Here is a 141,961-nt window from a genome sequence, read left to right on the forward strand (position 1 = left end):
GGAGGTGTAGTAGACGTCGATGTAGCTTTCTTGGCAGTAGTCCCAGAACTTAGAGCCCATGAACAAAGTACCTAGATCTGTGATGATCCGGTTAGGCACCGTGAATCGATGTGATATCTCCTCGATGAACTCGACTGCTTTGGCTGCTGTAGTGGCTATCACTGGCTTGACTTCGATCCATTTTGTGAACTTATCAATCGCCACGAATATATGGTTGTATTCGCTGACGGCCATCTTTAGGGGTCCCACCGAGTCGTGTCCCCAGCAGGCGAATGGCAAGGAAGGCGGTATAGTCCGCAGGGCCTGAGCCAGGACGTGCTGCTGCTTAGAGAAGAGCTGGCACCCGGGACATCGCCTGACGATGTCTCGGGCGTCGGCCAGGGCCGAGGGCCAGTAGAAGCCTGATCGAAAGGCTTTCCCTACGAGGGTAGAGGTACCCGCGTGGTTACTGCAGATACCCGAGTGGATATCGCTGAGGAGTCGGACTCCTTCATCACGTGTAATGCATTTGCACAGGGTTTCTGAGGAAGCCGAGTGCCTGAACAGCTCGGTTCCTATGACAACATAGTTGCTTGACCGGCGAGCAAGCTTCTCATGCTCCTTTCCCTTTGGATAGCTTTTGTTGTTCTTGATGAAGTCGCTGATTAGGGAGCGCCAGTCGGTGTCGAGGGTTAGGACCTGCTGCCCTATGGCCGGGACCAAGTCGGGCTTTGTAGGAGGCTCCTCTTCCATCTTTATGTAGGGCTGTTGAGTGCTTGAACGAACACACCGGGTGGTACGTTGGACCGCTTGGATCCAAGCTTGGACAGAACATGAACCGCCACGTTGTCGTCCCTGGGACGTGGTGGAACTCCAAACCGTAAAACTTGGCTTCGAGCTACCTGATCTCCCTGCAGTAGGCATCCATTTTCTCCTTGGTTCACTCCCGGTCCTTGTTGACTTGTTGTATGACGACTTTGGAGTCGCCATAAGCCAGCAGACGCTTGATGCCGAGTGTAACAGCGATCCGGAGACCGTGGATGAGAGCTTCATACTTAGCAGCGTTGTTGGTAGCCGTAAAAAGTAACTGGAGGACCCATTTGAGTTGTTCACCTTTCGGGGAGATGAAAAGGATTCCAGCGCCTGCACCGTCGCGGTTGAGGGTGCCATCGAGGTACATGATCCAGTGCTCGGATCTGGTGTCGGGTGGAGGATCTTGGATCTCGGTCCACTCAGCAATGAAGTCAGCCAACGCTTGAGACTTGACGGTGGACCGCGGCGTGAATTCATTCGAGAATGCGCTGAGTTCTACTGACCATTTGACGACTCGGCCGTTAGGGTCCTTGCTGTGCAGGATGTTGCCGAGTGGATACGATGAGGCCACCTTGATCTTGTGGGCCTGGAAGTAGTGCCAGAGCTTTCTTGACGCGATGAAGATGGCGTACAATAGCTTTTGCACTTGAGGGTAGCGTGCCTTGGACTAGCCGAGTACTTCACTGATGAAGTAGACGGGTTGCTGCACCTTGTAGATGTGACCCGGCTCGTCTCGTTCGACGACCAGGACGGTGCTCACCACGTTGGTGGTGGCGGCGATGTACAGGAGGAGGACTTCCCCGTCTTCTGGTGCTGTTTGGACGGGTGGCGAGGTGAGGAAGTCCTTGAGCTCCTGGAATGCTTTGGAAGCATCGTCGTTCCACTCGAACTTGTCGGACTTCCAAAGAAGTTTGAAGAAGGGTAGGCCTCTGTCGCCGAGTCGTCTTATGAACCTACTCAAGGCAGCCATGCACCCTGTGAGCTTCATCAGGTCCTTTTTGCTCCTGGGAGGCTTCATGAACTGGTGGCGTTGACCTTGGTGGGATTAGCTTCGATGCCCCGGCTACTGACTATGAAGCCGATTAGTTTTCCGGACGGGACACAGAACACACACTTGGTTGGGTTGAGCTTCCATTTGAATTTCTTGAGATTTTCAAATGTCTCGGAGAGGTCCGTAATGAACTGATCATTATGTTTTGTCTTGACAACGATGTCATCGACATAGGCCTCGGCGTTGCGCCCGATCTGCCCCTGGAGGCATCTCTGAATGGCCTTCTGGTATGTGGCGCCGGCATTCTTGAGGCCGAACGTCATGGTGTTGTAGCAGTAGGCCCCGAAGGGGGTGATGAAGGACGTCTTCTCTTGATCCGACTCCTTGAGGGCTATTTGGTGGTACCCTGAGTAACAGTCAAGAAAAGAAAGGAGAACGCACCCGGCAGTCGAGTCGACGACCTGATCGATGCGTGGTAGAGGAAAGGGGTCCTTAGGGCAGTGTTTGTTGAGGTCGGTATAGTCAACACACATTCTCCATTCACCATTTTTCTTTCTTACAAGGACTGGATTTGCCAGCCAATCTGGGTGTGCGGCTTCTCTGATGAAACCGACGGTGAGGAGCCGAGTTACTTCTACCCTAATAGCCTCCTTTCGATCCTATGCGAAGTGGCGGAGCTGTTGCTTGACGGGTTTCGCCTTCTTGTCCAAATCTAAGGAGTGCTCAGCCTTCTCCCTTGGGACTCCGGGCATGTCAGATGGTTTCCATGCAAAGATGTCCCAATTCTCCCGGAGGAAGGAGGTGAGCATGCCTTCCTATGCTGAGTCGAGGCTGGCCCCGATCACGGCGGTCTTTTGCGGTTCATCGTCCTGGAGGACGATGGTCTTGGTCGCCACGGCTGGCGCGAGCTGTGACTCGGAAGTCGACTCCTTGGCGGGGATCTGCTGCTGATCCACTGGAAGGTTCTTTGCTGCCTAGGCAACAAGAACTGAGTTCCTGGATCATTCCACACGTAGGAGGTCTGTAGATCTCTGTAGACCAAGAGGACCCCCTTTGGAGTTGGCATCTTCAGGAGAAGATACATGTGGTTGGGGATCGCCATGAACTTGGCGACGGAGGGTGTTCCCAGGATGGCGTGGTAGGAGGTCTCGAACTCGGCGACCTCGAAGTTGACGTACTCGGTGTGGTAGTTGTCGCGGGTGCGAAGGTGACTGGCAGAGTGGCCCGGCCGACCGGAGTCGACCCAGCTCCGGGGATGATGCCGTAGAAGGCCTGATCAGATGGGACTAGGGAGGTCATGTTGTAGCCCATGCTCTCCAATGTACTGGCAAAGATGATGTCGAAGGCGCTGCCACCATCGACGAGTACTTTGGCCAGGCGGACCTGGCTCACCATCGGGCTAACCACGAGAGGGTAGGCACCCGGCCTGGGCAGGTGAACCTGGTGGTCGTGGCGGTCGAAGGTAATTGGCGTCTCCGACCACCGCAGGGATTCAACCGGGTGTTTGAACACCAGGTTGACTTCGCGATCATCCAGCTTGAGCTTGCGCCGACTTGATGGCTTGCTGGGGCCGCCGTATATGAAGTTGACGGCCCTGTCTTCTTCCTGGAAGTTCCCTGGGGAATCTTCCCTCTGCTCGTCGTCATCTCGCCTGGGCGAGTTGCGCCTCCGTGGGCGTGCCTGGGTGGTTCTGGAACCACCCGGCCTGTCGCGGTCATCGTGGCGGGGTCGCTTGGGGTCGTCGTCCTTGACGATGCCGTTGGAGAGTGCTCGGCACTCCCGGGCGGTGTGGTTTGCGTCCTTGTGCCAAGGACACTTGCCGTCCAGGAGCCGGTCTAGGTCCGCTTGGTTGAGGGTGGAGCAGAACTGGGACCTTTCGGCGACGGCGACGGTGTTCTCGGGGCCACGCTTGCGGTCCCGGTTCTTGGACGACTCGGCACGGTCGTGCTTCTTCCCATGACGAGGTGGGCGATCGTCACGTCGGCGTTCCGAGCGATTGTCCCACTGAGGGGGACGCTCGGAGGAGTCGTTCTGGGTCTTGTGCCGGCGGTGAGCTCGCTTGGCATCTTTCATGTCAGCGTGCTTGTTGACAACCAACATCATGTCACCCACAGTCTTGGGGTTGCTCTCGAACATCTTCCTCCATAGTTTTATGTTATGGAGGCCTTCGTTGAAGTGGTAGATGACGTCCCTGTCATCATCTTCCGTAATGGTACTACAGTTAGCAAAGTACCTCTTGATGTAGTCGCGGAGGGACTCGTACAGTTGCTGTTTGACGCTGGCCTGATCCCATCTAGTTTTGGGACCCGGGCAGGATGCCTGGTAATACTGGACAAAGGCATTGCAGAGATCCTGCCAGCTGTTGATGGAGCCAGCAGGGAGCGCTTCGAGCCAATTGAGGGCGTGGTGACCCATCATGATCCGGAAGTAGGCAGCCATGATGTTGTTGTTGCCGCGCGCAGCTCAGACGGCGATGGAGTAGGTGCACAGCCACGTCTTGGGGTCCGACTCGCCGTCATACTTCTAGATCCCGGTAGGCTTGAAGGTGGCGGGCCACTGGATGGCCCGGAGCCGACTGGAGAAGGCGGAGAAGCCGTCGAGGTCGTTGCCGGGTTCGTAGTCGCGGCGAGGTCGTCGTGGATGGTTGTCGCCCCGGCGGCCGCGGTTCTGGTGGTCGGCGTCAGGGACGCCGTGTTCCTCGTCGTACTGGCGACGTCGCTAGCGCTCGGCGGCGTCGCGTTGGCGGTGATGGTTGTTGATGCGCTGACACATGTCTTGTTGGTTGAGCTGGAGACGGAGGTCGTTCTGGTTGACCTCTCCGTCGTCGCCGTGGGGTCGTGTCGATTGGTGACTCGACTGGGCACGGTAGGCCGAGTTGTCCTCGCGCAGCTGCTGGCTTGCGTGGCAGCCACATCCAGACGGACGCGAGCCTTGACGATCTCGGGGGTCTCCTGGAGGACCTCGAGCACCTGGAACACCGCGGCAAGGTTGGCCGACAGCGTGGCGAAGACGTCTTGGCCGTTGTAGTCGAGGTCGAAGTCGGCATCAAGGTTGCGGGGTCGGATCGGTGAGCGCCGGCTCCTGGGGTTGCGATGTTGGCGTTCTTCAGGTCGCGGTTGGCCCGATCAATGGCCTCGTCGTTGCGCCTCATGTCGGCGCGGACCTCGTTGCGGCGGAGTCGTTGCGCCTTCTCCCCGTCGGTCTTGTTCTCACGAGTGTCAGAGTCGTCAGAGAAGACGAAGATCTGGCGATGCTCCGTCGCCGAAGAGTGGTTGGGTGGGAGGGTGAACGAGGCATGTTGGAAGCCCAGTTCCTCTCCCGAAGCCGGGTCAGATTGGATCTGACCTAAGGTAGCCGGGTCAGACAATCACACTCGGATCTGATCCGAGTACGTCTTAGCGGCGTTGTGGAGTCCGAAGGGGACCCGATCCGGGTTGTTGCGGTGTCGAAGCGCATCCTCGCCGAGCCTGACGCACTCGGCGATGGATCTGCCAACTCGATCTATCTGGGAGATAAGATCGTCAGCAGATCTGGTAAGACGACGGGTCATCCTAGAAGGAGAAAGCGTCGTGTAGTCCGCCTCGGTGTAGCGAAAATGGCCTCTCATGCCATATTTCAATATAATGTTTTGGCGATTGATGACACACACAACACTTGGACTAATATGATTGTCAAGATAAACATTCTCAGGCTTTTAGGTTCAAGTGATGACAAAGAGAAGATAGGCACAGCTAGGCCCGAAGGGCCACCTCTTCGCTCCAAAGGACAAGAATCGAAGAGACTGTGAAGAAATTCAATACACCGGTTGAACCGATGTTAAGGAAAAGACACACGCCGGTGTAATTGTCCAGAAGCTGGAAACTGAAGATACACTCACCGGATTAACCGACGTTGAAGAAAATGCATACGTCGGTGCATTGCCAAACGAAGACCGATGAAAATACATACACCGGTTGAACCGACGATGCATCGGTCAATTGCATCGGTTCAGTTGTCCAGAGAGGTGGTTTTTGGAGGAACGTGAAGAAGTTACAATCACCGGTTAAACCGACGCTAATTTTACATACACCGGTTGATTGCATCGGTTAAACCGGCGATACACCGGTTAATTGCTAACGGCTAGTTTTTCAAGTGGCAGTTTACATACACCGGTTGAACCGATGATGGCTTTTGGGGTACGTCGGATTAACCGGCGTTAAGCACATTTCTGGCAGCTTTTCTCCAACGGCTATATTTGCTTGTGCTGCCTATATATACCCCCAAGGCCGGGTCATTTGAGGTTGCTAGAGTTCAAGGAAGTATACAAGAGCTAAAGATCATCTCCAACCACCATAGAGCTTCATTGTACATCATATAGGCTTAAGCACACTTGTGAGAGTGCTTAGTGCTTGTTTAGGCTTAGTTCTTGAGAGAACTAACTTGAGAGAAAGCCTTGCTGCGGCAAGCACCTTGTGTACTCGTCGTGTGACCCTCCGACTTGGTGTGGAGTGGCAACGACACTTTGTGCGGGGAAGGAGGCCCCTACTTGGTGTTAAAGCTCCAAGATAGTGAAGACGGTGCCGTGGTGATGCTTCGAGATAGACGGTGGCGGTGACCTCGTCTTTGTGACTTGGCGTCACTTAGCCTTTGCTTGTCGGGAGCCTTGGAGGCGTGGCAAGACGGTGATCAAGCGAAGAGACTCGGCATCACACTTGTTCGTGTTGGACAAGTGGTCGTGGACGTAGGGAGGGACTTTGGTGTCATAACCGAACCACGTTAAATCGTGTGTCTTGGTGTCTTCACGGGAGTTTGCATATCCTCTCCCTTACCTGCTTTACTTACCGCATTACGTTTCCGCATTTACTCTCTCTTGCTTACCTTTACTTTCCTAGTTAGTTTGATTAGGATTGGCTATAGGTTGCAAGTCTTTTGGGGTAAGTAGAAGGTAGCATAGATAAACCTTAGTCATAACTAGCATGTATAGGACGTGTTAGGTTTATCTTATGCAATTAGATTGAGCCCTATGTTAAAAAGCGATTAGCGACCCTATTCACCCCCTCCCCCTCTAGGGTCGGACACCCCGGTGATCCTTACACTCGGGTTCGGGAACTCGAGGCGTGGCAGATCTCGGAGTGGCCATATTGGATCTGGTCCTGGTAGAAGCGCTGCTGAGTTCACGGAGAACACGATCAGGGTCGTCTCGGTGGTGAAGCGCGAGTTCGCCGAGTTGAATGCACTCAGCGATGAATCTACTGACGCGATCTATCTGGAAGATCAGATCGTCAGCAGATTCGGCAGGGCGACGGGTCACCCTGGCTATCGTGGTCGCCACATCAAAGTTCTCGGATTCGGAAATCTGAGAAGTGGCGGATGCCTAGGAGGTTAGATCGGATCTAACCCCAGCGAAGACGCCGCCTCCGGCGGTTGGAGAGCCGAAAGCGGGGTTCCTGGGAACCATGACCTCCAGGAAGGAGAAGCCGATTGTCACCTCCATCTGGGCAATGACGCTGGCGGAGAAGACGACGCCGGTGTTGGTTTCCATTGAACTCGACGTATGAGCCCTGAGTCCCCTACCTGGCGCGCCAACTGTCGGATTGCTATTCCGGCCAGTCCACTAGGGGTGTACTCGGCGGTAGAGTTTCAGGATGGGTATCTCAGGACCAAGAGCTCGATGGTAACATGAAGACACAGGGACTTAGACATATTCGGGCCGCGATGTGCGTAATACCCTACGTTCTGTGTTCGGGGTTGTATTAGGGTTTTTGGAATGTTGCGAAAAAGGAAGAGTCTCCCTATGGGTCGGCCTACGTCTCCTTTATATAGACTAGGAGCCGTAGGGGTACAAGGAATGATATGCTCGGGTTGTTTTACAAGGAAGGAGGTCGGTTAAGATCCCTAGATATCCGGGCTTCTAGCTAGAACCTCTCATCCTAATCCACTGGGGATCCCATCTGCGCACAGCCGAGTTCTGCACGCCGAGTAGTCGTAGCCGAGTCACCGAGCAGGGTAGTCTCCCGAATTCGGGGACCCCACTCGGCAGGGAGGTACATAGATCTACCTCCGTCAATATCTTCACAGGCATTGACATAAAATCATTTGACACGTCTACAAAGAACTAAAATCACAGACATTTATCACTAATATGTATCTATATTTGTTTCAAAATCATGTCTAAATAGCTAACATCTCTATTATTCTAAAACTAATTTCATATCAACACATGCTACTAGAAAAAAAGAGTTGACACTCACCCAAAGCGCGAGTGACGCGTGCCGGTGGGCAACAGGGCAACGAGCGGGAGTTCCTCCTTGTACTCCGTCCGCCGGCGAGGTGCCCTCGTCCTCGGACGCCGGCGCGGTGCCCTCCAAATCCTCCTCTCCCTCTCCTCCTCCTCCTCCTCGCCCGGCGCAGAGAATCGAAGACGACGACGCCGGACGAACGAGGCGGCGGCGACGGCTAGGGGGCGCGGGGCGGGGTCGGGGGCGTCGGTCGGGGCCGGCCTGGTGGCGCCAGTCGGGGGCGGGGTCGGGCCGGTCGAGTGGCGCAAGTCGGGGGCGGGGTCGGGCCGGCCAGGTGGCGCCAGGCGCGCGGCCGCGGCGGCGGCCGACCTTGGCACGCGGAGGAGGGGGCGGCGGTGAACGGCGGGGGCGAGGGCGGCGTGGGGGCTTCTCAGGGCGGGGTTGGTCCGGAGCAGGCCGGGCGCGGCGGCGGCGCCGGCCGGCGCCGGCCGGCCTCGGCGCACCGAGGAGGAGGGGCGGTGGACGGCGGGAGGCGCGCCGAGGGGGAGGGAGCGGAGCGGGAGGCGCGCCGAGGAGGGAGCGGAGCGGGAGGCGCGCGGAGGGGGACGGCGGCGGGGGCGGGGGCGGATGGCGGGGGCGGCTCTTGACCTAGGCGGCGGGGTTGGGGGCGGGGGAGGCGTTTGTGACGCACGGGTTGGGGGCGGCCGCGTGGTGATGCGGTTATGTCCTGAGACTCCACGTTCGCTGTGTGCCAAGATCCAAGGCACAGGGCGAAGTCTGACTTCGCCGTGTTCCTTATCCGCGGCACACGGCGAAGACTTGACTTCGCCGTGTGTCTTAGTCTAGATCACGGCGAAATAAATTTGCATCATTTCATGTAATCAAATGTACTTTCCAAAAAATCATTAAATCTAAACACCAAAATTTTTTATATAGCCTCAATAACATGATTAATTTTTTTACTAATTCCATTCTATTGTTTCATGTCATTATTAATCACATTTTACTTATGTCAATTATAATAGTTTACTTGCAATTAATACATTAAAAATACCAAATGGACCCGAAAAAATATGAAAATTCAACATGAAGCAATCATTATCGCATATTGTCTATAGAAAAAGTTTTAAAGTCAAACTCAAATTTTTCTATCATGACATGTACAAATTTAACCTCATTCTCTTCTTCTCTCTGAAACTTTCCGGCAAACTCTTAATTTGTAAGCATCATCGTGACAAAATGTTCGTATCGTGCTCAAATTTTTAACATGCATTCCACGTATGATAGGATGAAGCTGCGGCAAATCTCATAATTTTCTGACGTCGTTCTAATTTTACATAATTTAAACACTATTTGCCACCACAATCGTCGTAAAGTTTCATTACCACAATCTTTGAAATTTTGTTTCAACTACTATTTAAGCTCTAACACTACAGTCAACATTATGAATATTACTTTTTACAATTTTTTTCCTATTATTTTATGCCCTTTGGAATTATATTTGATTTATACGGGAAAAACATTGAAAAGAAATAAATTAGTTAAATACAACTAATATGTCTATAAAAATATCATATTCAAACCTAGTGTACCAAACGAAATATGAAGAGTGTAGAAAAAATTTAGAAGCAAAAATATGAATTTTTTTCGTGTTCGCTGTGTGCTGGACTGAGGCACATGGCAAACATAATCTTTGCTGTGTGCTTCCCTGGACACACGCAAATAAAAACAGCCCTGACGACGCGTGACGGGAGAACCATGTTCGCCGTGTGCTAGCCATGTGGCACACGGCGAAGATTTGAGTTCGCCGTGTGCCTGATTCTGGCACACGGCAAACAATGACGGCCGTGAGGCCTCTGAAGGCAGAATCCGCGTGCGAGCCACGTGATCCATGTTCGCTGTGTGCCTGCGGGTTGACACACGGCGAAACACCACATTCGCCGTGTGCTAGTGCTTGGCACACGGCGAAGAGCATAGTTGCCGTGTGTTTTCTTGCAGACACATGGCAAATCCTCTATTTGCCGTGTGCCTGATAAAATACACATGGTAAAGATTCTGGCACACGGCGAATAGGCGTTTTCCGGTAGTGATTGTCCGCCCGGTTGCTCTGGTGCTGGAAAAAAACCCCTTCGACGACGGCTGAGCAAGAGCTGCCACGCTGCTCATCGCAGGCTCTGGATCGGGCAGCAGCTTCAGAACGTGCGTGCGTTCGTGTTGCTGTCACGGGCACGGCTCTGAGCCGGCGAACGGAGCCCAATCATCTGGTTGACTCCGGCTTGGATACGAGCGCCGCCGAACCATCTCTGTACGTGAACAGCGAGCGGATCCGCGCGTAAAAGAGAAGTCCGTGCCCATGCCATCTCGGTCAAGGTGTGTACTAGCAGTACTCTTGTTCGTTTTTTGGATTATTATTTCGTTTGAAAAAAATCGTTTTGGGGGATAATGGAAGAACGTTCCGGGTTCGGATGTGTTCGTACGGGCGCCACTTAAACACTTAGAAGACGCACGCAGTGTTTGTGTGGTAATCAAGCACGCGTGCCATCTAAATCAAAAAAAAAAGAAAGAAAGCAAGAAAGAAAGGAACGCGTCCGCCCCATAACGGTAGATGGCATCACGTACACCACAGCGACGCCTAACTAGATACACACACAGGCAGTTGCTGCGCGCAACTTGCGCAAGCAAGTCCATGGAGATCCATGGGCGGAACCGAGCCTGCGTGGCTGATCGATCGATCTGAGCAAAGACGAGAGATCGTCGACGTCGATGTGTGCAGCGGCAGGGATCGATGTACAGGTGTTGGAAATATTTCAGTTAAGATATTTTGTGATCTTCACTGTTAAGGAAGTGTTTAAACCATCTAAACGCGATTAAGGAAATCTAATGATATAACCCTAATGGGCTGTGATCAGCAGGCCCATTAGGCCCGTTTCCAGAGGCTGGCCCCCAGCCCCACAGTGCCTATAAATATAAGGTCGTGGTTAGCACCTTAAAACACCCCATTCATCTCAATCTAAAACCCTAGCCACCGCTAGTCTGATCACTAAAGGCACTGGAGGGGTTTGGAAGGCCAAGCACTCCCGTTTGGCGCCGAAGGACGCCGATTCGTTGCTGCATCTCCTACACCGACAAGAACGCCTACTTCCTCTACGGATCAGGCGTAAATGGCTGCTGCAACTGCTAACGCTGGTATAATGTTTACCAATTTATTCTGCATTAGATTGATTTGTCATGAACTAGGTTATGTTAAGATATTGGGTTATTAGCCTCTAATGTTTAAGCCTGGCTAATTCTAACAATTAGTATCAGAGCCATCTTAACCTAGTCATGCACGGTCAATTTTGAGCCATGTTTATGCCTCTGATTTTCGTCGGTTTAAGATGCAATTAGATCCTGCATAATGGCTTTTATGTGTTAATCATGCGTGATTAGATCTAAATCATGGTTAATTAAGTTTCTGATCACGAGATTAGATCTAATCTAATTCGGTTTAGGTCAAGTTTAAGATTAATCTTGATCTGTTAATGCTAAGTGTCTCGGATTAGATGCAATCATGCCTGACTAATGAATCAGTTTAAGTTAATGTCATGATTAAATCAAGTAATTAAGGTTAGGGTTTAAGTTTGCTAACTGTTTTTTCCCCAATTTATGCCTTTGTTAAGTTAACTTCCGCGAAATTAGATCCAAATCCATGAAATTGATGCATCAGTAAGCATTAAGAAGGAGGGGAAAACACAATTTTCAGATCAGCCCCAGTGGGCGCTCCACAAGCGGCCTGCAAGGCCGCGCCCCAAGGTGAGCGGAGCGGCGGCTTGCTGCTGCGGTCTGAGGAAGAGCGAAGGAAGAGTGAGGGGAGTTAGGGCACCCTCCAACAGCCGGCTCCTTATATATGATGCTAGATCAGTAATTAGCCATCCGATCGTAACGAACGGCTGAGATTTCTCCACATTAGGGTTTCGTGGGATGGGCCAAATGGGCCAAATGCGCAGATTGGGCCGCGCGCGCAGGGGAGAATTTTTGGGCCTTTTACGTGTTTTAGCCCAATTTAATGTTTAAAGCCTTTTCTATTACTGTTTCTTATGATTTAAGTTTAATTTTAATTGCTGTTAAGTTTAAAGGCTTTAATTATTTCTGTTGCACTTATTATTACCAGCATTATGTTAATTAATTTCCATGAGTTATGTAAATGCTTTTAATTATATTTTAATTGTATTTATTCACTGAAAATTATGTTCATCCACCATAAGCAATTAAGATGCACTCTATTTAAATGGAACCATCGGGAAGTTTATTTAGAGTACTTGTAATTAATTCTGACCATCGTTGATTTAATTACGAGTTTTAATGATAAATTTCGTTTGTTTTCCCCATCGGTGATGCAAATTGAAATTTATGTATGATTTTAATCAGACCATCGTAGGGTTAATATCATACTTCTTATGCGCATCTTAATTGTGAGTTTAATTAAGTTATTGTTCTCATGATTTTCAGTGAACACTGTGACGGGCTACCTGAAGTCCATTGAGCCCCTGAATGGCACCAACTATCCAAGCTGGTATAAAGATGTTCAGGTGGCCATTGCTGTGTGTGAGTATGATCTCGCCTTACGTCAAGACAAGCCAGCAGAGCCCACTGATCCCAATGGTGATCGTACTGCCATTGAGAAGTGGGAGAGATCAGACAGGATGGCCAACATGATCATTAAGAACACGATCACACCGGCCATTTGTGGTGCTATTCCTGATAAGGACCAGGATGGTAATGAGCTGAGCGCCAAGGCATACCTTGCCAAGGTGGAGGAGAACTTTAAGAGTTCTTCCAAGACTTATGCTAGCACCCTGATCATGAAGATGCTGACTTCACAGTATGATGGGCAAAGTGGAATCAGGGAGCACATTATGAGCATGTGTGACATGACAAATAAGCTGAAGACACTGGATATGGCTATCTCTGATGGTTTTCTGGTGCACTTCATCATGACTTCTCTGCCAGCACAGTACAGTCCCTTCAAAATAAGCTACAACACTCAGAAGGCGACTTGGAGCATGGCTGAGCTCATTAGCTACTGTGTTGAGGAAGAAGAAAGGCAGAAAACTGAGAGGATGAAGGATGCTGTCAACATGGTCAGCGAGCGCTTTGGGCGTGTTAGCATGAGCAACACTCCTAAGCATCAGGCTGAGTCTGGCAGCAGCAGGCAGCATAAGAGAAAGTTTAAGGGCCATAAGAGCAAGGCCGTGTCACATAAGAAGACCTCTAATGAGAGGCTGCTCAAGTTCTGCAAGTCACCTAAACATGAGCAAAAGGATTGCCATGGATTTAAGGAGTGGCTTAAGAACAAAGGTACAATTACTGATTATGTATCTTTTATTGATGAATCATTCTTAGTAAATTTTTCTCCCAATACTTGGTGGATTGACTCAGGTGCCACTGTGCACATTTCCAATTCACTGCAGGTATTCAGTTCGATCCGAACTATAAGAGAGGGGGAGCGAAGTCTAAGAGTGGCTGATGGCAATGAAGTGAAGGTTGAAGGCATTGGGAGCTTCAATTTGGAGTTACCAGGCGGCTTCAATCTTAGTTTGCATGATGTTCTTTATGTTCCCAGTTTGAAGAGAAACCTTATTTCTGTTTCACGTTTAGATAAGTCGGGACATATTTGTGAGTTTGGCAACTTAGTGTGCAACATTAAATTTCATAATTTAAGTGTGGGCCTTGGTCATTTGCAAGACGATCTTTATTTGCTCTCTCTTGATAAAGTTTATTCTGCAATGAATGTGGATGATGTATCGCATAAGCGTAAGCGTGATGATGAGACTTCTTCGAAATTGTGGCATTGTCGTTTGGGCCACATTTCGAGGGGGAGAATTGAGCGTCTCATAAGAGAAGAGATACTCCATTCATTAGATCTCTCAGACTTAGATCAACAATGCGTTGATTGTATTAAGGGGAAGTTCGCTAAGACAATTAAGAAAGGAGCTACTCGGAGTTCGGGCCTATTAGAAATAATTCATACTGATATTTGTGACCCGTTCCCAGTAAAGTCTGTTGATGGTTTTGACTCGTTCATTACCTTCACAGATGACTTCTCTCATTATGGTTATATTTACCCCATTCGTGATCGATTCGAATCATTAGATAAATTCAAAATATTCAAGGCTGAAGTGGAAAATCAGCATAATGTCACTATTAAATTAGTGAGATCAGATCGAGGTGGTGAATATTATGGGAGACATACTCCATTCGGCCAAGTACCTGGACCATTCACTAAGTATCTTGAAGAGAATGGTATAAAGGCCCAGTACAGTATGCCGGGCGAACCACAGCAAAACGGAGTTGCTGAGCGTCGTAATCGTACACTAATGGACATGGTACGTAGCATGCTTAGTTATTCTACTTTGTCTGTGGAGCTGTGGATGGAAGCATTAAAAACAGCTGCGCACATACTTAATCGTGTTCCTTCCAAATCCGTGCCAAAAACACCTTATGAGTTGTGGTTTGGGAAGAAACCATCGCTTAATTATTTGCGTGTGTGGGGCTGTCCAGCCGAAGCTAAGTTATTTAATCCACAGCAAAAGAAATTAGATGATAAGACGGTGAGCTGCTATTTCATCGGATACCCTGATAAGTCTAAGGGATACCGATTCTACTGTCCTGATCGTTTCACTAAGTTCGTTGAGACCAGGCAGGCTGTATTCCTAGAGGATGCAGGAATCAGTGGGAGCTTTCCGAGGAGGGAAATAAATCTTGAAGAAATACGGGCTGAGCTTCCCATCCCGGTGATTCAAGAAATAGTAACACCTCAGTTAGTGCCGCTGTTCGTTCCTTCCGTTCAGAGTACACCATCTGTTCAGATTACGCCTCCTGTTCAGAGTACTAGCGCTGCTCCGCCTGTTGAAGTAGCTCCTGAGCCTGCGAGCGAACAACAAGCTGAGCAAATGGCACCTAATGCTGAAGTTGAAAACCCTGTCGAGGTGCCTCAGACTGCACCTCAACCAGCACCTCAGCCTGTTGAACCATTAAGAAGATCACAGCGGGCTAGGAAACAGACAGTTTTCCCTGATTGTGAAACATACTTAAGTGAAGACATGTATGATATTGGGAAAGCTGATGATCCTAACTCGTTTAGAGAGGCAGTATCATGTGAGAACTCTGCCAAATGGGTTGAGGCCATGGAAGAAGAGCTTAAGTCCATGAGTTCCAATGATGTTTGGGATCTGGTAGATATTCCTAATGGAGTCAAACCAGTAGGCTGTAAATGGGTCTACAAGACTAAACGTGATTCTAAAGGGAATGTCGAACGATTCAAGGCAAGGCTTGTAGCCAAAGGATTTACACAAAAGGAAGGGATTGATTATAATGAAACCTTCTCCCCTGTGTCTAAGAAAGATTCATTCAGAATCGTTATGGCGCTAGTGGCTCATTATGACTTAGAGCTACATCAGATGGATGTTAAAACTGCGTTCCTTAATGGTGACTTGGATGAGACCATCTTCATGGCACAACCGGAAGGTTTTGTTGTGAAGGGCAAGGAACATTTGGGATGCAGACTTAAGAAATCCATTTACGGGCTTAAGCAAGCGTCAAGACAGTGGAACCTTAAATTCGATCAAGTGATTAAGAAATTCAGATTTAAGGAGAATGATGTGGATAATTGTATCTACACTAAGATAAAGGGTGGTAAATTTATAATTCTAGTGCTTTATGTGGATGATATCCTATTAGCGAGCAGTGATAAGCGTATGCTGCATGAGACAAAGGGATTTCTTTCATCCAATTTTGATATGAAAGATCTTGGTGAAGCCTCTTATGTTCTGGGCATTGAGATACACCGAGATAGGACCAAAGGAGTACTAGGATTGTCTCAAAAGGCATATATTGAGAAAATGCTTAAGAGATTTAATATGGATAAGAGTAAGGCCACACCTGTTCCATTAGCGAAGGGCGATAAGTTTAGTGAAGCCCAATGTCCTAAGAACCAATTGGAATCAGATGAGATGAAGGACATACCTTATGCTTCAGCTGTCGGAAGCCTGATGTATGCACAAGTCTGTACGCGTCCTGACTTGGCATTTGCTACCGGAATGTTTGGAAGATATCAGAAAAATCCCGGAAAGGTCCACTGGGTTGGTGTCAAGAAGGCATTACGTTACTGCCAAGGCACTAAAGACTTCATGCTCACATACAGAAGATCAGATAACCTTGAAGTTGTGGGTTATACTGATGCTGACTTTGCTGGATGTGTGGATAGTAGGAAATCTACATCAGGATATATCTACATGTTAGCTGGTGGAGCTATATCATGGAAAAGCTCTAAGCAAAGTTTAGTTGCGGCGTCGACGATGCAAGCTGAGTTTGTGGCATGCTATGAAGCAACTGGACAGGCTGTTTGGCTTAAGAATTTTATTCCGGGCCTCAAGGTAATTGACAGCATTACGGAACCTATAACGTTATACTGCGATAATCAGTCTGCAGTGTTCTTTTCGAGTAACAATATGTCAAGTGGTGCTTCCAAACACATTGACCTTAAGTATCGTGTTGTGAAAGAAAGATGCCAGGATCGAACCATTAAGATTGAGCACATAAGAACTAATTCTATGTTAGCGGATCCGCTCACTAAAGGCTTACCACCGAACGTGTTTAAGCAGCACGTTACTAATATGGGTTTGGTGGATAGTCTTTAGGTCCTGGTTTATGGCCATTATGACTCCCAACTAACGAATAAGCGTTCTACCGAGGTGTTTCAGTGAGACTGTGGGTAATGGGGTCCCAGTAGTGCATCAAGCTACTGACGACGCATTGGTCCGGTACTTTCTGTTACTACTAAGGGTGAACATTAGTATGATACGAACATTAGCCTTAACCGTTCGATCAAGTGAGAGAATGTTGGAAATATTTCAGTTAAGATATTTTGTGATCTTCACTGTTAAGGAAGCGTTTAAACCATCTAAACGCGATTAAGGAAACCTAATGATATAACCCTAATGGGCTGTGATCAGCAGGCCCATTAGGCCCGTTTCCAGAGGCTGGCCCCCAGCCCCACAGTGCCTATAAATATAAGGTCGTGGTTAGCACCTTAAAACACCCCATTCATCTCAATCTAAAACCCTAGCCACCGCTAGTCTGATCGCTAAAGGCACTGGAGGGGTTTGGAAGGCCAAGCATTCCCGTTTGGCGCCGAAGGACGCCGATTCGTTGCTGCATCTCCTACACCGATAAGAACGCCTACTTCCTCTACGGATCAGGCGTAAATGGCTGCTGCAACTGCTAACGCTGGTATAATGTTTACCAATTTATTCTGCATTAGATTGATTTGTCATGAACTAGGTTATGTTAAGATCTTGGGTTATTAGCCTCTAATGTTTAAGCCTGGCTAATTCTAACAACAGGGACCAGGGTAAGCCATGTGCGTGCGCACAACGAGCTCTCCGATTCGCCGGCTCAATCTCCGATCCGCTCGGCCCTCGTGTATAAAAGGACGTGTGATGACCTTGTGAGACGAGAGGACGGGAGCTAGCTAAGTCTTGGTTTGCAATGGTGGGATCCAAGTCGGATCGTCCATGGCTTCTCCTCCGCCTCCTCGCCGTCCTGCTGGTTGCAGCTTCTGGCTCGGCAGCACCGGTGGCGGCGGCGGCGGCGGCGGCGGACGAGGCGGCGTTCGACGAGAACTACGCGGTGCAGTGGGGCGCGGATGGCTATCACCTCGTCATCCGTGGCACGGAGGCTAACATCACCATGGATCAGAGCTCCGGTACGTAATAATAACCCGTGTACATGTGAGCTGCTGCTTATTACAGTAGTTGCTCACGCATGCAACGTGAAGAGACGACTGATCAGAGAGTGATCGATGACGCGTGCTGGGCGTGCAGGTGCCGGGTTCCGGTCCAAGTTCATGTACGGCTCGGTGTTCTTCCACATGAGGATGAAGCTGCCCTCCAGCTACACGGCCGGCGTCGTCACGACCTTCTACGTGAGCTAGCTCCTCCACGACGCATGCATCATCTTGCTTGATTTCTCGATCATCGTTCACCTCCGATCCTGATCGATCGATCGATCCAAACACGTCGATCATATATATCAAAATTAGCTAATAAGGTCATGCATGCGTGTGCTTGTTCCAGCTCATCTCGCAGCCGGAAGATGGCAGCCGCGACGAGGTGGACTTCGAGTTCCTCGGCGACAAGGCCGGCGTCCCCGTCAGCCTCCAGACCAACGTCTTCGTCAACGGCCGCGGCGACAGGGAGCAGCGGCTGCACCTCTGGTTCGACCCCGCCGCCGACTTCCACGACTACAAGATCCTCTGGAACCCTTACCAGCTCGTGTAAGCCCCAAACGATCCTCCCCCCCCCCCCCCTCATGTCCGGCCCCCTGAAGCACATCTTGCAACTAACAATCCACTACATCAACTGCAGGATGTTCGTGGACGACACGCCGATCCGGGTGCTGAGGAACCTGACGGCCACCGTGCCAGGGTACCCGTTCCCGGCGAGGCAGACGATGCTGATCCGCGCGAGCGTGTGGGACGGCTCCGGCTGGGCGACGGCCGGCGGCCGGACCAAGGTGGACTGGTCCCAGGGGCCCTTCACGGCTGGGTACCGGGGGTTCGGCGTCAGCGGCTGCGCCAACAACGGCAGCGCGACGCCGTGCGGCTCGCCGGACCTGTGGTGGAACGGCGGCGACTACCGGAACATCACCGCCGAGCAGCGGGCGGCCTACGAGGGCGTGAAGAAGAACTACATGAACTACGACTAGTGCGCCGATAAGGGCAGGTTCAACAATACCGTGCCGGTCGAGTGCAACTACGCTTAATAAGCTAGGCGGTGTGCCGATCGATCACATCCTCGGTTTACAAATACGAATGATTATTTTGTTGCTTATGAGCAACTCCAGCAATTTTTCATGTTTCAGAGCCCCAAAGTTCAAATGGGATTGCTCCCAATTATATATGCTAGCAGTATTGGGATAATTTTTCATCAAAACTTATTCGAAAAAGTCGTACCGAAAACGTATTCTCATAAAGTTCTATTAGGAAACTTAATTGAAAATATTTCTATGATTCCATATAAAACTTACTTGGATAAGCTGTATCGAAAAATCTGTAAACAAAAAAAGCTCTACATATAAAAAAAATGAAGAAAGTTACTTTTGGAAAATTAAAATCAGAAAGGAGGGGGGGTCTTCCGTAAAAAATATCATCCGACTTTCTAAATATGAATTTATTTTTAGGATAAATTTTAATTTGAACCGTACAGTGACTTGTTTTAATTTTTGAGATGGAGGGAGTATGCCCCAACTAGTAGGCACCAGTTGTGCATGCCATGTTAAAACCGACTACGAGGTAAAACGATGGCAAAACCTACTGGCTGGCAGCTTACAAAAATCACTTGCCTTTCCCATATCGAACCGTCAGCCTTGTGTGTTTCAAGTCAAGGAGAAACTATTGTAGCAACCACTACTCACATAGTAGTATGCTTGGTTGTGGACTTGTGGTTGCCTGGCTGGTGACATTGTAGCATTGGCATACGTGGATCGACTGTTCCTTGTAAGGTTGATGAGAGGCAACTCTGAGAGCGAGGCTCCCGGAGTGCCAAAGCCATTTTCTGAAAGTTCATGTCGTCAGTGTCACGTGTCCGACTTAGATGCTCAATTATTTGGTTAATTCTGGAGATGTTTCAAAACTCAAAAGAGATGTAGCCAGCGACGAACTATATCTGATTCATCCGCGTGAAAAAGAAAAAGGTACACATATACTATATCTTGAATTTTTGGCTACTTTATACTTGTAGAATACCTTTGTTATTATTCGAAGATGTATATGTATGCCTGCTGATAAGTGGAGGAGGTCCATTCAGTGTTTGTGATAGCCAAGCAAGGCCCATAACGGCAGACGACGTCACATGGCACACCTTAATAAAAGGTGACTGTGTAAGTAATCATGGCTTATCTCTATGGGAAGACAAGGTTGATGGTTTATGAACTTTGCATCATCTTTTGAAAACGGACTACCCTTTTGAAAGATCATGCCATGATGCTTAATTCAATTCAGTCGCTATAAGAGGAGAACATTGATCTGGTGTTTGTCTCAGACTGTTCGTGCTGTCCGAATCATTATTTGGAGGTTTGTAATCGCAACGCCATGGCCGCGGTATCCCATCCCCACCAGATTTCCAAGGCCCAAAATTTACATCGTAATTGCGTCCATTTTCTCTATTATTTAGTTACAACTTAAGAAAATAATTAAGATACTAATTGGTAATCCTTCGCCCCCATTCCCCCAAAAGTAACTAGTTTATTTATTTTGAATTACTTCAAAACAATATCCAGACCATCTTAGTTTTTAAATACCATCATAGACTTTTGGTTAAACAAGTCAACATAAGGACTTTGATTAGCAATTGAAAAATAAATTTTTAAAACTAAAGAAGTTCTTGGAGAGCATGTGGATGCTAAGCAAAGTGGTGGCCTCTTTCAAGACCGGGTCGATTTTGTAAGTTTTTTTTTGTTAATATGATCGAGTAGATAGGATCAAGGATTTGTAATTGTATCATACCTAGCAAAAAAAGATTGTATTACGTATTAATCGAAATATATCGACGAAATAAGATGCTGATTCTTATGTTCAACCTGATTTTAAAACATTATTGAATCGCAACTCAACCATGGCAATGTAAATAGTAAATGGATGTTGTACTAAACTAATATAATTATTAAATCTACCTTTTGGAGTGGTTTCACATATATTTTTTTTAGAATTACACAGTACAACGTAGACGCCCACAAAACGCACGTACACTCACCCCTATAAACACACGTACGCAAATCCTACCTCTATGAGCACCTTCGAAGGACTAAGCACCGGCAGATCTAAAGATTCCCGAAGTCACAACTAGCGTCTCATTATCGAGGGGAACTTCGCTTATCACTTAATACATAGCGCCGGGAAAAAATACGAGCACCAAGATTTGAACTCTGGTGGTAGGGTCCCACCGGACCGTCCTACCAGTCGGTCATTAGCCAATTCGCAGGTTTCACAGATATTAGTTCACTGTTAGGGCCGGACGGGATTGTCCTACCGACCCACCAAAATCACAAGCTCTCCCGTAGTGGTTGCACACGCCTGGCCGGCCCCGTCGGGAGGTTCCGTTCGTGGGCCTGCCAGGCGTGTTGGACCACGCACGGGACGCCGCAAACGCCGTGGTTGGGCCGTATGCGCGTGTCAAGAACATCGGCCAGCCCATCAAAAAAAGAACATCGGCCAGCGGCCGAGGAGCAAGAAACTGCTGAAGAAGCCACGAGGCCCAGAACGCCGGCGGACCGGCGCCCCCTTCGCCGGTGTGGGTCCGCCGGCGGATCATTCGGATCGAAACCATCAAGCCGTGGCCGCCGGCCGGCGCGCACGATCCGGGGCACAACCGTGCGCCCAGCGGAGCACCATGATTCCGGTCACTTGCGCCGGAATTTGCTGCGGCAAAAGGCGCCGGCCGCGACCCCCGAAAACGGAACAGCCTTTGCGCTTTACAGGCGGCACCGGCACGGGCGGGCGCTGCTCCGACCCACGGCTCCGCGCTAGCCACATGAAAAGCTCGCCGGAATCCCGACGCCCGAGGGAGAAAAGGCGCCGATCGGAGGCTAGACAAGCGCGGGCCAGGCCAACGCACAACGGCGGCGCTCGGGCAGATCTCGTTACCCACACGCTGCTCGCGCCCCGCCGTGGCCGCGCTCCGCAGCGTCGTCCAGGACACCGCGACAAGGGGAGCCACGCGTCCACGCCCAGTCCGTCCACGACGCCGGCGAACGGCCGGCGAGTAGGCTGGTGGCCGGTAGGCGCGGCGCCGCGGACACCAGACCAGTCTGCGACCTCGGTGAGGAGTGACAGGACGACACGGTGCGCCGGAAGCAAGCAGTGGCCGCCGCGGCGCCACCGCAGCGGGACTGGAGCTGAAGGGAAGGTTACGACCACAGGGTCGTGCCTACCACGAGCTGGTTTGTTATTTTGACATGTGGGTGCTCGTGGTGTGGGCCCGCCGTGTCATCCGAAGGCATGGATGCTGGACTGCTGGTGAGGCATTTTGTTTGAGGGCATGGGAACGGAACAAGCGCTCATCATTATCTTCCCCCTGGTTGTGTGCGATAAGGCTAAGGGAACCATGAAACTGCACCTAGAAGTTCAAATCCAGTTATTTTTTTCTTTTTTGGGATGACAAATACAACTTCATTCCACAACAGTAGTGTGGGTTGACCTCCGAGAGTTTATAGAATTTGTTAGATCGAATGAGAGAATTGTCCATATTTGGATTTAGGCATTTGAACTACCAGATTTTAAAAAGTTGATTTTGAGAGACCTTGAATTTCCAACCTTAAAAATTCCTATCACCACCCTATGCAAAAAGAAAAATCCTTATCATTGTATTATATATAGCTAAGTTGGTACTTGATAAATATTAAAAATAATCCATGAAGTTGTTTAGCACTCTAAAAAAACCTTGAAAACAATCTCTACCGTGTGGGATCCACAAGCCCCACCATCCTATCTCCCCCTTCCCCCTCCACCAGCTCTCATTAATTATTTATGCCTCCAGCAGCTGGGTCACTAATCTTTATCCCTCGAGGATCCAACAGCTAGGTAATGCTTTGAGAGCGGCCGTGGAAGCGCACTATGTTCAGTACTCACCTTGTCATCCATCATGCCGATGATGGTGGGAGTGGAGGCGAGCCACAGCAGACCCTCATACTTGCAGGCCTCACGCACTCGGCATTAGCAGCGCTAAACAAAATTGGCCACTAAGCAATTTCGCAACGCTGGGAGTTTCCGGCTTAATACCGATATTTTAGCAACAAATCTAATAAATCTAATTGTAGTGGTTGTTGTATTGATTTTGCGACTCATTTTTTTCGAGACCATGCATGAGCACGTTTTTCATTAAGAGGGATTTCGCGACTCATTGGAAGGACTATAGCATTTCGCGACTCATTGGTAAATTTACTTCGATTCTCTATAGACCAAATCACAAGATATCAACTATGACATCAATATCGACAATATGGGCAGTATCATTTACTCTCTACCTTGTTGGCAATCCTTTCATAATCATACATTGGAAATTTGTTGTTGCCACATGTTCATTCCAAATGTATGGCTGAGTGTTTGACACACTCCTAAAATCTCTGCAGGCGACCAGATGCGGTGGCCTTAGCATTTCCGACCTCTTTTGACAAAAGCAGGCGGGAGCGAGCTCACACCGCACCAAAGCCACCAACTCGGCCGTCCGTTATTCTCCCACGACTCCTGAGCTGTGCTGTGCTGCTTGGCTCCTTCCATTCCACTACCACCTTCGCCAATCATCCACCCCACCACCCGTCGCCGTCGCCTCCGCCTTTTGCCCTCTCGCCCTCCCCCTTCCCGATCCTCCACCTCTCCCGTCGCGAGCAGGACGGCGGAGCAGGAGGGCGGCGACGCCGAGGGGATGTCGGGGGCGTGGGGCGGCACCACGCAGAAGTGCGCGTCGTGCGGCCGGACGGTCTACCCCGTCGAGGAGCTCGCCGCCGACGGGCGCGTCTACCACCGCCCCTGCTTCCGGTGCCACCACTGCAAGAGCACGCTCCAGGTCCGGCCCCCCGCTTCCTCCCTCCCCCACTTCGTTGTCTTCCTCCCTGCTTGCGCCGTTGATTCTCGCTCGGGGGTCTTCTTGACCAGGGTCTCGCGAAAGCCAAAGTTTAGGTGCAGTATCAGTCACTGCTCACCTTGCCTTTGCGATTCGGTCGGTTATTGCTAGCGTCTCTAGGAGCGGCTGGGCTATCTTGTCTCGTGATTTGTCCTTGCTTCGAATTGTTTGGTTGATGCTTTAATTTTTGTACTTCTTGGTCTGCGTTTGTCAACCGGACCAGTACAGAAGTTGGGCTGCACGATCATGTCGGCTGCGATTGTGCACGGCTTGCGCACGGAGTTAATTGCTTCCCGGTGAATTTGCACGGTTCCTGGTTCTTGCGTGACAGCGAATTGGGAGTACAGTGTACCTGATTTTGGTGCTTCAATTCATCACGGGTGTGCTACCTGTGAATTAGCAGAGTGCGACTGCGCGAGTGCTAACTTCTAACTGATTGGCTGAGTGGACATGCACCTGTCCGGCTGACAAATTGTTGATGGATGCCTTTTGACAATTAATCTTACCTTTTGATGATAGCGTAGGAGTACGAAATAATGTCACTGCATATCTCTTCCTGTCCTTGTGAATATAATATGCATTTTACTTTATCAGGAATATAATCCATCTTCATAGAGTACTCATGTGTCATCATTTTTGTAAGTGTTAAAGGTGTTTAGTTATATCATGAGCTCTTTGTACTTGCTTTCCCTTGCACATGGTCCAGCTGTCATAATTCTTGCAGGGTGTTGACATTATCCTGTAATAATGCAGTGCAAGACAAATGACTTTCCGATATGGATGCAGTTTTGGTACCCGATTAGACATATTTGCATCATTTCTTCAGAGCACATTGTTTGGTACAGTCTGTAGTTTTTTTTTTTGTCGAGAGCAATAATGATCATACTGAATTTTTTATGCTGCATCATACTCTAGTAGGCATTAGTTCTTGCTTGATAGTGAACTGGGTACAAATCATGGAACTCCAGGTTGAGACATTGTTGAAGCATTTTTCTCTTCTGGAAAAATAATCTTGATCTTGAAGCATTTAATTCGTCATAATGCGGGATTACATTGTACTGGTTCTGTTCATCGACCATTTGGGGTTCTTACCCCTTCTTTCTTCTTATTATAATGATGTGCAGTCTCCTGCACTTTGGAGAAAAATGTTTTTCTCCTGCACCTGCATGGGAAAGTGTGAGTGCTAACTGATTAGCTGAACGGACATTCCCCTGTGACCTGTTGATGAATGCTTTATGACAATTGCTAACTATAACTTTAAATGAAATGATGTCAAGGAACACGTCTTTCTGTCCTTATGAATATAACATGCATTAACCTTTTGAGGAATCCATTTTCATAGACTATTGATGTGTCATACTGGTTTAAGTATGTAACTATATGATGACCTCTTTGTACTTGCTTTCCTAGCACATGGTGTGTGTCCCCCAGAAGGAGAGAGAGATAAACTTTTTTTGTCGGAAGCTGTTTCTTAGAGATCAAAAGCATATTCCCTAGTGATCATAATTCTTGTACGAAGTTCATATGATCGGGCAATAATACAGTGCAAGACTAATGGCATTCTGAAATGCATGTTGCTTTGGTACCCAAGTATGCATGCTAATGCTATTACTTCAGACCACATTGTTTGATTGTCTATAGCTTTATTCAAAAACTTCTATTTTTTGTCAAGAGAATAATGAAATATTGAATATATTTTATGCTACATCAAACTAGTTGGTAAAGTATATCTGTGAAACATAATCAAACTAATACTTCAACTAACTTTGTTCTACTGACTCTTGTTGCTGCAGTTTAGTAATTATTCTTCTGTTGAAGGTGTCTTGTACTGCAAGCCTCACTATGACCAGATACTGAAGTCAACAGGAAGTTTGGACAAAAGTTTTGAAGGTACTCAAGACAATCAATTAGACTAAGATGTCTTGCCTTATTTTCCTCACAGTTTGCACACCTAGATGGTACAGCAAATACGTTTCCGATTGAAATTATACAAATCTTATGGCTATGATTGAATATGAAATTATACTATACCTGGTTAATCCACATAGCCACAGCATTGTATGACAAAATAAGTGGCGTAGAGTTTCTATTTCCTCCAACAAATGTAATTGTTTTTAGCCACTCAGAGCAAACCATGAATATCTTTTTAGCATTAATCTAATAACAACATATTCCAGTGCCATTCTCTAAAAAGATTGTTTTATGTCAGGTGTGTCCAGATCAGCTAAGCCAGAAAAATCAAATGGACATAAGGTATTCTGAGGGCACCTGGTACCTGAACTACTTGGCTGATGCTTCAGCGCACATAAATTTAATGTCCATTCCCTCTTCTTCTTTTCAAAATACAGGGGCAGCAAAGAAGTAAATTCTCTAGCATGTTTGTTGGCACACAGGATAAGTGCGTAGTTTGTACCAAGACTGTGTACCCTCTTGAAAAGGTCAGTCTTACTCTTCTACTTCAATAAAGTAAAAGATGTCCTGGCAACTAAGCATAATTTGCTCCTATTTATACTGCCTGACTATTATTCATGTATGTAAGTTATGGGTACTAGAAGATTAATTCCATGTATTCCTCCAAACCCTAGAGGGTGGGTAATATGGTAGCCTGTACATGGGCCTCTAGATGGGCCTAAACTATACACACCAACAATGGGGGACAATCCGGTTAGTTTCATGATCTTTATGAAACTATCGCTTTCGAGAAAAAACTCTTTATGAAACTATTGCAGTTCATCAGAATCCTAGTTCAATCACAACTTCAAATGTAATCAAACCTATTATGAGTACTATTATTGGGAAAAAATCCATAATAATTGAAATTGCAGGATAATCACTTTTAGTGCAAATTTCCCGTTGCTAGTAACATGTAGCATAAAGGTTAGAATATCAAGAATTTGATACCTTCTCCACAAGCAAAAGAGACGGCGGTTTAACCATAATTATGCAGTTGAGACTTTAGAGACCTTCTCTGTCAATAATGCATATCTATGAAAATGTCATGAAATAAGTTTCATCAGCCTCTTTTACGGAGCACAACTTAAAGTCACATTTACAATATGCCATTTTTTTTTGCAGGTTGCCCTGAATGGAAGCTCTTATCACAAATCATGTTTCCGTTGCACCCATGGTGGTTGTACACTCAGCCCATCCAACTATATTACACATGAAGGCAAACTTTACTGCAAGACCCACCATTCTCAATTGTTTATGGTTAAGGGCAATTTCAGTCAATTTGAGGACAACTCTGGGAATGCAAAAGTGGCTACTGAGGAACCACCAGAAACAGAACAAGCCACCAAAAACCCAGGTCAAGGTGATGCACTCACAGGCAAACCGTCAGAAGCTGAGCTTACAACTGAAAATTCACCACAAAATGATGTTGCTGCTGAAAAACAACTGCAAAGTAGCAGTGATGCCATAAAACCAACTGAAAGCATTACAACAATGCAGACACCAGCAGGAAGTGAAAGAGCTACTGAGAGTGAGTCAAAGAGTAATGTTGTCGACAAGAAGCTGTCAGAAAATAGTGTAGAAAAGCCACTGCAGAACAGTGTGACTGATGTAAAGCCTTCAGGAAGTGCTGCAGCCATAAGAAAGCCATGGAAGCGTAGTCTTCAAACAGATAGAACGTTACCAAATAGTACAACCACTGAAAATTCATCACTGAGTGGTGCTGCCATTGAGAAACCATCACCAAGCAACGGGGTCGATATGAAAAAATCTGAAAACAGCATGGTTGTCAAAAGGTCATGGCAACGAAGTGTAGCTACAGAGAATCCACCGCAGAGCATTTTACCATTAGATAAGCCATCAGTGACCAGTGAAGATGATGCAAAGCCATCAGAAACTAGCAAAGTGGTCAAAAAACCATGGCAACGCACTGTGGCTGCTGAGAAGCAAACACAGAACAGTACACCAACTGAGAAGCCACAGAACAGTATAGCTACTGAGAAGTCATCACCGATGACTGACATGAAGCCATTAGATAACACCATGGAAGTTAAAAGTCCATGGGGACGCAGGGTATTCAATCATAAGCCACCGAAGAGCAATATGGATACTGGGAAACAGTCTGCAAGCAGTGTGGTTGATGTGAAGCCAGCAGAAACCAGTACAGTAACCCCTGCGCCACAACAACACACAGAAAACATTGAGAAACCTTCAGACACCAGTGCAAATGATATGAAGAGTACAGATGATGTGAAGCCATCAGACACCAGTGCAGATGATGCAAAGAATGCAGATGATACAAAGCGTACAGATGATGTAAAGCCATCAGAGAACACTGCAGCAGTAGTTAGAAAGTCGTGGCAACGCAATGTAGGCGCTGAGAAGCAAACCAAGAGCAGTGAAGTTGATGCAAAGACTACAGAAAGTAGTGGAGTGATCAAAAGGCCGTGGCAGCGCAATGTGGCAACTGAGAAGCCCTCACAAAGTGATACGGCGGTTGTGACACCATCACAGAACAGTGTTGCTGTCTCCAAGCCTTTCCAAAGTAATTCGGCCACAAAAAGGCCATGGCAAAGAAGCATGGCTCCAGAAAAACAGAAAGAGAGTGATTTAACTAGCAGTAAGCCATTGCAAAGTAAGGCATTGCAAAGCAAGGCAGTTGTTGAGAGTCCCCTGGAAAGCAAGACAGCTGTCAAGGAAACGTTACAAAGCATTGCACCTGCTGAGGAACCACAGCAAGTCATTTTGGCCACTGAAAACATATTGCAAATCAGCAAAGATACAAAGAAGAATGATGATACTTCCGAGAAGCTACCGACAAGTGAGACAGCTGAAGCGTCATCACTTCCTACAAGTAAGTTGCAACATGATGTTTCCTCAGAAGGTAAAATTGAGTCATCGCAGAGTGACACTTCTGCTGAGAAGATGCCTCAAAACACTATCTCTGAGAAGGTAGAAAGTGTATTGAAGCCACTTCAGAGTGATACAGCCCATCAGAAGATCTCGGAGAGAGAGTTGGCGACTGAGAACATATTGGAAAGTGTCACGGCTGTTGAAAAGCAACATGCGAGCACTTTAATCGCCAATAACCCATTGATAGAAGATGTTGCAGAGGAGCCAGTTCAAACCAGTGAACTATCTGAGCAGTCACTGCAAAATAAAGAGGCTGTTGAGAAGTCATATCAAAGTGACGAGATAGTTGCAGACATGACAGGGAGTGAAGTCTCTCGTGAGAAGACGCTAGAGCCTGAAAGTGATGCCACTCCCAACAAATCAAACAAGGATCCATCAGAACATGAAGGTCTTCCATCTGGCGAGAGTTCTATGGACTCCCAAAGCAATCCAAATGCTGAGCAGCCATTAGTACCTCAAGTTGCTGTAGCGGAGAAGGCAGCTTTGCAGATTACAGAAGCAGAAAATGATGCAGTTACTGAGCACTCATCAGAATCTCAGAGCATGGCACCTGGTGAGATTCTAAAGGAGGAACCATCAGAATATCAGAAGGATGTGGCTATGGAGCAACCACTGGAACCTCAACATGAAAATGATTCTGGGAATCCACTAGAGCCTGTTAGTGGCACAACTGCCAATAAGACATCAGAGCCTGAAAGCCACATAACTGCAGTAAAGCCTGCCGGATCACAAAAAACTGCAGATGAGTCAGCCGAGCAGTCATCAGAACCGCAAAGCAATGAGAGCAGTGCTTCTTTCAATAAGCCTTCAGATTCTCAAAATGATGCAACTGCCATGGAACCACCAGAACCTCAAATTGATGCTGCTCCTGATAAGGCAACTGGTCAGCCATTGAAGCCTCATGATGATGCATCTGTTGAGAAGCCACCTGGAACTGAAAGTAATGCTGATTCAGATAAACCGTCAGAAAGTAGCTCAGGTACTGACACACTGTCTGTAGACCATCCAAACAACAGCATAACTGCTGATGAACCTGTACCAGGAGGCATTTCTGATGAAACATCACATCAGAGCAGTGCACCTATAGAAACATCATCAGGAAGTGAGACAGTTGTTGAGGATTCAACACACAACAAAGAAACAAGAATCAAACCATCTGAGGAAAGCATAGATATTGAGAAGTCATTGGAGGAAGAAGAGGCGAGCGTTAAGGCCCCGGAGGATGGTGTAACTTCCCAGAAATCATCGGAGGAAGACAAGGCAGATGCAGAGCCATCAGAAGACAATGCTTCTCTTGAGAAACAATTGGAGGCTGATGAGGTGAGTGCCAAACCGGATATTGTGACTCCTGACAAGCCAATGGAGGAGGGAGAGGCAAGTGTTGAGCCATCAAAAAACAATGCTTCTCCTGGGAAACCATCGGAGGAAAATGAGTGTGTCAAGCCATCGGAGGAGGTTGTTACTCTAGAGAAGCCATTGGAGGAAGGTGAGGCAAGCACGGAGCCATCAGAAGACAATGCTGCTCTTGAGGAACCAAATGAAGAAGAAAAGGTGATTCACAAGCTGTCTGAGGACAGAGTAGCCCTTGAGAAGCCATCAGAGGAAGGCGAGGCGAATACAGAGCCATCAAAAGGCACTGCTGCTCGTGGAGAAACAAAAGAGGAAGATGAGGTTATTGCCAAGTCATCGGAGGCTAGTGTGGCTCTTGAGAAACCATTGGAGGAAAGCGAGGCAAACGCAGAGCCATCAGAAGGCAGTGCTGCTATGGGAAAACCATTGGAGGGGAATGAGGCAAATGACGAGGCATCAGAGGACAGCGAGGCTCTTGGGAAGCTACAGGAGGAAGTGGTTGACAGTGTCAAACCATCAGGAGGACGTGGCTTCTGAAAAATCAGCTGCTGACAAGCCATCAGAAGAAGTGGTCAACGAGAAGCTGTCCCACGACGATGCTATTGTCGAGCCGCCATCTCAGGACGACACGGCCACTGCCACTGCCACTGATAAGACCGCAGCTACAACTGACACTGCAGAAACTGCCTGAGACAGCAGTTAGCCGGTTACAGTTAGTTAGAAACAGTTTTAACAGTGTGTGGATCAAATATTATCGTTGCGAGTTAGTTAGAAACAGTTTTAACAGTGTGTGGATCAAATATTATCGTTGCGAATTTTCGGCGTGCCTTCTGTTTGATTTTGATTTTCTTTTTCTCTGTACAATGCTTGAGTTGTAAAATTTGAGGGAAAGAAACTATAGGTATTGATTTGATTTGATTTTTTTTCACAGGCAATACTCCTCCCCATGTTAGGACTTTGGAAGAGGATGCCATTGAGGTTTTTACATATAGGATTGGGCGTGCGGTTTGATTTCTATTTCTGTACATCAGAGATGCATTTTGTAAATGATTTTGTGCAAACAATTAGTAAATTGCAGCGTTTGCTTATTATTTGATTTTCTGCAGTCTGTGTGAATCGATTCTGACTCTGCCTCCTGGTGAAAATTCAGAGATGTATCTTCTCTCTTTAGAGACACGCATAGATGTTTTCTTAGGGCAAATAGGTTCCCTCAACTTTAATTCGAGGGCCAAGTTCAATTCTAAACTTTCAAATAGACCAATGTAGTCCCTCAATTTTCATTTTTTGGTTAAACTCATCTTTATACTGATATTATACTCATAATAAGTTACTAACATAAGATTTGTGCAAAAATTCCTCTTTACCCTTGGCTCCTTCCCCTTCTAAATTCATTTAGGAGCTGAACATCTCAAAGTGTTTTATTTGGAATATAAAATTTTATTTACACATGTATCATATAGTAAAGTTAAAGCTACTTTGCATAACTACGTACGACCATATAAAATGTTGCAAAAAGCTGAGCAAACGGTGACACTAAATTGAGGTGGGAAAAAAAGAAACCAAGTATAAAACGAACTTTTTGCATTTATCTTATATAATTACTAGGTGAGTGCCCGTGCGTTGCTACGGAAAAATTTATTTTTTATAAATTTATTCATCAATGACCAAGATAATTATAAGTGCTCAAACATAATTTACACACAATAAACAAATCATTAATCGGAGATGAAATAGAAGTGCTCGAACATAGCGCTATCAGGACTATCGTCAAAACATCTGTCATGATTGTTGGTCAAATATAGACCCGCAAAAGTAAAGTGATGACACATGAATGTTTAGAACACCTACTTCATTCGACGAGCTGTCATAGAGATTAAGCTTCACACACAAGTTATATTAAAGTTCACTGCATAACAGATTAAGCTTCACACACAAGTTATATTAAAGTTCACTGCATAACCTAAGCAGTGGTAATAGTTTATAGACTCTAGATGACTAAACAATCATAGGGATACATTTTAACTGTCAAGGCCTGGAAAAGGCAACACATTCACTTGCAAGGGTCTAGACAAATACCGTGAGCCGCAACCGCAAGATGGCTGAATCTAAGGTTGGTGTGGATGTACTCCACAAGCGCACGGTGACTCCACCAGCATACCCTACAGCATGGCTTAGAAGCTAGCTGATGATCGAATTGCTGATCTTCTTGCTGCCGCAAAACAAACACCTCTACATCGAACGGTCCCAGCGGTAGCGGTGGGAAGAGCCTGGCCATTGCTTTTTCCTTCATATAGATCTTCATCACCATCGTCATCGTTGTCCTCATTATCTTGTGCACCACCTACAGCCATCACCAGGCCATGGTCAACATCTTCACCATCACTTCCTGGGGCCTCATCAACAGCACCCTTGGCAGTGGTAGGAACCAGCGGCAGGAAATCGGCAACAGCCACAGCAGGGGGAGCGACTTGATCAATTTCTGCATACATCTAACATTCAGAAATCGTGATTAAATTATAACTTTCATAAGTAAACGGCATGCAGTTACAAAAGATATACACACAGTTAAATTATGTTGAATTATTTCTTTCTTGTGTAACACAATTAATGCATGCACATGTACTAATTAGATTATTAAAGTTAAAATGTCGTTGAGGTTGGGTTACTGTAAATAGCACATGATTACCTAGCCAACCATAATTAGTGATATCATAGTTATATATGTTATCCCAGCCAGTGAACCAACTAAGCAAAATAATCAGCTTAACATATACATGCCAAAATTCCAACAAATTCCAAAAACTTGGTTCATATGTGTGCCTCACAAGACTCTGCTTGCTTTCAACTCATGGTTTTAGGCAAAGACCTCATGAAAGTTCAACAACCGACAAACAAACGGTGCATTTGTGATAATGTAACTCTGCCACTTGTTGATTTCTCATTCAGTGTCCAACATGATCACAAAAAGAGTGTGGAATGATCAATGTGGTGACGTAACATTAGTACATGAGATGTAGTTGAGAATGTCGAGAAGCCATTTGTTAATTGGGCATTTTTGAAAGAAACCATGGTAGTTACATGTCGTCTCAGTTTTGAATCTCATGTGATCACTCTTACGAGTGGACAATCTTGTGGCATACAAATTGATGTGATGTGAGATTTGGTACTAACATTTACCTTGACATTAGTGAGGTCGACACCATTCTCTACAAGGTAGCGGATGAACTCCGCAATTCTCTTCAGTTGGAATGTAGTGACCACTGTACAGCCATATAACCTGTATGCAACGCCATCAGTTATATCAGAAATTATCTGAATGCGCAGCTCCGTTTTTTGTTCTATTGAAACAAGAATTATTTCAGTATGAACATACCTTGAGGATTCCTTCTTTGACAGCCAATCTTCCTGCAGATGTCATGGCTCCACCAGCTAGGAAACTGGAGTGCTTAAATGTTCATTCTGCACATAGCCAAAACAAGAACAAGGACTTCAGAACCAATGCAGCAAGCAATTACATATTGATAGAACAAACATGGTGTATAGCAGTTATCAGTGTGTAGGTGTGATAAAAAAAACTGCAATCTAGTAAACTGAAATTTATGTTTACCTGTCCAGTATAGAGTGCTTTTTGTGGTGCTGAGGACAACAATCCACTTCGAATCATTCAAAATTTGAACAAAAGCTCCATTTTTCTTGTACACAAATTCTCCACTCTCCACCACAACTTCGTACTCTTGCCTTTCTTTCTGCAATTCATAGCAAGAGGCACAAAAGAAAGGGTCAGTTGATCTTCCAATTATTCAGGCCGCAAAGTCTTGGACATAATGCTACTTTTTTTCATTACAAAAATGTTTGGGTTCATGTGCTTACTGGTCCAAGGTACTTGTTGCACTGGCTCTGAAGTTTACTCCTATGGCATTTCTCAAGGTTCACTTCTTTGCCTTCCAACCTGTACATTTCATAAAAGTATATGTATTTTACATTAGCCACATTTTCAAACTGACAATTTCAAGTTGAAACGAGTGAACTCAGGTTCACTTACCAATAGAAGAATGGCTCCGTACTCTAACTCTTGGACCAGCCATCATAATAGATATGCAAATTGTGCCCATACCGATGCCTCAGGTCAATCTGCCAGCAAGCACATTCAGAAATAGAGCAGCAGGAATCAGTAAACAAATAATCACTTACAGCAACCTCACTGGATCTTAGATTGTTTCCCTCGCCCATGGACAGGTGGATTGCGGCAAACCTGTGAAACTTGGCGTGAATGGCAGCAGCCATGGAACAGGTGGACGACGGCAGGACATCCTTGCTTGTGTTGGTGGTGTGCCCATACTCTGCAAGCCGTCCAACGAGCTCGTTCTATTTCTAGATAACTCCCGTCCTCTGCAAGCCGCGTGCAGCTAAATGGTTGCTATTTGAATGACCTGCAAATAAAATAATCCAGTTGAGACAGTCTGAGATAGTACCATAGCAAATTCTCAACTCACATACTATTAGAAAATACTCGGAACGTCTAGATGCAGTAAAAATCAAAATATGTGGTAGCTTTAGCTTGCATTAGTTTGCCATATACGGTTACAATCAAAAGGATAGAGATCCCAATATTCAAGGAAGGAGATTAGACAAGGAAATTGATTAACATGCCAGGCGCATCTCCTGTACAACTAAACATGCTGCTGATTGCTGACTGAAACTAAGGCAGTCTGCATATAGAAATTATTAACCCCGCCCATGCATATAAGTACATCTGTTCTTCCACACTCAAATAAAGAAATCAACAGTTCTGGAACACAGAAATAAGTATAGAGGAGCATACCATATACAGTACAATTCTGCTTTAGTTTATTCAGAAAATTTGATTTGCTCTGAGTTCTCTATCGCAGCACCTCTGAAGAAAATAAATGACAGATTAGGACCTTTTCAGGGTAATGCCAACATAAAAAAACAGATGTACAATGAATTGGGTGCATCCCTTATATATAGTTTTAGATGTTTCAGTGAAAACAAAAACATGGTTTCAATTCAGAATAGAAGTGACACAATCAGTTAACACACTGAAAATTCTGCAAGTGATAACCACATTGTCCTAGACATATACCAGCAATGCTTAATCATGAAACCTGAAAATTTTCTGATTTAGTTAAATAGTGTACTGAAATATCCATCAAAATGCTTACTGAGGTAAAGAAACAAAACAATGGTGCTGGATTGTTTATGTACCTTGCTGAATTGATGTTCCCAGGACTGATCTTCCCTCAAGACAATGGAAGTGAGGCATGAAATCAAACATCTGGTGAGCAGTGTACTTGGCAGGTGCATTTCATAGCAAGGAACTGACAACTGCATCTAACCAGGAGCTCATGAACGCGATTGAAGCCATCCGTCGAATAGCTAATGGGCGTGAGCCCTCTTGAATGGAGCAGCACGCCTGGAACTTAGCGTGACGGCCGCGCTGCAGCCCAGCGTCTCCTTGGCGGAATGGCTGACCGTTGTCCCGCGCGAAGCTGGCGAGCAAGCAGGGGAGACGGCTGCCCAGCGTGTCCTCGGCGAAGCAGCCGAGGATGGCCCAGCGCGAATCCGGCGAGCAAGCGAGGGACGACAGCGGCCACGTAGCGGGACGGCGCCCACGGCCTGCCGATGATGCGGGCGGCCTGCCTCGGTGGAGCGGTGGGGTGGCGAGCAGGCAGAGGCGGCGCCACAGCCTGCCTGGGAGGTCGGAGGCAGCTGTTTAGCGGGGGCGGTGCTCGCAGGCACGCATGGGAGGCCAGAGTGGGGGCAGTTTTGCGCCTGCGTGTGCGAGCCGCGTGCACTTGCAGGGTGAAGAACCGGCGTACGGTTTGCGGGGGGAGGGGAGATGGGGATCTGCGCGTAGGAGGAAGGTGCTCGGGGTGTGCGGAGAGGGGTCGGATCTCGGGGGGGCCGTGGTGCGCGGCACGGGGACGGGGCGCGGACCGGGTTCTTCGGGCGGAGTGGACGGCGTCGGCAGCGCGCGGTGGGGAGAGGAGAGCGGAGGCGACGGCGACGGCAGCGCGCGGTGGGGAGGAGAGCGGAGGCGACGGCGACGGCGACGGCAGCACGCGGTGGGGAGAGGAGAGCGGAGGCGACGATGAGCGCGGACGGCACCCACAACCGCAGCCCCTGCGCCTGCGGCAGCGCGCGGGCTTGCCTTCTCACTCGCGGAGAGGCCGGCATCGGTGAGGGTGGGTGCAACGGCGGCGCGCGGTGGGGGTGCTGAGGAGCCGGCGCGGAGGCACGGCGGGGTCGCCGGAGCGGGGCGAGGCCGCGCGCTCGCGGGAGAGAGCGGCGGAGGTGAGGGCGGGCGCGACAGATGCACGTGGTGGGGGTGGGAACGCGGGCGGAGGGACCGGGGCGACGGCGTGCGGATGCGAAGGGAAAGAGAGAGGGGGCGATGCGAGAGGAGAGAGGCGAGCTGAAACAGCGCGTGGGAAGTGGGGGAGGCCGGGGAGGCGAGGAGGGAGGTGGCGCGAGCGGTTTCGTTAGCGAGGGCGAGGCGGCGGAACCGTCGCGAGAGCAGGGTTTTATTTCCCAACCGGAAACTGGTTACCGCCGCCCTCCGGTACCGGTTTACCGGACTGGTTAGGCCGGTAACCGGTGGAAACCAGTTAAATTCAAATTCAAATTCAAATAAATTCAAATTTTCCCGTGCAACCGGTTCCGACCGATTTACCGGCCGGTTTGACCGGTTTACCGGCCGGTTTTACCGGTCGGTTTGACCGGTTTGAAATTCAAAAGCTCCCGTGCAACCGGTTTACCGGCCGGTTTTACCGGTTTACCGACCGGTTTGACCGGTTTACCGGCCGGTTTGACCGGTTTGATCGGTGGGCCTTCATGGGCCGGCCCATTTTTTTTCTTTTTCTTTTTTGATTTAACTTTAAATTCCCACAAACTATACTAAATGAATGAATTTTTGAGAAAATTTGACACCATTAGATTCATCACACCTTGAAGTATTTTTAAGAATTTTTCATTTTTTGAATTCAAATTTAAAATTTGAATTTTGGCTGGTTGGGTATCGGCCGGAACCGGAACCGGACCGGATCGGTTTGACCGGTAACCGGTCAAACCGGACCGGTTCCCACCGGTTAGGTTAACCTTGCGCGAGAGCGCGCGGCACCCGCGGCGAGACGAAGTGGGCCGTGGGCGGGCGGACGAACGAAAGGGAGGGAGGACGAACGAAAAGTGACCCTTAGCCTTTTTAGTTTTTATTATAAGGCCATGTTTAGTTAATTTTTTTTCACAGATGTGTTATAAATCGCGAGACGATTCTAATGATGCTAATTAATCTATGATTAATCAATAATTAGCGGATGGTTACTGTAGCATCACTGTTGCACATTATGGATTAAGTAGGCTCATTAGATTCGTCTCGCGATTTACAGCCCATCTTGCAAAAAGTTTTGTAAATAAACTTCATTTAGTACTTCAAATTAGCAAAATTCCTTCGCAAAATTTTGCGTTTTTGTGTTTACAGGGTGAAAACTAAACAGGGCCTAAGTAGTAGAGAAGAGATAGAGATGGAGCATAATATTAATATAAAGATGAGTTTGGTCTCAAAATAAAAGTTGATAGACTATATTGATGGATTTAAAAGTTAAGAGACGAACTTAACTCTCAGGATAAAGTGAAGGAAGTAAAATACCCATTTTGCTTTTTTTTTCAGTCAAGCTGTTACTGAAACTGAAAGGAAGGTAGTTATTACTACCGTCTAAAAGGTAAAACCCAACAGAGCCGCGAGGGGACAGGCGGGAGGGGTTTCCGATGGCGCCGAAGCGGAAGCCCGCGCGGGGGGCGGCGGAGGAGCGGGACCCCGACGGAATGTTCCGCGGCGTCTCCGCCTTCATCGTTCCCCGCGGCGTCCAGGCCCGCCGTCTCGAGGTCGCGCTCTCCCCCAAAGATTCGCCACTCTGGTGTTGTTGGGGTTCTCCAGTTGTGTGCGCTTAGGCTTCTGGGGATCGATCGATGCAGGTGTGGAAGCAGAGGCTGGTGCAGATGGGGGGCCGCGTCGTGGAGAAGCTCGACAAGGGCGGCGCTGCGGCGGGGGTCAACCACGTGCTGGCCATGGACGCCAAGGCTCTGCTCCGGGAGCTCGACGCCGCCTGGCTCCACCGTTTCCGCGGGGTAAACGCTGCTCGCTCCTCCTTCCTATAATCCTATTGCGTACAAACCCTACCAATCCTATGCCAAGCTGTTGCGCGTGTATTGTCATTTGTATTTGGCGATCTCGTTGCTGCATTGGTGCTGTGGAGGCTTCGCATCATTGATAGATTTTTGTGTCCCGCCAAAATGCCATTTAATGGATTGGATATTTGATTGCAGAGTGTAGTGTCCTTCGAATGGATGGAGGAATGCCTCAAGTCCGGGGAGAGGGGGGGGGAGGCTGCCCGAGCACAAGTTTACAATCAACTATGAAGAGGAATTTAAGCCGAAGAAGGCAGCTGGCAATGGAGGTTCAGGTGTGTTGCAGCCTGCGAAAAGGAGCAAAATATCATCTGAGGATCCTGGGGATCAGCAGAGAACAAGCGACGAGGATAGGGAGGAGCATTCAAATGCAAGTGCGGATAAAGGTTCAGGTGTCAACACAAAGCCTAACCAGTATGCAAGTAGCCAAAGTAGCTCTGGAGATACCAAGGATACCGTAGGTTCTCATGCTACATTTGACATCGAGGTATCAGTTTGATCTGATGAACTATTATGCCATTCCGAATTATGTTGTTTTCATATGTCATGCTCCTTTACTGTTCTAAGCACCTCACCTGATCTGCTGTGTTCTTTGTTGATGATTTTGGAGCTTAGTTTCACAAACTTGAATATGATATCTGAAACAATACTGCTGCATTTTCCATTTATCCTTTTGGAAAGCACTAGTGCATTATTACAAGAGGACTTCAGCGTTGAAAAGAAAGCTCTATGTCAAGGCCTCATCTGTATTTATCGTGTATAGCTTAGTGGGATGTGTAAGTTCACATGCTAACTCATGAATTGTATGACCAGGAAGCCTCTTCTGGAGGTCCCAGCATTTATGCTCCAGCATACTTGAATAGGAATATCACCAAGATTTTCGGAAGGCTTATCGATATATATAGGGGTAAGGACACTTTACATGGAAATTCTCTCATTCATTAGTCCATTGCTTTAACATATCACATTTTCTCCTTCTGAAGCCCTGGGAGATGACATAAGATCATTTAGCTATTACAAGACCATACCGGTAATTGAGAAATTGCCATTCAAAATAGAAAGTGCTGAGCAAGTTAAAGACCTCCCTACAATTGGGAAATCTTTGAAAGACCATGTATGTATGCTTAATTCAACCATTTCTTGAACAGCTGATATTGCTTCCTAAAGTGGTTTTCACTGCATACCGCTATTTCTATAAAAAATAAACAAGCCAGCAATTACTTTTGGGCTCAATATTGTGAAAGAAACATATGTCATATTTTTCAGTATCTCATGGTCACTTAGCAATGTGCAATCCATATATGTGAATTCTGGTTCTAATAAAAGGCATATGCAATCTTTGTGTTCCTGAAAAGAGCTTTGCCCATTCTATATTTCTCAAAATAGAATAATAGTATCAGTGGATGCTGAATATATGGCATGTTTGATTACCATGTCGTTATTACAATTCCAAGAAATACTGGGAGGCTTACATTTATATTTGGATTTTCTATATCCATGATTGCAGCTGAATCCAACAATCCATGTGTGCAGATAAATGAAATAGTTACAACTGGTAAACTCTCCAAGCTGGAACACTTTGAGAATGATGAAAAGGTAATGGACAAAGTAGATCATGATTTGGACATATTTGAATACCTTTGTCAGCATATATATATATATATATATATATATATATATATATATATATATATATATATATATATATGAAAGAACAGGAGAGGGCAAGCCCCCTATTGGTTATACATTAAAAAAATAGAAAAAGTATGCACATAGGAAAAGACAAAAGCATAATTACAATAAGGAATCTAGCGAATCACTAATACAACATCAACAACATAGCCTTTTTTCCGAAGCAAGTTGGGGTAGGCTAGAGATGAAACCCAAAAGAAACAAAGATCACAGTTCAGGCACATTGATAGCTAGTTTCCAAGCGCTCCTAGCGAATCACTAATCTCAGGGAAATATTTTTTCTTCGCTCTACGCATAACCATAGTAAAGTCAAACAAATGCTGCCTTGCAAGTTTCAAGACTTGCTCAACATTGTTGCAAGTGTCTACCCTCTGTCAATATCAACACAATTTAGCTTGAAGGTACGGACTATCAGCTTATTCGGAGAAGTTTGGGGGGTTGGCCCTGCGACTGCACTCAAGTTATATGAAAAGGGACACCGTACTCTTGATGATCTGCGAAAAGATGAGTCACTTACAAATGCTCAGAGGATTGGATTGAAGTACTTTGATGATATCAAGCAAAGAATCCCCCGGCATGAGGTAAGTAATATGTAAAATTACTGTGTCTCTTTTTATTACAAGCTTCTTATATGTACCTTGAATATGATACATATTCCCTGTTGTCTAGTGTCGGTACCCTGTAGCAGGGATACCCACTCCTACTGCAGCAAGGCAGGACTCGTGTAGTCATCCATAACTACGCCATAAGGGGCGGAGCAGCCGGGCCCCACGGGTCAGGCTGTTACCTCACCGGGCCAACGGCCCCGGACCCGCTCCCCGCTCTGGGACGGGTCCGGTGACGCCACGTGTCCCTGAGGAGGGGAAGCTCCGCGCCAACAGCCGAGGGCTCGGACCCCCCACAGGGGTCCGAGACCTCCCCGCATCCGTCCAGACCTCCCACGCGCGTAGAACCAACATACCGCCGGGGCGGGGTCCGGGGGCGCCACGTGTCCCGCGGGCGCGAGTCTTCCGCAGGAAGACTCGCCCACCCACCGCATTAAGTGCGGGTGGTTGAGGCGTGCTCAGGGTTTACCTTTTCGTTTTTTTACCAAATCCCGCCAATTGCTGGAAACGAAATTTCGGCCGAAATTTCGCCAAATTTCGCTAATTCCGAACGGAAAGAGAATTCAAATTCAAAAACGAAATTCCGATGAATTCCGACCGAAATTTCGGTGATTTCGACCGAAATTCGGTGATTTTCGACCGGAAAATGATGTCAGTTGTGATTTTCCTACTGTTCCCGAGGTCAAATGAAAAACTTTTGAATACCAACTTTGTTCAGTTTTTCGAGATCTACAACTTTTGTTTCAGGAACTTTTTCATTTGAGCAATGGTTTGAAAATTATTTAATTATTTCAAAAACTACCAATTAAAAGTCTTGTCATTTCATGTGACAACTTCCATTTTCTCTCTTAGGCCTCAACTAGACTTTTATTATTCTTGTTATTGCGGATATGTCTATAAAATTTCAGGGATATTGGTTGATCTAATTGAAAGTTGTTTTAAATCTAGGACAAACATGATTTGAATTGGTTATCAATTCATGTGAATTGGTTATCAATTCATGTGAATTGGTTATAAATTGTAAACCGTGGCTTAAATGAACTTTTGCCCAAAACCAATGTTGTAGAGTTTTAAATGACGAACAACTTTCGTGTTCAAAGTTTTTCGAGTTGTCACGACGCCGCACCGAGCTGCTCTACTACCTGCGGAAAAAAATTTATTTGATTGACTAAATCTCTATGTTTTTTATCATGCATGACACCAATAAGCTCAGAAAAACACCTAGTTTTTTATCATATTTTTCCCAATTTTTTACAAATTTTTTTGAATTTTACAAATTCAAAACGAAAAAACCGAAATTTCACTTCCCGGCTACTAGCGGAAACGAAATTTTTACCGAAATTTCGCCGAAAAAGTAAACCCTGGGCGTGCTCTGCCGCCGCGGCACGCGGGCCAGCCTTTGTCAGGCCTCACTGTAGACCGCATATTACCGAGGTACACAGTGCAGCCGCATCCGCGCAGAGCCCGTCTGCCGCATTAAATGGATATGACGGGACGTCACCTTTTCATCATACCGCTTACGCCGCAAGCTACACGGCCCGTTCAGTTACGCTGCAGCCAACGCCGCAAGCTACACCCTGGCGCCGTTTTGACAAGACAGGGCATGGCTATGCCGGACGGAGGATTCCCACGGGCAGAGTAAGGAAATCCAGGAATGAGATCTCCGTCGCCTGCAATGCCATAATGTCTGTACAGTATGTCATTTTATACTACATCGTTGGGCCCACCTGTCGGGGACTTAACGGCCATGTACGCGCCTCCCTTGAGATATAAAAGGAAGGCGCTTGCTGCACACTTCAGCTAACGCCAAGACTCTCACAACACAGGCTTGGTTTCACGCCGAACAACCCTGCTCTCGACCTCTTGAGAGCACAAGCAATACAACACACAGTGGACGTAGGGTATTACGCTCGGGCGGCCCGAACCACTCTAAACCTACTGTGTTCATCGCGTTCTTCCACCGAGATTGGGCTAATCCTAGCTAACCCCCGAGTATTCACCCTCTGGGTTTAGGCGGGTGCACTACGCCACCCGGCTGTGGGTTTGCACACCACGACATCTAGGTTAGCGAGATGGAAAAGCTTTTGCAAGATGTTGGGAAGGATATCTTGCCTGGGGTGAGTTACATAGACCATTTTGAGAAACTAATCTTTCCAGCATGCAATAGCTGTTTAAACGCCAATGTTGAAGCCATAGTTTGTTACAAATATTCTTTGGTGTTTCTTTTGTGCATTCACATCTTTTTATTGCAGTTCTGTATGCTTATGATCTTGCATTTATTGAAATACAATTTCTATTTATTAATGAAATTCCCTGTGCGTATTTTTTCATTTGTAAGTAATAATTGTTTGTGGAGGATCATATAGACGCCGAAAAGCTTCTTGTGGTGACATGGATATTGTTATAACTCATCCTGATGGAGAAAGGTAGACCTAAAAGAGTTCGGAAACTTTATCGTCTTCACTATCTTATATTTTTAAATTCAAGTGCAGAAAATGTTCTATTTACTGTTTGAGAAAAAAGTGTTCTATTTAGCTTTAAAACTTTTCTTCAGTCATGTAGGTTTTTTGCCCAAGTTTGTTCAATGGCTGAAGGAAATTAACTTTTTGAGGGAGGATCTTATCTTTAGCATACACAGCGTTGATGTAAGTTGTAAAATACCCACCACTTGGTGAGTGGTGATTCCTGTAAATCTTTGACGGTTCCTATGACAGCGAGAAATGCTTAGCTGATGCATTAAATTGGTCTATTTAAAATCGTAACCCTGATAATCAAGTTTTTTTAATGAGATTTGAAATAGCTAAAATCCAATACAGGGATCAGATAGTGGGGTTGACACATATTTTGGTCTTTGCACATATCCTGGGCGTGAACTGCGGCACCGCATTGACTTAAAGGTAGGAGGTTTCCAATGCACATCCTCAGTTCTGTGATGCTTTTCAAAAATAAGCAACAATATTGCGACCTTTTTATATGTGGTAATTATATGTATTGAAATGACATGATCTTTTCTAATTATTAATTAACATATTTTTTTCTGGTTCTGGCGGCACAGACAATGATGAATTTGCGGACATTGTATGTGCTGTTGCCCTTGATAAAACTGTTTGTCACTGTGTTCACAGGTATACCCAAGGAACAGATATGCATGTGGGCTGCTTGCATGGACTGGAAATGATGTACTAAATCGACGGTATAAATTCAAGATATAGCCTTTTCTTGTTCCCATGGCCCCAAAGGAAACTATCTTTTCCTTTTGAAGCTAAGCACAACAATTGTACCATGCAGGCTAAGACTACTAGCAGATTCGAAAGGATACGTGCTTGATGACACTGGACTCTATCTAGCTATGCGGGGCAGTGGTGGAAAGCATGTGCGTATATACATATCATCACAAACAGAAAATCCCCTTTTGTCAGCTTCATTTGATTTTTTTGTAAATTACAGGCAGGTAGACCCCGCACAGTGCGGGAAGCCTACGGCACTGGTACGCCCTTTTTTTTTTTTACAGGCAGGTAGATCGGATGCGATAGTCAACTGTCACACTGAGAAGGATGTTTTGACACTCTTGGATTCCCTTGGCTGGAATCCCATGAGCGCAATCTTTAGCAGGTTTTGAGTGTTCCTGTAGCGGATGTATTTTGTAAAGCTGTATATCCGTACCTGAACTTACTGGGGACAAAGACTTCGTACTGGTTGTTGTTCATTTATAGATCCTTCAGTTCCCTTGTGTTGTGCTGTAAATTGTACGCAACCTTGTTGAAAGTATCTAAAGTAGTCTCTGCTCTTTGTCATCCGGCATAATGGTTTGTTTTGCTGAGCGCATTGCATTACATACTACAGTTTGTGTGAAAGCATTTTAAATCATTAGCTGAACCTTGTGTTTTGAAGCATCTCGAATAAAGATATCGAGTCCTAAACCTTATCTGGTGCGCTATGCATCATTCATAAAGTATCGTGAAACGTCTAAGCAATCATCAAGCCACGGAGATTTATATCACAAGAAATATGAATTATGCAACTTTGCACAAACGACTGCAGATCAGTACACAACATACAAAATAATGTGGCATGCAGCTATTTAGACTGAAATGTCATATACGAGACAGCAGATGTAGTAACACAGATAATGTCATATCAAGGCACTTGAAACTTTCATACCAATCCATAATTCAAAATTCTATCCCCTGTTGACTTCACCTAGTTATCAAAATGGAATACACCTGACCTGACAAACCTTGCAGGTGTGTATGCTGCATCATTGTTAATGACTAAACAGAGTGGATCCCAAGTTCCATGAGTCATGAAAACTAGCCACTGAGTATCTAGATGGACGTGAAGATTATTTACATCTCTTCCCTACAGTAAAGGTCAGCAACGGCACAGGCAAAGATGTGATCAAAAGAAGCTATTGCTGGGACCACCACCAAGAATTTCCTCCCTGTCGATGAAGCGTTCAAGAATGTCCTTGTCCTTGGTAGCAATGCACTCATCATCTTTGCCAAACCAGTCATAGCGGTTCTTTGCGATGTAATCATAGATTGAATCACGCAGTGGAGTGGGGGCAATCAGCAAGGAGCTCAGGGCTGAGTAGGGAAGAGGCAGGTATGATGCAACTTTCAGTGCAGCTGTAGTTAAAAATATGAAAGTGTTAGTACCAAAACTATATATAATGCACATATCACGAAGAGAAACAAGTGCTGCGAAATACCCCACAGTTCAAAGGTATATATACAGCATAAAAATTGAAGCCTTTTTTCTTGGCTAAATAAGTACCTTTTAAAAAATATTCTATATAGTTTAGTGCCATTGTATCACAGTATCACCCTATCTGTAATAGATGTATCGAACATATGGAACTCTTGGTATACTCTTAGATTAATAAATGCCAAGAGGGGCAAAGCTTATAAAGAATTGTGACTTCAAAAACTTCTCCCAACTTTAATGCAGGATGGCAAGATGGATGTGGCTGCAATAGTTTGAGCAATGAAAGCATATGTCTAATAAGAGAGAGAACCCGATGGCGCAAATCTGACTGAAATTGGATGAGTTCAGTGATAACTAATAAATATAAGGCTTGATATGTTGCTATCCTTCCAGAGCTAATAACTATTGAACCCTGTAACTGACCCAAATCATAAGTATCAACAAGAAGCACAATGGTAGCCGGTGATTTGCTTGTAAAAGACCTTCCAAGTTTAATAGTAGGTGGGGATCTCCCCCAATATTGCTTGAAAAAAAAACACAATGGTAACCCAATGTCACAAGCACATACATGTTACTGAAACATCAAAGAAATTCAAGTAATTCCACCATGACAGCATCATGGAAAACTAGAAAAAGACAAAAACTTCACTGGAGTTAAATATGACCTATGTCTCATTCATGCTAATTTAGTAAAAATAGATGGACACATAACATAAATCCTAGTGGTGGTATCATATCATTCTAGCTGAAATGTTCATATCTGCTACCAGCATTTTTCGTATCATGGAATGAACACCCTCCGAGCACCACAGTCCTAGTCTGTTCATACTACACAATTAACCAAGAACAGCACGTTCTGAATATATTAGGGGAATACTAACCCGTAGAGCCCTCGTAGTAGGCCTCGGGCCCCTCGACGAAGAGCACACGCCGCAGGACGTCCTCTCGGTCCATGCCAACCAGCCTCAGGTACGGCTCCGCGGCCTTGGACTGCACGCAGCAGAACTTGATCTTGGCGTGCTTGTCCGCCCTGATCACCCACTTCACCCCTGCATTGCAATTTGCAAAGCCGGCATCAATATCCGCCATCGTGAGCAATTCACACACGCAACAAACAAGTCCCCACCAGTAGCGAATCGTTCGCCCAATTAGCTGCCAACGAAATGACCCAAAATCCCAGAGCTAGGTCTCGCCCTCGCACTCACCGCGGTGGCAGAGGTGGCAAACGCCGTCGTAGATGAGCACGCGCGGCTGCAGGACGGTCGGCATGGTGGCCGCCACGGTGGCTGTTGCGGTAGCGGCGGACGGCGAGGAGGCGCGCGGCGGGTCCTCGTCGATGACGAGGTCGTCGGCGGCCGCGGCGGAGGAGGTGGGGGCCGCGTAGCCGCGGCGGAGGAGGCCCGCGAGGGGCGGCGCGAGGCGGGGGCCGGCGCGACCGGCGACGGTTCTAGCGAGCATTTTTTTTCCCCCTTCCCTTCTCTCTTCTCTCGGACGCCGCGGCGAGGTGGGCAGGTGGCGGTTCTCTACACACCACACAGGTCTGGTTTTTTCCCCCCTTGGACCTGGGTGTGTTCGTGGCCCGAAAACAGCAAGCGCGCGCTGCCAACCTTCCTAGCGCGCGATGCTATAGCTGCCGCGAGCTGCACTCACCCACGTGAGTGAGTGACGTGACGGTCCAGGTATTTATTTTCTTTTTTCATTTCTATTTTTTTACTTTCACATTCCATTGACAACTTTTGCATGAAAATCATACTAAAAGATTATACCGAGACTTGTGTTTCGAAATTGTATGATAAATTTGAGCGTAAAAAATTATACGAGAAATCTTCCAGATAACATCTTTATACAATTTATGCTAAAATGTTGTCCTCTGTAAGTTATATTTATAAAAGTATACATTAAGTTATATATGTATCGTGAAAGTTGTGCTAAAAATTGTATTTCAAGTTATTACGAAAGAGTTGTATGTAAAAGTTATGTACACCATAAAAAGTTATGATGAGAATTTTTCCTTTTCAGTTGTTCTCTTTTTTTTATGTTCTATTATGTGTTGAAGTTCTCTTGACAACTTTTTTTTTATAAAAAGTGTTGACTATTTGTACTCAAAAGTTGTATGATGAATTTCATGCGTAAAAAGTTGTATGATGAACTTGTGTAAAAGAATTTGTACAAAAAGTCTCCCTGATAAAGATAACATTCTACAAGTTATGCTAAAAGTTAAGTACAAGTTGTACTAAAAAATTATTCCCCAAGTTGCTAGAAAAAAGTTATACGTAAAAGTTATGTATATCATAAAAAGTTATGATGATTATTCTCCACTGAAGACACGCAAAAGTTATACTAAAAATTTATATTTACAAATTATAAATTTCCAAAAGTAGAAAAATGTAGAAAAAAAAACTTTCCAAAAAAGGAAAGATTGCTGCTGTCGGAGATCGCGTGCCAGGAAGCCTCCTGGGGCGCGCGCGCCGACTAGCATGGCCCCCTTTTCTTTTCCTTTTCCTCTGTCGTGCTGGCGCCCATGAGACATTATTAGGAAATAAAATACTCCTTCCTTTCTAAAACTAATGCAACTCTTATTTTTCAAAAAATGTTACAATTTTAAAATAATATTTGTATTTATATTAAATATATTTAGAGATATAAGTATTAGTAATTTTATATGAATTTGGTCAATTTAAATTTTTTAACTCGTCAGAAAGTGAGAGTTGCATTCCTTTTGCATCCTCTTAAGTATCTCCCCGTTCCAAAAATTTAGATCATTTTAATTTTTCTAAATTTATTAAATTTGTTACACATCCAGATATACATTATATCTAGATACATTGCAAATACAATAAATCTAAAAAAAGCTAAAAGAACCTATATTTTGGAATGGAGAGATACTTAAGAAGTTAATTATTTTGAATAGGACTGATGAGAAAAGTCTGTGTCACTTGCACGATGCAAACAAATGTAACATGCACATTCGAGATAGAAAAAACTAATAAGATTTATCTCCATCATTTTCCGATCAAAGCAAAAGATAGATTTTTTTAATCTATATGTGATATGATTTTTAACTCTTTAGAGCCTACTTAAAAAACTAGTAATAATAGGAAAAATTTCAGTTTATATCCTTGAACTATCGTAAAAATTAAATTTTCAATCTTAAACTACAAAATCGGATAATATAGACCATCCAACTATTGAAACCAGACAAATTTGATCCTTTGGGTGGTTTTGAAGTTGGTTTTCTATTTTATGAAAATTAAAATATTCAAATTTAAAGTAAAAAATCATAATTAATTATATAAAAAAAATACAAAATGGGTATTATTTTTTAAAAAAATGTAACTTATCTATTGGCATTGTACTTGTCATTTATTCAAAGCTATTTTTTATGTTCATAGTATTTAGTTGTGTGTAGTTGTGCCTATTAATTTTTGAATAAATAAGATTCAAATAGAATAATATTAGATAGATTATATTTTTTTAAAAAAAAATTGAAACTAGTTTCGTATTTTCTGTTGCAAAATGAATTAGTTTTGATTTTATAGATCTCATTAGAATTTTTTAGTTTTTTTTCATTGCAATCGGGATGTCTCCAACAGAGACAGAGCAAAAGGAAATGCATCTCCCCTCCCCCTGCTCCTCTGCTCCGCTCGGCTGCTCCGCCCGACCCGCGCCGCTCCGCCCCCGACGCCACCGCGGCCCCTCCCCTACTCCTCCGCTCCCTCCTCTGCTCCTCCGCCACCGCGGTCCCTCCCCTGCACCTCTGCTCCGCCCGGATCCACGCGGCCTCCTCGCGGTGGCCTGAGGCGGAGGCGGCGAGGGGCGGCCTCCACGCGGTGGCCCGAGGAGGCGGCGGCGAGGGCCGGCCTCCTCGCGGTGGCCCGAGGCGGAGGCGCCGGCCGCAGAGGAGCAAGGAGGGAGACCACCGGCAACAGCCATTCGGCGGTGGGGGAGGCCATCGCGGCGGCGCTGGAGCTCCCTCCTTGCACCGGAGCTCCCTCCTCTCCGCGAGCCTCTGGATCTCGCATGGCCAGCCCCACGCCCGGCCGCCGCCATGCGTGGCCATTTCTGCTCCTCCCCCTGCCCCGGCCGGCCAGCCTCACGCCCGGCCGCCGCCACGCGTTGCTCGCGCGCGCCCTTGCCGTTTGCCTTCGAGGAGAGAGGGAGTGCATCTTTGCATCTCCTCTCTTCTCGGAAGGCAGTTTGCCTCAGCTTTTGCACGAGTTGTTGGAGGAGAAATCAAGAAGGCACAGTCACCAGCGGGAGGCAAAATTGCTTTTGCCTCCCGCTATTGGACTCAGTCTAATGGTCAAATTTGTCCGATTTTGATAGTTGAATGGTCAATCTTATCCGGTTTTGTAGTTTAAGATTGAAAATCAGACTTTTACGATAGCTCAATGGTGTAAACCGAACTTTTTCATAATAAAAGTATACTAGCTAGTGTGACTATCGCTCAAAAGAGACTTGTAATTTGCGGACGAGCCACTACTGCATCCTTTTCCACAAAATCGTTCCAAAAGCCTCTAAAAAATAAACTAAAAAACTTTGCCTCTCCCTTTCGTTTGGAGCTGGGGTTTAATCTGATAATCCGGACGGTCGAGTCCCGATCCAAAGGTGAGGGTTGCTCGCACATCCAGACGGTCGAGTCCCGATCCAAAGGTGAGGGTTGCTCGCACACCTAATCCAAGCCGAGCCGGCCGTGAGCAAACCCCGCGACGAAGGCAGAGCACAGGCAGCGGCCGGAGTCGAGATGCTCCCATGGGCGGCCACGGCATCACCAGCCACCACTCCGGCCACCGCTGCCATCTCCTTAGCTAGTCTCCTCCGCATCGCCATTCTCCGCCCTCCACGGCCTCTCTTCCGGCCGCCTCCGCTGCTGCTGTTGCGTGCGGGCCTCAGGGCCCCGCCGCGCGCCGCCTCTTCCGACGGCAACGTCTTCTGGGAGGAGCCGGACGACGGGTCCGGGAGCGACTATGAGGACGAAGTTGAGGAAGAGAACGAGCGGAGGAGGAACTCAAGTCCTCCGTCCCCCTCGCCGTTCTCCAGGCTCGAGGCGGCGCGGCAGCAAGAGCAGGAGCTCCGAAGAGGTATCGCCGTATCGGTCGATTTGCCTGCCCAGACACATTTACTTCTTTTCTGCTTCTCCATCTACTTTATCCTGTCAGTATTTTGTTTGCCTAGAAATCGAGCTCCTCTTGACGCCAGAAGAGAAGGCTATCTTGGATCAACACGAGACCCCTGATGTCACTAAAATATCATCAGTTAAGTTTCGCTTGGTGTAACTATCTTTGGTGTATTATTTCTTGCGTTGCTACTTTACTACTGCAATTGAGTTACATTTCAGGCTTGACATGAATGTGTGGTGATTTATCTCCTCTGAAATATTGGTTGTTGAATCTAACTCCTGAAGTTGCATTGTTTGGTGCAGCCGAAATGGCATCCGCTTCATAGTTATGCGTTGGCGCTGCAGATACCTCTCATGGACAAGCTCCTTGACAGTGGAGTTGACATCAATTTACTTGATAAAGTAAGTTATGTGTTTGTGATTTTCCATTTTTTATGTCTGAGAAAGCCCATCTGGGAGCAGAGTTAATTTCGGGAGTGTTGCTGAATGCTGATGCAGGATGGCTTCACCCCCCTTCACAAGGCAGTCATAGGCAAGAAAGAGGCTGTCATTAGCCATCTCCTAAGAAAAGGGGCAAATCCCCATGTTAGAGATAGGGTAAGTACGTAATGGCACAATCTCTTGTCAAATGGCATTCCATAATTTTACTAGAGTGAAGTTCAATTTGAATTCAGAAAACCCTGTGAAGCAAACTTAGCTGTTATCACATTGGTTTGGTCCCCACGGAGAAAGAATGTTTTCCTTCTATCTTGGCCCTTGTATTACATTGCGCCAATGTGTAGGATGGAGCCACACCATTACATTATGCTGTTCAAGCTGGTGCCCTGCAAACCGTGAAGTTGCTGATTAAGTACAAGGTTGACGTCAATGTCGCTGATAATGTAAGTTTGATGGGTACACTTTTCTGATCATTTCAACCATTTTCAGGGGTGTGGTTTTTGTTTTACAGTATTTTCCTTCCATTTAGGATGGATGGACACCGCTACATTTAGCCATACAGAGTAGAAATAGAGATATAGTAAAGGTCTTGCTTGTCAACGGTGCGGATAGGACAAGAAGAACCAAGGTATGCCCCTATGTTTTTATGTCATTTCTGATGTACATTACGCACCCAAAAATTAATTTTCCTTGGCGGATTCTTGCCTATGGAGCTGGCTTCAATTTACCTTTTCTTTTATTTCATAAAATAAGTCACAGATGCATACTCATTTTTCTAGCTACTTAAAAGAATACTTCCCCCCTTATGTTTGTTTTTTGAAGGACCAAAATTGGCGTCTGAACTGTCTGAATTATTGTTTGTTTTTTCTATGAACACATTAGGACGGAAGGACTGCATTGGATCTAAGCTTATGTTTTGGAAGGGATTTCAAGTCATATGATCTTGCAAAGCTTGTAAAACTTATTCCAGCAAACAGAGTGTGATTTTGCTCTGCCACATATCTGAGAGAAATAAAGAGCAAATGCTAGCCATTGAAGCCTAAGACAGGTCGCCCAACTATTCATGGAATTGGTCGTTCCATTCATTCTTTTAAACCCAATTTCTTAGTTCTAATCCAAATTCGTGAATAGATTATGTAAAATGGTCTAAAACTGTAGATACGGGCAACAGGTAAAAGTAACAAGAATGGAATTATAGACAATTTCCCCGTATGCAGTTGCTCTATCGGAATTTGGAATTGCAATGGTCTTTTACTCTGTAGTCATACATGAAAAGGAAACTATACATGAAATCAATTTCTCAGTGATCTCAATATGGCCAAACCAGAGCTAGAGCACACAAATCACAACAAAGCCCGTTTTCATCTGTAGTAGAAATTCTTGTGCTAGTAAACAATTATCTTATATTAATGCAAGCAATTTTGTTGATGAGTGTGGCAACTTATAACAATCCTCTGGTTTCATACACAAGCCTGGTATCTATGTGATTAGGAAAACGCTTGCACATAGCTATCGACTGTACAAGCCTGCAACTTAGGTTTATGACAGAATCTGAGTTTGAACTCATCCCAACTTTCCTGATAAAAAGCTCACAATGCTGAGGTAGACATTCGGATCTGCCGAAACTGGGAAATCACTACTCAGTAAACACCTTCAACAGCAAAATTTCTGCTACAAAATGTAAAATGACAAATACATGTAACACGATCTAGGGAAGTGCACTACGAGGTTATCCCAAATGCTCATTCTTCTTGTAAGGAGATCCGCCTGAAGATGGCATGGAAAGTTTGCCCTCCATTTCTAGCAACCTTCTGGCTTTCTTCTGTGGCAGTAGATAGTAACTTGACAACTGGATCAGCTTTTATCTCTTCATCCGGAACAGCTTCAAACAATGGGTGTTTCTCCAGACACGACCGCATCCATTCTCCAAGTTCCTCAACGTCAGTTATGGTATATATGATTCCTCCTACTTCCATCACATAAGCATACTCATCCAGCAACTGCATGCTAATAACCCTCCTTCGATGGTTCTTCTCCTTGAAGTGGGGATCAGGGAACAGGAAGAACATCTTGGTGAGCTGAGCCTTCCTGAAGTAGTTAGGGATGTATTTCATTGAGTTTGTGCGCACAACAGATATGTTGTCATATTGTCCTGGGTTTGATGCTCTTAAAGCTAATATCCTCTCCTTGACATACTCTGTTACCTGTACCAGGATAAATGACAAGCGAAATAATGAATTCAGATATCGCTCAATGAGTTAATTAGGCCATTTGATTAAAAGAATTGTCTGATACAGAAGACCTTTTACGTCATTTGCTAGCTAGAAATCCAATTCTGATATGGAGGAATAAATTCAACTACACATCCTCTGTGAAGCTGAAGCAAAATATTCTTTTCATAGGACAGAAAGTTTGTGTAGCAGAAACTCCATTGGCATGTATTACTGCAAATTAATGGCATATAAACACAACATATGTTTCATTGTAATCCTGAGCTTCCACTACACCTCTTCGAGCTGTATATGAAATTTTTACAGTATTATTTGCAGATCGTGGCATAGTGCCGAATGCATTGTTTATCGTCATACCACGAGTAGTTCCATTAAGTTTGAAACGATCAATAATGCATCCAGACAAATCAAGGGAAACATAAAACAAATTCGCACGAGTGAATTACCTTGTCCCTCAGCTCCATCCCGATCATGAGCGTGTCCGGGAAGAGGGGCGAGAGGCCGACGAGCAACCCGCCGAACCCGCACCCCACGTCCGCGAAGCGGATCCTCGGCGGCGGCGGCGGCGCCACCTCGCCGCCGCCGTTGTCGGCCGGGAAGTAGCGCGGGTAGTGCTGCGAGAGGTCGACCTCGTCGGGCGACACCGGGACTGGGAAGTGCGAGTCGCTGAGCGGGTTGCTGTGCGCCCGGGCGCGGTAGAACCGCTTCCGGGGGAGCTTCCCCGCCGCCGACGCCTGCTGCTGCTGGCCGCTCGCGCCGTTGGTCCTCGTCATCGGGCTAACAGGAAGGGGGCGAGACGGGGAACCGCCGCGAGGGGTGGAAGGGCTCCCGGACGACGGGTTCGACCCGCCGCCACGCGTGCGGCGGAGGGCTTGGGGGTGGTGGGGGACGGGGCGGACTGGAGCTGAGCGGCGCGCTAGGGCTTCGGCCTCGGCGGCGTGGCGAGGCGAGGCGATGGGAGCGAAGAGTTGGGCCGCAACTCGCGGTAGTGGGAAGTGGGTTTGGAACTTGGGCTGTGGACCCTGTGGGAGACTCGGGAGAAAGTGAGATGGGCCTAGGTGATAGGAAGAAGCGTGTGGGATGAACTGGGCCTCTTTGCGTTTTATGGCACGTTAAGTAAATACTGTAAGTACTAGCACCTCTAACAAAAAAAAAAGTGTCTTGTAGCATCTATCCCGATCCTAGGTTCGACTTTTTGTGGGAATAAATTTTCTAAAATTAAACGTGAAATTTTTGAAGATGCTTATAGAGATAGGGTTCGTGTTTATGCATTCATAAGGATAAATTTACATGCCATGAGTGTCTTAGTTGTACTGTGTAATCATAAAAAAAATTATACTCCCTTCACAAGAAGAAACACGTATGCCCAAGTCTGAGCTTCCATGTAGGTGGCTTGCCATTTACAAAAGAAATATAAGACGACTTTGATTCCGTATCGGAGACTTCGATCCAACGTGAGCAAAATTTAGATGAGAGAAAAAAACTGCTGACTGGTTGGCTAATAAGCCAAACAAACAGAGTGAATATATTTGTATCTATTTTTAAAATGAGTAAGGTTTCCGTCTGAATTTTTGGTTTGGTCCATCTTATATTATTGACAGATGGGTCTTAGTTCATCCCGTATACGAATTGGACCAGCCATCCGTCTACGATTTGATTACATAGATTCATACATACTAACGAACGGATAACTATACGTATCCGATACTTATACCAACTCTGTCCGTAGCAACGCACGGGCATAAATGCCTAGTACATTTTTTAGTTCGCTTGGCTTGTTAGCCAATCAGTCAGCAGTGCTTTTTTCTCACACCAAATTAGCACCAGCCAGCTAGCAATACTTTTATCTCATAACAAATTAATACCAGCTACCAGCCACAACCAAACGATCATAATGTCTCGTGAAGGAGTCCGATCGTGCCAACCTCACCACAAATGTTGTTTTCGTTAAGCCCTTGTTTAGATGCATAAAGTTTTGGCTGTAAAATACTGTGTAATTAGTTATTTTATTTAGCTACATTTAATACTTCATACATGCGTTCAAAAATTCGATGTGATGGAAAATTTTGTAAAATTTTGAAGGCATCTAAACAAGCGCTAAATTTATTTACTGCACCGCCATCGTGCAGCGCGCTGGCACGCCGCAGCCTCCTGCTCTTGCCCGACCGTTCTCCCCCGAGTCGTCCCTGCCTGCTCTTGCTCGGGTCACAAGTCGATCAGTCGCGACGCGGACTTCAATTTCGACAGGACCAGGACCAGCAGCCCGGCACCTGCTGCGGCAGGGGAGGGGAGCCAGCCAGCCAGGGAGGCAGGGACTGGCCTGGGGCGCCCCAGCTATCGACCATGATCTGCCCCCCGGACCACGCGACGTCCACCGCTGGCCAGGCGCTCGGCGGATGGGGCGGCACGCCCTGCCACCCGCCGCGGGCGTGTTGTGGGCGGCAGCGCCGGCTCCGGCGCGTTCCCCGGCGGCTCGGTCCTCTCCTCTCCTCATCCACGGCCCTCTACCCCCTGAGCCCCTGCCGCGCGCCGTCAATGAGGCTGGCGGCCCCGGGGCCCGGCCGCACCTCACTGGCTGCCATTGCTTGCACCCTGCCCACGCTGGACGCTGCTGCTGCTGCCTGCTGGTCTATCTGGAACTCGCGTCGTGCCGTTGCCAAGGCAGCCTGCAGAGTGCAGACCGACCCACACACGCCAGCCTTCAAGGCTCGTGTCGTGTGTGGCAGCTGTAACCGAACTAGAGCATCTGGCATGCATGCAGCCCGCGCACAGGCTGCACGCGCTGTGCACACCACCGTCGAGCAACGAGTGGTGCTCGTCCGGGCGGTTGGTGATGATCCCTTGCTGGTTTGAGCAGTCGACCACGCACACGTACGGTACGGTACGTAGCCTGGCCTGTAGCCACATAGGCAGGCTGCACGTAGGGGAAGAAGAGCCATGTGTAACGTGTACAGTGTACGTTAGCAGTCGTCGCAGGTAGTGATAGGTGATGGACGCTGGACGGTCAATTGTCGCAGTTGCATGCAGGGCTTGCTGCTCATCGATCAGGACAACAATGCTATGGACAGGAAATCCCCGCACAAGGCACAACCATGCATGGAAGGAAGAAATCTTGTCGTGATTAGAGCTGAGTGCGCCGGAAGGGCAACATCGGGTACATCGATACACTTGTGTACGAGGTGCAAAATTTTCTTTTCGAGTGTAGGTGCAATTGTTGCCACTAACATGTGTAGGGCAACCCGGCCGATCCATACATCAGTGACACGAGTTCCTCTATCTGCAGCAATGTAGGTAATCGGCGAACCGTACGTGTTGGGAGTAGCCGGCCGGTTGCCCAGTCATTGGGTGTCGTTCAAAACCTATGCTGCATCCAAGTGAGATAACTAGAAATGCACTTGGATACAGCCTACAGGCCACAGGCCCTGCCTAGCAAAGCCTAGAGATCAAAAGGCTTGGACGCAGTGGCAGGATTGACTGGACGGGTCAAGCGAGCAGGCAGGACCCAGACGTGCATGCAGCCAGTTCAGAAGTTAAGGTGTCGGGTCAGGCAATGTGTACGTGATACACTACTCACTGGCACGCAGCAACAGGTCTACTCCTACGATCTACTACTCCAGCATTCATCGTGGCCCCCTGTGTATCTGCCGGTTTAATCGTCAGCGCCACTCTACGGATTATTATACGGCCTTATCATTCAATTCATCCTAGCAATACGTACGAGTGGCTCAGGCTCGGGGTACGGCTCGACAGGGGAACGACGCTTGCCGTTACCTGTACTAGTGTATAATTATCACCAGTGAGTGAAAGTTCTATATTGCCTGCAGAGGATTGCAACCTGACCGAAACAGAATTTTTATTTGTTACTTAAATTTGGCATTACCTTCAGAACATAGATTGAGCTCACCACGTCTCATCACTGATCTAATTAGGGGTGGTAGCTTAATGGTCTCTTCACAAATGCAGCATTGCTCTTATATATTTTTAGCTTAAAGTTGTATAAGTTAAGAAGCCAATCCCTTTTCAGCACAGCTTTTTAGATTATCTAGGATAAATTAAGATCCCTTACCACTTCTAGTTCTGATTATCCAACCACGTTTGAACCTTCTATCACAAACTTAAAGCATGATCCATTCAAAGCCACCAAATCAGGACACATACTGGCCGGGTGGATAAAGAATTGAATACAAGCTTGTCCCACATACAGTATTGGTGCTTGTAGCGCACAGTATAGTAAAGTCGAGACAAGAGAAAGAAAGAAGGTACGTGGTCCAAGGCTCAAAACCAATCAAAATAAGGACATCAAATGCACACACTATCACTATTAGTATACAGCCCATCACCATTCTCATCACGCACAGCCGCCCCCGCCCACCACTTCATACCAGCTTGAGGAATCGAAGTACACCACATTATACTACTACGACAGCGCCTCCCAGCCGCCGGTATCGGGGCAGGGATGATGGGCGCCTGCAGCGTTGCGAGGAGGCGATGAGGGTGTCGACATGATGCGCGAGCCGGCGGCGGCCATGCCGTGCTGCGGCGACGACGACGCGCTCCTCCTGTGCGGCGAGGACGCGGGCGAGCTGCTGGAGCTGGAGCAGCGCGACGGCGACTCGGGGCGACAGGCCTGCTGCTGGGCCGACGGCGGCGGCTTCCGTGAGCTGCAGCTGGTGCCCGAGGAGGACGACTTCCCGGACGTGTCCGTCACCTGGGATGCGGCGTGCTCGCCGGCGGCGGGATGCCCCGGCAGGCCGAGGAGCGACGTCGACCGGCCGACCGGCTGGGCGGAGTCCGTGTCCTGGATCCTCAAGGTGTGGCGTCACTACCTCCGTTGGTCACTTGGTTGGCTTCGGCATGCAATGCGTTGCCTCAAAACTTTTCTTCTCCCCCGCGCGCTCTCGTATGCCTGACGTGCTCGTCTTCCAGGCCCGGTCGTACCACGGCTTCCAGCCGGCGACGGCCTACCTCGCCGTGAGCTACATGGACCGGTTCCTGTCCTCCCGGAGCCTGCCGGTAAGTGGGACCCACCCTCTCAAGGTAACTAATTAAGCAGGCACTTTGGAATTAATTGACCACAAAATAATTGCACATATGGCAATGCGCCACGACATGTGGGCCAGGGTGGCCTAAGAAATGGGCTATTGGATTGATGACAACTGATTGATGGTATCTAGGAGCATATCCAGCATAGGACAGTACACACAAAAGCCTGATGAATGTTTCAGGCAAAGATGCAACTCTTGCAGACAGCTCTAGGCTGAGGGTGTGTTTAGATCCCACCCCGTAAACATAAAAAAGCCGTAAACCCATTAAAGTGAAAATGAATCTTGTTAATTTGAAGTATTAAATGAAGTCTATTTACAAAACTTTTTGCATGGTTGGACTGTAAATCGCGAGACGCATCTAATGAGCCTACTTAATCCATGATTTGCAACAGTGATGCTATAGTAACCATCCGCTAATTATTGATTAATCATGGATTAATTAACATCATTAGATTCGTCTCGCGATTTACAACCCATCTGTATAAAAAGTTTTGTAAATAGACTTCATTTAGTACTTCAAATTAGGAAGATTCCCACGCAAAAAAAATTTGCGTTTACACCTCCCCTGATCAGGCCTGAATTTAGGGCCATTTTTTGTTTGTCATTACTCATTAGCAGACTCCCGTCAGACGCGGCATGCATGCATGTGACTGTGATGCTGTTCTGTTCACAAGCGCTAGATCGTGATGAGCTATACTCCCTCCGTAACTAAATAACTATCGTTCTTGCTTCCCGAGAAATAATTTTGATTAATTTAATATAAAAAATATTAATATTTATGATACATAATTTATACCATTGGATAGATATTTTAATCTAATTTTTTAATAAATTTATTTGGAGATACAAATATTGCACGTATTTTCTACAAATTAAATTAAACTTGTGGCACGCACACCCAAAATAACAAATAATAAGGGACTGAGGGAGTACATATATGATCATCAGGCCGGGGCACTGCTCAGTGTAGGACCAGTTTTTACTGACTCCCTCATTTTTTTCACCAAATCGTCTGCTAGCAAACTCACCTCATGACCATGAGAATCCTCTCAAATCCTTCCAGGATTATGGATGGGCGTTTCAGTTGCTATCTGTGGCCTGCTTGTCTCTGGCTGCCAAGATGGAGGAAACCTCAGTACCTCCCCTCCTGGAGCTTCAGGTAAAACCTGAATCATTTTTTCCCCAACCCTTTGGTCTCATCCTTTCTATGTCACATCCATGCGTTTGTCTCATGCCACTTCTCTTACACATTTGGGTGTTTTGCCCATCAGTGTCAGCAGATTGAGAGCACCGGCTACATTTTCGAACCGGGGACGGTTCAAAGGATGGAGCTCTTCGTCCTCGCCGAGCTGGATTGGAGGCTCCGGTCTCTTACACCTTTTGCGTTCATCAATCTTTTTGCTTGCAAGGCAGATTCGTCAGGAAGATGCACAAGAAGTCTGGTCTTGAGAGCATGCCAAATTACTATCAATGCAATCCATGGTACTACTAAGCTCATTTTTCTTTTCTTTTCTTTTTCTTTTTGCAAATAAAGAAAAATGGATAAGTAAACTTGCCTTTGTAATCTGAAATGCAATAATACTTGAAAGGCACACAGCTAGCTGATGTTTGAATATCTGAAGAACTCTATGCCTATGCAGTGTCGTTGTCTTTATGTTCTTTTCCTCTCTTTGATGAGAAAATGGGGTCAGTATATTCAGAGCGTCAGTAATCAGTACCATGTTCATCAGGATTAATTGCGAGCCCTGTCCTACATAGGAAGGAGATCATTGGGAATTTGGGATCCATTATTCAATGGACAAACCGAACACCAATTATAGCCTGAACAATCCAAACACAGTGTCACTGTGTCATCTAATTAGTAATAGATAAACAAAAGTGACATGAATAGCTGCAAAGCTAATCCTATAATTTCTTTTCATGGAGCAGAAGCCGAGTTCCTGAACAACTGCCCTGCATCAATGGCAGCCGCCGCCGTGTTGAGCGCAGTAACTGAAATACCAGGCATGTCGTGCGTGAGCATCAGCCCGGAGACAGCAGCTTCATGGTGCCCGGGCCTGACTGAGGTGGGTAATTAACTAACAGACCAACTCATGACATGCATGATCAACTGAAGATATTTGTAAACCTTGTTTCAGTAGTTGATGAGAAAATATCTTTTTTACAGGAAGGGATTAGTAGTTGCTACCAGCTACTGCAGCAACTCGTACCAGTGATCAAGACGACAAGGAGGAAGATACTTGCATCGGATCTGCTGAGGTCAATGCCTTCATCAGTAAGCTCGGCTTCACCAAGCAAAAGACGCAAGATTAATGGCTGCTTCCGAGAGGAGTGACAACACAATCCAGTTCTTTGCTGCCCTTAGTGTTAATCCCCCGGCATTATCTGTTACTAGATGAGTCTGTTCCTCTTTTTTCCTCTCTCCGTTGCTGTTGTGCTTCAAGTCCTGAGTAGCTAAAATAAAATAGATTTTTTGTAGTTTATTCACCAAAATAAAGGAACATTTATATTTGGACATAAATGTGGGGGCTACAGAACGAAACCTGCTGCATGATGAATTCAGGGGGACCATTAGAGCAATAACAACTAGTGAATTACTTTTCGGAAAGTGATGCAAAAGTGAAGTAAGGGCTGCACTCAGCTTGACAGTTTTAGACTGGAAATTATTCTGGGTGGTCTTCTTTTGGCATTGGCCGGGATTCGAACTCAAGATCTCTTGCCTCGCATGTACCTTTCTTACCATCTCGCCTACACATCACATCTGATGGGAAGATATATATTTTTCTTTTGAGGTAACCCATGGACGAGGCTAAGGTACCGGTTGGTAACACCAACCGGTACCTAAGGCTCATCCATAGGCACCGGGTGGTGGTAATGGTACCACCCGGTACTAATGTAAAAATTACCAACCGGTCCCTAAGGCTCATCCATAGGTTCCATCCACCCCAAAAGTACCGGTACGAAGATGAACCGGTATCTATGCTAGTATAGGTACCGGTTCATCTTTATACTATTACTTTTGGGGTAGACCTTTGGCGTGTTTTCTAGTAGTGTTAGGTGCCACTAGCATGCAGAGCAAATGAGCAACAACATATCCTTCCTGTTTGTCTCTTGCAGAGCAGCTAGTTGAGGTGTTTATTTAGGTAAACCTGATTAGCCCTCTTTTGCTGCACTACTTGAGTAGACTAGGATTTTGCAATCTATAAGATCATAACAATATGACATGTTTGTGTTGGTTATACCTGCACCATTGTGGCACACTGGCGGTGGCATGATTTGCCTTTTATTTTGATTTCAGTGTCTGAAAATATCTGGTATATTCATACATTTGCTCCACGTATTGATCAATGTATAACAAAACTCGTTGCTAAAAAAAAGTATAACAAAACTCTAAATGTTTAGTAGCTTTTTCAGCCAGAGGCGAAGTTTGGACCAAACAATGTGCTTTAAACCCGTTAATATTTTGTACAATGATCCCTGGGGTCCCAAAACACAACTTTGACTACTTATTTTTTTTTGTTTAAATTAAATATAAAATAAATCATAATTATAATAAGTGGTTCAGCTTCACGTGCTTCTGACTGGCCTAGCAATTTAAGAGATGTAAGTATTGGAAGTCTGTTTATATAAATTTAAACTTCATTTAATCAAAATTGCATATCTTTGCCCTCTCCCATGTCCCATTGGTTCATTTTCTAACACAATACGCCATATAGGTACTTGATAGGTTTTTTATACGCCATATAGAGAAATTTATAAGTTGTATGTATTTAACATGGAAATTGGTATACTGATTACTTATTGCGTACATGTATACATGGTCTGCATGGTGGCACACACCATGCATGTGTACCTTGACTTATAATCTTTTCTATATTAGGAAATACATAAGGGGTTAATTTAGAAACACGCATATATATATATATATATATATATATATATATATATATGGGAGTTCAAATGTTTTTGTAATGTAAGATAGGTAATTTGTATGAAGATTTAGGGCTTACTTTAGATTCTTTTTACAAGTAAGAGTAAAGGTGGGTAAGTTATAGCCAAAATTTAGGGTGCTACGTTGCATTATTGTTCATAATGGTACATGTGGGTAATATATATAAAGATTTATAGGTTACTTCATGTTGTTTTTTGTAATGACATAGGTGGGTAAATTAGATGTACTGTACCTTATGGCTATCTTACTATTACTAATTGGAAGCTCCTTTGGAGTCCCCACATGAAGCCACCTAGGATCCTAGGTGGACACTCTAGAAAAATAGAGAAATCCTATAAATTCTCACAAAAATCAGAAACATCCGGCCATCAATCCAACGACTTGAATTATAATAGCCATCGAATCTGTTATCTTTCTAATAAATTACCCACCTCTGCCATTATGAAAATAGAATAAAGTAACCCCAAATATATATCTAAATTTCCCACCACCTCTGCCATTATAAAAAAAATCTAAAAGAGCCCTCTAATCTTTGTGTAAATTACACACCTATGCCATTATAAAAAATAATATAAATACCCTAAATTTCCATATAAATTATTCAATTATGTCATTATTATTACAAATTAAATTATTCCTAAATTTGAATCTAAACTATATAATTATAATAATATATTAAAGTGCACCAATATAAAATTATAAATTACTATTTCTATCATTATTAATATATTATTTATATAAAAATACTACCCACGATATATGTCACCATATATTCATGTATAATGGAAGAAATAAGAATACCAATTCACAAACAAATAGTTCAACTAAATATATATTGAATATGTGATGTAAAATGAAATCAATTGTAACTAGATAATGATAAATATATATTTTAGAGTATGTGTTAGAACATTTAATAGATGAAAAGGGCATGAACCTCATTCTTATATTAATTATAATTAGCACGTGCGGGAGCACGGGTTGATAGACTAGTTATCTCATAATTTGGATTATATGTCAGGGGTGGGCATTTTTGTTAGATAATAGGACATATCCAATGGCTTCATTGTCAATAATTATTATAGTCTATCAAATTGATTCATATTTTATCATACTCTAAGATTTATCTATTTTTTACGCAAGTCATGATGATTAGTGTATTATGGAGTCTCTAATTAAGTAGATACAAACTACTTTATAAGAAAAGGCTGCTCATATCATTTTCCAAATCTCAAATTCAATGCACACACAGTAATTTGTGACAAGTTTTAGTTGTTGAGTGGGCGTTACTAATTTGTGACTAGAGGGAGTAGTCCTTGAGACGTTATAATTACTGGAGACTATGAAAAATGCCTAGTGGTAGCACGTTGGTTCCATTGTCTGGTCAGTGTAAATAGAACTTTAAATTGTTGAGTAGCTTCTCCAACCAAAGGAAGTTTCATCTGAATAAAAGGAATAAGCTTTAGTAGATTGTTAGTATTCGTAAAAAACTATAACTATTCCTTGCTTGGAGATCATGAACAATGCCAGGTAGCAGTCAGTTGACTGAAATTCCTAGAGACAACAGGGAAATGCTTGATTGTTAATTAGTTCATGGCAAGAGGCCGTATATATTACCAGATATATCAATCTTTTATGTAAAGAAGAAGGGGCACGACTATCCCCATTTATTTGCCGACCAGCTCGATGTGCATTGCGAAGCGGCTGCCAGCTTCACATCTATCTATTATCTTATTATTTGGCCAACAAACGGAACCTCCATATTCGCTCTTAAGGCCTAGAAATTCACACATTAATCAGAAAAAATAGAAAAATAAAAATTACCCACCACTGCTATTATATTATAATAAAAATTAGCATAAAATACCCCTGTGCCTAATTAAAAATCACCCACCAATGCCATTATAAAAAATAAATATAAAATACTATTTAGCTATGTATCAGTTACAAACATATATTATTTATAAAAACTAAAGCTAACAATAATCAATCAAAATAAAACGAATATAAGAATAATTATATGCATAATATTACTAAATTTAACAAATCAAATTTTTATTATAGGTATATCATATTTGAATTGTTTTAACCAATAATAAAACATAATTTACGATAATGAACATGGTGGTATGTGGTAAAAAATAGTATAATCTTTAAGTAAGGATACAACGACATATAAATTTTTGAATTTTCAATACCAGCCGCGCAAATGCGCAGGCTATATGCCTAGTTTTATAAAAATTATATGAAATATTTGAACGATAAAATGCCCCCCTGCCCCCACACAAAATAAATTTCCACCCGTGCCACAATTTGTTTTTTTTTTGCGAAGCCCGTGCCACAATTTGGATTATATTTCCACCGACTCTCTGCCAGAGCCCGTGGACGTGTGGCCAGGGTTTTTTATCCCGACCGGTTAACCCAAACCGCCGGCCACCGGTTCCGGTTTACCGGACCGGTTGGACCGGTAATCGGTGGAAACCGGTTGAATTCAAATCCAAATTCAAATAAATTCAAAAACTCCCGTGCAATTGGTTCCGACCGGTTTACCGGCCGGTTTTACCGGTTTACCGGCCGGTTTTACCGGTTTACCGGTCGGTTTGACCGGTTTGAATTCGAATCCAAATTCAAAAGCTCCCGTGCAACCGGTTTACCGGCCGGTTTGACCGGTTTACCGACCGGTTTTACCGGTTTACCGGCCGGTTTGACCGGTTTGCCTGGTGGGCCTTAATGGGCCGGCCCATTTTTTTCTTTTTCTTTTTTGATTTAACTTCAACTCCCCGCAAACTATACTAAATGAACGAATTTTTGAGAAAATTTGACACCATTAGATTCGTTGCACCTTGAAGTATTTTTAGGAATTTTTTGAGATTTTTTCCATTTTTTGGAATTCAAATTTAAAATTTGAATTTGGGCCGGTTTCTAACCGGCCGGAACCGGAACCGGTCCGGGCCGGTAAGACCGGTAACCGCGGTAACCGGACCGGTTCCGACCGGTTTTTTTAACCCTGCGTGGGGCCAATCCTCTGTTAAGGTCTGACATACGCTAACCTTTTCTAGCTGCGGTGCTCAAATAAGCTTTAGGTGCTGGCAGAGCACCGGTGAATATTTTACTCCAACTTATTGCACCATCCTCACCTCATTCTCTCTCATCTTAGCACTATCCGAAAACGCACGCTGGAACTGCTCTTAAACATTCCCTAATATCTATTTGCCAAGTTTTTCAATACACTAAGACAATTATGTCTGTGCGTTGCTATGAATAAAGTTGGTAAAATATCAGATACGTATAGTTGTCTGTACGTTAATTTATATAAATATACTTGATCGATTCGTGAACCGGTATCAATGATACAAGACGGAACGACTAAAAAAATTAGTTATTAGAAACCTTATTTGCTTTAAAAATAGATATCGGTTTAAAAGGTAGGTGGTGCTTATATGTATTCCTAGGATGATTTGCCTAGTTTTTCAATACATTTATAAAAGGTAGGGAGTGCTTATGTGTGTTACTAGGGTGGATATTCATAGAGGTCCATGTGTGCGTGTACATAAAGCTGCGGAGGAAAAAGAATAACCTTCCAATGAAATAAGAGTGAAGAAGATGCGTCCTACTCGCACCAATCCCTATCCAAAAACTATACTTGTGCGTACGTAGATACCACATCCACACTGCGGATGATTCTCTTGTGCTGTACTACGCTCTCACTAAATGTAGGTGCGAGTGTTGTTAGCCCACACGTATCTTCAGAAGAACAATTTTTTTTGATCAATTCAGAAGAACAATTTTACCGCACTGCAAACTACTTTCCCACACTGGCTTTTTCGTCGATCGCCATCCTGCATGCCGACTTACCTCCTTTTCGAGCGCTGCCTGCTGCCACCCCGATATCATCCACTCCAATCACAAAACGCAGATGGAAAAGAGGGAGATAAAGACGAAATCCAACATCCCAACTCCCAATGCTCTCGATGGTGAGCTCCTGCTCCTGCGCTGTCAAGCGGTTCCTTTCGGCCAAAGTCACATCTCGGCTGTGTTAAGTTCTGCGAAAAATTCTCAAAATTTTTCACTGATGCACATCACATTTTACATGGAGTATTAAATATGGTTAAAAAATATAACTAATTATACATTTTGGTTGTAAATAACGAGACAAATCTTTTAAGACTAATTACTCTATAGTTGAACAATAATTATCAAATAAAGCCGAAATGTGTTACAGCAAATTTTTCGCAAACGAGCCGAGGCCGCGCTGCATCATCACTACTGCAGGATCCTCGTCGCTGGGACTCGTCAGAAAGGCTGCAATCATGCATGGCGATGCCATGCAGGGAGGATTTCAGTGATGATTCAGGAAGCACACATGCTGCATCACTGGACTAGCGGGGCACCGCAGGTCACGCCACGCGCGGCCAGGGGCAGGAGGACGCGGTGGTGGTCTTGTGGATGGGCGCGGCCGGCGGCCGGCAGGCCGTTGCGTGCGCACTAGCTGCTGGCCTGGCTGCGTGCTCGACCGGCCGCCTGCGGTGTCTGTAGAAAGGAGCCCAAACGCAGTAGCAGTGCCGAAAGGTAGGAGAAGCAGCTCGATCTCGGTGCGCTGCTAACGTGCCGGCTGCTGAGTGCACGTATCCCCTGCGGCCGTCAGAAAAGCGGGCGCCTACCAAAGCGGCTTTGCCTTGGTCAATGCGGCGAGCACTAGCACTAGCACTAAGTAGCAGCAACCCTCGCTCCGCTCGCCTGCCTTTGTGTGCCTCGCTGCACATCAAAAGGAGCAACAACATTGGAGATCGTTTCTGTCTTCTGCACATCGTGCAATCTGAATTCTGAAGTCAGGAATATTGGTCAGTCTTCCCAGTTTGTACTTCTGAACCTTATTGCTTTCATTAGAAGCAGAGTTACACTCTTTAAAAAAAAAGGAATATTGGTCACAGATGGTATCTTGCAGCCGTCAGTATACTAGCTAGCTACATGCAATCTTGCATCAGCAGCTCAAGGCAGGTCAAAATTCAGGGCTTGGTGTTACTGTCCCGCAGGATATATCTTTGCAGGCTGTACAAACATGGCCTGATGCTATTGTACCACCCCCTGATCTCTGCAATCCTTTTCCAACAACTGTGACAATCATTTCAAGTGCTACCCACCTTGCGTTCATTGCAGAAGTGCTCCGGTTCAGGTGTGTGGGCACCTGATCTAATCTAATCCGGAGGCCTTTATTTAGCCCTCGTCCTATCATTAGCCAACCCCTAATATGCGCGCCAACGCCGAATCTGCGTGCGCGGCTCGCCTCCAACGCATAAAGTGTGCGTGGATTCCAGCTCCCGCCGCATCACCGGCAGCCGCCGGCGGGCTTATCATTGCCAATCCGGCGCCATGAACGCAGCCACCACGCGCAACCACCAAGATCCTCGATCGAAAGCTACACACCTGCAAAGGGATGTACTCCACTTTGCGCCATGTCTGAATATAACAGTACAGCACTACTGTTCTTTTTTTTTCCTTTTCCCTTTCGACATTTTCAGAGTGTGTCCCAACTCCCAACACCGATCTTACACTCGCTAAAACGACCTGAGCAAGATCTTCAACTACTTTTTTTATCTTACAAGGGCTCGATGCTAACTAGGAGCCCCTTTTCCCAACAAGTGTTGGTTCGCTTTGTACTGACGAGGGTCGGAGTCTGACGAACCAACCGGTTGTCGCATCGCACGGTTCCTCTGCAGATTGCAGGAAGGCTGAAGACTGACGAACAGCAAGTGCTCACCGGCTACGGATTTTTGTCACATCAGCTGCTGACTTCGGCAATGCTGTGCAGAGACGGGCGCCAATGGCGATGCCTGGCGCCGGGGTGCGCCGCTGAGCTCGGATTGCTCCGGTGGCCGTCCCTGCCCTGCTGCGACAGTTGCAGTTAGATTAGATGGGCGGCACTAGAGTAATACATACTACTAGAAGACAATTTTTCTTGCAGAGCTAGTTTAAGGATCAATTGACGCCTGACAGAAGTAAAAAACATGTACGCTAAAAAAATCCATTTTTCCTGTCTATTAGTGCAAATTAGCTATGTACTAGTGTCTAGTGGTTTCTTAGCCTTTCTGCTAGCATCATGCATCCATGTTCCATGCATATTCTTCGATCACCTCAGCTGACCCACTGATTGGATTGCAGAATGTCAAACTTGTAGGGTGTTTTTTTTTTAGATTAGCATGCAGCTGAAAATTTTGGGTGCATCCCATCCCCTACCATTTCCATGTGATGTGAGGAGAGCAGGATGTGACAAAAGGTGTTATTATGGTATTATCTAGTTTAGGTTCAGAATAACTTGCCCAATACTTATATTCAGCCATGATATCATGGTTCGAGCAAATTATTGGACTTATTCCTTGTATCATGATCATCGAATTCTCTATGCTGATATCATGTGTAATCAAATCGGTTGGTTGGGTAGGTGTTAGTGGCACATAAAAGGTATAGAATTAGAATTAGGAGAGTGGGCAGCTAAATATAGAAGTATCAGCTGGAATAATAAGCTACCTAAGCCAAGTTACCTAGACAGCCATAGGTATTTATCTGCACTTATCTTTCCGAAAGGCTATTACCTACTCTCATTTATCAGTCAAAGAAAACATAACTTCGTGTCGGAAAGAAAAAAAAGATTCTAGTGCTCTTGTGACGCAATTACTAGAATTACAAACAATTCTGTTGGAGAATGTTTTGGGTATGCAAGAATTATCAGGCTGAACTCTGAAGAACACATGCCTCGGTGCATAAAGGATAGTATCCAAATCAATCCATGGATGTGTTAATGCTGAGCTAATCCGATTATGGCAAAAAACAGAACTGGATGCAGAAGGAAACAGAGCAGAGCACCAATGGATGGTGATAACAGGGCAGGGCACCTGATCAAGGCCGCTATCCACCAGCTGCGGCGAGTCCTCACCGGCGCCGGGGCTCCCTCCGGCGTGCTTGAGCTGTGGCAGCACGAGCTGCTGCTGTTGCGCCGCCCTCCGTGTCTTCTCCTCCTTCTTGGCCTGCAGCGCCCTGGTGACCTCGGCGACGGTGATGAGGCGGTAGGCCTGGCCGAGCGCCAGCGTGTCCCGGGGCTTGAGCAGCTTCACCCGCGTCACCCGCGCCGCGCCGCGCCGCTCCCCGCCCTCCTCCCCCGGCCGGTGCGTGACGAGCGCGACGTAGTGGCCCGGGTTGGCGCGCATGACCTCGGCGGCGCTGGTGGCCCAGTAGAGGCGCTCGACGCGGCCGCCCGGGTGCTGCAGCACCACCGTCGCCGCCTCCGCCGCCTGACAGTTGCCCATCGTACGTTCAGTTTCCTCCTCGGCCTCCGCCCTTGTCGTGATCGGAGGCAGGCAGGCAGGCAGGGGCGCGGGGTCAGAGTTGGTGGCGGGCTGGCGGCGAGAGGTGCCGTATGATTTATGAAGCGGCGGTGCGCGGTGGAGGGGGGGGGGGGGGGGGGGGGGGGGGGGGGGGGTAGGATTAACGGCCGAGGTGGCGCTGCACGGACGGATCGGGATCGGGATCGGGCGGCATAAATCGCCTGGCCGGGCTCGCCCGCCCGCTCTGCTCTGCCCTGCCGTGGAGGCGTGGGCGCGCTGGCATTGGCCCGCCGCGGCGTGCGGCCTGGTGTGCACGCGGTGCCGCGCGGTGGCACGTCTACGCCGCTGCGGTAACGGCAGGGCTACGACTGACTCACCACCACCGGAGTTGTGCTCTGAAATCTGCGCCGCATCGGAGGCTGGGTTCCAGAGCTGGGCACGCCGTGCTAGAAATCCTCTGCTTTTGAAAGCGAAGGACGACCCCGAGCGAGAGGTCGCAAGCCGCGACCAGATTTCACAAACAGGAAGCAGACCTTGCAATAAGCCATTGCTGCCAGCTCCGGGAGACGGAACGATGATTGCACGATTGATACGTGGTTAGGCGGCATCTGAATTGACCGCGAGCTTGCTACTCTACTGGACTTTAGTTGGTTATTTGGTTGACTTGACTCCGTAGTAGAGAATGTTTTTTTATATATCATGATGCCGGTCAATACGATTTTTTCTTCCTCTACTCTATTTTGAAGGATTGTTCAACAAGTGACTTAAGGGGATCTTTGCATAAAGAACTGGGGATCCTTCCTGGGAGATGGTCGAATACCTTACCAACAACGGCAACTATCGTACCCATGAAGCAAAACATGTCAACTAGGTATATTATATAAAAAGAAAGAAAACCTAAAGAGTAAAATGCATCCGTGGTCCCTAAATTTATTTCAAAGTGTCATCTAGATCCTCCAACTCGAAAATATATTTTCAGATCCTCAAACTTGTCTCTGCATGTCATTAGGGTCCCAAAACTCTCACTATGCATATTGAAATCCCTAAACTTATCACAGGGTGACATCCGGGTCCCTAAACTCTTAAAACATATATTTCTAGTTTTTAAAGTTGTAATGGTGAACGTGATGAGTTTGCAGATATGATAATGTATTTTATGAGTTTAAGGACCTAAATGACATCTTAGAATAAGTTTATGAACATGAAAATGTATTTTGAGAGTTTAGGGATCTGGGTGATACATTAGGACAAGATTGAGGGTCTGAAAATGCATTTTGAGAGTTCGAGGACTTAGATGACACCTCAGAATAAGTTTATGGACCGCACATGTATTTTACTCTTTAGAGTTAGCCTTTTCTGAGTTTTCAGTTCAATCCTTTTGCAGTGTTGTCCGATCAATTTCATTCCGTATCGAACATCAGTTCTATCTTTCGTTAGCAATTATAATGGGCATTGTCCGGCATCTATTCAGATTTCGTGTTTCAAGGAGGAGATTTTGAAGTTGCGCTCCGACATAGAAGTTGGGAAGACAAGGTAAAATGCTACGCACGCACTCCCAACTTCTGCTTACTACTTATGGACAGTATTTGCTTTAATTTTTAGAGCATTAACATAATTTCTATTTTCTAGTTTATTGTTTCTGCCATTTGGCATTTGCTTCTGGTTGAAATTTGGTTTGTAATTTCCTATTCTTTTTTTACTAATATTGTGGAAGTCACTATCCTGTTAAATATCTAAAAGTGAACTATCCTTTTAATTATCTAAAAGTGAACTATCATGTTAATTATCTAAGAGTAAGTAAATTTATCATGACAGAGAAGCCGAGCCCCCCTCCCCCCTCTCTCCCTTAGCCCCGAAACCTAGGTTGTCTCCTCTGCCCGTTTGTGGTCCCCGGCGGCCGCTGGGGTCCAAATTCATAGGCTCCTTCGCCAGATCCGAGCCTCCCTTAGCCGGATCTGGGTCGGCACGGCGTCCCTCCACCTAGCCACTCTAGGGCCACCCTCCCCTTCGCCGGTGGCGCCGGTGCGGCGCTCCCCTCTTCACCGGCGGTTGGGTGCCATGGCCCTGGTGCCCGCTCGGCGGCGCCTCCCCGCTGCTGGTGCCCCGAGGGCGCCGGGGGCACCTCTAGACGTTTTGTAACTGGTGCCGGTGCTCGGGTACCGCCCATTGCCGGTATGGCCTCAACATGGTTCGTCGTGGTGGCCCCCATTCCATGGGTGGTCTACGTCGTCCATGGCCGCCACCCGTTGGTCTACCGATGTTCACTGTGGATCTATTTCGCCTCATCCGGAAAGGAACATCTTGTGTCCGTGCTTCATGCCCTCTTCTTCGTCGTTGACTACTCTATTGTGTTGTGGTAGGTTTCAATTTTAGCGGATGCTTTGCCGCCGCTATAGTGCAAGTTCAGGATGTCATGTGAACCTGAAGTTGCGGCTGATCAAGTTCACTTCCATTCATCTTTATGCTTGAATTCAAAATCCTTTTCCCCAAATTTATTTGAAATCTACTGCACCATGCATTACCCTAACTGATTTCCAGTAGAAATATGTAGTTAATTTACAAAGTTCGAAGAGAATTTAACAGAATCGGACATCTAATTTTCTCATGTTTGTATACAGCCAGTGGAAATATGTCAAGGATACAATTTGATTATCGAACAAGGTACCAGTAGTTTCCTCAAAGAAAAAACAAGGTACTAGTAGCAATATATGTTTGTGGAAATGGCCACAGATATATATATCTCATAGTAGATGATGTGCATATACAAGCATGAGATACTTGATTCTTCGATATAGCCAATCTAATAGCCAGCCTATTATTTGAATATTTACTTATGATGGTTTTATGTGACATGGCACTACTATACAGATAATAGCTGGCTGAATTTAAGAGAAACAAGATTCTTCTGTGTAGAGAAGTCAAACAAATTAATTCTCAAGAATTGACCGAAGACAATCATTCTCTACGGCTGTCAGCTGGAGGCAAGTAAGGAACACCTTAATTAATAACATGCTTCCTGTTCTTGAATTTTTATAAACATGTGCTGTTCTCATTTTCATTTTATGCTACATCTTAATAGATAGCAGATATTGAAAGTTCTCAAGTTTAACATGCTGAATCTTTCTTGTTACCTGATCAAGCTGAACATGCTGTTTCACATGTTCATCACAAATACTATTCTCTCCCTATTCATGAGCTCCCAATGCAATGTGAGGGTCTACGAGGACGCCACGGACGCCGTCCCCAACCGCGACAAGCTCACCGTCTACGACGTCTACGTTGCGCGGGCCGCCGCACTGTTCGGTGCTCTCAGGATGAGGGAGGTGTACCAGCACACGATTAGCGGTGGCGGCCTGCTGGACGAGGACGTGAGGATGATGTCCGTCAGGTTCGCCGACCTAGAGACCGGGCTCGAGGAAGTCAAATGAGCCCGGGCGCTGTACGTGTACGCGGCAGGCTTCAGTGATCCCGGCGCTCACCCTGAGTTCTGGAGGCGGTGGAACGAGTTCGAGGTTGCTCACGACGACGAGAGCACGTTTAGGGAGATGCTCAGGCTGAAAAGAACGATGGCGGCGGCGGGCCACGCCAGCGTTTAGGCAACCGTGAATAGCACAATGAAGAAGAGGCCGTGCACCGGTCAACATGTTGAGGACTGCAGGACACTCCAGCAAGAGTATAAGAGAATGTGTGTCGTTGTTGCACTTTGAACGAATTCAGTGTATAATTTTTTTCCATTTTCTTTGTAGTTTGTACAAGCTCATTGTCCACCTGTCATCTGCAACTGGTGTAGATGGGCACGGTTGGCATCAGCAACTGGTGTAGACGGGCACAATTGGCTATATCACATTGCATATGTAATTTTTGACACTGAGAATAAGAACAACTGGAAATGGTTCATGGAAGAGCTGCACAAAGCCGTTGGAGATGTTCCAAACCTGGTTATGTCTACGGATGCCAGTAAAGGTTTAGAGAAGGCAGTAGGAGTTGTATTACCAAATGCTGAATATAGGGAGTGCATAAGACACCTGTACTAGAATTTTATGAAGCACTATATTGGTGATGTCTTCACTGATCACTTGTATCCAACTGCTAGGAGCTACACTAATGGAATGTTCCAGTGGCACATGAAGAAAATATTTGAGTTTGCACCTAACATAGTTAAGTATCTTGAGACCCACCACAGTAGGATATGGTATAGACGTGGTGTAACACCCAGATATTTTTCCTTCTTGTGGGACCCGGCTGTCATTTCCTCCTTTCTCCTCCTCACGTCGACCAGAGACGAGCGGAGCTCGTCCGCTCGCTCCGCCGTCGCCCCCTTCCTTTGATCCCCCTCCTTCGGCCCCCGTTCGTCGATTCCTTCCACGAGCACCTTCCTTCCCTTGTCCTCCACCTCCCCCACACCTTCCCAAGCCTCACTCGAGCCTTCCCCGGCCGGAATCGGCCCTCCATCGCCGGCCGCCATGGGAGAACCGCCGGAGCTCCGTCCCTTCGCGTCGATCCGCTTCTACGGTCATCCTCCGCCCAAATCGACCGCACAAATGGATTCGTGGTGAGCTCCTCCACCTTCCCCACCCCTTTCCCCGGCCTTTTCTCCGTTGCTCCGTGCGCCGCACGCGCCGCCGTTCACCACGAGCACGTAAGGTTGGCTGCTGTTTAGGTATACCCGGAGACTCCGGGTATAAGCCCGGATACTCCGGATTTGGAACACTTCGGGGAAAACTCCGGGTATAAGCCTAGATACTCCGGACTTGGGAGTCCGGACACTCCGGATATTCCGGATATATATCCGGTGTTGCACTATATTGAGTATGTTCATCACTAGGATGTACTTATGGTCTACTTTAGTTAATTCATTTTGCTAGTAGCAAAGTTAAAGGGTGAGGGCCCTTTTGTTCATTTGACGTAAACTTGTAGATTGCCTAACAAATCAAGGAAAAATCCTAAAAATACAAAACTAGCTTTGTTAGATTGGTTACATCTATATCGACATGAAAAAAATTGTTTATTCTTGTGAATTGTCCTCTACATGGGAAAATTGTTTATTCTTGTGAATTGTTCTTTTTGACCCTTGTTAGAAGTTAAATGGTGTTTAGACTTATTTAAGTTGTTTATGCCAATCTATTAGTCTGAAAATTGTAAAATTTAGGCAGTAGTTTGATTTAGGCATGTGTAGTCTACCGTAAAAGTTTCATGTTTAGAAAACATAATTTGAGGTGTTAGTTGATTCATCCATGTGTTAGTATATTTAGAAGTTAAGGGATAGTTTACAATTAAGAAGAGTCATGTTAAATTAAATTAGAAAACTATACCAGTGTTTTAGGACTTGACGGGAGTTTAATTTTCGGCCGGATGATCTGACCGGTCGGGGAACCGGTCTGACCGGTAGTATAGCCAGTATTAGTATAGGACCGGTCTGACCGGTCTGGGACACCGGTCTGGCCGGTAGTAGTAGTCTAGAAACTCCGGGCATATATTCGGAGTCTCCGAATGCATAGGTTGTAGTGTTTTAATTGTTGAGTTGTTTAATAATAATTAATTTCTTATATAAAAGTAATGTTTAATATGAATTGTTCCTAAACTAGCTTTGTTTCCAAATCAACTAAGAGATCTTTTAAAATAATCTTTTAGGGTTGATTAACTATTTTAGCTTCCTATGTATATATAAATCATATACTGCAACCTCGATCCTCACCATGCAGCACCATATTTCTTGTGCATTAATTGGCATTCCATATGCATTTATATAGTAACCGTGGTGAGAACATCGTCCACGAATGGATCGTGAAGCCTAGGATCGGCGAAGCAGGATTGAGAAGGAATTCGTGAAGACCCGGCCCAAGGCCCAGTTGAGCCTAGTCCTGAGCAGCAGCAGCCCGAAGGCAAGCCCCAGTGCACAACCTATTAATATAAATTATGAAACCTATATATATATATCTATTACTTGTGCATTACGTATAGGAATTGGTTGAAACCCTAATTGCATGATCCCTAGGTTTTCTTGAGTTTATACTAGTATGTTAGGACGATAGTAATACTATGCTTAAGAGTTCTCGGTAGAAGTCGAGTGACTTCTTGTCACTCGCGAGATATAGGATGTTTAGAAGTCGAGTAATTTCCGGTTACTCGCGAGATATGAGATTTATTTATATTTCGACACATGAGTTGTTGAAATGGATATAGAATACATGGAAATTTGAGACCGGACATGAATTGATGATGATGTATAGGCATGGCAGTAGGATAGGGTTCCTGGGTGTCTTAGTCCCGTCTGAGTCGGTTAAGGACTGTACCATTGTTGGCCCTGCTGATCATGTTTGAACTGTACTAACCGCATGCCGGGAGTAGGAGGTAGTCGAAACCGGTAAGCCTAGTACTGCCTCGCTTCGAAAGTATAGAATTTCATCACCACCCCTTAGGGCGAGTCGAGTAGTCGCGGAGAAACGGGATGCATTTGTTTACTTTTGGTGGTCTCTCGTTGAGCTGGGCTGACTATATGTAGGTGGGGCGGTTCTGTAGTTTGAGGTGGGAAGGGGAAGGGTTGGTGCGTGTGGTCCGACGAGGCATACGCGTGCCGTGTTGGTTAGGTCTACCTTGCAAGGTTAAATCGAATCGATTCGCCGTCAGTCGCTCTCGGATATGAGCACCTTGATCACTGCGTCGCATTGTAGTATTATGATGGGAGGTCTTTTATGCCTGAAAAAAGAAACTAGTGCTTTCAAGAAGAGAATAGTGGACATTAGCTAATAAATATGCTTGCCAAAAAAAGGGTTGGCCTTAGCCAGGTCCTTCCTTATATGTCAATGTCTATCATGTTTTTGTTGGCATCAAAGCACTGTTCCAGAAGCCCATAACTTGCCCTGAATGGTTTGACCTTTGTTTTCAGCTGCTAGTAGCTTGTATCTATACCAATTTTGTTGTTGGCCACCTGAATACAGTCCCTTTTTACAGGCATCCATGCTGAATTTGGCATGTGTCCAACCTATTATTCAGAGAAGCCACTTCTGAATATGGTGCCCAGAAGGTTGATCTTTTTTCCGAAAAGAAAATCTAGTGACTTCTCTATTGTTCCTCATCATGAAAGTAACCTTTCACTACACTGAACTGAATGTGGATTGTATAACTTTGATGCCCTGCACTATCTCTAGTCAGTATATATTCCAGCATAGAGTACTAAATTGAATGGTTTGCTTACAACTGACATGTTAACTGCTTGGTTAACTTTTAAATTTGTATTTATTATTTAATTATACTTATAGTTTCTTATCTTTTCTCGTGTTTATGGTGTTTAGGATCAAGGATAAAAAAGGTGGGATGCAGGCCCTGGTGGGATGAAGTCAGAGTTGAAGTAGATCGTCAGATTTATTTGCATATTTGCAGGCGTCAAGGCCAAGCTCCCAAAGCAGAAGCTGCAACATGTATTCTTATATGAAGAAGAATTGCCACAACTAATTTGTCACCTATCTATTTTTTTGGTTTTTGTTGTTAAGCTCCAATTTGAAGCAATGTCGTTTGATCAGAATTGTTGGCCATATAGCCTTTATTATTGAAGCAACTCCTTGTTTAATTTATTATGTAAAGTTGATCTGACTCTTGCATGCTCAGTTTGTCTGGATCTCGATGTTGTACTGGTCTCCAGGTGCGCGTATGATATGGACGTTGTGTGCTACAGTGCAGCACCAGCCATGTGCAGGGTCGGGTTCACTAATCCTAGCCAAAAACTGAACACAAGGTTTCAAAAGAGTGATTAAGAGGACAAAAAGGATTAATTGCCCATAGGGTTTGGGTGACATGGTAGGGATTCACCCATTCCATCCCTGGATTAAATCCTCTTGGGTATTGAAACCCTGTGAGCCGAACAAAGCGGGCTTTAGTGTAGAATTCTCAGGTATGTTACCTAGATTAAATCATTTTGATTTGACTGGCAGCAAAATTCTTATGAAATAAAACCATCCTCGAGGTATCCATGTTGACCGCTTAGTCATACTCATACACAATCACATGAACAAGCATATTCAGAGTATTTTCACATTGTTCAAAGCCTCCGCACCAACTCTTCCACAATATTAGCTCCTGCATCCAACACACATCATTTAACTTCCCATCAGGGAGAAGAAAATCATTCAAGTTTACAGCAGTTCAACACATTTGTAAGTGTATTCTAAATGCGCCTGCTAAACAGGTTCACAGCATTGGGTGTAAACCCAGGGCCAAGCACGGTAGAAGCATTAGTTATTTCTCCCGTGCCAAAAGGTAATGATGTGCCCGCTCCCCGCTCCTCCGAGCTGAAGCTCTGTAGAACATCCACCGAAGCTTGCCGGTTCTTGCACATGGACAACGACAACTTTGCTTTATTCTCCAGATTCACCAAGATCACTCTCAGTTGAGCCTACTCCAAGTTGTACAGAGCTCATATCGCTCCAGACCTCCCCCTGAAAACACAATGCATTTCTTAGCGTCCATAATCCCCACATAATGGCAAAGCTACAGAGATTCAACATGACATGCTTTTTCCTACTAATCCAGAATCTAGCAATAGATTCAAAACAAGAGTTCGGGTTCAAACACATGGAGTCAACACAAAAATTACAGACTTCCTTCGCACAACACAATCAGAAAATAAATGCATAATTGTCTCATTTTCACAGCAGAACAAGCAAGTTTTGTCTGTAACATCTCTTCTTTTTGTTCAGGTTATCCCTATTAAAAAACATTTTATCATATTCAAAATATTCAATTTTGAAACTATCTTTCTGCTTTTAGAAAAAATTCACTCATCCCATGTTTCAACAATTTATACCCTTATTTTGTGGCATAGAACCTTTTTTCCCTTCCTAATAAATAAGATATTTATGCAAATAAAGTTTGCAAGTGGAACTAAAAGTGATTTTGCATAAGCTTCAACATCACCAAATATGGAAGACTTTATGCACATGGTAATTATAGAGATAATTGGTCAAAGGAGCAAAGTTGCATTATCTATGATTTTGATCCAGAGAGAATGGATTTAAGATTGAGAAACTTACCTGTGGGGTGAATTAGATGAAGAGTCCACAGTTTCGCCGAACTCATCTGCATCAGAACTGAAATGAAAATGTTCAACATAATAAGCATCTAAAAAAAGGCATACAAGGAATAACTATACCATGATTGATAAGTCCACATTCTAAGGCAAATAACTATTTTACATCAGTATAACATTTTTATCCTTTTGGATTAAGAATGTGCACAATGGAGCAGACCATACCTGCGAATACCTTATTCTAAACTTGAAACCATTCTCCAACAAACATGGCATGTGTGTTTCCCTAACAACCAACGGACGGTACACTGCATATAAAAAAATATGATCGCAGGGGAGCCGTTTGCAAAAATATTTTGTGTTAAAGTTATTATGCAAACTCTGCATGAAGTAACATTCTACTCTTTTCCAAAGAATATAATTAGCTATCGCAACAAAAAGTCTCTTGATAATCTTAGCTGCTTCGAGATCATCACCTATGCAGACAACAGCTCCCCTCATGAGGTTAGGGCATGTGTCTTTCCCTAACAACCAACGGACGATACACTACATATAAAAAATATGATCGCAGAGGAGCCGTATGGAACAATCTTTTGTGTTAAACTTATTATGCAAACTTTGTATGAAATAACATCCTACTCTTTTCCAAAGAATACAATTTAGCTATCGCAACAAAAAGTCTATTGATAATCTTAGTCGCTTTGAGATCATCACCTATGCAGACAACAACATCCCTCATGAGGTCTTCTTCTGGATTTTAAAGAAGAAGCTGGATTTTAGATGGAGGTAAGAGATCCAGATACTTATTGTGGACTTATAGTATTTGAACGTGATGACGACGAATACTGGGAGACTCTAAACGAGGAGGAGGAAGAGACTAGAGACGGTAAGATAGAGTCTAGTCTTTGTTATGAAGATGAGGAGCTGAAAGGGTATGGGGCGAACAATGATGGAGCATTGACGATCCATAAATAACAAAGGTCACATGATGGGGGTTTGGAGATCAGAAGTACTTGACCTCAGGTATGTCGATGAATCACTAGCTGAAGTTATTTTACCATCATACAAAGAAACATCGAGAGGGAAGATACCAAGAAGAGTGAAGAAGAAAGAGAAGAAGATACAAAGAAGCATCAATTCAGCAGGGAAGGTCCAACGGAAGGTTAAGGAGTATGAGCCAAAGGAAGATTGGATCATGTTTCTAGGACAACAGAAGAAGAAGGCTCGGAATGTCAGAGCGCAAAAGATTCAAGGGTAGTGACACGCAATGGTTTGGCCGCCAGAGACAAGTATGCATTGAGGGGTAGTGTTGAAAATAGCAATGCATACTTGTGAGAAACTTATAGAAAAATAGAGAGTATGCATGAACCATGGTTGCCATGCTTTATGGTACAATGTGGAATAACCTAGAAACTAGATATTTGTATGGTTAGATCAGCATGAGGAAAGTTCTAGAGTTGGATATTTTGTAGAAGTGGGTAGAAGATGGACACATAGCAAAACCATATGAGGAAAATTCCAGGGAGTTGACAACTTTAGTCTTTCTCACCTTATCAACAAAAGCTTTTGAACCTTGTGATTCTGAAATTTCAATGTGACATGCCAAGGTGAACATCAAACTGTCTAAGAAAGAACTTAGAAGTGCAGAAATTGATGAACGTATTTTGATTACTAGTTATCCATGTGAAGGCAAGTGAACAACATGTGTACCCAGTTTTATAGAATGAACAACATGTCAATTCAAATAGTTGGGCTATTCAACACTATACAAGTTGATTAAATCCATTTTCAGGTAATGCGGATTGAAAATGGAAAATATCTTGATTATCCATCTTGGTGATTTTGGTAGAGAAAAGCAAACTTGGTGACCAGGCAGTGCGAAGTATTGGAAACACAAACATTACATAGTTGCAGAATGGTATGCCGATAGATACATCATATGATCCACTCTTGGATCCAGAGTTCTGTAACCGTGAAGCACATTTACATGGCATATTTACCACTCTTGGGAGAATTTCTAAAAGAGATAGATCATGCAATGTAGTTGACATTTGAAGTGTATGTAATTGCTAAACACAAGTAGTCGAGACATATGCCAAGTCAGTGCATTACTACATTATATATGAAACTCCAACAGGAATCAGCAGCATCAATCACATGATGTTATCTGAATTGCAACCAGCCAACCATGCACACAGAATGAAACAAGCAAATGAAATGTAGCAGGGTATGTACTCTTACCGGCCGGAACCGCGGGTGGCAGGACCCAAGCGAGGAGGTTGGGGCCTTTGGGCTCCAGCCTTGCGTTGTTCACCAGACCATAATAGGCATCGTGGTGCATGACCCGGCGCGCGGGCACATTGACGCTGAAGATGTGCAGCTTCAGGGTGAAGTAGACCAAGTCGAGGTCCGACAGGCACAGGGCACACGACGGCTAGAGCGGGGACAAGCCGCGGCAACCCGGCTTCCCTTTAGCTTCATTCCAGATCTCCTCGAAGCTCACCGTGTACTTCTCGACCCACTGCCACCCCTCCGGACTGACGACTCGCGTCCACAAGGACACTGTCACTGCCTCACTGTAGTCCTAGTCGTTGGCGTCGCTGTCGTCGCCGCTCTAATAGATGATCTCCACGTACCCCAGTTGGCCTTGGCTCACCGTGACGCAGCGCTAGCCGAACATGAGCAGCGTTGCCTGGTCGAGAGAACTGCCACCCTGGGGCGGTGGAAGACCAATGCCTGCTCGGGGTCAGAGAGATCGCGGCTGAGGATCCCCCACCTGAGGTCGAACAACTAGAGCGTGCTGTTGATGGAGACCGGGGCGCGCGCCCAACCGCGGGCCTGCAGATCCTCCACAGGCAAGGGGGGAAGGGGCATTCTATGTGTTCCCAGGACCACAAATCAACGTCGCCGCGCCTGAGGCAAAACCCACACAACATTGTAACGAACATGGCACCATTTATGCCATTTCGAGTGATTTTGGTGATCGAATGACAACACAACACTTGGACTAATATGATTGTTAAGATGATCATTCTCAGGCTTTTAGGTTCAAGTGATGACAAAGAGAAAGAGAAAATAGGCGTAGCAAGGCCCGAAGGGCAGCCCCTACGGGGGTTCCGCTACCCGGTTAGCGGACGGGGGTCGAGGGGGAGCCGCCCCTCGCGGGTCTCAGGGCAGCGCCCTGAAAGCTCTTCGATTCAGGAGCACCGGAAGAACCGACGCCATGGGCATCGGAGCATCCGATGGTAGTCGGAAGAACCGACGCCATGGTACTTTGGTGCAGAAGCCAAGTCAGCCTATAGGCACCGGTTGAACCGACGGTCTAAAATAGGGCATCGGTGCAATGGCCGTCCTTTGTACCAGAGACGATGTCAAGTGCCCAGAAGAAGTTTCTTCAGCACCGGTTCAACCGACGGTGCATCGGTGCATACCACCGGTGTAATGACGTCAGCGTCCAGGAGAAGATTCCTTCAGCACCGGTTGAACCGGTGAGGCATCGGTGCAAAGCATCGGTTCAACCGGTGGTCTCTGCGTCAGCCATCAGGAGTCCAACGGCTACTTCGTGTTATGAGTGACCGGATGAACCGACGCTACCCTGCCAAGAGGCATCGGTTCTTCCGGTGGTACGCAGATTTTCAGCTAACCGTTGGAGCAACGGCTACAAGACTTGGTGGCCTATATATACGCCTCACCCCGGCCATTTGAAGATTGCTGGAGTTGCTGGACATCCCACACACACCCAAGAACATCTCCAAGCCATACAAAAGCATCAAGATCATATCCTTAGCCCTTAGCACACTTTGAGAGTGTTGTGTAAAGGATTAGCTCTTAGTGAGTGAGTTTGCAAGGCTTAGAGCCTTTGTGCTGTGGTTCATTAGTGAACCAAAACAAGAGCTTGGTGCGCCGGCACCTTGGAGCGTGGAGCTCGCCGGCAACGTCATCGACCCTCCGACTTGGTGTGGAGCGGCGACGACACCTTTGTGCGGGGGACGTGGAGACCCCCATCCTTTGTGGAGAAGCTCCTTAGTGGAACCCGGGGCCAAGGTGACCGTGATTGTGTTCACGGAAGAGACTTGGTGGCCGAGTAGCAATACTCTAAGTGAGTGCTACAACAACGTGGATGTAGGTGTGCCTTTGTAGCTAACCGAACCACGGGATAAACACCCGCGTCAAGAGTTTGCTATCTCCTATCCCGCTCTTTAAGCTTCCGCATTTCATTCTAGTAATTTGTATGCCTTTACTTTCATAGAATAGTTTCTTGATAGGAAAGGCTATAGGTTGCTAAACTCTTTTGGGATAGGGGTTTTACACTAGAACAACCTAGTTGCACCTCTAGATAGCTTGTTTTAGTTTAAGCTTTGTGCAAACTAGTTGGAGCCATAGGTCTAAGTTTTTATTAGTGCCTAATTCACCCCCTCCCCCTCTTAGGCTAGAGCACCCGATCACTTTCAAACATCCAGGCGTGGCACGACAGGGCGAGGATCTTGCACGCGGACCTCGCGAGGCAAGCCGCGACCTACGCCGAGGCCACCAGGGCCGTCGACCCCGTGAAGGCAATGGGGAAGACGCACACACTCTGGCTCGCGTTCGCCAAGATGTACGAGGGTTGTGGCCTGCTCTACAGCACCCAGGAGGTCCTCTGACGCTCCACGCAGGCAAACTTCAAGTCGGCTCATCCGGCAAGTGACATCGGTGCCGCCATCGACCTAGGTCTGGCGGGTACGGGCCGCCGCCGCCCTGACCGAGCTGCACGGGTCCCCCAGGCTGTGGTGCCTCTACGCTGACCTGATGGAGGCGCGCGGCGCGCTGGAGCCCGCCTGCACCGTGCACAAGAGGATCCACGGTCTAGGGCTTGCCACGCCTCCGCTGGTGCTCCGCCACGCCGCGCTCCTGCTGGAGCACCACCGGTTCGAGGACACGTTCCGGGTGTACCCGAGGGGCGCCGCGTCCTTCAAGCACCCGCACGCCGAGCCGATATGGGCGGCGTACCTTGCCTCGTCCGTTCGGAGGTACGGGGTGAGCGCGCCGGAGAGGGTGAGGGACCTGTTCGAGGACGCCGTCCGACGGGCCCCGCCGTCGATGAGGAAGGCCGTGTTCCTCCGGTACACCAAGTTAGAGGAGGACCTCGGCCTCGCCGCGCGTGCCATGAGGGTCTAACGAGGCCGCCGCGGGCGCCGTGCCCAGCCGCGACAAGCTCGTCGTCTACGACGTCTACGTCGCGCAGGCCGCCGCGCTGTTCGGCGCTCTCAGGACGAGGGAGGTGTACCACCATGCAATCAGCGGTGGCAGCCTGCCAGACGAGGACGCGAGGATGCGAGGACGATGTGCGTCAGGTTCGCCGATCTGGAGACCGGGCTCGGGGAAGTCGAACATGCCCGGGCGCTGTACGTGTACGCGGCAGGCTTTAGTGATCCCGACGCTCACCCTGAGTTCTGGAGGCGGTGGAACGAGTTCAAGGTTGCTCACGGCGACGAGAGCATGTTTAGGGAGATGCTCAGGCTAAAAAAAATGATGGCGGCGGCGGGCCACGCCAGCGTTCAGGCGACCGAGATCGGCACGATGAAGAAGAGGACGTGCACCGACCAACATGTTGAGGATTGCGGGACAATGCAGCATGAGTGCAAGAGAATGCGTGTCAGTGTTGCACTTTGAATGAATTCAGCATGTATTTTTTTTCCTTTTTCTTTGTAGTTTGCACAAGCTCATTGTTCACTTGTTATGTATGTTTTTATTGTGTTGATGTGGTGAAACCATTTCTCTAAGATGCATCGTTTCTCCAAGAGTCCATACTTGAGCCTATGTTCTTCAATGGCTTGAGTCTCTATATATACTTAAAGTCTAAATGAAAAGCTAACTAAGTAGGATTGTTGGGATAACAATGGAGTGTTGTACCTCCCTAGCACCTGAATTCTGGAGCATTCCATGTGTGGTGTGATTTGTACTCGGAGGTTGCTTCTTGATCAGTGAGGGGGTTTCACAGGACGGCTTGCATGTGTCGGTGTTTTTGTAAATTTGCAATTACAAAATACAAATATTTTTTTTCAAAAATTTGTAAAATATGAACATAATAAATACACTATATAATTTTAAAATAGGTATTTTGATATTTTGAATTATGGAGCATCTCATGTGGTGTGATTTGTACTCGGAGGCTGCTTCTTCATCGGTGAGTGGGCTTCGCATGTGTCATTTGTTTTTGTAAAAATGTATATTACGAAATATATATAAAAGTTTAAAATATTTTTTAGAATACGAAACATACGGAATGCATATACAATTTTAGAAATGGGTCTTTTGATATTTTTGTTAGGGAAATATGAAATACATATAAGAACTAAAGAAAACTTGTCAGCAAATAGAACTTCTGGCCCTTCCGTTCACCTGTGGCTAGCCGATCTTTCGGCCCACTAAATGTTCCTGTGAGTTTTGCAACGAGAAGAAGGGAATTCACAAAGGGCTCACGGCCCACTTGAGTTTTCAACCAGTTAGATCCAACTAGAAGTTCATTCAAGAAAAAGCCAGCTAAACCCTCTCAAAAAGAAAAAAGCCAGCTAAACTGAAAAAAAGGAGCTAAACTACACGACCATGGTCCACCCGTCGTGAAAGAAAATATATTTTATTCCCACCCTGCCCCTCTCCCTCCCCCTCTCCTCGATCTCCCACTTCCGACCTCCCTCTCTGCTCGTGCCATGGTTTCCTCTTCCTGAAGGGGAAGCACGGCCACATCTCGCAGCCATGGTCACCAACTTCCTGCACAAGTATCAGTTTCAGAATCACCAGCTCGCACTCCCCAAGAAGCAGTTCGTCACCTACGCCGTCTACGCGCTCATCGCCGTCGCCTTCCTCCACTTCCTGCTCTTCTACCCTGCGCCCGCATCTGAGAAGCCAGTGGTGGCGGCGCGAGTACAGGAGGAGGAGGTCGCAGCAGCTGTCTCAGCTCGGGTTAATGCGCGCGAGCAGCTGCTTCCTCCTCCTCCCCCTCCTCGCCGACGAGATGTAGCGTTGGGGAATCCACAAGGTAGAGCATTGGGATTTCCTGTTGATTTTGCAATGTTTGGTGGGAACTTGTTCCTGGGAAGATTTTGCAGCCAGTCAAGTTTGCGCATAAGCAATTTTCGGTTTTTGTATGGATGATGCTAGGTCTAGATTTAGTGTGAATTTCTTGATTTTGGGCATCTGATTTCTGAAATTTCTTCAATTTTTAGTAACCAGGGCATTCTTGTTAGCTAATCCTGGGTTCTTGCAATGCCTCAGCTATGGAAGAAGTAGCTGTGCCGCCGCCGCCGTGCGACTACTCCGACGGTGAGTGGGTGCCGGACGCGCGCCCGCCGCTCTACAACGGCACGAGCTGTGGCACTATCAAGGACGGCCAAAACTGCATGGCGCACGGCCGGCCCGACACCGGCTACCACTACTGGCGGTGGCGGCCGCGGCAGTGCGACCTGCCGGCCTTCTCCCCGGAGGCGTTCCTCCGCTGGCTCCACAACAAGCACCTGGCCTTCGTGGGCGACTCCCTGGCGCGGAACCAGGCGGAGTCGCTGCTGTGCCTCCTCGCGTCGCGCTCCCCGACGGAGCTCGTGCACCGGGACGGCGAGGAGAACCGGTTCCGGCGGTTCGCGTTCCGGGAGTTCAACGCCACGGTGTCCGTCCTCTGGTCGCCGTTCCTGGTGAAGGCCACCGAGAAGGCGGAGCGCGCCGGGGTGCGCCACAACCACGTGTTCCTGGACGCGTTCGACGAGCGGTGGATGTCGCAGCTGGGCGCGGTGGACGCGGCGGTCCTCTCCGTGGGCCACTGGTTCCTGCTCCCCGGCGTGTACCACGACGGCGGCCGGGTGGTCGCGTGCCACGACTGCGCGGACCTGAACCACACCGAGACCGACTTCTTCGGCGCGTTCAGGGACGCCGTCCACCGGACGCTCGCCGAGGTCGCCAGGCGGCACGGCGGCGGCGGCGGCGCGGGCGAGGAGAAGGTGGTGGCGCTGACCACGTTCTCGCCGGCGCACTTCGAGGGGGACTGGGACAAGTCCGGCGCGTGCCCGAAGAAGCGGCCGTACAGACCCGGCGAGAAGGGGCTCGGGTACACGGAGGCGGAGATGCGGAGGACCGTGGTGGAGGCGGTGCGCGCCGCCGCCGGGTCCGTGTCCGGGCTGCGGTTCGCGGCGCTGGACGTGACGGCGCTGGCCAACCTGCGGCCGGACGGGCATCCGGGGCCGTACATGCGCAAGGACCCGTTCGGCGGCGGCGGCGGCGAGACGGGCGACGGGAGGGTGCCGAACGACTGCGTGCACTGGTGCATGCCCGGGCCGGTGGACACGTTCAACGAGATCCTGCTCCAGACCCTCCGGTGACCGCGCCGGGGCGAGACATCCTCAAGACGGCAGACATGTCCTCTGCTGGTTCCTTCGGGCCCTGTTTGGTTTTACCTATCATACCATGGCCGTGTTTGGTTACCGCCGAAAATTTTTCGGCATGTTTTTCGAGAGGAGAATTTTGTATGTATAGAGTACTAAATGAAGTCTATTTGTAAAATCTTTTCAGGGAAAGGTGTAATTTTTCGTGATGAATCTAATGATGGTAATTAATTAATGATTTGCTACAGTGATGCTACATTAACTAATCTCTAATCGCGCGGTCAAAGGCTTCATTAGATTCGTCTCCCGATTTACACGGAGGGTTGTGGATGTGGTTTTGTAATTAGGTTTCATTTGATATTCTAAATTAGTGGTCAAAGGTGCTACAGTAATTTCATAGAATTTAACCAAACACGGCGCATAATACACACTTCTCGAGAAAAGAATCTCACATGTATGGAGTACTAAACGAAGTTTATTTGCAAAACCTTTTCACGGATGGATGTAACTTTTCATGACGAATCTAATGATAGTAATTAATCGATGATTGGCTACATTGATGCTACAATAACCATTCTCTAATAGTGCGATCAAAAGTCTCATTAGGTTCGTCTCGCGAAGTAGTGCAGGATTGTGGAGTTAGTTTTGTAAATTAATTTTATTTAGTACCTCTAATTATTTGTCAAAATTTTTTGCTACGTGTAATAAACCAAACTAAACAGGGCCTCAAAGAATGGGAATGCACGTGCATCGACGGTTCTTTGGGCTGCGTGTGTGATAGTACTTGGCAATTAAGTAGGGCTGCGTTTAGTTCCAAAAAAAATTTGTGCAATAATCGGCATATCAAATTTTTGGACACATGTGAGTATTAAATATAATTAAAAAATAATTAATTACATAGTCCGACTGATTTTTACGAGATAAATCTAATGATGCTAACTAATTCATAATTAAACATTAATTGTCAAATAACAACGAAATGTGCTACAGTAGCCAAACTCAATTTTTTTCACCAACTAAACACCCCCTAGATCATGTTTGATTTGTCATTTGTGTAGTTTTCTGATGCGACTGAGGGCGCTTTGGTTCCTAAAAAATTTTGAGCAATTTTTTTTAATTTTTTTTTACAAAATTAATTAGAAGTATTAAACATAGATTAGTTATAAAACTAATTATATGGATGGATGAAAAATCACGAGACGAATCTATTAAGTCTAATTAATTTATCATTAGAGGTTGTTTACTGTAACACGACATTATCTAATCATTACATAATTAGGTTCATTAGATTATTAATTATCTACATGTAATAATTTTAATTAGTAATTAAACGTTTGAAGTTACTGTAGCACGTAAAAAATTTTGGATGCTAAACAGGATCTGAGACTGTAGCTTTTCTGAAGCTGTCAATAGGCATTTCCTGATGAACCGATGAGACCACGGCCATTCCGTGATCGAAGATAGAAGGGCCTGCGCTTCCTTAAACAAAGCAAAAAACAATGAGGAATTTCGAATCGAGCGAATTTCGTTGCGTTGTGGGATGAGAGATGAGGCCGCCGAGGTGCTCTGCATCAAGTTTGGCGGTACCTGCACTGACGGCCACATCTTGCGCGGAGTCTGGCGGAGCTCGCCCAAAATTCTAGCTGGGGCCGCAAGGAAAGACAAGGTCGCCGCCTCACCGGTTGTTCTCGGTGTCGCCGGGAGCTTGCCTGCCGCGCGGCGCCAGCGTGCACCGGTGGTGGGTGGCAGCGCGGGCGCCCAGTGGCGGAGCGCTGCGGCAGTGGGCGGCAGCGTGGCACGGTGCGCACCAGCAATGCGGGGCGGCGCGACGGGCTGGAGCACGGAGGCGGAGCGTTGCGGCGGTGGTTAGAGCATCTCCGGCCCAAATTTCTACTTGAGCCCGTACTCTAATCGGGTGTTTAGTTGATGAAAATTTTTAGTACAAAGGTCACATCAAATGTTTGACTAGATGTCGGAAGAAATTTTCGGGCATTAATTAAAAAAAATTAATTTCATAACTCGCTTGAAAACCGCGAGACGAATCTTTTAAGGCCTTTGACCGCATCATTAGCACATATGTATACTGTAGCAATTATGACTAATCATGCACTAATTAGGCTCAAAAGATTCGTCTCGTCATGTACATCTAAACTGTGCAATTAGTTTTATTTTTTAAATACATTTAATACTTCATGCATGGGTCTAAAGGTGAGGCAAAAATTTTGGGGTGAAAATTTTTGGTAACTAAACGGGCTCTAAATTTTAGGTGATTGGATAAAAAAAACTCCAGTGAGTCTCCTAAATGGCTTCTCATTTTTCATGCCCTCTCAAAATATAGTCTCCAATAGGGATGCCAATGAATATTTGAAACCCGATGGATTTTTGCTCTATTAGGATACGGATTTGGATCAATTTTTAGACCCGTTGATTTATTAATGAGCCCAAAGTCCTACCCGTTGGGTTTATGGACACAAATTTAGTCCTACAATACCCAAACCCGTAAACCCATGAGTTTTTTAAACCCGATCTAACATAGAACAATTATCATTTTATTTTGTGAGTTTATAACAAATTTAACATTCCTTTCCTTCAATCCTTATTTTGGTAAATCCTTAAGTAGTGGGTATGGTGGGTATTGTTGCTTTGTAGTTGTCGTGTTTGTATATGCATATGATGGATTTGTGATTTTGTATGATGTTATAATTATTTAAATATAGAGCTTGTTATTTATATTTATATTTTCTTTTGTAATTTTTAGTGAATCTAGATTTCTTACTCATAATACGATATACAATGATGTTTACTAATTGATCAAGAGAAAAAATGTATAGTAATGTGTAGACCCATGAGTGACCCGTGGGTACCCACTAACCCGATGGGTTTGGGCAAAATTTTAAACCCGTCACAGTTATGTGTTTGTTAGTGGGTTCAAATATTTTTCATCAGTTTGGGTCCAATAGATTTAGACCCGTTGCCATCTCAGCCCCTAGGAATAGGATCCTCATATCCCCCTTATCTTTGGGTCCCACCCCCACTTTCTCCTCTCCCCGCCGCCCCGCCCCCGTCGCGCCGGCCGGTGCGTCTCCACCCCGCGGCCCTCGCCACATCGCGCCGACGTTGTCGCCTCCCCGCGCCGCCGCCCTCGCCTCCCCGTCAGCCGACGCCGCCTTGACTGGCAAGAAGGACTGCCCCTGCAAAGACACCGCCGTGAACGGACACATGGCGGCCTCGAGCCGCGGCGACCGAGCTGCCGGCCCCGAGCTCCAGCGCTCGCGTCGCCGGCCCCGCGCTCCAACGCCCCCGCCGATGGCCCCGAGCTCTGGCGCCCGCGTCACCGCCCCGAGCTGCAGCATTCCCGCCGCCCGCCCCAAGCTCCGGCGCCCACATCGTCGACCCCGAGCTCCGCTGCCTGCGAGTGGAGGAGACGGAACTCCACAACTGGATCTTGTGGCAGTGGTGCATCCCGTGCTCCTACTGGTCCGAACCGTAGCAGTGGCGTTGCCCCACTCCTCCGCGCCACGCGCCGCCCCGCCGGCGCGCCGGCCTGCCCCGCCCCCACGCGCCAGTGCCGCCGATTTGGCCGTCGGCATCGGGCTCGGGCTGGGAGTCGTCCTCCATGGGGATTTGGCCGGCTGCGGGGGCGGGAGGACCTCGGCAGCGAGCGCGGCGGCGGCGGAGGACGAGGCCGGGAATGACTGCCGCTGCGGCTCGTACGCCCCGCCGGTGCCGACGATGGCGGCGGCCAGCCGCCCGCAATCGGCCATGGAGTGCATGCCCATCGATTCGAGCTCTTCTGCGCTGCTCCTGTCACAGTCTGCTCGATTCCGTCGCCACCAGCTTGATTCCGCCGTCCTCTGAGCTCGACCATGGAGGCCCGCTGGCATTCCCGATGCAGCATGCCAAGCTCAGTCTTGGAGCCGAACACAGCCCGAGCTTATCCATGGAGCCTCGGCCTCACCCAGGCAGCGGCGCGAGCTCAGGCATGGAGCGCAACCTGTCCCCGAGCCTCACAGGCTTGCCCCCACAGGCGATGGTCCATGGAGTCTAGAGCCGAGAGAGAGAGGTGAGGGTGTGTTTAGATGATTTTGTATTTTGTATTTTTAGAAGTAAATTTTCAACATTTGAAATATTAAATATAGGCTAATCATAAAATTAATTACAGATCTCGTCTGTAAACTGCGAGACGAATCTAATGAGCCTAATTAATTCATCATTAGAGTATTTTTACTATAGTATTACTGTAGAATTTAGTGTATAATCACATCCTAATTAGACTCATTAGATTCGTCTCGCGATTTAATATATATTTGTATAATGTGATTTATTTTTCAACTATATTTAGTATACTATACAAATAATTTATAAAAATTTTATATTTTATATTTTGGGATCCAAACAGGGCGTGAATATGGAGGAGAGGGAGAAAGATGCATCGGGGGAAGAGAAAGAGATGCGAGACAGATTGATGGGAGAGGTCAAGAGTGATGCATCGGGAGGAAAGGGAAAAAGGAGACGCGCACCAGAGAAATATGCAGAGAAAGAAAAAAAATGAAAAAGAAAATAGTTGAGACTCCGACAGATAGGTCCAGAGTAGATGCTGAAATTTAAAGATTATTGCTGAAGTTGATGGTAAAAATTATAGCCCCTAAAAGTAGGAGGAGTTCTTATTTAGAAAAATAGGGCCTGAAAATAGGGATTATTACTGGAGATATGCTCTTAGTGCCTATTGTTGGCTCGCCGGCATCGCTGCGACCTCCACCAATTCCTCCTCCATTAGAGCAGCCTCCCGTCGGAGCGGAGGATATGGCGGCCGCCGTCGCCAGTTCTGGCCGTCGCGACGCCGCGCTCCATGCTCACCAGCTCGCCAGAAGGGAGGAAGACAGGAGGCCTCTAGTGATGCTACTCTGGCTGATGCTACTCTGGCGGTAGGTGGTGTAGCTGCCCCATCGTGCCGCATGGGAAGCTCCACCTCTAGTCAGTGCAGTGTCACTGTTCGTTTAGCTGTGGCTGCTGTTAATTTATTATAAAAAAATACTGCTGACTATTGTGGCAACCCCGCCTAAATTAATCCGGCTTAAGCGCGCTAACCATCATCAAAACAACAATCAGGGTTAACACGCACTTAAAACGGAGTAATCCGGCAGTGCTGTCGGGTAAAATCCCGATTAAACCACTTGAACAGGATCGACAAAGCAGTCCAGAGAATGCAACATTCCACAAATTTTACAGCATAGAGTATGAAATTGAATTATTATTACAAACCAGGTTTGAATTCATAAAAGTATAACAGAGTTTAAGTTTGACGGAAAACGAACGATAGTCTAGCGACGAAACAAGACGTCATGATGAAGCCCGTACATGACGTCAGCCACATCCTCAGATGTACCACCTGAAAAACAAAGCCACAAGCAAGGCTGAGTATACTAATACTCAGCAAGGCTTACCCGACTAAGGGTATACTTAGCCCTTTATCTAGACATGCAAGGCTTTTGGCTTGAGGGTTTGTTTGCCCAAAAAGCAGTAAAGAGTAGATCCTTAATTTTATATTTTAGTTTTCAGGTTCTAGTTCAATTAACCATTCTAGGTGAGCATCTATCCAATAGCATACATGGTGGGAAACAATTATCTTTCAACATTCAACCAACCATATTCATCATCATCATCTTTCACTTCTTACTCTATGTAGCAGAAGAGTTAAGCAGTCCCATTATCCGTGAGAGGCGGACGATTCGAATCGAATTTGTTAACCTTGCAAGGCAGACCTAAACACACGTCACGTGGTTACTCCCAGAGTCACACGTGCAACATTTCCCCTTTCTTTCCGGGTTGTGGATCAGGGTCACCGTCCTCGACTACAGAGTACGACGACTCTGCACCCGCATGTGCGCGCATGAGAAACAACGTTCAAAGAAGGTGAGGGAGAAGTCCACTTGCCGGGCCAATCAGGTACTTAAGCTTACCGATTACCATATTCTCGGCATGTGTTTAGTACGTTCAAACGCTTAACTACCACTACCACACACTGCGGCCTTATCACATTTCACTAAACAGACGGGACATCCCAAGTACCACAGTCCCGCCCGTAGGCCTTATAGTTGCAGCAGGTAGTAAACATCCAACTCCTATATTTCTCGCGAGTGACAGGAAATCACTCGACTTCTACCGAAACATTAGCATAGCCAACTAGCGACCTACACATACTAGTGTTCAAACATCGGTACCTAGGATTATGCAATTAAGGTTCCAGTCAACTCCTGTAAACTTAAATGCACAAATAGATAGGAACAATAATAAGTTGCATAAATTTAAAATAGTAGGACATGCTCCGGGGCTTGCCTGGAATTAACACTAGGTTAGTGTTAGTTAGAGAACAACTGCTCGGCGAGCATCTTCCTTCGGTCGTGCACATCGGGATCCATCCGTCCATCTTCTGGATGTGTCCACCATTCACCGTCTTCTGGCTTGACTCCAATGTCGCGTCCTTCACGTGGTTCATCTATCGTACCTAAATGAAATGCAACAATGCATATGTATGACTGCACAGTTTCGAGTTGCCCAACAATATAGATGTTATTATTTTTCCTTCACGATAAAGTTGTAGTCCACATAAAACTTAAGTCAAGAAAACACTTATTTCATTTCCTACTTACTGGGCAGTCATTTATAGAGTAGTAACTTGATGCAATTTAATTCATAAAAACAACGTGGGGTGGCTTCCCAGAATCTTGCTAAGTCATAAAACGCAAGTGTTTCAACAGACACTAACTAAACAAAGATAAAAGGTACAGGTCAAAACATGCAAGTAAAGATAAGGGATTCTTCACTAAGTGTTGGCGATCTCATGATGAGCCTACTGTATATTTTTCAGATTTAAACAAGCGCTATAAAAGGCATCCAAAGTAAATCAAGTTATAGTAACATAGACCAAGTTCAATTTATTCAGACCAAACTACTAAGTTTCAGTGGCTAAAATTTTACAGGAATGTTCATGTACTGAAAATCAAGCTCTAATAAAAACATGATATTTTTCTAATAAAATAAACTAGGGCTTTTGATTTACAAAGTTTATTCATGAATAAATCAAAAGTACTAGTTACACATTACTAAAAATTCCCAAAATTTTTCTATAGCATCTAAAAACAAAGTTAAGACTGTAATAAAAATTTCAGCTCAAGAAAACTAGTATAGAACCCTGTGGATTTAACTCTATTTAACACAAGCATAAACCAAGATCTAATGAAATATATAGCTAGAGTTGTCAAAATGTACTCAAATTTTTACAGTACTATATTCATCTATGGTGTAGCAAACTGTCCAAAAACTAGCCTTAGTTCAAGACTACAACAGGAGATACATACAAAGGTGTATAAAACTAATATTTAATATAGAGATAAAACTATTGGTCAAAAGCAAAACTGGATGTAACAAAAGTTGTAGGTCTTATTGCAAGGATTCCAAAACATTTGGATTTGTATTTTTCTGAATTTTCTACGATTTTATACAATTTTTCAAAGTTTGCTGTTTTGAAGTTCCTTTACATTTTTGCGTTTAGCCCCCTGGAAACTTTGCTTCTTTTAACCTGGGGTCCCTGGTCGGACCAGAAACAGAGGAGGGCAAAACGGCCGGGTTTCCGGAGTGCTTGCTCGCCGGCGGCGAGGGAGATGTGGGGGAAAAGGGAGAGGACGTCGAGGCGCACCTGTGGGTGGTCTCGGGGCTCGCGGGGATGGCCGGACGGGGCTCGCCGGCGTGAAGCAAGGGGCGGCGGCGGGTCTGTGCAACGGCGGCGGTGTTCCGGTGGCTTGGGGCGGTGGTGGAGGGGTCGGGGAGCTTCCTGGGGGCGAGTTGAAGCGGTCTGGGGGCTCGGTTGTGGTGTAGGAGGGTCGGACAGGGGAGCTCCACGGGAGCAGTGCGACGGCGGCCATGGGGTGCCGTGGCGGCAGCTCGCCGGCGGCGATTAGGAGGGGCGGCCGGCCCTGGGAGGCTCGTGGGGAGGCGAGGAAGGCTGCTGGGGGTTTAATTTGGGGAAAAAGGAATCGAAGGGGGCGATGCCACGACGAGCGGAGCTCCGCGGCCATGGCGATGGCGGGTGGCGCCTCTGGCGCAGGGAGCTCGAGCTCTGGCTCTAGCGCGAGAAGAGGAAGAGGCGAACTTGAGTTTGGCATCGTGAAAGGGTGAGGACGGCTTGAACGGCGACGGTGGTTGAACGGCGCGGCGACGCGTGTAGCACTGACGTCGAGAACGGCGACGGCGTCCACGGCGTGTCGAGCGGAAGGACGACGGGGGCGCGTGGCGAGCGTGCAAGGCGCCAGGGAAGCTGGTATGGGGGCAAAACCGGGGACGGGGAAGGCGGTTTCGGCCGGAGGCGCGACGCGTCGGCGGCCAGTGGCCGCGCCGGCGGCGAACGGCGTCTTCACGGCGAGGAACAGAGAGGAAGATGGAGTGAGGGCAAATGCGTAAATAGAGCGAAATTCAAAACTCCAGTTTGTAATTTCAGTTTTTCTCCTTCTACATGGCCTCAAATGAAAAACTTTTGAGTACCAAAGTTGTTCAAAATTTCGAGATCTACAAGTTTCGTTTCAGGCAAAAGTTCATTTGAGACTTCGTTGGAAAGATAAAATTTGAAACTTGAGTACATTTGAAAAGTTACCATATGCTTTGAAATTCAAAATTTTCTCCCATTTTTGTGTGATAACTCGAAAAACTTTGAACACAAAAGTTGTTCGTCTTTTGAAAACCTACAACTTTGGTTTTGGGCAAAAATTCATTTGAGCTATATTTTAGAAATTATTTTCAAAGCAGATTAGTTTGAAATTTGACAGATAAATTAAATCTTTGAACACTACGGTTCAAAGGACCTGTCATTTTATGTTCAAACTTTTATTTTCTCTCTTTGACTTCAACAAGACTTTGATTTAACATAATTTTAGAGAGACGCCTATTCGCTTTCATATGTATACTTGTATTGGTTTACAAAATTATTTACGGTTTCTGACCTATGCATCTATACACATGCATGCACACATAAACGTATTCGAGTCCATCTTCTTGGTTGATTATGCATAATATCGTATTTAATATTTCTTACTTAGCATTTTAAAACTCTGGGATGTCACAACTATCTAGTAGCTGGTGCTGATTTAGTGTGAAAAAATAACACTACTGACTGGTTGGCTGAAAAGCCAAGTGAACATAGCAGTGCCGGTACGTGCATGTTCAAAGTAGGAAAACCAAGTACACTGCAGCCTCGAACTCGAAATCATGTGGTCTGATCTGAAGCTCTACTGCAGCAGTGCTAGTAGTATCATCATATTCTATGGCCTCGTTTAGTTGTCCGTGTAAAGTTGTGAAAATAGAATTTTTGCACATTTGAAGTATTAAATATAGACTACTTATAAAATTAATTGTAGAACTCGTTTGTAAATTACGAGGCGAATCTAATGAACCTAATTAATCTATCATTAGAGCATGTGAATTACTGTAGCAATTTAGTGTCTAATCTTACTATTATTAATTGAAGGCTCCTTTAAAATCTCCATATGAAGACACCTAGGATTCTAAGTGGACACTCTAAAAAAAATAGAGAAATTTTATAAATTCTCACAAAAATTATAAACATCTACCCATCAATCTAACAACTCTAATTATAATAGCCATTGGATCTGTTATCTTTTCTTATAAATTACCCGCTCTGGCATTATAAAAATAGACTAAAATAACCCTCTAAACATATATCTAAATTACCCACATATGCCATTATAAAAAATCTAAAGTAACCCCCTAATCTTCGTGTCAATTACCCACCTATGCCATTATAATAGAAATAGCCCCCTAAACTTGCATATAAAATAATCTAATTATATCATTATTAGAAGTTAAATTACTCCTAAATCTGAATTTAAATTATATAATTATAATAAAATATTAAAGTATCAATATAAAATTGAAATTACAATTTCTATCATTACTAATATTTTTGTTTATATAAAAATAATACCCACGATGTCACTATATATTTATGTATAATGGAAGAGACAAGACTGCCAATTCACAAACAAATAGTTCAACTAAATATATATATCGAATACATGTGGAGGTGGTATGCAAAATGAAATCTATTGTAACTAAATAATGATAAATATATATAGAGTATGTGTTTAAATATTTAATTGATGAAAAAAATGTGAGATACGTAATTATAATTATTGACATCATTCTTATATTAATTTTAATTAGTCCGTGCGGGAACACGGGTTGATAGGCTAGTCATAGCCTAATTAGACTCATTAGATTCGTCTCGCAATTTATAAGCAAATTATGCAATTCATTTTTTATTTCATTTAGATTTAATACTTCATGCATATAAGATTCTCTTTCGATGTGATAAATTTGGAATTTGAATTTCCCAACTAAACCAGGCCTAATTCTTGTTTTCACCAGCGTTCTGGTCTAAACAAAACCATCATCATCGCATAAACATTGACCCTGAACACGAACAAAACCTCCTGCATTTTCTCAAAGAGCAAAGAGGTATGGTGCTAACTGCTAAATTTTTTTTGGAAAAACATTCACATTCGGATAACTGCAGCACACCCTTGAATGATTTTAGTCATAGACGGATAACTGCAGTACACCTTGAATGATGTTAGAGTAAGTTTTATGGTCTACGCCTACTACTGGCTGCAAGAGTGTGAGATTGCCATAGATGGTGGTGGACCCTAGCAGCATTTAATGCTTGGCAGGGAGAGCTGGGATGCTTTTCGCCGGCTCCCTGGCTTCTGGCGAACTGCCTGCTACAATCTCTCTCCTGCGTTCTCTCTCCAACACGTAAGATGTCACCCGCTTTTCAATCACCCATAATACCTGCTCTTATAGGATGTTTAGTTGGTAAAAATATTTAGATTTTAGGACGTTTCATTGTTACTTAATAAATAATATTTAATTATAAATTAATTAAAATTATTAAATTCATCTCGTATGAATCAGTTAAACTATGTAATTAGTTATTTTTTCAACTATATTTAATGCTCCATACATGTGTTCGAAAACTTAATTTGACAGGTCTGTGTAAATAAATTTGAGAACTAAACTCTGCCTTAGTCATAGAAAATTTCAACTTTCAATTCAGACGGTGGCCGTGGTTTCGAAATTTTTTTACATCTTTGACCACTAATTTAGAGTATTAAATAAAATCTAATTACAAAACCACCTCCACAACCCCACGTGTAAATCGCGAGACGAATCTAATGAGACTTTTGACCGCGTGATTAGAGAATGATTACTATAACATTACTGTAGCAAATCATCAATTAATTACCGTCATTAAATTCATCGCGAAAAGTTACACTCATACTTCAAAAAATTTTACAAATAGATTTTATTTAGTACTCCATATAAACATTCGTCATGTTGTGTAATTTTGATTTGACAGCAAACCATACACGGCCGGTAGGAGGATCTCCATTCACTTGATGTTCGGTCAAGTTTCAGATCCCTAGCGTTGAAATCTGTGCCGTCCAAACTAACCACTCTTTCGGCCTCCGAGTAATCAATCACACAAGTCACTCTTTCGGCCTAAAATATTTGTTTGGCTTGTCAGCCAACCAATCAGCAGTACTAGCCAATCAATCAGCAGTACTGTTCTCTCATACTAAATCAACATTAGTCACCAGCTATCAGCCAGTCAGCAGTACTGTTTTCTCATAATAAATCAGCTCCGGTCATCAGCCACAGCCAAACAAACACAACGATAATTCCTTCATATGAGATAAGGACGCACCTGCCAAGCATTGACAAATCCAGCATGTGCCCAATCATCGGACAGATCCAACCTAGTCGAATTGTTATTTTTATTTTATGAATTTTTAATAAATTTAATATTTGTTCTCCCCCGGTTCTTATTTTGATGAATTCTTAATATTTTAGCGGCAGGTAGAGGTAATGTTGCTTTTGTATATATAGTATTTGTACATTCATATAATGGATTAATGATCATTGAATATAAAATTTATGATTTATATTTTTATTTCCTCTATTAATTTTAAGTAAACAATGTACTTATTGCTCACCATGTATTTCTGTGCGCTACAAATTTGATGGCTATTACTCCCTCCTTCCCCGTTTATAAGGCATGGTGGAACATGACACGGTCTTCTAAACAACACTTTGACCATTTATTTATCATATATTATATCACTTTTGATTATAAACTTATAATCATTGTAAACTATGTTTGATTATGAATCCAATCATATGAAATTTGCATTATAAAAATAAAAATTTAATAGTCAAATTATTGGTCAAAGATGAGAAGGTTTGAATCTTGATATACGTGTATGCCTTATAAATGGGGAAGGAGGGAGTATATTAAACTTGTTGATCGAAATAAAAACTAGTATAATAAAATATAATCCCTCGAGCGATCTGTGGGTACCCGTTAACCCGACGGGTACAAATTTAGATACAAATTAAACCTGTAACGAGTAATGGATTTTCTAACGAAAATATATTGTATTCGCAAGCATGGATTTGGGCAAGCAAAATTCAATCCCTATGCACTTTGTGCCCTCGAATGTGCCGGCGCCGGAGCCCTCGCATGCGCCCTCCTGTCTGATCCGGAGCACTTTGTGCCTAACCGCCCCCGCAAGTTTCATAGGACGTGCTTACTTTGTTCGTGTCGGTGATCTGCTAGGTGGCAATGCTGGCTGCTGCGGGGCGCCGAGCTTGTTGTCAGGTGAGTCAGTGAGTCACCGATTCACCATGGCTCACAGCAACGCATGCATGGCTGGATGCATCTCCACCGTCGTGCGTCGTTGTCCCCGCCGCGTAGAGCCGGAGAGCGTGGACCGTGGAGGTAGAAATTCTCGGTGTCCAAAAGGGTGGGGGTGGGGTGGACCTGACCACCGCTGGAGCAAGTACGGCGGCAGCACGTGCCTGCAGTTGCGCCGGATGTCGCGGGGGCTGCTAAAAGGGGCCGTTCAGTTTCCAAAAATTTTCACAAAAAATTTTCAACTCCCTTTAAATACATGTATGAAGCACTAAATATAATTAAATAACAAAATTAATTACACAGTTTGAATGTACACAACGAGACGAATCTTTTAAGCCTAATTAGTGTATGATTAGCCATAAGTGCTACAGTAACCCCACATGTGCTAATGCTGCGGTCAAAGGCCTCAAAAGATTTGTCTCGTGGTTTCCAAGTGAGTTTTGGAATTAGTTTTTTAATTAGTGTCCGAAAAACCCTCCCGACATCTGATCAAACACACGACGAGACATCCAAATTTTTTTGCCAATGGAACTAAACGGACCAAGTAGCACAAAAACTTTGACCAATAATTAGGGTATGAAATAAAGGCAATTTGTAAAACTAACTCCACAGCCATGCGCTATTTCGCGAGACGAACCTAGCCTTTGACTGCACGATTAGAGGTTAGCTACTGTAGCATTACTGTAGCCAATCATCGATTAATTACCATCATTAGATTCGTCACGAAAAGTTACACACATCCGTGAAAAAGTTTTACAAATAAACTTTGTTTAGTACTACATACATTGAAGATTCTTTTCTCGAAAATCGTGTGTCGTAGTTGTGATACTAAACCAAACAAGGCTTTTTTTATAGGGACGCGGGGGCCCACTTGAACCGTGATTCTGCGTACAGTGCAGCCCATACTCCACGGGCTCGATCTGCTGTGGCCCACAGCACAGCGAGGCCGGCCTGCTCATCCTCCTTTTTAAGAATGAAAACGGACTAGTGGATTGCGCGCGCATTGCGCGCGCATAATTCCTTTGTAATCCTAGAGTTAGTTATCATGGTAGTAGAAGATGTTTACAAAAAATATAAAAATAGTATGTACATTTTATAAGATCTGAAAGGGAAAAGGGAAATAGGAAGATCGGAGTTCAAGTTTAGAAAATTCTATTTTTTCCCAGTGTAACCTAATTTAAACACATTGCGTGCCCACATCCTCTTTGTATTCTTGGTGGTAATTTTCATGGTAAGAAAAGGTGTTTTTATTCCCAAGGGGACGTGCTGTTTTTTGAAGAAGGAAGTTTGATTTATCGGCTAATTCTTTTTGCTATTGGCCTTGGCCTGGGAAAAATTTGTTGTGTCATCTTTTTAACAGCTCCTTTTTTCCTCCGCACTGCCAGTCGAAGAATGTTGTGCAGATAGGGTTAGGCTGCTTAAATGTTGGGATGGCACATCATTGAAAGATGAAGCTGCAGGGTGCAGGCAGAGAAGAAAGAGGCTCTGCAATTTTTTTTTCCATCCTGAAAGACTGTAAATCATAACTTAGAGCAAGTCCTTATAGGATTGAGTCAACAAATATAATCTAGAGATGCAAATTAGAAGAAATGCATTTTTACTCTATGTGTTTATGTTTGAATGGACAAAGATCAAAGAAACTGTGCTATCCCTTTGGATCTCTAATGGATTTAAAGCAGGAAATACAGCGATCAATAAATTCCCCTATTTTATTCCAAAAAAGGATTTAAACAATAAATCAATATTTTTGGCCTCACACTCTAAAATACCTTAACCAATGTTGGCTATCCTGTTCTGGTACGGAGATGGGAGGAGGAAAATATGGAGACTTGTATTCAATGGCAGATTTCTGTGTGCATGATGCTCAAAACATTGTCAATGGAAGGAAAAATGCCGGTGGGTGTAGGAATCTGGAGGATGTAGGATATAGCCCTGTCCGTTAAGGTTGATAGCTTCCTGATCGAGTTTCTTGTGTTCATACCAGCCTTGATGGGAAAAGAAGGCAAGGCAGTCAAAATCGGAGGCTGCCAGGTACAGTTTCAGAGTTGTAGGTGCAGGATGCGCAGGTCACCGTGAAGTCCCCCCAAATACAGTAGAATGGCAGTTTTTTTTAGCTTTGCTTTGCTTCTGCATATGTTCACATGCATGTAGGTAAGCAACAAGGAAGTTGGATAAGTACACCGTTTAACTACCGTGGCAAGCATGTTGAATTAGGTTAGTGAAAGAACATACCAAAGGAGATCACGTTTGAATTTGGGGGATGAAGAAGAGCATTAATTAAGCAAAAACGGTACAGAAGCACCTATTTGCATGTGGCCGCATAGGACTTATGGGCAAAAGGAGCATGAGAAATCGCGTTCATACCAGGTTCGGGGGGGGGGGGGGGGTAAATGGCCACGCAGCATGCTGTTCCCACCTACAGGTAATCAAAATTAAATAAGGGAAGACCAGCCAAGTCAGTGGTGTATAAGTAAATTCAATACAAAATGGAAGAATAGTTGAAGTTGAACTTAAAACCTGAAAGCCGTAAAGTAGCAGTAGAATCCTTTTTTTTCAACTATGTACGAAAAGAAAAAGGAAAAGGTCCATCAATTTTGGGCTCGCACCTTGCGGAACAGTAAATTGAGTTGAATCAAATCAATTTCTGTACTGGGAGAAATCATTGCCCAAATAAAATAGTAAATCAGTCGCAACATCTTTTTAAAATACATGGCATAATGAATCCAATCGTGGGTAAAGGCACAAAGAGAACAAGAAAGTCCCCACAGGAACAATATTGGAAGAAGTTGTGCTACATTTATAGATTATATCCGCAGAACCTTTTGAAGATCTTTTGGATTATGTAGGTGATAAGAAAAACTTCCATGTCCAGCTACCTATATTCATAAATTTTTTAAATTATGAACAGATGTTATTGGCACTATTATGGGGGGGGGTTGCTGAACCTGGATGGGTGCATTTTTCTAATCAAAACAATTCAAATATTTGCATAAAATATAATCTTAAAAAATGAGAAGTATATAAAAACAAGATGTCAGGTTTAATTACATATTTTTCTTCCTAATTCTCTAGAAACTATACTATAAATGTTTGATTATATAATTTGCTATCATTTATTGTTATTTAATAGTAATATGGAAATGAAAGTTTCTCTACGGGGCCATAAGGCAACACAACTCAGCATCAATGTTGTTTGCGACAAAGATGAAATTGTTCCCACAGTTATCCTGTTCACTGCTGTTTGATCATACCTATCAAAGGGTATTTGAACCATAAGTCCATAATATTTCATTTTCACCATACCACTAAACAATTAATATAAAAAAGTATTGGTTCGGAGAATTAGTCATTTTTTGTTTTGTATTTAATACAACAGCTTCAAATTTGAGCAAGAAATGTCCTTGAAATCACAGTTGTTTAAATACACAATGTATTCTGTTTTATCTCTTTTCAATTTCAATTGGAAAATAACCCTCAATCCATGTGCCTTAAACAGAAATGAAAGTCCAATTAACAGAAAGGAATACCATTAGGGAAGAAGCTGCTCAAGTTGTAGCTGAAACCAAATATAATGACACCTTTGTGTTGTCCATCAATGGAATTGAAACCACATTAGAGTTTTGCTTAGGAGATCAAGATTTCCTGGGTTCCAGTGGGATTGCCATATCGCTTAACATATTGCGCAAAACTATCCCATGTGAACGGTATTGCTCAAGGCTGACCTTTTTCCTATACTTCACACAATTTGGACCACTGACAAAATAGTGCATGATAGTCTACAAAATGGAAGACCGCTGACCTTCAGCAGCCTCTTTCCAAGTATGAAAGCGTGGAAAATCTATCCTTTCCTCTGCCCACCTACAACACAGGGCGCTCCATACTTTTGGCAGTCCATGCTGCACATATGAAAAGCGTGAAAAAACTTCTAATGACTTGAGAAAATACATCCAGGGTTCTTTTTCCTAAACTACTGATGACCTGAGGAAATACAATGAGGTCTGGCACATTGTTCTTTTTCCTAAGTTCACTTTAAATTGCATGCCAAAATGTATTTCGTGGAACAACTAAACGTCAACAACACTAGAATTGTATGTCTAACAAAGCAAACTACAAACATTTATGTGATTGGTCATTCTCTCAGCTCTAAATCTGGAAATGCAAATGGCACAGAATAATTGAAGTTTGTGTTTCCTTTAAAAATGCAGAGTATGCTTGGAGGCCTATGCAGTGTTCTTAACACTAAATAAATGCCCAAACATATTGGGAAATATTAATACAACTGGACTTGTGTTTGTACAATAGACAATAATTCACATATATGAATAGGAATATCCGTCAGATCAGTCTATGTCAATAGAAATGCTGAACTGACGTGGCATTTTCTAAACTAAACAATAACCATGGACATATATGAAAAAGAATAGATGTATCTTATATGGTATTTCATTTTATTTTTCAAGTACAAAATACCCGCATCAACCAAATATGGCCCTAGAACTCACATAATAATTAATAAGATTGAAGAAAAGTAGCTCATAGTACCTGCCAATGTCTTGAGCAGCATGGAAGGACACACAATTACTTCTAAAGGTGCTTTTGCATGACCTGTAAAAATACAAAGACCATATTCTTAACTTAATGGAAAATGATAAATACTGATTAATACTTATAATTCTAATGTCAGCTTGATCCTACGTGACAAAGAAGGAAGATCACCAAGAGGAAGATCCAGATACAGGGAGTGCTATAATCACTCAACTCCAGCTGCCAAATTTAGCAAAAAAGAAAGGAAAAAAAAAGAGAGGAAAAGAGCGAGTGAAATCTATGAAGGCAGAAGCATAAGCTTGTTGGGTATGAAGCTGGACCAGCACTCACTGCTGGAAGGGACCAAGCTCGTGGTGCTCATCTCCTATCTCCCACCAACACTCGTCAACAGACTGCGCCTCCTGGAGGGGGGAAAAAAATCAAATTTTGTGCAGGCTAAAAGGAACAGATCTAGACAAGGGGGGGGGGGGGGAATGCAGATGCAAGTCAGACGAGAGAGGAGGAAGGGGGGGAGGAGCTCCGCAGCCAACCCTGTAGCAGCGGGGAGGTCCAAAGCGAGCTCTGCAGGCGGCGCCCGGAAGCTCGGCCAAAGGCCGCGCGTCCTGGCGGGGGTAGTTCCCCGCGCCTTGCGCTTGGATGGTGGCGGGGGTGGTGGGACGAGCCCATGGCGCCTCAGATGGAGGGCTGGCCGGGGGTGGTGCGGCTGGTGAGGCTAGCCCGTGGAGGGGTTGGCTGCGGCAAGGTGCGTAGGGCCAGGATCGCAGACGGCGGCGACCAGTGGAAGCGGCGGGGCGTTGGGTGGGAGGAGGGCGCTGCTCCTCGCCTGGTGCCGTCGGCGGGCTCGGGAAGCCCGTGCGCGCCGGCGCCGGTTGGGGCACAGCATCGGGGCGACCAGGAGAGGAAAGCCGAGTGCTCACGGAAATTTCTAGGAGGAAGCGATGGCAGCGGCTTTTGTTGACTTGGGAGACTACCCGGTGAAGAAGCTGAGGCATCGGTTATCACCGTTGGTTAGGAATCGGAGGGTCGGTAGAATTTTCGCTGACGTGGATGCTCCCAGAGCTCACGGAGGCGTGGGGGAATAATACATAGAAATTGGATGCGCGTAGAATCGAATTCGAATAGCACATTTTTTCTACATTGTAAATCGAATACGGATACAGATATGAATTTGGATATTTTCGAATACGAATACAAAACAAATACCTCGGGTTCGAATTCTAATTCAGATATTGACATGATATATGAGCTAACTTACTGTACTAGCGCTCCACTATGATCTCTCCCTCTACTACCAGGTAAAGACTATTGACTAATGACTATGACTAATGAGCCGTAAGTTTTGTTAGGTTTCAATTTCTAATTCAATGTATTTATTGAATATGTTAGATGTTGCCTTCGATGCAGTTGTTGGGTGCTCAGAAAAGAAACAAATGAAAATGAGAAGTGCAGTTGATTGAATCGCAGAGGGGTGCTCTACATAGATTTTTTCCAGTTATGAGTAATGATGAAGTTATTTGAGTTTGGTTCTTATTTGAGGTAATCATAATTCATATCATCGTTATAACAGTTTCATGTTTCAATCATTTTAGTTTGTAACACTGACATTATTCTTCATAAATTAAATATATTGGTAGAATTTCTATCTTCCTCTTAATTACCATCTCAAAAGAAAAATAGTTGGTCTAAAGAGCCCATAATATCTGGCTCGCCCTGGGGCCCTTGAAAACTATGAGCCGACCTGATAGTTGTATTATTTATTTATTTATTGTGAACTTATTATTCTTCTTAATATTTATTTTCTTTGTTATAGACTAAGTGTATGAGTGCTATCAAAATACTAGTGCTTGGTGTTTCTTTTTTCTATTCTCTTCCTTTCTTGACATTGTATTTCATTTGGTTTTCCAATTATTTTTATTGGTCCTTTTATCCTTTTGTTCTTTTATTTCTCAGCGCATTCTTATTTTCATCCCGTTGTTATTTATCTATCCTTTTATTCCATTTCTTATTAGCAAGCGGATACATTGTCTTTCATGTAAAATTATTTATCTGCGTTTAACTAACTTATTTGAAATATCAATTTTTTTGTTCGTTTGGCAGATCAAATTATTCGGCCATGTTGACTCATCCGTTCGTGATATTTATTTTCTATTATTTATTATATACAAACAAATATTCATGTTGTTTAATGTTTTGTGCGCTGTACATTATTATTTGTTTGGTATGTTTAAGTTTTTGTTCATAAAAATGATGATTTGTTCGTGTTGCTAATTTTTTTGTTCCTAGTATCAAAAATTAATTATTTAGTATTAAAAATATTTCTTTTAAAAAATCAAGAAAATAGGTAAGTGTGGTTGTCAGACCGGGGCAGCGGGACTGCTTATAGACATAGAATGTTCTAGAATAAGAGATAGCTCATGGATGTACCTTACCTCTCTTGTAACTACTCGAATAGGCGTAAAACTAGCTGCAGTACAAGAAAACTACCCGACCATGTTGTAATAGGACTCCAACTGTACTGGGCTAGGACATTCCATGTAACCTCTGTTCGCCTAAACGGCCGTTTAGTCCATTTAAACAGTGTTTAAACAGTAAACAGAGGTCATCCGTGTTGTTAGGCCCTAAACGGTGAATTAAACGGTTGGACCGTTTAAACCCGTTGAAACCGTTAAAATCCGTCTGAATCGTCTAAACAGAGTCGAGATAATCATGATTAAAGGAGCTAAATGATCATTTAATTCATAATTTAGTCAATAGGGGGATTACAACTACCACAATCAATACCGAACCAAGTAGCAATTGCGGGATTTAGATTTCTTCCCAAAAGATTATTTGGCGGAATAATTACTTTTTACATGTGCAAATATGTAGACTTTCTAGCATATTTGACATTTACGTACATAAATATGCATATTTTAATGTTATTATGCCAAACCAGTTAGGCCGTTTAACTCCGTTTAAACACCGTTTAAACAGCCTAAACACTAAACAAAGAGTGACCGATTGTTTACCGTTTAATGTTTAAGAAAACATTGCATGTAACCCTGTCCCCCCGGATATATAAGGGCGGGCAGAGACCCCCTCAAAAAACATCAACACCTAAGGCAATACAAGCAACCACACAGGACGTAGGGTATTATGCATCTCGCGGTCCGAACCTGTCTAAATTCTTGTATTCCTTGCACCATCGCGTTTCAGAGCTAGTCGATCCCTACCTACAATTCTATTGCTAAGGGTATCCCTGAGCAGGCTTGGCGGTAAACACCGACAGCTGGTGCGCCAAGTAGGGGGTTCGGCGAGTTCATCGGCGAATTCGATGGCCACCTTCGCTTTCAGCACCATGATGCTTCCTCAAGGCGCCACCTTCGCTTTCGGCTCATGGGTCTTCATCGCCAATGGTTCTGGCAGCTTTGACAGCCACTTAACCAACTCCACAAAGCCGGAAGGAATCTCGTCAAAAAGCTACGACGACCTCTCCAGATCAGATGATCACGGTGACATGCTGCTTCCCGACCTCGTCAAGGCGATTGAGCATAAACTCGAAGACAACTCGGGTCCCACTCGGACTTAGATTGATCTCAACCCGAAATCTACTCGCATTGAGACTCTCTTTGCTCGACCCATCATTGGGTTACGCAACGCATCATCTACTTACCAGCAGATGATCAAATCCACCTATGAAGATAGCTTGGGTCAAACACTAGGCGTCGAGAACTCTTCAGTCACCGCTAGCCGGGGGGCACCCGTTTTTGACGTATACTCAGATCCAGATGAGTCATCCCATGACAGCCTGGATTTTATCACCTATGCGTTGGCAAAGTTTCAACTCAAGTCCTGCCAGGATTGTTCACTAGCAGAACTACTTGACAACCTTTGAGAAGTTGCCAGCATCGATGATATCTCATTCCAACACGGTACCCCCCTTACACCCGCTCCGGATCCAGGTGAACCGAACTAGCCCATTACGGATCAGACCTTGAAAGCTATACTTCAGAACGTCTAGTCTCCGTGATCAACCAACAAGATGGGGGTGCTCCCAGCCAGCACGACCCCAATGAAACTGCGGATCAGATTTCAGATGACGATCTGTCCCAAGACACCCCGCAAGATGAAGACGAAGCTACTCGAACAGCCCGCAGAGCAAGAAATCAACGCAGGGGTGAGCGCAGGGCCCGAGCTGCCGAGCGCGCTCGCATTCACTCGCGTGACCTTAATCAGGAATTCAACAACGTTGCCGACCCGGTCTTCACCACCCCCATCGCCGCGGTGACAGAAGCTACCTTGCGCCTCATGTAGATGCCACAAAACCCACAAATGGAGCGCATCATAGAGCTTAGTCGCCACGCTATGGAACAACTCAAGAGGCAAAACCCCTTGTCCTCACTTCATGGCACCCGATCCAGGGCTACTGTATCAGTAATACCTCAAGCAAGCCGTACCCCGGGTGGCCATCATCGTCAACTACAACAGCAAAACCAAAGAAACCAAGAGGAGCAAGAAGTCATGAGTAGTCATCGCCCCAGGGGTGGACAACCACCAGCAATCCAAGCTCCAAGGCCTCAACCGAACCACAACAACAACAACTGCGGCCGCAACCTTGAAGAAGTAGTCGATTCTAGGATGGATGCACGGGACATCATCAACGCAAGACGCCAAGTGCATGTTGCAGACAATACCGATCGCTTCTCAGCCCTGAGCAGAACCTACGACAATGCCGAGTACCCAAAGGACTTCAAACCCACGAACATCCAGAAGTACGACGGTAAGCAAGATCCTGTTCAATGGTTATATTTATATTCGACTGCTATCAATGTTGCAGGAGGAGACACCTAAACCAAGGTCCTCTACTTCCCGATGGCCATTGAACCCGCACCTCTCACCTGGTTGGAGAGCTTGACGCCCAACTCCATACACTCATGGGAGGATCTCAAGAAGGTCTTCATCGACAACTTCCAAGGGTCTCTACATCGAGTAGCTACTCGACATCCTCTTGCAATGTGCAAGCAAGAGCAAGGCGAAACCATTAGGTCCTATGTCAAGCGCTTTTTTGACACAAGAGCCACCATCGCCAATGTTGCCGACGACGATGTCATCGACTTCTTCCAGGACGGCATTACTGTCCAATCACTTTATCGTGATTTCGGGCGTAACCACCCCAAAATGGTGGTGGATCTACGCGATATGATGCAGCGCTGGGCAGACGAGGAAGAACAAGAGCGTAACCGCTTCCCGCGCCGTAACAACGATAACAACGGGAAGCGCAACAATGATCGTGGAGGGCCCAGTAACCAGCGGGATCCTGCGCGCAAGCGTAAGCCGAACGACACCATCGGCACTATGGATCGCGCCTCGCGCGGTAGGAAAATAGAAATGCCTATGGATCAGTTTGACAAGATCCTCCACAACAAGAGGTGCCCAATCCACCCCAAGAGCAACCACTCGATGTTCGAGTGCATTATCATACGCAAGTCCTTCCAGTCTCCACTGCCGGACGCACCCAAGAAGAAGCAGAACAATGAGGACGACGATGGCAAGAAAGACCCTGACGGGTTTCAAAAACAACAAAACGGGGTCAACGTCATATTTGGGGGAGATCCAAGTTTCGCCAAGCGTGCCCAGAAGCTACTGCTCAGAGAAATCCTCTTAGTTGAGCCCGCAATTCAGAGACCCTTAAAGTACAGCGAGGTCCCCATCACCTTCTCTAGGGAAGATCAGTGGACCGACTTAACTGAACCAGGAAAGTTTCCACTAGTACTCGACCCTGTTGTCCAAGGATCCAAGCTCACTCGAGTACTTATTGACGGTGAAAGTGGGCTCAACTTAATCTTTGCAAGCACACTGATGAATATGGGCCTTAATTATATTATATGAGTTTGCTCACACCAAGCAAAGCTCCCTCCGATGACGACGAGCCGATGGGCGGAAAGCCCTTCCAGTTTCTCGGGTCCTCCGAGGAGGACAGCGAAGAGGAGGTCAGCGGTGACGACGGCGGCTGGAGCGACTCCAGGTCTGAAGGCGGCAGCAGCGCCTTCAGCAGCGACGACGACGACGACGACGACGGCAGCGACGACAATGGCAGCTGGGATGTGCCAGCCCGAAGCCCCAAGTGTCGTAGGTACTAGGTACCTACGAACAGTAGTAATACCATAAGGGTAGAATCACAAAGCCGAAGGATTGATTCCTTTGTAAAATCGGCTTTCCCTGTAATAAACTTTCCTTTAATGAAATCGAGTTCCGTCAATCTTGTGTGTCTTCATTTACTTTCCCAAAAAGCCGATGGCAACGCATCAGGCTTCCATAATACTTCCAGTCTGAACCAAACTCGATGAACCCTCAAATTCGAGTGCAATTCGAAAACCAAACTCTACAAATCCGAGGAAGAACTCTCCAGGCAGCCGGAATTCGAACCAGAATCTCCAACAACCAAACCCTAAGTCCACAGATCTGTGACCATGGCGGATTCTGCAGTTCAGACAACAAGCTCTAACGATGTAGCAATCCATGGCCTGAAGGTAATATTCGGCCTAATCTTTTAGTTTTCTTCAGCTCACTAAGCTTCTGAAACTGAAACTCTGAAACATGACACCAAACGCATATTTCTGAACTTCTGAACTTCAGGTGTCAGACATCCTTCTGTCGCATCCCTCCAATCCAAAATCTTTCCGTCTTGGTCCACAAACCCATGAAACCCCCACAGATTTGATCTCTTGTGAAGCAAATAGGATTCCTTTTGTGAGCCAAAACATCGATTTGAACCTCTGGGCCGACTGCTTAAGAGCCTGGCCTAATCCACCTGAATGCTGGATAACATGGTATAACTGAGTAGCAAAAACCCACATGCCCTTGTGGCAAGATTTGAGCATAGCCGATGCACTTAGCCTATCACTGTCACCCCTTGACAAAGATGAAAATCTTTTGAAAACCATCGGCTATTTCTGGTCTGATGCTCTGAATTGTTTCCTTTTTGGTCACGGACCCATGACCCCTACTCTGCTAGATGTTGTCATGATCACCGGACTAGACATTAGCTCTCCTAATCCTGCTGCTCACAAAATGGCAGAAGTCCCCTTTAAACTTTCTTCCAAAGTCAACTGCACAAACTGGGGTACTTACATGAGTCAGCACATGAAAACAAAAGGTCCAGTGACTGAGAAGGAACACACAACATTCTTAAATCTTTGGCTAGAGCACTTCATCTTCTGTGGCCCTTCTTTAGCTCCAACTAAGAACTATCTCCCCTTGGCCTATCACCTGGCCCATGGTAATCACACTGGCCTAGGCAAACTTTTTCTTGGAGAAACATATAGATATCTCCACTTAATGACATCCAATCTGCTCAACCACAAAAAACTGAGAACTGGAGGCCCTTGGTGGTTCATTCAGTTATGGGCACAGCTGTACTTCCAGCATCATATTCCCAACTTCCAAGGCCTGACCAAGAACTCTTTCCCTGATGAGAGTGGCAAACCAATTAGATGCACAAGCTATGGCCAAGCTTTATTCAGTCTCCCCGGCAGTAAACTGAACTCAATAGATGCAGCAAACTGGTTCAGAATCTTCTACAAAGGACTAGATAATCCCCTCTACTTCCCATTTACTGAATCTGAATCCTTCGAAAACCCAACTGCCTTTAGATTAGATAACTTTGCCGATGACGACAGCACTCGGCATCTGTATTCTTTGATGATTCGACCTAGCTTCCTTCCTGTTGGCATCAGCACCTCTAATAGAATTATCAAGCCAGGCTATGAATCTTACCAGCCAGTCGTAGCAGCTCGGCAACTTGGTCTAGGACAGGTCCCTCCCCACTTCCATATTCACCACTTGGTGGAGAGCAGAGCCGATCTGACCGATGGTCTCACCAGTTCAAGATGCTACAACATGTTTGATGACCTCCACATCCCAATACCAGCCGATCTGTTCTTTATCTCTTCATCAATCGGCTTTGATACTTGGTGGAACATGTGGAGAACTCATGTCTTCAGAAAAGCTCTAGGTCCTCGACTACAGCAAATCGATCCTGAATATGTAATCCTCGAGGAAGAGGTACTGAATTTGTGCATTTAATTCTATTTGTGCATTTAATTCTTCCTAAGTCCCCTATTCTTTTCTCTTGGCTAATCCTGCTCATCCTGTTAGCAGCAACAAGATGGCCCAGAACCCATGACCAGTACTGGGGAACCATTTCACCTTCTTCCAACTGCTCCTGATGTACTTTTCTGCAAAGGATCACCACCAATGAAGAAAGTGATAATGACTGTCCAGCCAGACTTATTTCAGTCGGCTTTCAAACGAAGACAAACTTCTGCAGTAGTTGCCCCCCGAGTCTTGACCAAGAAAAGGAAGATGATCACCAGGCGAGTGATCAAGAAACCAGTACCAACTTCTCCGAGCCCATCAGAGTCCAACACCAACCAGGTAACTCATCATTCAAGAACTTCTTCTTTATTTCAGACATATATACTCTGATTGACTGTAATTCTATTTTCAGGATGCAGCTGAAGAAACCTCCAATGCAGAAGGCCTGAATCAACATGAGACGGCTGCAACTCCTGATGCACTGATGGATATAAACGAAGAACAAGCTGATACAGTCGATGCTCTTGACGCTAATACCAGCTCTGATAGGACGATTGCTCCTGAACCGACCAACACTTCTTCTCCAGAACAGGTGACATTACAAAACCAATTCTGAACCAGCCGATAACTTCATAAATGCACCTTGTTCTAACTCCAAAGATGTCCATAGAGCTTTGACATTTCAGGTTTGCTTTCCTTCGACCCGGCATCAATGGGTCTGATTGTCCCTGGAGCAGAAACATTATCTCTGCAGCAATCGGCTAACTTGACACATCAGTTTCAACTCATCAAGGATCTTCTATCCGCTCCAATCACCGCTCTGGTTGATGATTCCATCAAAATAAAGAACATCTTCGAGCAAATAGAATCCCAACTTCCAGAGCCATTGCAAATCAAGCTCTGGTCGGCCAGCAACCTCCCATTCTTTCGGATAGAAGTCAGTAAAGCACAACAAAGGATGGAAGCACGTCGCTCTCAAACTTCTCTGAAAGCTGACATTACCCAAAAGTGCAAGGCCCTCAACCAGAAGAAGGCAACTCTAGATATCAAAGCTGACGTGTCTGCCAACGTGAACCAACTCAACCTCCTGAAGAAAGAACTGGCGGAACTCGAAGAAAAGGTCCGCACCACCAAAGAACTCATCCAGGCCGAAGAAACCTCCATCGCAAACTCCAAGCAAGAAACCCAGGAAATAGCCAAGCAGATACAAGCAGAGTTTGCAGACATCAGCACCTTGAGTCGGCAGATAGTCACAGGCGATGACAAGGATGACGAAGCGATTGTAGCACGAGCAGACGCCGTCCGTACTGAAGCTGTGGCGGAACCGCCCAAAACTACTGGGCCCGGGTGCACTGATCTTCGTTGCTAAGCAACTCTGACCCAATCTGGCACTCACCGGCAGTTCCTCGAGTGAAGCCTCGATAAAAGCCACGCTATTCCAGGATCAGCAGACAACACTCACACGAAGGTGAGCCCAGAGATTACAACACAAACCATTTCATACATCTCAGAGTGATTGCAGCGGAAAGAAAATTTATTACAAACCATGTTCAGACTAGCGAAGTACTACGGAGTTCCAACTCCTCAATTATTCAAGTCTCAAAGTTCAGTGGAAGCATTAAAAGATAACTAACGAAATAACGTGACGCATCGGTAAAGCCCGTACGAATGCGTCACTCAGCGGGAGGGTGATTAGCACCAGCTGAAGGGCCATCCCACTCAACCGACCAACCCGGAGGCAGAGTGCAAGGCCAAGTAAGACTCGCAAACAGATCTTCAAAGTTAGTACCTGAAAAACAGTGCCACAAGCAAGGCTGAGTATACTAATACTCAGCAAGACTGACCCGTCTCCGGATATAACATAGTCCGATAACTAGACATGCAAGGCTTTTTTGGTTGGTGGGGTTTGTTTGCCAAAAATGCCGCTAAGTGTTGATCCTTACCTTCAGGTTTTACTTAGCCAGATTCTAGTAGAGTTAACCATTCTAAATTTGCAACTAACTCTACTCAAACATGGTAGAGCAACCATTTAATCAACCAGCAGTATTTTCATCATCGTATTCCACTTGTTACTCTATGTGACCGAAATCATTAAGCAATCTCATGCCGTGAGAGGCGGACGATTCTGAATCGAATTTCAACCTGGCCAGGGGAACCTAGACCACACGCATGGGGATCGACTTCGCTCCCGCCCACGCTACTTTTCCCCTTTCTTTCCAGTCCGTGGATCCGGAACACCCTCCCCGACTACAGAGTCCGACCACTCTGCACCCGTACGTCGCGACATAAAAATAAACCCTACTTCTACCAGGAGGGTGCGAGATCGTTCCACTCGCCGGTCCAATCAGGTACTTAAGCTTACCGATTACCATATTTCTCGGTATGTGGCTAGTACTTTCAAACGCTTAGCGAAATGAGCCACACACCGCGACCTTAGCCATTTTTGACTACACCAGCGGGGTATCACAACTACACAACCCCGCCCGTTGTCCTTACATTTCAACAGGAATTAAAGTCAGTACAAATCCTATTTGCTCGCGAGAGGCAGGGAACCACTCGACTTCTACCGAACCTATTTAGCATGGCAACTAGTCGATAAAAAGATCCGGTATCAAACATAGGTTCCTATGGATCATGCATCTAGGGTTTTCGATCAACGCCTAGAGAACTTAAATGCAGAAAACCAACTGTTACCATACATTAATAAATAGATAGCAGAATGGTAATTCGGAAAAATAGTGGGATTATGCTCCGGGGCTTGCCTTCTTGGGCACTGTCAGGCAGAAAAGCTTCTGGGGCTTGGCCCAGGTCTTGGGACAAGTTAGTACAGTTCAGATTAACCTCCTGCTCCGCACGAGAGTCCGCGGGCACCAGTTCGTAGTCTCCGTCCGCGAGGTTAACCGTTTCTATATGCAATGCAAGATTTTGAGTTATTCAGGAATATAATTTCTTTCCTTCACGATAAAGTTGTAGTCCATGAAAGTTAATTTAGTGATGATTTCACATTTCATTGCATGGGCAACCGTTTATAGAGCAGCAAACATAAATACGGTTATTCATGAATGAGTGGGGTTTTGGGTTTTCATTTTTTTTTATTTCAACACATAGCATGCTTTCATTATTCCTTAACAACACCACTACTAAAGAGCTAGTGATGAAACACTAAAGTAACTCAGATTCAAACTTGAACATTAGGGTATAAATTTCAGCATCTACCATAGAGCAAGAACTATAACTATTCATGCAAATGGATTACTCTAGTTACTTCATCTTTTTGTACAGAATGTTCAACATGGATTCTGGGGCTACAAATTTTATGCAAGCAACTTCAAAGCATAAACTCAGTACTGAAATTTTTCCAGATTTTATACACTTATATAGCAGAGGTGATAAAAAGATTAAAAACAGCAAGCCATTAACAAAGATTAAATCTACAGAAAGTTTTACTAAAGATTTGCTTCTCAAATTTTTACCAGAGACTAGTCCTGAGTTAAACATACTCCAGAAAATTTTTCAAGATTTAACTCACTATGATAAATTAGTTATTCAGTTAATTTAACATGAGTTTGCATGAATTTCTCAAGATGCATCCGACCAGTATTGCATCTGAACTTTTTACCACAGGTAGAACATACTCTAAACAAGATCATGCCCAAAAATAATGACCAGAAACATTGCAGATTACTCAGAACAAAAATAGTAAATCTAGCCCTAAGATGTTAAGCATGATTATTCACCAAGGCAAAACTCTGTAACTGCAGCTCAAAATTTTTAGAAAGGAACATAGAGCTAAAAAGAGACTCCAGAAATAAACATGGATTTTTCTGAGCATAAGAACTATATATGAGGAATTAAGTTGATTAAACAAGCATAAATCATGGTATATAGCAAATGAACTCCAATAAATTTGAATTTTTGAGATTTGCAGGGATTCAGTGGCACAAGGCTGTAGTAAACTTTTCAGAGCAAGTTCATGCACATATTTTCCAGAATTAAATCGAGATTGCTAACAACAGATTAGAGAATCTTGATTGTTCTAACCCGATAACTGTTTTGGTTTGGTGTCATCTTTTTACTGTGATCTTAGCATCCCATTAGTTATAACATATCCAAAAATCAAAGTCATTTGCTGAGCAAAACTTCATGAACATGCATAAGGTGGTTTTCTTAATCTTTTTCCTAGATTAAATTCGGTTGAGTTTCTGCAAATGTGAATGTTACAAAATTTGTAGATTTTGTTACAAGGATTCCAGATCAGTTGAGTTTGCATTTTTCTGATTTTCTGTGATTTGTTTCGCATTTTAGAAGTTCACTGGTATACACTGTAAAACTTGCAGAGACACCCTTGAACGAAAAAAAGAAATTACAACCGGGTCCTTCGCCGGCCTTCTCCGCCGTGGCATCTTGCCGGTGGTGTTCTGCGGTGCAGGGCTTACCAGGGCTGCCACGGGGAGGCGCGTGGGGGAGAAAGGATCGAGGAACACCTACCCTGGTCGACGTTCGAGCGTTTGGAGCACAGGTTCAAGCTCGTCGGCGTTGATGGCGGGTCGGTTGTTCGGTTCGCCGGCGCTGGAGGCGAAGGAAGGCTCGGGGTAGGGGAACAAGGTGCGCACGAGCACCGCGTGAGCTCGTGGATGCTTCTGGGGTAGCTGTCGGGCTCGGTCTTCCCCGGAGTTGGCCGGTCCGCGGTGAGCCTGAGCTCGCCGGCGGCGGCGCAAAAGGGGAACGGCTTCGGGAGGGGGTTTGGGTTCGATTCCGCGCGCGTGGAGCTTATCTGGGAGGTGGCGAAGCTGCTGCGGTGGTCGGAGGGGGCAATGTGGGGCTGGGCTAGCCGGCCCGCGCGAGCTGGATCTCGGCGGCCATGGCGGAGCGGCGGGAGGAGGAAGAAGAGGAAGAAGGGGCGCGACCGTGGGTTCCTGGGAGTCTTTATAGGCCAAAGAGCTCCTGGGTGAGCAATGTAGTGACTGGGGGCGGTCGATTTGGCCCTGGGCGACTCGACGGCGAGCGGGCGGAGGAGGCAGCGGCGCTGCGCCGGCCGGGGTGTCGTGGCGGCTCGGGAGCGGCCTGGGACGCGTGTGCGCGCGAGGAGGTGCCAAGGGGCGGGCCAGGTGGCGTGGAGAGGTTTCCCCGGGTCCATTTGGCCGCGGGCGCGCGGTGGACGAAGTCCACCGGCGGCGTACGGCAGGCGGCGGCTGAAACAGAGCAAGCCGGGAGAGAGAGATGGAGGTAGGGGCTCTTTTGCGATTTCTGAAAATTTCAGGGACCTCTCGGTAAACAAAAATTATCTCCTATTAGGAGGGCTCAATTGGGAAAGTGTTGAATACCATTTTTGCATAACTTTTCAAGATCTACAACTTTTGTGTTATGCAAATTTTCGTTTGAAACTCACATTTTGAACTATTGGTACATTTACATATTTGCACAAAAGGACTTTAGTTTTAATCAGTTTTTGACTTGATTTTGGCTGAAGTTCAATTGAGCACATGTCAATTGAAATACCTCTCATGAGCCAACAAAAATTTTGTGCACATTTTTGAATTAAAATTTGAGTAGTTTTTCACTCCTTTCTCTTTTTCCTTTAATTTCTTTTGTATGATTTGTAGTTTATTTGGTCCTTTCTCTTTGAATTAGTTTCCCAAATTTTTCTTTTAACTTTCACTAAGGTGTATTGATTGGATTTAAAAGTATTGACACCTGAGGTGTCACATCCTACCCCCCTTAAAAAGAATCTCGTCCCGAGATTGGATGATTGAATTGAGGCGGGGAAAATGATATACCTGAGGTGGAGCTAATGAAACCCGGATAATGTCGATTAAGATACTCCTCCGTCTCCCAGGTGGCTTCTTCTTCAGTGTGATGAGACCACTGAATTTTATACATTTTTACCACCTTTCGACGAGTACCTCTCTCTTTTTGATCCAGAATTCTGAGTGGATATTCGGTATATGAGAGATCGGGCCCCACTAAAATTTCCTGTTGATCAATGATTTCCGTAGGAACTCGAACACATTTCTTGAGTTGGGATATGTGGAAAACATTATGGATGGCGGCAAGTCGTGAAGGAAGTCGCAAACGATAAGCCACGGGTCCACATTCTTCAATGATTTCATATGGCCCGACATAGCGAGGTGCGAGCTTACCCCTAACTCCGAAACGTTGAACGCCTCGAGTTGGAGACACTCGTAAATAGACGTGGTTACCAACCATGAACTTCAAAGGATCCCTTCTTTTATCGAAATAACTCTTTTGCCGAGACTGAGCTGCTTGGAGATTAGCTTGTACTATTTTGACTTTCTCCTCAGCCTCGACCACTAATTCGGGTCCAAATATTTGGCGTTCCCCAGTCTGAGACCAACTCAAAGGAGTTCGACACCGTCGACCATACAAGGCCTCGAAGGGTGCCATCTTCATACTGGCCTGATAGCTGTTGTTATAAGAAAACTCAGCCAAGGTTAAACATTTGTCCCAGTTTTTGTCATAATGGATGACACATGCTCGAAGCATATCTTCAAGAATTTGATTAACCCTTTCGGTCTGTCCGTCAGTCTGTGGATGGTAAGCTGAGCTTCGAATTAATTTAGTTCCGAGAGCCTCTTGGAGTTGCTCCCAAAACCTTGCCACAAACTGAGGACCACGATCCGATATAATTGTTTTTGGTATACCGTGTAGGCAGACAATCCGATCCATATAGATCTCAGCATATTTCCTGGCTCGATATTCAGTATGCACTGGAATAAAATGAGCAGTCTTTGTGAGCCTATCAACAATGACCCAAATGGAATCATGGTGCTGAGAAGTATTTGGTAAGCCCACAATGAAATCCATGCTGATATCTTCCCATTTCCAAGATGGAATCGGTAGAGGTTGGAGAGTTCCAGCAACTTTCAAGTGACTAGCTTTCACTCTCTGGCAGGTGTCACATTCTGCGACATATTTGGCAATCTCTCTCTTCATGCGAGTCCACCAAAAATTTTGCCTGAGATCTTGGTACATCTTGGTGCTGCCCGGATGAATAGAGAATTTAGAGAGATGTGCTTCGTCCAGGATTTGTTTCCGCAGGTCAGGATTCTTGGGAACGACTAGGCGATCCTCGAACCACAAAATTCCTTTATGGTCCACTCGGAAACACTTATATTTATTTTCACCTCCTACTACTTGCTGCTTGATGATACCAACACTTTTGTCGTGTAATTGTGTCATGATGACCTGGTCATAGAGTGTCGGTTCCACCGAAATATGATTCAAAGAGCCCTGAGGAATAATTTCTAATTTCAGCCTTTGCATTTCAGCACACAATGTGTCATTATATGACTCCATTGATAGGCAATTGCAGTGAACCTTGCGACTGAGCGCGTCGGCTACCACATTCGCCTTGCCCGGATGATAATGAACCTCCAGATCATAATCTTTAATTAATTCCAGCCATCTTCGTTGCCTCATATTCAGCTCACTTTGAGTGAAAATGTATTTGAGACTCTTATGGTCGGTATAGATATTGCAATGAGTGCCCATAAGATAATGTCTCCAAAGCTTGAGAGCATGAATAACGGCGGCTAGTTCCAGATCATGAGTGGGATAATTTAGCTCGTGTGGCCGAAGAGCTCGGGAAGCATAAGCTATCACCCGATTGTCTTGCATTAGAACACAACCAAGACCAGTGCCTGAAGCATCACAATAAACGTCGTATGGTTTATTGTTGTCAGGTTGAGCCAAGACTGGTGCAGTGGTTAGATGTGCTCTCAATGTATGGAATGCTTCATCACACTTCGTGTTCCATTTAAACTTGACATCTTTCCTTAGTAGTTCTGTCATGGGCTTAGCAATTCTGGAGAAGTCCGGAATAAATCTGCGGTAATACCCCGCCAAGCCGAGAAAACTGCGGATCTGATGAACTGAAGTAGGAGGTTTCCAGTCCATCACTTCTTGCACTTTGCTGGGATCAACTGAAATGCCTTCACTAGATATAGTGTGACCCAGAAATTTGACTGTGTCCAGCCAGAATTCACACTTGGAGAATTTTGCGTACAGCTTATGATCTCTGAGACGTTGAAGAACAATGCGCAGATGTTGCTCATGTTCGGCCTCATCTTTGGAATAGATCAGAATGTCGTCAATAAAGACCACGACAAACTTGTCAAGTTCCGGCATAAATACCGAGTTCATGAGATACATAAAATAAGCCGGAGCATTGGTGAGACCGAAAGACATAACCAAATATTCATAGAGACCATATCGGGTTGAGAAGGCGGTCTTGGGAATATCGCAAGGCCGGATTTTAATTTGATGATAACCCGAACGAAGATCAATCTTGGAGAAAATCTTTGCTCCAGCCAATTGATCAAACAATACATCAATGCGGGGAAGTGGATATTTATTTTTTGATGGTCACCGCATTGAGAGGCCGGTAATCAACACACAACCTCAGACTATCATCTTTCTTCTTTACGAACAATGCTGGACAGCCCCAAGGTGAAGCACTTGGGCGAATAAAACCTTTGTCCAACAGTTCTTGTAGCTGAATTTTTAGTTCAGCCAATTCTTTAGGCGGCATTCGATATGGCCTTTTTGAAATAGGGGCCGTACCAGGTTGAAGTTCAATGATAAATTCGATATCCCGGTCTGGCGGCATACCAGGTAAATCCTCCGGAAAAACATCTATATATTCACGGACTACCGGAATATCTTCGAGACGAATATCTTTCATGGCATAGGCACAAGAGTTGTTGTATTGGTGATGAGGTAAATATAGAACCGAATGACCATGAGTTGGAGAATTTATTTCAACGGCTCGGGAAGAGATATCTAACATTACCCCATGTCTTTTCATCCAATCCATTCCCAGAATAATGTCCATACCTTCTAGTGGCAACAAGATTAAAGTGGTAGGAACAGTTTTACTACCCAAACTAAGTGGCGCATTATGAACGATTTGGTTTGATGCGACTTTACCACCTGGGGTAGATATCATGAATGACCCTTTTGTGTGACAGAAATCTAACCCAACCCTTGCTCCGAATTTAGAACTAATGAAGCTATGGGATGCACCAGAATCGAATAAGATAACAGTGGGGTGTTGGTTTATAGAGAATGTACCCGACATGATTGGTGCTCCCTCAGGAAGGTCAGCAAGGTTGGTGAAGTTAAGTCGGCCCTGCCTGACTTGAATGGTTTGCTTCCTGCCCTTGTGCTGATCATTTCTGCGAGAAGCCTGCCCTTGAGATTGTCCCGCCTGGGGGCACATCTTGGCAAAGTGATCCGGACTCCCGCATCTGAAACAGCGGTTATTATTATCGGGGCGAGCGGCTGGCTGAGCATTCGGCCTAGGGCCGTTCTGCTGCTGCTGAGGTGCAAATCGAGCTTGCTGGGGAAGCCCGAATCGAGTCGGCTGCTGCTGTTGGGGAGGTCGAACAATCCAACGCCCTGGCTGAGGGGCCTTCTGAGAGAGTGCGGGTGGGCTATTTTGCACAATACGATACCTCGGTGCAGAGGCACTCGAGGGTCCAGCAGGTGCCTTGCGCTTCTTTTCAGCGCGGTGTGCAGAAATAAGATCCTCCTGAGATATAGCCATATTCACCAATTCATTGAAGGAGTCCGCACGGACAAGATTTAGCCTTTCTTGTAACTTGGTGCTAAGGCCTCGACGGAAGCGTTCACGCTTCTTAGCGTCGGTATCGGCATGATGTCCAGCATACTGACACAATTGATGGAATACTTGAGCATACTGCACCACGGTACAAGGGCCCTGAGTCAAGGCCAAGAACTCGTTGAGCTTACGGTCAAGAAGTCCAGCTGGAATATGGTGAGCTCGAAAAGCCAATTTGAACTCATCCCAATTCACCACATGATCAGCCGGTAGCATCCCGTGGTAATGATCCCACCACATACGGGCTGATCCGCGAAGTTGCTGCGCGGCGTAGCGAGTCTTGTTCGCCTCGGAACAAGGAGTAGTCAATAGAGAAAACTTGGACTCGATCGTGCGAATCCAAGCGTCAGCGTCCAGAGGCTCATCCGCTTTATTGAATAGCGGAGGCTGAGTGCTGAGGAAATCTTGGTAGCTCGCCTCTTGTGCGTGATGAGCATGATGCCCACCCCGCGGTTGTTGCTGAGCTTGAACCAGCTGCCTCAAAATTTCCGTCTGGGCGGCAAGAACCTCAGCAATACCCACTGGTGGAGGAGGTGGAGGTGGATCGCCATTCCCTCCGGCTCCAAAACCACTAGGGGTGCCTCGAGTTGATCCAACCATCTGAAATGTGAGTACTTTTGCATTAGGCTCATCATTATCATCATTTCAAATGGAATATACATCTCAAAATGACATGGAAATACTGGAAATTGCTTAATCCGGTTGTGCAGCAAAACCAGCGATACAAAAACGCTCATAACTGGAGTTCGGTACATGATATGGACTTGAAATTTTTACAAGAGATAGGAAATTTTATGATCTACAACTTTGGTAGTCATCACAAAGTCAGATTTCCAGAGTAGGTTAGTCGAAAAATTCCATTACTCCTCCTCTGGTTTTTCTGCTTCACAGAAAACAGAGCTTCTGTAATTTACGATTTTCTCCTGCAATACCAATCCGTTTGGGCTGAAATTTTGCGAGCAGGTTCCTGATGAAATTTGGAACAACTTTGGTATTCAACTCAGGAGCTAAATCAGAAAGGAAAAGAGGATACAAATTCGAACTAGCTGTTGCCTTCAGCTTTTTGCAGATCACTGATAATTAACACTAGTAGCATTAGGGGTTCATTACATCCATCGTTCTCTCATTTCTACCTGGTCACTCCTAACATCAGTACTAAGGGGGTTACTCAACTCTAAGTTAGCCTAGTAGCCATGATCCAAAAGTAGGCCACACTAAGAGGAGTCTACAAAAGCTAAGAAACAGCGCCTCGGTCTACATGTTGACCGATGCCTCACTCGCCGCGGGAGTGTGAACCTCAACCGGGGCGGGCTGCGGCGCCTGGTCCTCGGAGTCCATCTCTGAAACGCCCTCTATCTCCTGGGGCTCGTCCTCCTCGTCCACCTGCATCTCGTCGGGAGGTGCGTGAAGGGCATCCTGCGCGTGCTGTATCGCGTGGAGCTGCCCCTGAGCCTCGTCCAACTCAAGCTGCAGGTCGTGAAACTGGTCCTCCAGGAAGTTGATCGTAGCGTCACGATCCGACACAGTGTCCTGAAGCTCGTGAACCTGGCCGTGGAGCTGGGCGATAAGAGTAGCCCTGCTCTCGAGCTCGGTACTAGCCTCCTAAAGCTGCCCATCTCTCAGCTGGACCGCCAGGTGCAAGGCCTGAGCGTGGTCCACCAACTGAGCGACGGCGTAACTCTGGTAAGTGTGAAGTCTGTAAAGGCCGTTCAAGCACATCGCTGTCGTCCGAAGTGCCCCGACCGGGTCAAGGGTAGCGACCACGTCCACGTGTGCCATCCGGTCGAGCCAAAGCGGGTCTGCCGGGTCAGGTGCAGGGAATAACCCGAACGCGGTCAGAACCACCTCCAGAGGGCGCAAAGAGCAAAAGGTGGTCATCGCCCTCATGGCGGTAAGCTCCCAGGTGTCCAACAGATAGTGACCGACCATCTGAGTCACGATCGGCTCCCACCCGTTGAGCGGGTGCTGTGGGATCACCATCGTCACACTGCAGCGACGAACTCCGTCCTCCACAAACTCGTGGCCATCGTAAACCGGTGGCTGGAGGTATCCGGCTGCACTCAAAAGCTCCCAAAGACGGCGGGGAAACCCGTCCCAGTGCAGGCAAGCGGAGTGCACGTGCCCCTGCGCGTCAACGACCAGCAGCTCTTCCATCTGTCCCAACAAAAGACCGATGGATCAGCTGATGGTAACAAGAACTACTAACTCTGGAACAGTGAAAGAAATGGCCAAAACTGTAGAGAACTTACTTCAAAAATTCTCAAAAATTTACACAAGATCCCTCTGATATTAAGGAACAATTCATCTAGTCACCACTAAGATCAATTCGGATTCCATGGGGGTGATATGCTCAGGTATTCAGAGTGATGTCAACCAGGAAAACTGAGTGTCCAGAGAGGGTGTATTTTGACTATAACTCTCAACCTAGACGTCAAAAATTCTTCAAATTTTTATGGTAAGCTCATCACTTAGTTGTCTACAACTTTCATGTTGAACGATTTTTAGTTTGAGCAACTTATAAAGGTCGAAAAATTCCAGTTGTATAGACGGTTCAGAGTTAACAGTTTTACACAGGGTTGATCCAAAAATACAAATACCATGCTAGAAGGCTTCAAAAATTTTCAAATTTTTACAGCAGCTTGATAACCTAGGAAACATCATTTAGTCTTACTACCCCAAGTCGATTTAAGTAACTTATCAGAAGGTTAAAATTCGTGGAAACCAGGTTGCAGACTTTCTGGATACTCCCTAGGATAGTGTTTTAACGGATTTGCTTGCGATTTCCCTAGAGATTTATTTGCTAATCTTTTTGAGAATGAATGCAGAACCTATACGTCCTCACCAAGGAAAAAAAAATTGCCAAGTAACCTTGGTCTTACGCAATGACTTTGGTGGCATACATATTACGTCTCTCACTATATAGCTACTCGATATAGCTAGATAGCCTATAATTCGATTTCGAGTTAGCGTACCTGCAGAAGATTGACAGTATATAAAATGAACCTTTCGCGCCAGCACTCACGAAAGCGTCCCCATACATTACCGATTACTATAGAATCGGCATCCATACCATTACCGCCGTATGGACAACGTTAAGCATACGTTATCGAAACAACGTATTGACTGAGTACCGTCTTTGACGGGGAATTGAATTCCAATTTCGAACTATTACTCCCCATATACTCAACCGAAGTTGGTATATGGGCAGCAGCTCAAGTAGGCCACTGCTTGAGCTTCAGCGTTCGGCTCGCATCACCGACGGGAAGGTCAGACTCCCTCAGCTGACTGAGTAAGCATACCTTCGTGGCGACGATGTAGTTACAGAATTTAAATTGCGGAATTTAAATACTGAAAAGTAATGTGCTGGAAGTTAGCCATACAAAATAAGCCACCTGATTATACCCATAAGATTCCCTAGGGCTTTACGTCCTAGACTTGTCCTTGGAGATCCTAAACTCTTTCAAAACTTTAGTAGCTTTGAAGTCAAGTTTTAATTTGTTGTTTTGAAAACCGAGGCTGTCATCTCTGGTAGGCTGTCTGCGAGCTCTGATGCCAGCTGTGGCGGAACCGCCCAAAACTACTGGGCCCGGGTGCACTGATCTTCGTTGCTAAGCAACTCTGACCCAATCTGGCACTCACCGGCAGTTCCTCGAGTGAAGCCTCGATAAAAGCCACGCTATTCCAGGATCAGCAGACAACACTCACACGAAGGTGAGCCCAGAGATTACAACACAAACCATTTCATACATCTCAGAGTGATTGCAGCGGAAAGAAAATTTATTACAAACCATGTTCAGACTAGCGAAGTACTACGGAGTTCCAACTCCTCAATTATTCAAGTCTCAAAGTTCAGTGGAAGCATTAAAAGATAACTAACGAAATAACGTGACGCATCGGTAAAGCCCGTACGAATGCGTCACTCAGCGGGAGGGTGATTAGCACCAGCTGAAGGGCCATCCCACTCAACCGACCAACCCGGAGGCAGAGTGCAAGGCCAAGTAAGACTCGCAAACAGATCTTCAAAGTTAGTACCTGAAAAACAGTGCCACAAGCAAGGCTGAGTATACTAATACTCAGCAAGACTGACCCGTCTCCGGATATAACATAGTCCGATAACTAGACATGCAAGGCTTTTTGGTTGGTGGGGTTTGTTTGCCAAAAATGCCGCTAAGTGTTGATCCTTACCTTCAGGTTTTACTTAGCCAGATTCTAGTAGAGTTAACCATTCTAAATTTGCAACTAACTCTACTCAAACATGGTAGAGCAACCATTTAATCAACCAGCAGTATTTTCATCATCGTATTCCACTTGTTACTCTATGTGACCGAAATCATTAAGCAATCTCATGCCGTGAGAGGCGGACGATTCTGAATCGAATTTCAACCTGGCCAGGGGAACCTAGACCACACGCATGGGGATCGACTTCGCTCCCGCCCACGCTACTTTTCCCCTTTCTTTCCAGTCCGTGGATCCGGAACACCCTCCCCGACTACAGAGTCCGACCACTCTGCACCCGTACGTCGCGACATAAAAATAAACCCTACTTCTACCAGGAGGGTGCGAGATCGTTCCACTCGCCGGTCCAATCAGGTACTTAAGCTTACCGATTACCATATTTCTCGGTATGTGGCTAGTACTTTCAAACGCTTAGCGAAATGAGCCACACACCGCGACCTTAGCCATTTTTGACTACACCAGCGGGGTATCACAACTACACAACCCCGCCCGTTGTCCTTACATTTCAACAGGAATTAAAGTCAGTACAAATCCTATTTGCTCGCGAGAGGCAGGGAACCACTCGACTTCTACCGAACCTATTTAGCATGGCAACTAGTCGATAAAAAGATCCGGTATCAAACATAGGTTCCTATGGATCATGCATCTAGGGTTTTCGATCAACGCCTAGAGAACTTAAATGCAGAAAACCAACTGTTACCATACATTAATAAATAGATAGCAGAATGGTAATTCGGAAAAATAGTGGGATTATGCTCCGGGGCTTGCCTTCTTGGGCACTGTCAGGCAGAAAAGCTTCTGGGGCTTGGCCCAGGTCTTGGGACAAGTTAGTACAGTTCAGATTAACCTCCTGCTCCGCACGAGAGTCCGCGGGCACCAGTTCGTAGTCTCCGTCCGCGAGGTTAACCGTTTCTATATGCAATGCAAGATTTTGAGTTATTCAGGAATATAATTTCTTTCCTTCACGATAAAGTTGTAGTCCATGAAAGTTAATTTAGTGATGATTTCACATTTCATTGCATGGGCAACCGTTTATAGAGCAGCAAACATAAATACGGTTATTCATGAATGAGTGGGGTTTTGGGTTTTCATTTTTTTTTATTTCAACACATAGCATGCTTTCATTATTCCTTAACAACACCACTACTAAAGAGCTAGTGATGAAACACTAAAGTAACTCAGATTCAAACTTGAACATTAGGGTATAAATTTCAGCATCTACCATAGAGCAAGAACTATAACTATTCATGCAAATGGATTACTCTAGTTACTTCATCTTTTTGTACAGAATGTTCAACATGGATTCTGGGGCTACAAATTTTATGCAAGCAACTTCAAAGCATAAACTCAGTACTGAAATTTTTCCAGATTTTATACACTTATATAGCAGAGGTGATAAAAAGATTAAAAACAGCAAGCCATTAACAAAGATTAAATCTACAGAAAGTTTTACTAAAGATTTGCTTCTCAAATTTTTACCAGAGACTAGTCCTGAGTTAAACATACTCCAGAAAATTTTTCAAGATTTAACTCACTATGATAAATTAGTTATTCAGTTAATTTAACATGAGTTTGCATGAATTTCTCAAGATGCATCCGACCAGTATTGCATCTGAACTTTTTACCACAGGTAGAACATACTCTAAACAAGATCATGCCCAAAAATAATGACCAGAAACATTGCAGATTACTCAGAACAAAAATAGTAAATCTAGCCCTAAGATGTTAAGCATGATTATTCACCAAGGCAAAACTCTGTAACTGCAGCTCAAAATTTTTAGAAAGGAACATAGAGCTAAAAAGAGACTCCAGAAATAAACATGGATTTTTCTGAGCATAAGAACTATATATGAGGAATTAAGTTGATTAAACAAGCATAAATCATGGTATATAGCAAATGAACTCCAATAAATTTGAATTTTTGAGATTTGCAGGGATTCAGTGGCACAAGGCTGTAGTAAACTTTTCAGAGCAAGTTCATGCACATATTTTCCAGAATTAAATCGAGATTGCTAACAACAGATTAGAGAATCTTGATTGTTCTAACCCGATAACTGTTTTGGTTTGGTGTCATCTTTTTACTGTGATCTTAGCATCCCATTAGTTATAACATATCCAAAAATCAAAGTCATTTGCTGAGCAAAACTTCATGAACATGCATAAGGTGGTTTTCTTAATCTTTTTCCTAGATTAAATTCGGTTGAGTTTCTGCAAATGTGAATGTTACAAAATTTGTAGATTTTGTTACAAGGATTCCAGATCAGTTGAGTTTGCATTTTTCTGATTTTTCTGTGATTTGTTTCGCATTTTAGAAGTTCACTGGTATACACTGTAAAACTTGCAGAGACACCCTTGAACGAAAAAAAGAAATTACAACCGGGTCCTTCGCCGGCCTTCTCCGCCGTGGCATCTTGCCGGTGGTGTTCTGCGGTGCAGGGCTTACCAGGGCTGCCACGGGGAGGCGCGTGGGGGAGAAAGGATCGAGGAACACCTACCCTGGTCGACGTTCGAGCGTTTGGAGCACAGGTTCAAGCTCGTCGGCGTTGATGGCGGGTCGGTTGTTCGGTTCGCCGGCGCTGGAGGCGAAGGAAGGCTCGGGGTAGGGGAACAAGGTGCGCACGAGCACCGCGTGAGCTCGTGGATGCTTCTGGGGTAGCTGTCGGGCTCGGTCTTCCCCGGAGTTGGCCGGTCCGCGGTGAGCCTGAGCTCGCCGGCGGCGGCGCAAAAGGGGAACGGCTTCGGGAGGGGGTTTGGGTTCGATTCCGCGCGCGTGGAGCTTATCTGGGAGGTGGCGAAGCTGCTGCGGTGGTCGGAGGGGGCAATGTGGGGCTGGGCTAGCCGGCCCGCGCGAGCTGGATCTCGGCGGCCATGGCGGAGCGGCGGGAGGAGGAAGAAGAGGAAGAAGGGGCGCGACCGTGGGTTCCTGGGAGTCTTTATAGGCCAAAGAGCTCCTGGGTGAGCAATGTAGTGACTGGGGGCGGTCGATTTGGCCCTGGGCGACTCGACGGCGAGCGGGCGGAGGAGGCAGCGGCGCTGCGCCGGCCGGGGTGTCGTGGCGGCTCGGGAGCGGCCTGGGACGCGTGTGCGCGCGAGGAGGTGCCAAGGGGCGGGCCAGGTGGCGTGGAGAGGTTTCCCCGGGTCCATTTGGCCGCGGGCGCGCGGTGGACGAAGTCCACCGGCGGCGTACGGCAGGCGGCGGCTGAAACAGAGCAAGCCGGGAGAGAGAGATGGAGGTAGGGGCTCTTTTGCGATTTCTGAAAATTTCAGGGACCTCTCGGTAAACAAAAATTATCTCCTATTAGGAGGGCTCAATTGGGAAAGTGTTGAATACCATTTTTGCATAACTTTTCAAGATCTACAACTTTTGTGTTATGCAAATTTTCGTTTGAAACTCACATTTTGAACTATTGGTACATTTACATATTTGCACAAAAGGACTTTAGTTTTAATCAGTTTTTGACTTGATTTTGGCTGAAGTTCAATTGAGCACATGTCAATTGAAATACCTCTCATGAGCCAACAAAAATTTTGTGCACATTTTTGAATTAAAATTTGAGTAGTTTTTCACTCCTTTCTCTTTTTCCTTTAATTTCTTTTGTATGATTTGTAGTTTATTTGGTCCTTTCTCTTTGAATTAGTTTCCCAAATTTTTCTTTTAACTTTCACTAAGGTGTATTGATTGGATTTAAAAGTATTGACACCTGAGGTGTCACAGAAGCCATCCATGCCATAGTGGAATTCCTGAACCAGTAGATAGGCTCAAGAGAGAATTAGTACCGCCTGTTAATTTGAGACTTGTAATTGTTCTTTTAAAACATCCTAAGTCGATGGTCACACATCGGCTGTTCGCTTTTCATATTTTTCACTAGCCAACTCAAAGTGTTGGCTTGTCATGATTTTTTTTACTGGCCAACTCAACGTGTTGGCCTTTCATGACTCTTTTTTTTTACTGGCCAACTCAACGTGTTGGCCTGTCGTGATATAGCCAGATGGACGTCATCGGCTTTCATTACTCGCCTTCCCACATGCTCGGGAAATACCTCTTGAGATGCTGACCATTGACAGCAACAGGAAACATGACACCGTCCAATTCCTCGAGCATGTATGCGTTCCCAGGCAAAACCTGATCAACCTTGTACGGCCCATGCCAAGTTGGAGACCATTTACCAAACTTTTTGTCTTTAGTTCCCAATGGCAATACCGCCTCCCAAACCAAATCTCCAACTCGGAAATCCTTAGGCTTGACCTTCTTGTTGTATGCACGGGCAACTTTAGCTTTGTTCTCTTTGATTTTTTCCAGCGACCAAAGCCTTAGCTCTATCAGGTCCTCCACATTATCGTTCATCAAGGCTGCATACTGTTTAGCAGATAGATCATTCTGAAACTCAACACGCCTTGATCCAGCCATAATTTCCCATGGTAGCACAGCATCCTGGCCGTAGACTAGATGGTACGGCGATGTCTTGGTGGACCCATGACATGAAATACGATATACCCACAAAGCTTCTGATAACACCTCATGCCAGCGCCTAGGATATTCATCGATCTTTCTCTTTATGAGCTTGATAAGGCTCTGGTTGGATGCTTCAGCTTGTCCATTAGCTTGGGCATAATACGGAGATGATCTAATCAGCTTAATCCCCATGTCATCGGCAAACTTTCTGAACTCCTCTGATATAAAGACCGATCCTCCATCGGTCGTAATGGTCTGAGGGATCCCAAACCTATGAATGATGTGTTCTTCGACAAAGCTGATCACATCTCTCGATGCTACTGACCTCATGGGCACTGCCTCTACCCACTTTGTGAAATAATCTGTGGCAGCTAAGACCCATTGGTGACCATTGCTAGACGACGGGTTGATCTGTCCAATCATGTCCATGCCCCATCCTCTGAATGGCCAAGGTTTGATGATAGGATTCATCACTGATGCTGGCACTATCTGAATTTTGCCAAACCTCTGACATGCTTGACATCCCTTGTAATATTTAAAACAATCTTCAAGCATAGTGGGCTAGTAATAACCCGATCGCCTAATCAGCCATTTCATCTTATGAGCCGATTGGTGAGTACCGCAGGCTCCTTCATGTACCTCATGCAAGAGCCGATTTGACTCTGAAGGTCCCAGGCATTTAAGTAATAGTCCTTCCAAGGTCCTGTAGAACATATCGTCCCCTATCAGAAGATACTTCATGGCCTTGAATCTTATCCTTCTGGGTGCCCCCCGAGCCGAATCCTTCAGGTAATTGAAGATATCGGCTCTCCAGTCTCCGGGTTCTAGAAACTGAACCTCCACATCGACTCCATCGGCTGCTTCCCTGTACCCGGAAGCCATCTGTGCCAAATCATTGGCTTCATTGTTCAGAGTCCTGCGTATCCAGTGGAAATTGATGTATCTAAATTGTGACATCAACTCACGGCACTGCATCCATATTGAGAAAAGAGCCTCGCTCTCACATCTATATTCCTCCGTGAGCTGAGAAATCACCAATTTTGAGTCCCCAAAAATTTCCACCGCCTCTGCTCCAGCTTCAAGGAGTAGTTCCATCCCTTTGCGAACGGCTTCATATTCAACCAAATTATTGGTGCATGAGGCAGTCATTCTGATGGAAAAAGAATATGTCGCCCCACGAGGCGAGACCAACAGAATTCCCACACCGCACCCATCATCACAAGCCGATCCATCAAAGAACATAGCCCAAGCACGAATAAATACTGCAGCAATATCAGTGCTGATCTTGTCCGCAACAAGATCTGCCAGTGCTTGTCCCTTGACTGCTTTTGCAGGCTGGTATCGGATATCAAACTCTGACAATGCAAACATCCATTTTCCAAGTCGGCCTTTCAGGACAGGAGCCGATAGCATGTGCTTTTTGACATCTGATTTGCATATAACAATTGTTTCCGCCGAAAGCAAAATATGACGAAGCTTTGTTCATGTAAAGTATAAGCAAAGGCAATGCTTCTCGATTTCAGGGTACCTGGTCTCGGCGTCTAACATGCATCTGCTGAGGTAGAAAACCACCCTCTCCTGGCCGTCATGCTTCTGAACCAACACTGAAGCAATAGAAGTGTCACCCACGGATAGGTACACATAAAACGGCCTATCTTGCTGAGGAGGAACCAACACTGGAGGCTTTGACAAATATTCTTTGATTTCATCGAAAGCTTGCTGTTGTTCTGCCCCCCAGCGAAACTCATCATCAAATTTGATCTTCACTAGACCCATGAACGGCTCAATGCGCCCAGACAGATTAGAGATAAACCGTCTGACTAAGTTGATTTTACCGATGAGCTTCTGCAATTCTTTCTTCGTAGTAGGTGGCTTCATCGTCTTCACAGCTTCTTGACTCTTTAGGCCGATCTTGATTCCCTGTTCATGCACCAGGAATCCCAGAAATTGACCGGCCGATACACCGAAGGCACACTTCTTTGGGTTCATTTTGAGCCCGAACCTTCGAGTCCGCTCCATAACTTGACGCAGATCTTCTAAATGCTCCGCAGTTGACTTGGTCTTGACCACAACGTCATCAATATAAATCTCTACCAGCTTGCCGATGAGATCATGAAAAATATAATTCATAGCACGTTGGTACGTTGCACCGGCATTTTCCAGTTCGAAGGTCATAACCAAGTACTCAAACAAGCCAACTGCACCTGGTACTCTGAACGCAGTCTTGTTCACGTCCTCTGGGGCCATGAAGATCTGGTTGTAACTGGCGTTGCCATCCATAAAACTCATCATTTTGTGGCCAGCAGCGGCATTGATCGACGTCTCTGCAACAGGCATTGGGTATTCATCCTTCGGAGTTGCTCTGTTGAGATCTCTAAAATCGACGCAGACACGCCATCGGCCATCTTTCTTTTGTACCGGCACCACACTGGAGATCCATTCTGCATACCGGCACGGCATGATGAATCCAGCATCCAGCATCTTCTCCACCTCTTTCTTAACTTCTTCTAGGACTTCGGCCTTCATCTGTCGTGCTGGTTGCTGAAACGGCCGAAACCCCTTCTTGAGCGGGAGCCGATGCTCGACGATGCTTCTATCCAGACCGGGCATTTCAGTGTAGTCCCATGCAAAACAGTCCCGATACTCTTTCAGTAATGCAATCATCTCCTCACCCAAAACTGGATCCAACTTTTTGCTGATAAATGTCGGCCGTGGCTTATCCCAAGAACCGATGTCAACTTCTTCCAAATCGTCAGCTGACGTGAACCCGTATCCTAGTTTGCCGTCGTCTGAGAAACCAGCTGTGAACGCAGGCGAGTCTTCATTGTCTGCAAGATCAGCGGCAAACACAGGGAGATGACAAGAAAAATTATTTGGCCAACCGCATGGGCTGGCCGCCTCTATACTTCCATTATAATTCGAAATCAAATAGTGGATGAGTGGCCAACTGCCAGAGCAGGCCATCGTGTGTACATGATGTAACATTTCCGAACCCAAACAGGATTTTCCTATTTTTTGGGGCCGATCGCCGGGATCGGCCTCTCTATTTCTATTTCATCCCGTGGCATGCCAGGATGCATTTACTCTGTGAGGCCAGTGGATAAGACCAGCCTCAATCCGTTTTTTGTCGCCTCGATCCGATCACAGTCTTCAAGGGCGATCCTTCTGCATCCCAAGCATGCATATCCGCGACGGAGACTTCGCTAGAATCGTCTGCAGGGACCACTTCTACTTCATCGCCGTCCCATTGGACGAGGTACTGATGCATTGTGGAGGGGATACAACAGTTGGCATGAATCCAGTCCCTTCCAAGCAGCACCGTGTATGTACCCTTGCTGTTAACGATGAAGAACGATGTCGGTACAGTCTTGCGGCCCACTGTCAGTTCCATATTAAGAACCCCCATTGATTCTGATGGTTGTCCGTTGAAGTCATTGAGCATCACGTTGGTCTTGATCAGATCAGCAGAAGAACGACCCAGTCGGCGCAGCACAGAGTACGACATCAAGTTGACTGCAGCGCCAGTGTCGACCAACATCCTGTTCACAGGCTTGCCATTGATGAAGCCCTTGAGATATAACCCCTTCAAGTGTTTGTAGCTCTTCTCCTTGGGCTTCTCGAAAATGATTGGCCGTGGGCCGAGATCCAGCTGCGCGACGGCCAATTCCTCCTGTTGGGGTGCTCGAAACTCCAACGGGAGCACGAACACCATGTTCACGTCAGCCGATGGCTTTTCATCGGCTTTTGTCTGCTTGGGGCGCCACTCCATCCTCGGGGGTGCCTCTCTTCCCTCTGCCGTCGCCTAACTTGCTCCGCGAGATCCGGACGCGCTTTCCTCAGCACGTCAAGATACTTTGCTTCTGCGTCTTCGAGGTTGCGCAAGCGCTATATTCTGTGCTTCTGCGACCGATTGAGCCCGTCAGGACACCACCGTGGGCGATGGTACCTGTCTTCTTCCTCTAGCTCTGAATCACCTCCGGATGGGCGCCCCACATGGTCGTCCTGACGTGTTCTGGACCCCAAACGCCGGAACACCGATGTCTTGTCTTGTTGATGCCCTCGAGGCCTGCACTCCAAGCAATCATCTATAGTAGGTAATCGGCTCATGCCGGAATTCCAACAGTACCTGAAGAACGGGCAATGCCAGTGGTCGCGTGTAGCCTGGCGCCTGCCCAGTGTCCTTCCTGAGCGGTGCTCGTACTCGTCTTCCTCCGATTTGTATCGGCGACATAGCTGATACTGGTACTGGTATTTCTCCAGAAGCCGATTAGAAGCTGGAAGCTGATTGCGGATGTGACGTACTTGCTCTTCAGTCACATGCTGCTGTTCCAACTCACGTTCATCTTGCGGCCGTTTGCCAGAAGCGGCCTCTCTCCTCTGCTTGTTATGGCGGCGCACAGGTCCCACCATGTTGATCTGGAATGCTAGATCCTGACCTTCGGATCCGAAGTCTGACAGCTCCACAACGTTAACCGGTGGGAAGGGCTTCGTGTCAACCTTCTTGGTGTGTTGAGCCAGGATCAATCGGCCTTGTTCGATAGCCGATTGGATCTGTCGACGCAGCTCCTTGCATTCACCCGTGGCATGAGTGAATGAGTGGTGCCATTTGCAGTACAGCCTCCCCTGCAGCTCTTGTGGCGTCGGTAGCTTGTGGTTCTCTGGGAGCTTCAGCTGTTTTTCTTTGAGGAGCAGGTCGAATATCTGCTCTGTTTTGGTTACGTCGAAGTCGAAGCCCTTCACAAGCCCCTGCTGCTTGATCCACTTGCATAGGACAGGATTTGCCCCCCGGGTCCACTCTGCCACGGCTACTTCTTGCTCTTCGCTAGAGTCGTCAGATTCCTCAGCTTGTGCCATGTTTACATGGCGCTTGAACTTGTCCTGGTACAGCGTAGGATGGTAATGCTCGTACGCTGTAAGCTTCTGCACCAGGTGAGCCAAAGATGTGAACTCCAACTGGAAAGCCGCATCCTTGATCGGCTTAGCGAGTCCCAGGACAGCCAGATCGACTGCCTCCTTCTCTATGATGCGTGACGAGTAGCATCGGTTCTTGACCTCCCTGAAGCGCTGTATGTACTCTGACACGGTCTCTCCTCGCTTCTGCCTGACTTGGGCGAGGTCGGCAATTCCGGCTTCTGCAGCTTCCGAGTGGTACTGGGTATGGAATTGATCTTCAAGCTGCCTCCAAGTCCGGATCGAATCCGGAGCCAGTGATGCATACCATCCAAAAGCTGGGCCTGTCAGGGATTGGCCAAAGAACCGGACCCTCAGTGGATCCGATACTGAGATCATCCCAATCTGCGTTAAGTATCGGCTCACATGCTCGATGGAGCTGGCTCCTTCTGACCCGTTGAACTTGGTGAACTCAGGAAGCCGATACTAGGGTGGCAGTGGGATCAAGTCATAATCACTTGGATACGGCTTGGAATAGCCGATCGCTTTCCTCTTGGGCAGGATGCCGAACTGGTCTCTGAGTATTGCACTGACCTGCTCCACACTGAGAACTCCTGGGGCCGATGGCTCAGCATTCGGCCCAGTAGCGTACTTTGCCAGCCACGCTTGTTTTTCTGCGTCTGCTCCAGGAGCTCCTGGGTTCACCATCTGCACCGAGCGTGCTGGACTGACGTTGTCAGGGATGTAGGCGCACGTGTAGCCGTGCGGAATCTCCTTAGGTGGCTCGGTGAGGAACTGGCCTTCTCCAGGATCACCGCCGATCTTGTGGACGACGTAGATCGGCGAGCTGTGTGGTCTGGGAGCTGCAAACGAGAATGGCAGTTGCGGCCTAGAATGCAGTGCAGCTTCCTCTGTATGACTCCCCAGGATTGGCCCGGATGGAGAGTACTGGTTCTTGATTATCTCCTGGATGACGCGATGCGCCATGCGCTCGAGTTCGTTCATCAAGCTCTGAGAGTGCCGATGAAGCGCATGGGCCACCATGTAGTTCATCTCCTGACGCAGGGCTCTGGTGCGTTCTTCAGATGGTACAGACAGATCTACATTGTCCAGAGCGCCTTCTGGTGAGAACCCCTCCACTTGATGCCATGGTTGCGAGTCCTCTCAAAAGAGCCGATGAGATCGGCTTCTAGCAGAGCTTTGATCTCATCGTACTTCTTCTTGTGTTCAGGAGGAAGCTCATCATATGTGATGGGCTTGGGAGCGGGTTCTTGATCTTGAGCTCCGATCATCATTGCGGTGGATGTTGTTGCCGAGTGTCCCACTGGGCGTGCCAGAATGTGTTGTCGACCGAAACCCACTGGCGAGCAACGACGGGCAACACGAAGAGCCGGGAGGTTGCTGGTGCGCTGGCAGGCACTGCTCCCTCGTCGACGGCCCGCAATTTCCGTCATGCGCCCGGAGAATGTGTGAAAGCTGGGCGTGCCACCTGACCTATACCCGATCAGGAGGGTGTAGACGTGATCCGAACAGTTTCCTGCATACAAAGACACGTGTAAACGTAAGTCCGAGCCGTGGTCGGCTCCCCGGGACGACTCTTGCATCGGCTTTGAAGAGCCGATCGAGTCTCGGTGTCAGACGGGATCTGATTGTATCCGGATATGATAAATAGAGCAAATCACTATAAAACTGCTTCAATCAAGTCTAATTAATCTTAATCCACGATGGTAACAGCTTCACTACTAGATCGGAACATCCTACACGTGACTAGGCCTAGCGAACGTAACAGACAACTAAACCACAACCTAAAACAGAGGCCTAAGAACTAGCAAGAGCCGATTCCCGGAACAATCCCTGTCAAGGCTAAGATAAAGCATCTACTACGCCACCGGATCATCCAATCCGTTTGCAAGGCCTAACCCAGCAGATATTATGCCAACTCTTAAGATAAGAGCAAACCATAACAGATCGGATCTACTAAACATGAAAGAAGCAGGGTGTTGTCCCTGTGCGACTAGTTCTATGCGATAAGAACTAGCGAGAGATTGAAACGTGACTACACAGAGACAACATGATATTCGCAGATGATAAGCAACAAAGCACAAAAGATCTACTAAAAGCCATGCTACGAACATCATGATAACTAGTACTACTCGCCATCAAAAACGCTTCAGTACGAGTAATACAAAAACGCTTCAGTACGAGTAATACCAAGGTAAAAGCATGGCACTTACTTGGTTGAAACCCTAGGATTAGGGGTGGCGATGCGCCGAGAGTTGTTGTTTGCGAGTCGTGATGACGCTCTCCTTACGAATAACAAAGGATACATATTTATAGTCCGGAGACTTGGGAAACAATCTAAACTAATCTTGTCCCGATTGGAGTCTATCTCTAATCTTGAACTAAATCTAAGGATACACGGCCAATGTGGCCCATATGCTCACGCAGGAGCCGATTTACAAGCCTTCCTCAATCTTCTGCTTTAAGCCCATCTTGCTTTCGGCCCATAAATTAACCCTTGTTAATTTATGACGATAACAATAGTAAAATCAGCTCCACAATAATATCTGGAGGTGCAGATATTCAAAACGCTCATAAACACTCTGCTAGCTTGTATGGCTTCTTTCTCATTCTTGCCATCGGCTACGATGCTCCAAGTTAATTCCGCCGGAGCCGATGCGTGCTAAGCTAGATTGCCAAGACTACAGCTGGATCGGCCACTCTTCCCAGCATCGGCGTATCGTACATCAAGATGGATGTAGTTATCGGCAAGATCCATGAGCATGGTGTCGGAGAGACGGTGAACCGATAGTTGATTTCATCGCTATCGGCCGGCTACCAGTCATATATGTCGCTGATTTCTTCCCCATGTGGAGATTCTGGCTTTAATCTTTCTTGCAACTGAGAGATCACCCTCTGGTCTTCTATACAGTAGCACAAGCAGATGAATACCAACGGAATAATCTCGCGGTCAAGAGAACATGACGACAACCAACATCAGTCTATTTGCTGGAAGTATAGCTGACACAATCGGCTTTGAAAATCATAGCCGATGGCACAAAGGAACTCCTGACTTCTTACTGTGGCAAAGAAAGCTACATGCAAGATTAATTGAATAATGATTCTCCTTGTATTTGCTGCATGCGATTTATTTTGCCAAATAAAGGAACCATCGGTGCATCTTTTTCTGCACTTCCTCTCCCATATATTTTCCATCGGCCATTCTTATGTGTGAGAACAATTAACTTGGGCCAGATGGTTTCCTTTTAAAATTACGTAAGCAGCTTTTGTTCACCGGATCCCATGAAAAATAATATTCAAGCAACCGAAGCTCCTGGGCAATACGTCTGGGCAGCGAGCATCTTCTGCCCTGCCTTTGCAATCTTCTGATCAACGGCCACTGATTCCTTAGCCTCTTCATATGTCAATGCTAGAGTTGTCTTTTTCTGGCCGTTGACTTCAACTACGTATCCTAGAATAGGTTGCACGCTAATCTCCATCTTGATAGCTGATTGTGACTTGTCGGCTCTACTAATCTCGAATCCGTACTTCTCAGATTCCTTTCCGATGCATGAGCATAAAATCGAGTCGATCTTAACCTTGTCATTATCATCGGCTGGAATTTCTTCCAATTTAATGTCTTCACGCCCAATAGCCAATTGGACCTGCTGATCCGTTGCCAATTGTGGTTGTGCTACAACACACTGATGATCAATTGGCTGTGGTATATTTATTGGCTGCTGAAGTTGAACGATTGACTGTTGAGGAGGGATCGCCAGCTGTGATTCTCGAGGTGTAAACTGCGACTGAACGTCCTCAACTTGAGCCGATATGACCGGCTGTGCAAATCCTTGCAGTTCTAATACAACAGTCTGATTGGTTAATGAATGATAAGCTGCTTGTTGTTGAACCAATCGCTGCGACTCCCAATTCCTTGGTTGCTGCAGCTGGGCCGATAGTTGAGAAAACTGCTGCCCCCGGGCCAAGACTGCTGAGCTATTGGTCGAGATTGTTGAGCCACCCACTGTTGATGCATAGCTTGTGGCTGATATGCCATCGGTTGTAAAGCTGATACTTATAGCCGATGACTACCCAATTGATGTGAGTGGTACCCACAAGAACTCATCGGCCAAGAGGCCTGAGGATTATAATGTGTTTGATAATTCCTCGGTTGCGATTGGTATGATGGCTGATAAGTCATCGGCTGCGAAGACGGTGCATAATATTGATAATCGCCTGTCTGAGCCGATGTTTGATGCTGATAAACCATCGGCTTTGATGTGTGATAATCAAACTGATGAACAATTTTATCAGCATCCACATGTTTCACTGTATTGTTCGCCGTGCTCGCCAGGCTGTTAGTCCAGTTGATCATTGCTTGTTTCATAGCTTGCTCGAACATCTCCGTTGGAAAATTCATGATGATATCGTCGGGTCCCACCAGGCGTGCCAAAAGATGTGTTGACGCAAAAATCAACACATTGGAATCCGAGGGCAAGTGTTCGCCAAGCACGGAAAGTCAACCAAGCGTGCCAGTCAATTTGACCTGTAATTGACAAGGGATAAACAAAGTAAAATCCGAGAGCGTATCGGCTGGAATTCCCAATGTCTCTCAGGTGGCGTATCGGCAAGGCTCTGCCGATACAGAAAACGATAACAGATCGGGTAAGATAAATGTGTATTAAAAGCGATCTAAAGGAGATCGGCAAGAGGCTGCCGATATTGGTATGCAACAGATGGCTTTGATCTAAACCGACACGTGCTAGATAACAATACACAAACCCATGAATATATGGATCTGAACAAAGCTGAGCTTACAACCAATCTAACCGGCTTTGCAAGATTTAACGTGAAAACAAGAGAACTAACAGCCGATTAAATAGATCGTGAAGCCGGGTAATTTGTGAATTAATCTAGACGAGATGACAGTGATACGCCTGGAAGTCAAAGCCTAAATATAATTCGATAACTTTTGAATAGATCTGAACGAAGCCACAGTGATGCGCCCGGTAGCTAAAGCTCAGATTTACTCGGTAAACAAAAACTTACCAGCAGATCAAGTCGCTCGAATGTGAGGCGTCCTTGATCAACTTGAAAGAACCCGTCGTAAAAGAAAAGAAAAGGCGAGGTCGCCGAAAGAGTAAATTGCAGGTAAAAAATAGAGTTGTTTGATTGATCGTGTGATAAACCTTTCACAATAGATGGAGGTACATATTTATAGCCTAGACAACCTAACCAGCTACGGCACACCAAACTTGCTAACTAAGAAATATCTAAACAAATTAATATTGAGATACACGGACTCTATCTTCCCTTCCCGTAGAATCCTTGTCAAATGAAGCTTCTGTCTTGCATTTGTTTCGGCCAAGGCAATTAGATTAGGAAATATTTTATTCTCAACAGGCGGAACACTATCCCGTGGTCATCAATTACTTTATTCACCCCGCATGCACATGCTGGCCTCTTTTATTGACGTCATTCTTCCTTTTCTTTATTCTTCTTGCCGTTACATGCATGTCCCTTCTTTATTCTGATTATTTCTTCTTCATAGGCAACACGCCACGCATGCATGCTCCTTAATTAATCAACTCGGCCACCATACTTTTAGTTGCCTTTCAAGCAGTAAACAATCTTTATGTTGCACGCAACACCTGCACGCGTTCATGCGGCTCTACGGGCTATGTCTGTCCATCTTGGTCACCATATGTATGCACGCCCAGCCCTTCTCATTGCCTGCAACCTTTTGCGGATATACGTCACTAGCCTGTAATCTTCGTAATTCAAATTACATCAGATTTGTCAAAATCCGGTGTCAACATCATCAAAGAGGTCTACCATCCTGAGTGGCTGGCCAACCCTGGACTCGTCCAGAAGAAGAAAAACAACGAGTGGAGGATGTGCGTCGACTATACTGATCTGAACAAGCATTGCCCAAAGGATCCTTTCAGCTACCTCGCATTGATCAAGTAATCGACTCAACAGCAGGATGTGTCCTACTATCCTTCCTCGACTGCTATTCAGGCTATCACCAGATTGCCCTGACAGAAGAAGATTAAATCAAGACGGCATTCATCACCCCATACGGGGCATATGCCTACAAGACCATGTCTTTTGGGTTGAAGAACGCTCATGCCACTTACCAGCGTGCGATACAGCTGTGATTCGCTGATCAGCTACATCGCAATGTTGAAGCTTATGTTGACAACATCATTGTCAATACCAAGAGCCAGGATCAGTTCATTGAAGACCTGCTTCAACAGCCTCCGAAAGTTTCACTAGAAACTCAACACAATCAAATGTGTCTTTGGCGTACCCTCTGGAAAACTACTCGGTTTCATCGTCAGCCACCGAGGAATCGAAGCTAACCCAGAGAAGATCAATGCTATCATGGCCATGGATGCTCCAGCCACCATCAAGAATGTCCAGAAGCTGACAGGCTGTATGGCTGCCTTGAATCGGTTCTTGTCCAGGCTTGGTGAACGGGGGTTACCCTTCTTCAAGCTTCTCAAACGACAAGACAAATTCGAGTGGACTACAGAAGCTGCGGAAGCACTCGATAACCTTAAGTATCATCTCCAGTCACCGCCAATTCTTACAGCTCCACTACCAGGAGAGGAATTACTCCTCTACCTTGCTGCTACTACTCACGTAGTCAGTACATCAATAGTAGTCAAATGCCCGGAGGAAGGCCACGCTTACGGCGTCCAGAGACCAGTTTACTTCATCAGTGAAGTACTCTCTGAATCAAAGGTTAGATACCCGTCAATCCAAAAAATTCTTTACGGAATTCTAATCA

At 45.7% G+C, this 141,961-nt stretch overlaps 9 protein-coding genes, 1 long non-coding RNA gene and 2 pseudogenes across 25 annotated transcripts; 7 read left to right on the forward strand and 5 right to left on the reverse strand.

The window, feature by feature from the left end:
* Positions 1 to 2,598: 2,598 nt before the first annotated feature.
* On the reverse strand, positions 2,599 to 4,222 carry LOC120669119. Its single transcript, XM_039948927.1, has 3 exons — positions 3,109 to 4,222; positions 2,823 to 3,055; positions 2,599 to 2,757 (listed from the first exon to the last, which is right to left on the reverse strand). Exons 1-3 carry the CDS (start codon positions 4,220 to 4,222, stop codon positions 2,599 to 2,601), a joined length of 1,506 nt encoding a protein of 501 aa, XP_039804861.1.
* Positions 4,223 to 11,048: 6,826 nt separating this feature from the next.
* Positions 11,049 to 13,611, forward strand: LOC120669120. The gene is made up of 3 exons (XM_039948928.1): positions 11,049 to 11,187; positions 12,490 to 13,338; positions 13,452 to 13,611. The coding sequence occupies exons 1-3, from the start codon at positions 11,163 to 11,165 to the stop codon at positions 13,505 to 13,507; spliced, it is 930 nt and encodes a 309-aa protein (XP_039804862.1). The 5' UTR covers positions 11,049 to 11,162; the 3' UTR covers positions 13,508 to 13,611.
* A 3,911-nt stretch (positions 13,612 to 17,522) lies between these two features.
* LOC120671613 lies at positions 17,523 to 18,889 on the forward strand (annotated as a pseudogene).
* Positions 18,890 to 23,256: 4,367 nt separating this feature from the next.
* Positions 23,257 to 30,966, forward strand: LOC120669742 (protein-methionine sulfoxide oxidase mical3a-like). Of its 2 annotated transcripts, XR_005672771.1 has the most exons (6): positions 23,275 to 23,600; positions 25,451 to 25,547; positions 25,867 to 25,910; positions 26,006 to 26,095; positions 26,733 to 30,618; positions 30,670 to 30,966. XR_005672771.1 is itself a non-coding variant. In XM_039949582.1 (5 exons), exons 1-5 carry the CDS (start codon positions 23,460 to 23,462, stop codon positions 30,405 to 30,407), a joined length of 4,047 nt encoding a protein of 1,348 aa, XP_039805516.1. In that variant the 5' UTR covers positions 23,257 to 23,459; the 3' UTR covers positions 30,408 to 30,629. The 2 variants fall into 2 exon arrangements, 1 of the variants encoding a protein (XP_039805516.1); XM_039949582.1 differs by lacking the exon at positions 30,670 to 30,966 and having other exon boundaries at positions 23,257 to 23,600; positions 26,733 to 30,629.
* A 771-nt stretch (positions 30,967 to 31,737) lies between these two features.
* Positions 31,738 to 36,390, reverse strand: LOC120669745. Of its 11 annotated transcripts, none has more exons than XR_005672773.1 (10): positions 35,228 to 36,385; positions 35,097 to 35,120; positions 34,693 to 34,764; positions 34,123 to 34,300; positions 33,913 to 34,001; positions 33,741 to 33,819; positions 33,478 to 33,616; positions 33,244 to 33,329; positions 33,048 to 33,147; positions 31,738 to 32,359 (listed from the first exon to the last, which is right to left on the reverse strand). It is a non-coding gene; the product is annotated as an uncharacterized LOC120669745 (long non-coding RNA). The 11 variants fall into 11 exon arrangements; XR_005672774.1 differs by having other exon boundaries at positions 35,097 to 35,125; XR_005672776.1 differs by having other exon boundaries at positions 34,068 to 34,300; positions 35,097 to 36,390.
* A 1,213-nt stretch (positions 36,391 to 37,603) lies between these two features.
* On the forward strand, positions 37,604 to 44,173 carry LOC120669743 (annotated as a pseudogene).
* Positions 44,174 to 44,434: 261 nt separating this feature from the next.
* On the reverse strand, positions 44,435 to 46,642 carry LOC120669744 (uncharacterized protein YuxK-like). Its single transcript, XM_039949583.1, has 3 exons — positions 46,285 to 46,642; positions 45,961 to 46,128; positions 44,435 to 45,000 (listed from the first exon to the last, which is right to left on the reverse strand). The coding sequence occupies exons 1-3, from the start codon at positions 46,535 to 46,537 to the stop codon at positions 44,771 to 44,773; spliced, it is 651 nt and encodes a 216-aa protein (XP_039805517.1). The 5' UTR covers positions 46,538 to 46,642; the 3' UTR covers positions 44,435 to 44,770.
* A 3,125-nt stretch (positions 46,643 to 49,767) lies between these two features.
* Positions 49,768 to 51,750, forward strand: LOC120670121 (ankyrin repeat domain-containing protein EMB506, chloroplastic-like). The gene is made up of 7 exons (XM_039950127.1): positions 49,768 to 50,160; positions 50,255 to 50,334; positions 50,502 to 50,600; positions 50,697 to 50,795; positions 50,981 to 51,079; positions 51,166 to 51,264; positions 51,519 to 51,750. The coding sequence occupies exons 1-7, from the start codon at positions 49,824 to 49,826 to the stop codon at positions 51,618 to 51,620; spliced, it is 915 nt and encodes a 304-aa protein (XP_039806061.1). The 5' UTR covers positions 49,768 to 49,823; the 3' UTR covers positions 51,621 to 51,750.
* Positions 51,751 to 52,037: 287 nt separating this feature from the next.
* LOC120670122 (tRNA (guanine-N(7)-)-methyltransferase-like) lies at positions 52,038 to 53,829 on the reverse strand. The gene is made up of 2 exons (XM_039950128.1): positions 53,314 to 53,829; positions 52,038 to 52,840 (listed from the first exon to the last, which is right to left on the reverse strand). The coding sequence occupies exons 1-2, from the start codon at positions 53,638 to 53,640 to the stop codon at positions 52,379 to 52,381; spliced, it is 789 nt and encodes a 262-aa protein (XP_039806062.1). The 5' UTR covers positions 53,641 to 53,829; the 3' UTR covers positions 52,038 to 52,378.
* A 3,388-nt stretch (positions 53,830 to 57,217) lies between these two features.
* Positions 57,218 to 60,520, forward strand: LOC120671589 (cyclin-D1-1-like). 4 transcript variants are annotated; one of them, XM_039951959.1, is made up of 6 exons: positions 57,218 to 57,678; positions 57,794 to 57,904; positions 58,976 to 59,071; positions 59,184 to 59,394; positions 59,842 to 59,978; positions 60,080 to 60,520. In XM_039951959.1, exons 1-6 carry the CDS (start codon positions 57,370 to 57,372, stop codon positions 60,245 to 60,247), a joined length of 1,032 nt encoding a protein of 343 aa, XP_039807893.1. In that variant the 5' UTR covers positions 57,218 to 57,369; the 3' UTR covers positions 60,248 to 60,520. The 4 variants fall into 4 exon arrangements, with proteins under 4 accessions (XP_039807893.1, XP_039807894.1, XP_039807895.1 ...); XM_039951960.1 differs by having other exon boundaries at positions 59,193 to 59,394; XM_039951961.1 differs by having other exon boundaries at positions 57,794 to 57,880.
* A 6,755-nt stretch (positions 60,521 to 67,275) lies between these two features.
* Positions 67,276 to 69,287, reverse strand: LOC120668527. 2 transcript variants are annotated; one of them, XM_039948267.1, is made up of 2 exons: positions 68,755 to 69,287; positions 67,276 to 67,748 (listed from the first exon to the last, which is right to left on the reverse strand). In XM_039948267.1, the coding sequence occupies exons 1-2, from the start codon at positions 69,163 to 69,165 to the stop codon at positions 67,644 to 67,646; spliced, it is 516 nt and encodes a 171-aa protein (XP_039804201.1). In that variant the 5' UTR covers positions 69,166 to 69,287; the 3' UTR covers positions 67,276 to 67,643. The 2 variants fall into 2 exon arrangements, with proteins under 2 accessions (XP_039804201.1, XP_039804200.1); XM_039948266.1 differs by having other exon boundaries at positions 67,276 to 67,751.
* A 15,524-nt stretch (positions 69,288 to 84,811) lies between these two features.
* Positions 84,812 to 86,609, forward strand: LOC120671147 (protein ALTERED XYLOGLUCAN 4-like). The gene is made up of 2 exons (XM_039951406.1): positions 84,812 to 85,223; positions 85,460 to 86,609. Exons 1-2 carry the CDS (start codon positions 84,941 to 84,943, stop codon positions 86,551 to 86,553), a joined length of 1,377 nt encoding a protein of 458 aa, XP_039807340.1. The 5' UTR covers positions 84,812 to 84,940; the 3' UTR covers positions 86,554 to 86,609.
* The last annotated feature ends 55,352 nt before the right edge of the window (positions 86,610 to 141,961 follow it).

Source organism: Panicum virgatum, chromosome 4N (assembly GCF_016808335.1).
Source record: "Panicum virgatum strain AP13 chromosome 4N, P.virgatum_v5, whole genome shotgun sequence".
NCBI classification, from domain to species: domain Eukaryota; kingdom Viridiplantae; phylum Streptophyta; class Magnoliopsida; order Poales; family Poaceae; genus Panicum; species Panicum virgatum.

Coding starts and splice junctions, on each gene's coding strand:
- LOC120669120 (XM_039948928.1), top strand. CDS start 11,163: ATGGCTGCTGCAACTGCTAACGCTG. Junction 11,188..12,489: donor TGCTGCAACTGCTAACGCTG/GTATAATGTTTA, acceptor CATGATTTTCAG/TGAACACTGTGACGGGCTAC. Junction 13,339..13,451: donor GGAGTGGCTTAAGAACAAAG/GTACAATTACTG, acceptor AATTCACTGCAG/GTATTCAGTTCGATCCGAAC.
- LOC120669742 (XM_039949582.1), top strand. CDS start 23,460: ATGTCGGGGGCGTGGGGCGGCACCACGCAGAAGTGCGCGTCGTGCGGC. Junction 25,911..26,005: donor AAAAATCAAATGGACATAAG/GTATTCTGAGGG, acceptor TTCAAAATACAG/GGGCAGCAAAGAAGTAAATT. Junction 26,096..26,732: donor CTGTGTACCCTCTTGAAAAG/GTCAGTCTTACT, acceptor TTTTTTTTGCAG/GTTGCCCTGAATGGAAGCTC.
- LOC120671589 (XM_039951959.1), top strand. CDS start 57,370: ATGATGCGCGAGCCGGCGGCGGCCATGCCGTGCTGCGGCGACGACGAC. Junction 59,072..59,183: donor CTCCCCTCCTGGAGCTTCAG/GTAAAACCTGAA, acceptor TTTGCCCATCAG/TGTCAGCAGATTGAGAGCAC. Junction 59,979..60,079: donor GGTGCCCGGGCCTGACTGAG/GTGGGTAATTAA, acceptor TCTTTTTTACAG/GAAGGGATTAGTAGTTGCTA.
- LOC120668527 (XM_039948266.1), bottom strand. CDS start 69,165: ATGGGCAACTGTCAGGCGGCGGAGGCGGCGACGGTGGTGCTGCAGCAC. Junction 67,752..68,754: donor TGGATAGCGGCCTTGATCAG/GTGCCCTGCCCT, acceptor CAACTGTCGCAG/CAGGGCAGGGACGGCCACCG.
- LOC120669119 (XM_039948927.1), bottom strand. CDS start 4,222: ATGGCTGCCTACTTCCGGATCATGATGGGTCACCACGCCCTCAATTGG. Junction 3,056..3,108: donor CTTCGACATCATCTTTGCCA/GTACATTGGAGA, acceptor CCATCTGATCAG/GCCTTCTACGGCATCATCCC. Junction 2,758..2,822: donor CTCCAAAGGGGGTCCTCTTG/GTCTACAGAGAT, acceptor CTTGTTGCCTAG/GCAGCAAAGAACCTTCCAGT.
- LOC120670122 (XM_039950128.1), bottom strand. CDS start 53,640: ATGACGAGGACCAACGGCGCGAGCGGCCAGCAGCAGCAGGCGTCGGCG. Junction 52,841..53,313: donor GGATGGAGCTGAGGGACAAG/GTAATTCACTCG, acceptor ATCCTGGTACAG/GTAACAGAGTATGTCAAGGA.
- LOC120670121 (XM_039950127.1), top strand. CDS start 49,824: ATGCTCCCATGGGCGGCCACGGCATCACCAGCCACCACTCCGGCCACC. Junction 50,161..50,254: donor AGAGCAGGAGCTCCGAAGAG/GTATCGCCGTAT, acceptor TTGTTTGCCTAG/AAATCGAGCTCCTCTTGACG. Junction 51,265..51,518: donor ATAGGACAAGAAGAACCAAG/GTATGCCCCTAT, acceptor TGAACACATTAG/GACGGAAGGACTGCATTGGA.
- LOC120671147 (XM_039951406.1), top strand. CDS start 84,941: ATGGTCACCAACTTCCTGCACAAGTATCAGTTTCAGAATCACCAGCTC. Junction 85,224..85,459: donor AGCGTTGGGGAATCCACAAG/GTAGAGCATTGG, acceptor GCAATGCCTCAG/CTATGGAAGAAGTAGCTGTG.
- LOC120669744 (XM_039949583.1), bottom strand. CDS start 46,537: ATGCTCGCTAGAACCGTCGCCGGTCGCGCCGGCCCCCGCCTCGCGCCG. Junction 46,129..46,284: donor TTGCCACCTCTGCCACCGCG/GTGAGTGCGAGG, acceptor ATTGCAATGCAG/GGGTGAAGTGGGTGATCAGG. Junction 45,001..45,960: donor CTACTACGAGGGCTCTACGG/GTTAGTATTCCC, acceptor TTTTAACTACAG/CTGCACTGAAAGTTGCATCA.